Source organism: Equus asinus, chromosome 25, assembly GCF_041296235.1.
Source record: "Equus asinus isolate D_3611 breed Donkey chromosome 25, EquAss-T2T_v2, whole genome shotgun sequence".
In the NCBI taxonomy this organism is placed as follows: domain Eukaryota; kingdom Metazoa; phylum Chordata; class Mammalia; order Perissodactyla; family Equidae; genus Equus; species Equus asinus.
The window spans coordinates 34,495,504-34,627,287 of NC_091814.1; the positions used below are offsets into that span (position 1 = coordinate 34,495,504).

At 41.4% G+C, this 131,784-nt stretch overlaps 4 protein-coding genes and 1 pseudogene across 20 annotated transcripts; 2 read left to right on the top strand and 3 right to left on the bottom strand.

Moving 5' to 3' along the window:
- Nucleotides 1–9,411: 9,411 nt before the first annotated feature.
- On the bottom strand, nucleotides 9,412–21,148 carry BATF3 (basic leucine zipper ATF-like transcription factor 3). Its single transcript, XM_044758542.2, has 3 exons — nucleotides 20,938–21,148; nucleotides 18,139–18,243; nucleotides 9,412–9,907 (listed from the first exon to the last, which is right to left on the bottom strand). The coding sequence occupies exons 1-3, from the start codon at nucleotides 21,013–21,015 to the stop codon at nucleotides 9,722–9,724; spliced, it is 369 nt and encodes a 122-aa protein (XP_044614477.1). The 5' UTR covers nucleotides 21,016–21,148; the 3' UTR covers nucleotides 9,412–9,721.
- A 3,815-nt stretch (nucleotides 21,149–24,963) lies between these two features.
- Nucleotides 24,964–84,329, bottom strand: NSL1 (NSL1 component of MIS12 kinetochore complex). Of its 3 annotated transcripts, none has more exons than XM_070497057.1 (6): nucleotides 84,096–84,329; nucleotides 81,090–81,168; nucleotides 76,982–77,112; nucleotides 75,410–75,464; nucleotides 26,127–26,182; nucleotides 24,964–25,188 (listed from the first exon to the last, which is right to left on the bottom strand). In XM_070497057.1, exons 1-6 carry the CDS (start codon nucleotides 84,327–84,329, stop codon nucleotides 25,123–25,125), a joined length of 621 nt encoding a protein of 206 aa, XP_070353158.1. In that variant the 3' UTR covers nucleotides 24,964–25,122. The 3 variants fall into 3 exon arrangements, with proteins under 3 accessions (XP_070353158.1, XP_014690387.1, XP_014690388.1); XM_014834901.3 differs by lacking the exons at nucleotides 24,964–25,188; nucleotides 26,127–26,182 and adding exons at nucleotides 51,951–53,478; nucleotides 55,014–55,081; XM_014834902.3 differs by lacking the exons at nucleotides 24,964–25,188; nucleotides 26,127–26,182 and adding an exon at nucleotides 51,951–53,478.
- Nucleotides 46,588–48,001, top strand: LOC106827122 (serine/threonine-protein phosphatase PP1-gamma catalytic subunit pseudogene; annotated as a pseudogene).
- A 97-nt stretch (nucleotides 84,330–84,426) lies between the features above and the next one.
- TATDN3 (TatD DNase domain containing 3) lies at nucleotides 84,427–108,471 on the top strand. Of its 15 annotated transcripts, none has more exons than XM_070497064.1 (11): nucleotides 84,427–84,550; nucleotides 86,014–86,183; nucleotides 86,906–86,995; nucleotides 88,204–88,277; nucleotides 88,704–88,788; nucleotides 98,048–98,110; nucleotides 99,053–99,162; nucleotides 99,327–99,382; nucleotides 100,666–100,778; nucleotides 105,034–105,114; nucleotides 107,675–108,471. In XM_070497064.1, the coding sequence occupies exons 4-11, from the start codon at nucleotides 88,213–88,215 to the stop codon at nucleotides 107,816–107,818; spliced, it is 717 nt and encodes a 238-aa protein (XP_070353165.1). In that variant the 5' UTR covers nucleotides 84,427–84,550; nucleotides 86,014–86,183; nucleotides 86,906–86,995; nucleotides 88,204–88,212; the 3' UTR covers nucleotides 107,819–108,471. The 15 variants fall into 15 exon arrangements, with proteins under 15 accessions (XP_070353165.1, XP_070353164.1, XP_070353169.1 ...); XM_070497063.1 differs by having other exon boundaries at nucleotides 86,963–86,995; XM_070497068.1 differs by having other exon boundaries at nucleotides 86,963–86,995; nucleotides 105,037–105,114.
- Nucleotides 108,472–114,590: 6,119 nt separating this feature from the next.
- On the bottom strand, nucleotides 114,591–118,625 carry SPATA45 (spermatogenesis associated 45). Its single transcript, XM_014834778.3, has 2 exons — nucleotides 118,349–118,625; nucleotides 114,591–114,610 (listed from the first exon to the last, which is right to left on the bottom strand). The coding sequence occupies exons 1-2, from the start codon at nucleotides 118,623–118,625 to the stop codon at nucleotides 114,591–114,593; spliced, it is 297 nt and encodes a 98-aa protein (XP_014690264.1).
- Nucleotides 118,626–131,784: the final 13,159 nt, after the last annotated feature.

Below are 131,784 nucleotides of genomic sequence, written 5' to 3' on the forward strand. Positions count from 1 at the left end.
CTCCAACTGTTCCACTGAAGAGATTTCAGTGAAGAGGCAATTTACAGGGATGTGGGCAGGATTAAGGGAACCAGCAAAGGTTGTTTGGTACTCAAGGGACAGACAATAACAGTGGGGAGATGTTACCACATCTAAGCCTGAAAGGGCAGAGGGAGAGGACGGTACCACTGGGAGCCAGGGGAAATGAGATGTGGAGGAGGGGCTGCCACTGCAGGAGAAGCTACAGTCACGGAGGAATGCAGCCACTGCCAGAACCGAGGCTCCAAAACAGAGAGGGACAGTCAAGACATACCCCAGCCGACCTCTCCCTCCTTTCACTCTCCAGTCTCCTACGGGTGCCTCCCACTGGCTAATGCCAATTAGAAACTAGCCATCAGGGGAGCAGGGGATGGAATATGTGGGGGTCAGCCTCATGGACACAGAGAGAGGCAGAGAAGGGTGGAGAATGGATCAGGCAGTTGGGGGGCAAGCAAGATACACCAGCACAACCTGTGTAAGGCAGTGGCATAGGCAACTGGGGAAGGGCAGGAAAACCACAGTGCAAGGAGTCAAGATATTTGGATTCCTGACAGGCCCGACCCTGCCACACACCAATCGTCCTGAGGGACACGTGACTGACATCTTGGGCCTTGACTGCTTCAAAAGTAAAATGAGGAGGTTGGATCACGTGACCTTCAAAGCCTTTCACTGTAGGGTCCCTTGACTCTGCTGTCAGTCACCTTGCTCTCTCGCTGAGCTTAGACCGGGCTTGGCGCTGTGCTCCCTGCTGCCTGGGCTCCACCTCCAGCCAGTTGCGCTGTGCCTCACGAAGGGCAGCACTGGGGAATCCTGGGACTGGCCAGCACGTGGGACTAGACCTGTGTTCCTCTCTTCCAGCGAACCCCTGGGACATGCAGAGTCAACGAGGGACTTTCTAAAACGTACTTTTCACTGCAATGAGGTACATTCAAAAAGAAAGAACGGTGTATTCATCTCCAGAGAGCAGCAACTTCACAGACCTGCGCTCCTGCCGCTTCGAGTCCTGGTGCCCCCAGCTCAGTTCCTGATAACTGAAGACGAAACTTGAACAGCAAAAGGGAAGTCTCCCGTCTCCCCAGGGTATCAAATCCTGTTTCTAGACAGTTTCAGTTCTTAAAGACACAGGATTCCATATTTTCTCACCCAATAAGCTGGAAGACAAAGAACCTCCAGTGACCACCAACCACGTTTGCATGGCCCTGGAGTGAAATGGAAGTGCACCACAGAGCCTTTCTGAAATCCGGGTTTGAAAGGGGGTCAGGATATTTCTGAAATGTGTCATCATCTTTCTCTTTATTAACACCAAGAATTAGTCAGGGTAGGTGCGCAGATATACTCCGTCTGATCTGGGCCTCTCAGGCTTTTTACTTTCCTGGCTTTCTACGGGGTCAGATGACTCAGGGAAGCGCGTGGGAATATCTGTGCACGCTGGCTTCAGTCACTCCAGGGGTGGCCTCTGGGAGATACCCACTCTTTTGTTGTGCCTATGAAGTGTCCAGAGCTGCTGGAGAACAGCCCGAGGTGAAATTTGTCAGGATCTTACTGCCTTCAAAGCATTTATTTGCAAATACAGGTTCAGTTATCTGTTATTAGTTTTGTGGGCTCTGTAGCTTCTTAAAGAGGATAGAGGAGGGAAAAAAAGACAAAGAGGAAAACATGAAAAAAAAATGGTGAAACAGGTGTTAGTACGGGTGTCCAAGCATGTGAAAATACACAAAAAAGGGAAAAAAAAAGGTGATGTGTCCACTGAAAAAGAGGAAAAGGAAATGTTTTCACAAAGATTCTGTTTCAGCCCAAGAAGTTTTCGCACCAAAGTCAGACACCAGAACGGGTAGATACTAGGTACTGTGGAATTTTTCACGTCAGGATCCATTCGTTTGCATATTCGTTTATATAAATGAGTAACAACAATAGAATGGATGTGTGCTATGAGTCATGGACAGAGTCAAGCGAAGCACATAGTCAGAGCATCTAATCAAATTTGTCGGGGATCACAGAAGGCTGCTGGAGAAAGTGACGTTTAGCCTGTGACGTAAAGGTTGCTTAGGAGTTGGAGAAAAATTAAGGAGAAGCAACAGCAAATCTGAGGACCTGATTCGGGACAACACAGCCCAGGACAGCAGAACAGGAGAAGCGTCCTGAAGACCTCTCCTTGGGGATGACAGTCAAAGTCAATATACTGCCTGTTTTCTCAGTGTCTCTGTCCACAGGAGGTGAACATCTTCCAACAATACTAGGATCGTTTGACCCTGTGTAAGATAAACCTCAAAAAAAAAGACAAAATCATGGCTCTTACTCAGATATGCAATGAGCAGATTAATCAATGGTGGAGCTGAGCAATTATAAGCAGTTCAAAAGAGAATCCAAAAAACAGGCAGATTTACAGATTTGAAATATCGAAATGAATGAGCAAACGAAAGCAAACTGGTTTTTCGAGGGAGGGAGGAAAGCAAATTGTCTAAGTATAGGACATAATTTGCATATCTATAGATAAGAATTATTTTGCATTGTTATCAATTAGCTACAATTTCCTGAGTTGTCAAATCACTTAAACATTGAAAGATAATTGGATAAACTGAGGACTGTCCCCTAGACAATGCATAGTTTTCCCTGGAACTTTTTCCCTAGAAGACCAATCTGCTAAATTTCTTCCTTTTTTCCCTCCAGGCCAGGGGCTCAGGTATTTGTGTAGCCAACTCCTCTCTGCCCACCTGGTAAGTTAAGCAACCCTAAGCAAATATTAAAGAAATAGTAATGATTGTTGAAAAACAATAGAATAACTATATTTACATCTGAATAAAACTAAAGATAACAGCTAAAGAGATTTGTTCCCTGTGTGTATTTCTGCCCCACTCCTCCACTTTCATCATCATCAACCTATTGTCACTTTCAACATTATTGTTACAAGGCCTTTATGAAGCAACTTTACTGCTGATTTATGGGAATTCCTAATTTACAGCAGGCAGACCAACCCAGATGAAGAATTATAGGAAGAAAGGAGGTAGTTTAGGGCCATGCTCTTAGAAGAGGGAAACAACAATGAGAAACTTACATCACAAATAAAATAACATTAAGTGATTTGGGGGGTGTAGAGGAGGAAGACATTCCTCTACCTTCTAGGTCCTTCTGGCTGGCCTAAGAATTAAATTGATGTGAGACAGAATAACAGGAGAAAATCGAATAAGGCTTTATAACGTGTATACACGGGAGAAACCCAGGAAAACTGAGCAACTCGCCAGAATGGCCAAAGCTGCCACCTTAAATATCACCTTCAGCCAAAGACAAAGGAGGATGTTGGGGGTAGTGGTTTGGGATTTCAAAGGGGAGGAAGGCAATTCTCATGAAAATGGAAAAGCAAATGTTTGGTAAAAAGAACTTTGATAAGAGTGGGCTTAGTAAGAACCCTCATAGTTTACCAATGCCCAGAGTTATCTATGGTGATGGCCTGTCCTGGGGACAGAACTTTCATCTTAAATTCTTTTAGACCATTGGGGGAAGGTCAAAGTTTCATTCAGAGTCTTTTGTTCTTAAAAATAATCCAGGCAAAGAGACACATTTTGGGGTGGCCAATTCTGATCCCCCACTGGGAGTTGGAATGAGGTTGAGGGCTTAATTGATGTGAAGACTAGGCAAGGAGGAGCCGTTCATTCAATCAATTGTTCAAACGGATATTTTTAGTGCTTACCATGTGCTAGGCCCCTTGTTAAGCAACCAGGAATATATGGATAGATAAAACATGATTCCTGTGCTGTAGTTACGTACAATCTAAGCAGAGGTATTCTGTTTGAACCAGATGGAGAAAATCATTAGATTTTCCTCTGCTCAAACTGAGGTCTGACGGTGAGATTTCAGAAGTTGTATGATAAGGCAGCCCTTTAGGATGTGTGCAGGGAGCATCTTTCCCTTGCTGGTCCTGCCCACACCCCCACACACACAATGGGTACTTAACTACTAATTCTTTTGACAATAGCTAATTCATAAGTTAGTAATAATAATTATTAATAATTATCTTATTACTTTTAAATAAATATTTCATTAATTATTTTTACAAATAAATGTATTGGTGTATGCAATAATTAATTAATTAAAATAAGTAACTACAAATAAACTTTAGTAATAATTAACTAATAATTCGCAATTTCACTGTAACAGTTCAAGAACTGCAGTGCGGTGCATTCATTGGTTCTTTACCTTCCTTTTTTTTTTTTTTTTTTTGAGGAAGATTAGCCCTGAGCTAACTGCTGCCAATCCTCCTCTTTTTCTGAGGAAGACTGGCCCTGAGCTCACATCCGTGTCCATCTTCCTCTACTTCATACATGGGATGCCTACCACAGCATGGCTTGCCATGCAGTGCCATGTCCGCACCCGGGATCCAAACCGGAGAACCCCGGGCCCCCAAAGCAGAACGTGCAGACTTAACTGCTGTGCCACCGGGCCGGCCCTGGTTCTTTCCCTTCTTTTGCATCAGGAGCTGGCCACCACTGCTGTTTCTCCAACTCTTTTACTTTCTCAATTTCAAAAAGTACTGCCTGGTGAATTGAGCCCTGTGGGTTTGTGACATTTTGGAAGGTACTTTTTTGCCTTGCCACTGGGTTAGAGGAAAGGCTGTTGAAGAAGCTCGGTGAGCACAGGGATGCTGGGAAAACAGGCCCTCTCTCCGTGCCCCCGGGCGAGGGCACCTGCTCGGCTCATGGACGAGTCGCCCTGGATTCAGATAGCGCTGAGGGTGGTTTCAGAGCGGGGCAGAAGCTGATGCCCAGCACAAGGTGACTGAGAACTTAACCCAGTTCAAGAAGAGTCTGGATAAGTGGATGGATAGATAAATAGTGTGTTATTAAGGAAAATCAGGGAAGTTCCAAGAACAACTCTGGCCTTTTGGGATGGTGTCTTAGAATGCAAACACCGGACTCTCCCTCATGCTTCCCCCGTGTTGTGTCGGACTTCTGGGCTTGTGGCCTTTGGTCTGATCTGTGATGACGTTTCTGATCTTCTTAAGAATATCGTACCAGAAAAGGTCACGCTAGAACACTCAAATGAGCAGGTGAGCTGTCTCCAGGGGCAAAGTCTGCCATGAACACAGCCCCAGACTTAGGACACCAGTTCTTCAAGCATGTCATGCCAAACACACTGGCACATGCTGAATACAGACTTTCACTGTGGGTCATGCTAACAGTGACGATGTCCATGGCAACAGTGGTGACTACATTGATCTCTTGTGTTCCCGAATAGATGGAGGGGACAATTTCATCAAGGTGGTCAATTTCCAAGTGGGCAATTGAGGAACGGTCCCTTGACTCCAACCATAGAGCAGTTTTCAGAGACTCTGCCCTTGGCCAGCTCCACTCTGACACCTCAAGTTATGTGTCATTATTAGGGGGCTTCCAACAGCATACCCTCCTGGGGATTCAGTGTAACTTCCCCAGAAGCAGGGACGGTTTAGTTCAGAGCTCAAGGATCCCCATCACCCTCTTCCCTTCCTCCTTCCCTCTCCCTTTTTCCTTCTCTTTCTCCTTCCCTTCCTTCCTCTCTCCTTCCTCCTCTCCATTCTTCCTTCTTTCTGCTCCCTGGCATTCTGTGACAAGCCTTCTTGCCGTAGCATGGATGACTCTGTCAGGACTTCCTGGATATCATGAGAGGGAAGATGTGTCAGTGACATTTGGGGCTGCCCCTTTTCTTCTAGCTCCTGCTAGGGCAGGGCCCGCAGCCTGGGTAAGTACACCAGGACTGTGGAAACCCTAGTATTGATGGGAAAGAGGAGAGGGGCTTTTGGGTGTCTCGCTTTCCTGTCCGTGAGAGTCATCATTCTCAACCAAAATTTGGGGCCAAAATTGGGGCCTGGTGCAGTGATGGAAACCCCAGGTTTCAAGGCTGGGCTGGTGCAATACCGGGCGGGATTGCGGACAGGAAGTGGTGTGGCTGCGTGGGTGGGAAGGAAGGGCTTCCTCGTCTTTGACACTTTCTATGCCGAAGGGGCCTTCCTTTCTCAGCCTGCCTTCCTCCCCTCAGCCCAACAAACAGTCACCCTCAGGCTTAATGCAGACAAGTTGCTAGGGATCTGCATTGCCTGGTTGTACGCAAACTGTTGCCATTGTATTCACACGGTTGTCCCTCCAGGAATAATATCATAGTTTCTCAGATTTACACAGAATTTCTACTTTTTCAGAGTAGGAGTTGGGGAGCTGAGACAGCCCCTCATGTTACTAGAATCTTGATAAGAATGTTCTTAGCAGCCAGGCACAGGGTACATTTGATTTTCAGAACTCTGGTCACGTCTCCAGTTCTCTTGGCCCCAGCACCATGACTCACCACCCTGGGCTACCCTAGTTTTGGTTCCCTGACTCCAAATGTACTGTTTTGACATCAAAAGTGGAGGCCTAACTCTCCCTAAACGTGAGCTCAACCTCAATGAATACACAGTTTACGGAGGAAACCCCTTGTGATGAGCAGCTAATCTGAATGAAGTGCTTGATAGCAGATAGGGCAATTAGCACATTGGAGCCAAGTGGCTAGATCTGCGAGATTTTTGAGAAGAAGAACTGAAGGGCTTGGAGGAGTCAAATATGATGCTGACCAGGTGGATGATGGAGCCCCTTATTAAACAGGTAAAAACAGATTGGAAGCATGTTTCAAGGGCATACAATGAGATTTGAGCACAGCTTTGAACATGGTAAGTGGGATACGCTTGTGAGATGTCCTCTCAGAGACACGTGATGGGCAACTGTAGACAAGTCTGCCCTCAGGAGAGAGAGCTGGATTCCAGGTACAGATGTGGGAGCTATCAGCCCAGGGATAGGTGAGGACTGAGGCCCCAAGAAGAGGAGCCCCTTTATACTGAGAAGCAGTAGAGAGAGGAAGACAAGCAGAAGCCAGTGTCATAGGCTGTTGGGAAGCAGAGGAAGATAAAACCTGAGACTCGCCCATTTGGTTTAGCATCTGGGGCTTACTGGGGACATCCCCTCTAAGGGACCATTTCAGTGAGACAGTGGGAGCAAAAGCCAGGTCTTCTTATGGCAGACACTGACAGATATTCACCAAACCCAGTTCCTCCACCTCCTGGGCACATGGCTAATTTCATTTCCCAGCCTCCCTATAGCTGGGTGACGCTCTGTGTTTGAGGTCTGGTCTGCAGACTGTGGCAGAAAATGATACACTATCATCTCCAAGACACAGCCCTCCCCATCACCCTCCATGGACCCCTCCTCCGGAGACTCCCAGTCAGAGTAGAGGATCCAGGGAGACTCCAAGAACATGGGGGCACAGAGCACCTAAATGGGAGGTTGTTCCCTGAATTATTGTGTGGAGCCAGGGGGCTCAGGCCAGGGAGGCCAGCAGGCATGGACACCCTGTGATTAGCAGTGGAGTGGGGGAGTAGCCAGATGAACAGCAGTGACATTAAGTGTCAGACAGATGAGCAGTCAGGACAGTTAGAGGGGTCTGAAGCCAGGAGAACACGGAAGTACTGCAGGATCAGGTGGAGACTCAGCCAGAGTGCAAAGCGCTCCCTTTGGGGACAGAAGTGCTGGGGTTGAAAGACGACAGCAGCACGATGCCTGCAGGTACGAGGCGCACACGTTGTGTGTTCATACTCACAGCCACCCAAGCCTCTGGAACGTGGCTCTGAGTCTAGCCTTCATGGACGGTCTGCTTGTCTGGACTGTGCAGTCCTGGCCAGCCTTGTGAGGTGCTGACAGGGGGTCATGCCACATTTAGACGTCAGCTGAGCAGGACCCTGTCGTAACTCCCCTTGTGGCACGGCTTCAGCCTGGCTATCAATTCTACAGCGGATCAGGAGTCAGACCACCTGCGGTGGCAACCTGGTTCTGCTATGGGCCCCTGGATGACCTTGAGCAACTCTCTTGCCCCTGATGCACCTCTCATCTGCAAAGTGAAGGAGTCAGGCTGGATGATTTTAAAGTTTCTCGTGCAGGGGGCCGGCCCGGTGGCGCAGCAGTTAAGTTTGCACGTTCCGCTTCTCGGCGGCCCGGGGTTCGCTGGCCCGGATCCCGGGTGTGGACCACTTGGCAAAAGCTATGCTGTGGCAGGCGTCCCACGTATAAAGTAGAGGAAGATGGGCACAGATGTTAGCTCAGGGCCAGTCTTCCTCAGCAAAAAGGGTTAGCTCAGGGCTCATCTTTCTCAAAAAAATAAAGTCTCTTGTGCTATATAATTCCACCATCCCCCCAGCACCCCCAGGCGGCTGCATTCCGGAAGCTTTGGCTTCATACTGCCTGCAGGCATCAGCCCTGCTCTCCAGCAGCGGCCTTCCGATGCCTCAATGCCTCACAGGAGGGAAATCTTGCCGCTGTCAGCCTGCAGAGTTAGGGACCAGGCAGAGCTCTGGCAGGCAGAGGGAGCCTTCCCCAGGAAACAGGAGGCTTGTGGGAGTAGCCAAAAGCAATTCCATCACCCCTGGGAGGGGCTGCATTCTATTTCTTTATTTTTTCCTTTCTTCTTTTTTAACATGTACATTTACAACAAAGCACTTTTCCTTTCTGTTCCCGTTTCTTGTTTCCTTTAGGATGCGATGGCTCCACCCTCCAGAACTCCTTTGTTCCAAGGAAAAAGAGAATTGGAGAGGAATGGGGAGTGCTCTCCCATTCTGCTTTTCTCGCTGGGGCCACCATCAACTTGGCTTGGTTCTGCTTTTCCTTAAAGAATACAGTTGGATGGGACTTTTGAAAGGAAATTGCTCTCCTCTCATCTACGCAAATGTTTGTTTAAACAAGGAGACAGATTCCCCCATTCAATTGTGCTTCAGACTAATATAAAGAAAATTTGTCCCCTGATCCTATGCCTACTTATGGAATGGGGAGGTGACCCGGGAGTGTACAGAGCAGTTGGGAAAACCAGCCTGGAATCGAAAATCTTCTATGATGGTCCAGTATGGGTGGGAGAATTGACCAAGATGGAGGGCTACGCAAAGCATAAGACAAGCACAGGCGCTGGCTGGGTGGCCCAGTGGTTAAGTTTGTGCTCCGATTTGGTAGCCCAGGGTTTCGCAGGTTCGGATCCTGGGCACGGACCTAGCACCGCTCATCAAGCCATGCTGAGGCGGCATCCCACATGGTAGAACTGGAAGGACCAGAATATACAACTATGTACTGAGGGGGCTTCGAGGAGAAAAAGAAGAAAAAAAAGAAAAGATTGGCAACAGATGTTAGCTCAGGGCCAATCTTAAAAAAACAAAGGCAAGGACAAGTCACTCCCAGTATGCCCCTTCGAGACCCAGCTGGGGTGGCAGGGAAGTCCCATGGGCCTTTGCTCTGCAGTCCCCCAAAGATGAATGAGGGGAGACGACGAGGAGGGGTAAGCAAGACCTATGAGAAGCAAAAACACAGAAGATGACCTCTTCAGGAAGAGGGAATGTATTGTGCCTCTAAATTCCAAGAACTTGGCAAAAGGAGAGATGATAACAACCATCTTTATTATCCAAATTCTAGAGGAAATGATTCTGCATAACAGCGGAACCTACTAGCTGCCAAAGTGGATGAGAAGCGACTCCTGAGGGTGGTCACCCTCCCTGGATCCGCTCAAGGCTCTGAGAGTCAGGCGCCTGCGGGAGCGTCCGGCTGAGCCCAGTCAGCTGAGGACACGGCCGGAGCTCCGAGGAGGTGGCCCTGCCACAGGTCCCCCTATACATAGATGTAAGGGTGTGGAAAAGACCAAGGTTCCTCGCTGGGCGGAGGAGGACGGTCCTTGGGCTTCATCGGGGCAGGCAGCCGGCCACGGGGTCCGGCCGAGGCACGGGCACAAAGTTCATAGGGCACAGCAGCAGCGGGCACATCTTCTCGTGCTCCTTCAGCGCCTCACTCAGGTGCTTCAGCTCCTCCGTCAGCTTCCCGATCTCTCTCCGCAGCACTGTGTTTTCTTGCTCCAGGCACTCATACTCCTGGGGAAGACAGAATGGGCAAAACTGTTTCTGAAACCACATTCCCTTCCTCTGTCCTCCCGGCACATCTCACCAGGGCAGAGATGCTCGCCTCCTTCCCAGGAAAGCCTTCCGGTCCACCGTGCCCGCCTCCGCCACTCACATGTGCCTTTGCTTAATGCCTCTCTCCTCCCGCCAGGATGAAAAGGTTCATGAAGACTTTGATTTTCGAATCAACTTTATTGAGGTATAATTTAGATAAAACAGATCTACTTTAAGTGTATAATTCAATGAGTTTTGACGAACGTAAACAACTCTATTGATCAAGACATAGAACGTTTCCATCACTGAAAAGTTCCCGCGTCCCCTCTGCAGTCAGCTCCCCCTCCTCCCACTGCTGTTCTGCTTTCTAAAGGTCTCTGCCACAACCCCAGCTCTTGGAACAGTGCCTAGAACATATAACAAACATTTGTGGAGTGCTGAGTAAATGAATGAAAATACCCCTTGCCTTGATTTTGCTCCAACATTCATCTGTTAAGCTTCCACTATATCAGAGTTTACAGAGCCTTAGAACTGGAAGGGATCATGGACACCCCTTAGTCCAAGCTGCACAATGCAGAAACCTTCCCTATGTAATTTTAGCTCCAACATCCAACTCATGCTGGGCACACTCTCCTTGAAAGGACAGTCCTTGCCATTTCTGAGCTGCTCTCCTAGAAAGCTCCTCTTTGTACTAATCCAAAATCTCTCTCCTTCAAACCCACCTGTTGGGCTTGCTTCCAGTTATGGACCACATAGAGTAAATGAATACTTTTCAACATCACAGTTCTTGAAACATTAGGAGACAGGCCCATACCACCTCCCTTTAGGTGTCCTCTGAGCTCAGCTGTCTCAGGTCCTCTGAGTTCCTTGGGTTTTAGGACCTCTGGTCCCTTTGCCCTCACGGAAGCCATCCCCAACACATGCTCCAATTTGCCCGGAGCTCTGAGAAAATATCATTCCCAAAACGTAGTGCATGATCCCGGGGATGGCCTGACTGTGCAGACGACAGATGTGTGGGCTCTGCACCCAAGCCCACAGCCACCTCGCTCTGGGGATTTTCCCTGAGCTTGCAGAGAAGTGCAAGCTTCATCTGCGCCTGCTGCTTCCCTGTCTGTATTTGGACTATGATGGATGTTTCGAAGCTTAAGGGCAGGCTTTACACTCTACTGAATTCCACCCTGTTTGCTTAGGCATCTTCCAGCCCAGCAAAATCTTTTCGAGTCTTGATTGTGTCAGCTCATGGATTAGTGATACCACACAGCTATAAGCTGTGCACTAACTTGATAAGCAGGTCTTCTTTCTCTTCATCCAAGTCATTAATAAGTTCTACAATACTTGGCCAAGAGCAGAGCCCTCTGGTACACCAATAGAGACCCTCTTAAACTGACAATCTCATTTAAACCTTGCTGAAATGTTGTTTTCAATCATTTTTAGATTGATTCACATGGTTAGGCTTTGTTGTACCATGCACACCACGCATTTCTGGAATTAGGGACCCACACTTATTATCCATTACATCTTTTCTCTTACTGGTATTGTTTAAGAAATATCACCAAAAAAGTCTGATCTTCTTACAGGCCCTGAAGGCACAAGCAAATTCTCAACTCTGCCCTTTTGCTAATGCTGTTCTCCTCAACTGAACTGCCTTCCTTCTTTTCTGTGTGGGCCCAGCTCAAGCCCACCACCTCCAGGAAGGCTTCCCTGATCATAGCACCTGATGGAACCCCATCTCTCATTCTGTGTTCTAAACTGTCTTGTATCATATTCTATCTTACTTATATTAAATAAGGTCTCTCCCCAAAGATCAGAAATACATAGGACCTAGGGGCCTCTGCTACCCTCTCCTGTACCTCCGCCTGACAGGCCCCAGTGCCAGCCTCTATGTGCATCTATCCTCCAGGCACCTTCCTCTGTCTCAGAACAAGGGGCTCTTCAGAGGCCATCGGAGCCTTGCCTCTGCCTCTGCCTCCCCACCCCCCAATGCCTCAGTAGGCTCTCAGGGTGGTGTGGAATACCCTCCAAGGCAGCAGGGCTCCCAGCTTCTCCACGCAGACCATCCTGGGTCAATCTGGCATCAGGAGTACGCTGGCCCCATTCTGCCTGCAGCCTTCCTCCAGGCCGAGCACCCCAACTCCCAATGCTTTCCTCCAGCCTCTGACAAGCTCTAGTCCCAGAGTCACAATTCCACCTACAAACCAGCAACAAGCCCTCCAGGGGCAAGGGGAGGGTCTGGATGGAAGGATGGGGCTGGAGGCCTAGGCAGCACAGGAAGCCCGCCTGCGGCAGAGGAGTGAGAGAGGCTGAAGCTCTGTGTAGCGCGTACACACACACACACTCCCCACCCTGCAACTGGAAATGCTCTTCACCTCCAAGGAAAAGGGAGAATAGATTTGAATGGTTCCAATGAGCTAACATGTCAATTGGATTCCAAAGAATAGGAAATTCTCTTCCTGTGGCAGAATGTTCCAGACTGCCTTTCTGTATTTACTGAATTGTGTGGCAAGACACTGTGAGCTTCTGAGCTTTATCTCTGGACTCCATGAGGGCCACGTACCCTAAAGCCTTCCCAAGGGACCATGCTTTCCCCAAACCCCAGTTCAGAGAGGCCCCGGGCTGCTGGCACAGGTCACCCAGTAGGCCCCTCGTCGGCCTTCTCTGTAGGGACTTTCTCTCCTGGAATTTAAGTTTTACTCATCAATCTGCTGAGGGACTTTTATCGAGCTGAGGAATAAAAAGGAGAGAAGTCGAAATCTCCTTCAGGTGAGACCAGTTCAATGAAAATACAAGGAGGAGCTGGGAAGAGAGGAAGGGGAGGTGAGAGAACACTGAGAGGGAGCAGAGGGGAAAGAGGAAGACCCACTCCACACCGAGAAGAAATGATCTGGACTTAACACCTGGCAAAAATAAGCAGCGCCCACTAGACCTTTTGTGATTTCCGAAGAGATGATCAGGTTAGCCCAAATCTTGCTGGGTTTCGAATCCTCTGCCCCAGGACGTTTGAGGTTACCCTGCTGCCTGCTCTGGGTATTTTCCAGGACAGAGTCACAAAATAGAGACCCAAAAATTAGAGGTGATGGAATCACTGCAAATCTCAGTTCTGCCTCAGACATTAACCTGTCTAGGACAGTGAGTCTCAACCCAGGCAATTGGGCAGTCTGCAGGGGACATCTGGAGCGTCTGGAGACAGTTAGGATTATGACAACAGTGAAAGGCAATGCTACTGCATCTGGTGGGCTGAGGCCAGGGATGCTGCTCCGCATCCTACAGAGCACAGGACAGCCCCCCACAACAAGGAATTGTCCGGCCCCACATGTCAACAATGCCAGTGTTGAGAAGCCCTGATCGGGGCATTTAAGAGAGGTTGATCCAGGGATGAGGGGCTGTCTGGGAGGATTCAGGGTCCAGGATGCCTCTGAGGCAGAGGAAAAGATCAAAGACTGGTAAAGAAGCTAATGTGGGTACCAGGAACCAGACATGAGAACTAAGTGGGGAAAGAAATGAGAGGGAGGCAAAGGCCATCAGGAGGTCACAGCCACACGCAGACCCCTTTTCACCAGCGAGAAAACTGAAATTCTGAGAGGTACAGTGACTTTTCCAAGGTCATGCAGACTTGGGACATGATTGCTGATTTCAAGGTCAACTGCAACTCTCATGCCGTGACAGCAATTCTGCTCTTGCTTGGCAGTATCTGGGCCCAAATTTCCCCATGGTGGTTACCAGAAGTCAAGGGCTGTAAGAGCTCAGGATTTTACAATAAGCCTATTCCCAAGCCTTCAGCTAATACACTTCCCAGCAGAAAAATTGTGTCACCAGCAAGAGCTGTACAAATTAGTGTCATCATCAGTTTCTAAACCAAGTGGGGCCTGACATGAAGCATTCTCTGAGAATATGCAATGTCTGAAAACACCGTGGCAACACCCACAACCATATTGCCCAAGAAGTTTGTCAGTTTGTGACATTTGGGGCTCCTGAGGATGGCATCGCTTCTTTCCTTTTCTGACTCAAAATTCTTTCTCAGTCTTACACCTTGGGGTGCCTGGCTCAAACCAGTCTGACCCACTTCTGAGCCACTGCTGAGCTTGTCTAAAGACCTGGACTGTTCCCTTGGGCTCCCATTTGTGAACGTGGACTCAGGCGTGTGCCTAATGTTCAGAGATGAATAGGGGTCAAAATCCCCATGAGAGGTGTAAGCGCTTTGAAGGGATGATTTGAAAAGTCACCGTGAACACTGAGGTACACAGATACTCATTAGCAACGGCTTCTCATCACTGCAGTCCAACGTCCAAGAACCACTGCCCTGAGGGGAAACTCAGACTGGAGAGTGAGCTCAGCCTCTCTGGCTTGGCCCACTCGGCCCTCCCCCAGCGCTGCCCTCCCGGGAGGCCCCGTCTTGATGGACAGCTCCTCTGGCTCTGGAGTTGGAGAACTGGGAGGAAAGGGAGGCAGCTGGGAGACTTCCAAGAGCTGACACTGGAGGAGGTTTTTCAGGGTGTTGGAGGTGAGAGAGGCTCAGGAATAGCTGGGGTGAGTGAGCAAGGTGAGTAGGAGAGAAAGGTGGGAATTTTAAACAAGCCCCTTGCTCTAAATATTCCCCTTCATGGTATTCAAGAAAGGCAAACAAAAATCTTGAGTTACTTTGAGATATTTAGCAACACTACCCTACAGTATGGGACAGATGAATCTGTGGGATAGAGGCCTCACTCAAAGCTCTTTTGATGGCTTCATCTCCCCAGGGAGAAGCAGGCAGCCATGGCTATCAGGTGGCCATTTTCTGAGCCCTTGGGTGTCTCCCAATTAGCTGGCCTCACTCTGGGCTTGAGGAAGTTTCCACGTACTATGTCCAGCTTTCCGCTTTCCCCATCCTAGATGTGGCCTGGGAGCAACCAGGGGGCCCAAGGGGCTTTCTGCTGTGACCCACAACAGTGTGCCAGGTGCTCTGTCCTCAACTCACCAGAGCACAGTAAAATTATTCCTCACCACATTTTTTAACCAGATACCCACTCTCAATATGGAGATTTTTTTCAAAGTTTGAAAAATAGCCACTTTTTTTTTTCCTATGTTTACTATTTTTTTTTTTTACTATGTTGGCCATACAGAACATAGATCCCCATAACTATGATGCCCTTCTGGAAGGAGGCAAGGAATTAACAAGGGAGGGATTATTCGTGTGGTGCCCTTCAGTCCAGAGATGATGTTCTTCTTCTGCTACATGTATTTCCGTTTTCCTGAGCCAGCCACCTGCTCCCTCACACAATCTTGTGACCAATGACACTTGTGTGTAGCTAGTGACAGTAAAGGTGTGGGCCACAGCTTTGAGGTCTGTATATGGATGGAGCCACTGTCCTGGCCTCCTTGACACTGTGTTTCTCAACAAAACTGGCCTCGCTGAGGTGATCTGCCAGTGGTGCACGATCCTGATCCATTGTTCTAGCTCCACAGAGAAAGAGAAGAAGGGAGTGTTTTTTCGCAGAGGGACTGGGCTTCAGCTCAATCAGCCCCATTTCTGGAAGAGGCACTTGGCATAATTAGTCATGTCTCTAGACAGCAGAACAGGCTAGGAACCCTACAGAAGGGCCCTTCATCTTAGGCCCTTCACACATCTCAGAGGGATTCGGCAGGAGTAAATGGGGCACCCCACCCCCAAGTTTCCCGGGCACCTGGTTCATTTGGTTATCAAACCCAACAATGACAGAAATTAAGAGAGACTGGTCTTTTCTGACCCTGTAGTACTCATATTACCTTCTGTAGTAGGTGGAATAACAGCCCTCAAAGACGTCTACACGCAATCTCTGGATCCTGTGAATATGTTACCTTACACGGCAAAAGGGACTTTGCAGATGTGATGAAGTTAAGAACCTTATGTGAGGAGATTATCCTGGATGGTGCAGGTGAACCCAATGTAATCACAAGGGTCCTTATAAGTGAAAGAAGGAGTCAGGAGTCAGAGAAGGATGTGTGACAATGGAAATAGTGTTAGGGTAATGCAGCAAGAGAAAGACTCAACTGACCAAGGCTGGCTTTGAAGATGGGAGAAGATTACAAGCCAAAGAACACATAAGCCTCTGGAAGCTGGAAAAACCAAGAAAAGATCCTTCTCCAGAGCCTCCATAAGGAACGTAGCCCTGTCAACACCTTGATTTGAGCCCAGGGAGACCCATCAGACACCTGACCTCCAAAACTGTAAGATAATGAGTTTGTGTTGTTGTTAAACCACCAAATTGGTCATAATTTGTTACAGCAGCCATAGGAAATGAATCTGTCTTCCTCAGGAACTCCTATGCTTCCCAAGGACAGGAATGAGAGTTTACTCCTCTTTGTGACCTATGATAATGCTGTGCCCACGGCAGTGCTTAATAAATATTTGTGGAATGAATCTACTAGATCTTGCTCCGTGAAAGACCTTGTCCAAGTCATTCAGTCACCTCTACACACAGTCACTCGGCACTTACAACGAAGTATCCTCTAGTGTTTCTTGATGTTAATGCACCTGGCTTGACTAGAAGCTTCATGAGAGGAAAGCCCCTGGCTGTCCAGCTGGCACGTGAGGTTTGAACCAGGGCCACACACTAAGTGTGAGCAGCAAGAAACTTGCTCTCTGAGGGTTATTCGGGACCGTGAAGCTAGAACTAGGATTGCCTCAGGAGCAAGGGGGAAGGAAGAAAGGAGGCAGGGGGCATCATAACTTTCCTGTGGACATTTTACAGAACTAATAAAGGCTGGGGAGGATCTTCCCTGACCCTAGTCTGAAGACCCCAGTCCCTTTCTAGGGCCCAGGCTTCCTACTTCCAGGAAAGAGTCTGACATTTATAACCTAGCCCATGCTATGAGTTTCTATCAGTGGGTCACCTCTCCTCAGAGTTTGTGCATCCTAAATCTGTTCTCTGTTCATTGTTAAAGGGTTTTCAGTGATTGTCATGCCCCTGCATAACATCGCAGAATCTCCTATGCCGTCAGTGCTCCCAGACTGGCCTTGCTGAGACAATCCATGACAAGAAAGCGTGGCAGGAGAGACCTAGATGAAAATCCTTAACTGTTCACACCAACCTTGTGCAAAGACAAGAGCATGGGACTGTCACCAATTCCTTGGACAGACCCTTGGATGCCAGGTCCTGATATGGAGCAGTTCCCATGTGCTGGCTGTGAGATTATGTGGGATTATGCATAGGGGTCAAGGGAAATGGAAGAGTTTAGGATAAATCCCAGGTTCCTGATTTGGATGATAAGAAAGATGGGTAGCTCCATTAACTACAATTTGAAGGCAGTGAGAAGAGAAAGTCTCAGGGTAAGCAGACACTCCACGATGACTCTGTTGCATGCAAGGAGCCCGCAGCAGACCCACTGGGAGACATCTAAGCAGACACTGGAGATACGGGGTCTAGGGCCCAGGACAGAGGCATTGCCTGGAGTAAGCAATGCCTACCTGAGAGTAATCAATGTTGGGAGCTGATATTGGGAGAACAGATCAAATCTTCCTGGGTGAGAAGAGAAAAGGGCCAAGTCTGAAACCCTGGTCAACACCAACATTGAAGAAAACAGACAGTTAGAAAAGCTAACAAAGAAACTGAGAAAAAAAAGTGGTTAAGAGGGTCAGGGGAAGTAGGAAATGTGGTCTTTTAGAAGCTAAAGACCTTGAAAGGAGGTTTCAAGAAGGGGAGGGACAATGGTGTCAAATGTTTCAGAAAGGTCAAGGATGCTGAGACTAAAAAGAAGCCCCTGGATCAAGCAGTGCCAGGCACTAGTGGCCTCAGTGAGAGCAGCTGCTATAGGAAGCGAGTATGTGTGTGCATGTGTGTGTGCACACTGGGTAGGGAGAGGGGAGCGGAAACAAAATCACAAAGGATTGGGGAATAAAGGAGAACTGAGGACATGGAGACAGCAGGTCTCTTTTTAAGGGGCAGGAAAGTGAGGGATGAAAAGAAATGAGGCACCAGCTTGAAAGGGAATCAGGATCAGAGGCGGTCTCGTTTTGTTTTGATTTATGATGAAAGAAACTCGAGCGTGAGACACAACCAGCGTGGGAGGGAGAAAGGAAGGTGCCAGTGAATGAAGAATCAGAACGCTGGGCTGGAAGCACACAGCAGAATTAGACGCGCATGTGGCCCAATGGCTGATGACCAGGATGTGACCTCAGGGCCACCACCACAGTGCGAGGGTGGAAGACGGCTCCTCTCTGTGGCCCTAACGTGGCTCTGCCCCAACCACAGTCTCACCTCGTGGAGTTTGTCGGCCTTCTGGGTCTGCTTCTTCCGACTTCTCTGAGCAGCAACTCGGTTTTTTTCTCTCCTTCGGACCTTCCTGTCATCATCCTCAGGGCTCTGGGGGAAAGTGTTCGGTCAGGTGTGACGCTGAGGCCCCTCGCCTCACCCTTCTCTGCCCTCTCTTCGCTCAGCCTTGCTCATCCAGCTTCCCCATCTTATTTGTAGTCACAGGGTGCTTGTTGCTACATCAGTGGGAGAACAGTAGCCCATTGTTAAGGAGCACTCACCACGTGCCATGGCTGTGCTGAGCTCTTAATCCCCGCAACCACCTTGAGAAGTGTGTGGGGTGACCACCATTTAAAAGATGAGGAATAAGAAACTCGGCGACGTTAAGGAACTTGCTCCAGGTATCACAGCTAATGGGAAGTGGAACTCAGGTCTGTTGGACTCCAAACCAACGTTCATAAAACTCCACCCCACAGGGTGTGTGCCTGGAAGAGCTGTGGTGTCAGTGTTCATCTGAGAAGGGGAAAGGCAGAAGGCACGGGTTCTCTGGAACTATGTGCCAGGCCTCACACCACCACACACAAACAGGTACTTTTGATACTGTGCACAAACCACGATTACACGTGACTAACTGCAACCACATAACGCTACCAACACACCAAATGACCTTAAACACCACAGACAATACGCTCATTTCAACAATGCTTGACTGGCATTTTCTTTCACAGGTCAGAGCGAATCAGAGAGCAAGTTTATGATGTGTCTTGAAAGCTCTTAGCCATCTATGAGATTTAACCAAACCTAGCCAAATCCCTCATGAGTTATCCTGAAACACACAGGCAGAAAAATACAACTACCACACTAAAAACACTTCATTCGGTTATAGCAAATGGAGCAGTACAGCAGTATTTGCTTCCAGAACCCTGTGAGAAGATACTAAGGGGTCGGGGGTGCAAATTCTACCTTTAAAGAGTTTAAAAGCCCAGAGGTTAGTGGGATACAAATACAGGAAAGCTACTTAATTATTCATATTAATGGAAAGCAAATACTGATAACATAAAATAATGGGTATTTTCAGTTATCATTTTATCTGGTCTTGTATTCCAAATAAGGACACATATCATCTCCCCAAGTTACAGCAGGTAAAGAATTTTCAGCATATGCAAGAATATAAAGCTGGAAAAGGAGAAGAATAAATAACATATACAGCAATAACATAAATAGAAGAGGCCTGGAGACAGCGTGTAAGGGAACAGACACAAGGTGTTAAAATGTAGCCCTTCAGAGGCAAAGACATCTTCAGAAACATAACCAGAATACCACAGCGGGGAAATGTGGTGTGGAGGGCAGAACTTTAGCCGTAGAAATGCACAGCTCCTGGTTTTGTCTCTACTGTCACATGGCCTTGGGGATGCAGCTTCAATTCTCTGAATTTTCAATTTTCTCATTTATTGTATGATTCATTCATTCTTTCAATAAGTACTGAGTCCCCGCCATGTGCCAGGCACTGTCCCGGGCGCTGCAGATCCACGCCCCCTGAACAAACAGTCAGTAGTCTCTGTGGGGAGCATTCTAACAGCCTAATGCTTGGGCCTGGCAGAAGAGAAAATGAGATTTTATTCTCAAGCTCCTAGCACCTTGTATGCCTTCAATAACCTCTGTTGAGGTTGTGACTAGTTTTTATGGAGTCCCCCATAGTGCCTGTCACCAAATGACGCCTCTCTGTTCATAATCAGAAAGTCACAGGGCACAAGGAAGCAGCCGGCATCCTGCCCTCTGGGAGCTGATGCTAAACTGGACTGATCACAGCATACGGTCACACCTGACAGCACAGCAGAAACATTTAATGAAGACAGGAAGCGGGGATTAAGATATTATTAACCGTATTTCAATCAGTCCTCACAAAAATCATGAGAGGTTGATGTTATATTCATTTTACAGGTGGGGAAACTGAGGCTCAGAGAGGTTAAGCTAATTGCCCAAGGCTACTCATCCTGCGTGTGGCAAATTCGAGGCCCAAACTCAGATCTGTGTGACTCTCTAGCGTCACCCGATGACACTATGGACCAGGCACCGAGATGGGAAGAAGGGCATTAACGACGAAAAGACTCCATCTCAAAGCAGCTGAGTGGGATGTTCTCGGACGGCTGTTCCTGCGGGCAACCTTGTCTCAGAGGACGCAGTTGGAAATGCTGCCAGGGACAGCGCAGGCCTGGATGCGGGCGAGGGGTTTCCACCAGCGCAGGGGGTTCGGAGGGGTGGAGTCCGCCCACTGCAGCCCTCACCCCGCACCCCAGGCTGATCGGTCCCGAGTTCCCCATTCGGGCGGCAGCCGGAGGAAGGTAGATTTGGGAGTTCCTGGCCACCAGTTGCCCCTTCGGGCTGAATTTCCCTTCTCCGCGTCCTGGCCCCCCCTCGAAGCGGCCGGAAGGGCCACGCGCGCCGGCAGTGAGATGGCAGCAGGCGGCGGCGAAAGGATGGCGCGACACCCGGGGCAGCGCAGACAACACGTGCAGGGGAGCGTGGACTGCGCCCGGCCCACCCAGGCGTCGGCTCCCTCCACTCTCTCCTCGTCCCGGGGCGCAGGAGCTGGGTCACCATCCCGGACACCGCGGGCACCGTGCGTGCGCCCGGGCCCCTAGATCGTCCTCGCGCCCCCGTTCCAGCTGGTCTCTGGCTCCCGCAGCGCCCTCCAACCCCGCCCTCAGCGCTCACCACCCGGGAACCCAGCACCCAGCCCCTCGTGCCCCCGGGCGCCCTCCCCCCCGCGTCCCTGCGGTCCTCCCCGAGCCTCTAGTTCACTACCTGCGGGTGCGGCTGGTTCCCGGGTGCCGCGACGCTCCTCTGCAGGACGCTGCCGGCGGCCGGGAGCCCTTGCGACATGCCGGGCGCTCCTCCGGCCAGGCCCGCCCCGCCGCGCAGCCTCGCGGAGGAGCGGCCGCGCGGCCCGCCGCGCCCTGCACGCGGGGCGCTGCCTACCGGCGCTCTCCCGCCGCCGGCATCCTCGCGCCCCCGCACCTGCCGGCCACCCGCCCTCTGCCCCGCCCCGCCCCCCGGGCTTCCCGCTCTCCCGGCGCGTGCGGCCCCTGCGCGTCGCCCGGGTTTCCCCACCCCCCGGTCCGGGCCCGCGGTCCTTCCCGTCCCCAAGTCTGCCCCGCCCCCTCCTTCTCCCACCCCCGCTTCATTTCCTCCTCTCCCCGCCCTTTCGCCACACTTCGGGGTCCCAAATCCCACCCCTGTCGCGGCTTTCCGCTGGGGCCCCACTCTTCGTGGAAGTCACGTGGTGGCTCCGAAACCCTGGAGAGAACGCGAAGCCCACCCACAAGAGGCGACGCTGGGGCGGGCGCGGGTTAGGGAGGCGCGGCGCAGCTTTTGGGGTCTTTCAGCCGCTCTCGGAGAACTCAGGTTGAGAAACACAAGTGGGTGGTTTGGGGTTGGTGGTTTTTTCCCCCGGGTCCCATCACAGCATGTTCCTGAGCATCAGCCCCGCCTCCTCCTAGCGCAGGGGTCACAGTTTCGGGGGACTTTCTCCGCGGAGATCAGTCATGCCGGCGCCACTCTCACTCCGGCGGCCCTCGGCTCTCCTGCCCGGGAGGCGCAGGCCAGGGCAGGGGGCAGCCGGCTTTACCGAGTCCCACTGCGCACCCTGAGAGCCAAGGGCGCCCCAGGGCCTTTCTGCGGGGAGCACCTGCTCTTCCTTCACTGGTCCCGCCCGGTGGTGGGAGGGAGCAAGGTGGGGCGGCCCCGAGGGTGAATTCCCTCCGTGGAGGGTGGGGAGGAGGAGGTTGTCCGGGAGAGAAACAGTGACCGGACTTCCCTGAGAGCGAATCTGCCACCGTGGAAGTCACTACTGAGGGGTTTGGGGATCTGGACTGGCCGTGCTAAAGTTAAATGGACCAGATCTTTCCTCCTTTTCAAGACTGAAGTGGTAGATGAGTGACTTCATGCCAAACTGGGGACGGGGGAGAGGTACCGCGCGTTCCTCTCCACCTGCCTGCCAGTTAAAGGATGCGAAGTCAAGCAGTTGTGTACATGGTCCCAGCAAAGAAACAACGACCGGTTACGGGTTTGTGGTCTGCATACCGTGAACCCGGCGAAAGAAAGATAACCGCGAAGCTAGGTGGGAGGGTGGGAACCAAGACCACGAGATGAGACTTGCCTTCCGAGGGCGGCCGCTTAAGCCTTCAGGCTCGTGGGCAGCAGCAGGGATGCGGGACGGGCACTTCAGACTCCCGGTCTAGTGCATGGAGCTAGGATTTAAGACCCTTGCGAAAGCTTTGAGACGCAGCTTGCTGAACTTGGCTGCCGGGCAGAGGGCAGGAAAGCAAGGGGGAGATTCTTGTCTGTGTGAGCAGGGTCTTCAACTAGCCACGCGAGAGGAGGGGGGAGGTGCAAGGCAGCGGGAGGACGAAGGGTGGGCGCAGCCCATTAAGTGGCCCTGCCTTACCCCACACCATCAAGGCAGCACAGCGGAGCCACCTCCATGCTCGGTTATCTGCCTTTCTCTTCTCTTCTCTCTTTTATCCTTTTCGTCTTTCAACATAACTCATGGTTGCCCCTGGGCCACTACTTTGGATCCCACACAGGATCCCACAAGGTGCCTAGCCCATCGCTCCATGCACAAGCGCTCAGGAAATTTATTGCCTCAGAGCCCTCATTCTTGGCAACTTAACAGGACTCTACCAAGATAGGGAGACCTCTGGGTAAAGTAGTCTTGAGTTTTCGGAAGTGCTTTCATTCCGCAATGTTGTTTACGAGTGCAAAGGGCAAGGTAAAAACACAGCGGACATTTAGGTGCACTCCCACACCGCATTCTGGTCATCGCCACTTTCCTGTTCTCACTGAGCAACACCGCCTTCCAAGTCCTTTGGGGCTGCACCTTCCACCCAAGGAGCTTGAACCCTCCCCCCAGCACACAAGAACTCTTCATATAGCCATATAGCCATAAGCCTGCTGTCTTTGTTACTCAAGAGTTTCTTCAAATATATTTAAAAGAAGAGTCTGGGTTAACTAGTTAGCGTTTAAGAAACAGATCGATTTGACCTACATATCATACACAATTATTTAATACAAAATGAGTAGATTGAATAATTAAATATAGAAAATAAAATCAGGGGGTAAAGTAGAGTTAAATCTTTTATTAAAGCCCTGACGATAGGACAAAATGGAGAAAACTTTCTAAGATGATGTGATAGGAGAAATCACATTGGAAGATCTGAATTTAAAAAGAATGTTAAATTGCTTTAGATGGCAGTATTGACCAGAAATTAAAAACACACAGGTTGGGAAAAATATTCACAGTAAATATGATAAAGAGTTAACATCTCTCTGATATATAAGCCCCTGAAAAGGAATAAGAAAAATATTGGGACAATCTCCTAAAGGTGGACTGAACAAGTGACACTAACTGGCATTTCTCAACAGAGGAAATAATCAGGGAAAATAGATAGAGGAAAAATACGTATTAAAATAAGAAACCTAAAATATTAAATTAGCAAGATGAAAAGTTGTATCAAATGCAGGTGAGACTGGTGAAATTGATACTCTCATATTTCACTGGCATTATTGTAACTTGGTACAAAGCTATCGGAAAGCAACTTTATTGTAACTTGCAAAAAGTATGCAAAACTAATTACTTTTGACTGAGTTTTCCCTAGAAAGTCATCCTAGGAAGATCATTGAAATTACTGAATAGAAAAAATACAATATACATTAGAAGTTCATAATAATATTTTTGAGTGGAAAATTGTCAGCAATATAAATTTCCAATTATAGGTGAATAGCTAAATAAAATGTTATAGTCATAGGTAGAATATTTTGAATCTTCAAAACTATATGGCAGAAAAATTTGCCACATGGAAGATTTATTTAATATGAGGCAAAGTGAGAAAAAAATCAAGACAAAAAGCAAAACATGTATATAAAAATGTGTGCATAACGCTACTGTGCTGCACACTTAAAAATGGTTAAGATGGTAAATTTTATGCTGTGTGTTTTTTACCACAATGAGAAAGTGTGCACATATAAGAAAAAATTGGAAAGGAATACACCAAAATGCTAAATTCTCTGTCTTGGTGGTAGGATTATAAATAATTACTTTTACTTGTCTTTTTAAACTTTTTGAAAAATTGTTTTTTTGTGTTCACGTCTTCAAACACTTTATATTTACAAGTGACATTGTCTTCCCTGGCCCTGAGCTCGTTTGTCACACCAGAATGCCAGCACCTCTCTGACCAAGTGGAACGCTCTAATTACAGCCTGTTTTCTTACTTTTCTGTAATTTTTCCTGGTTCGTTTTATTCTCCTTAAGTCAAAGGAGGAAGAAAAATGAAAATGAAGAAAAGATAAGCAAGAACAAACATTCCAAATGTCTCCTTTTCTTCTTCTGCCTACTTTTTATTTGTATTTTTTCCCTTTGAACTGGGGAAGATAAATTATATTACATGATTTGGCAGTTTCCTATTACCACCACGATGACCCTGGATTCCATCTTCGGAGGCAGGAAGAGGAGGTGTAAGAGGTTTATTGCTCAGTGATCAAATCCTCTGGTGATTCACTTTACGAGAAGACAGTTCTTTTTTTTTTTTTTTTCCTCCTGCTTTATCTCCCCAAACCCCCCCTGTACACAGTTGTATATCTTAGTTGCCGATCCTTCTAGTTGTGGGACATGGGACGCCGCCTCAACGTGGCCTGACGAGCGGTGCCATGTTCGCACCCAGGATCCGAACCCTGGGCCGCAGCAGCGGAGCACGCAAACTTAACCACTCAGCCATGGAGCCGGCGCCAAGAAGACAGTTCTTTATAAAAACAAGTTGCTCAAATGCTAGAAAACACTGCCACCAGTTAACCTTTATTTTTCTCTTTTAGGGAAACTGGCCTTCCAGGAATGGAACTATCGCTGCTCTTTCTCAGGAGGTGGTCCTGCGGGCTTCTGGTGGGGCTAGAGAAAGAAAAGTTTAAGGCAGAGACCCCTGCGTTTGCCAGAGTCCGTCACTGTGTCAGGCACTGTTCTAGGCACTGGGATACAGCAGATCCACACCTCACAGAGCTCACGTTCTGGGGGAGGGAGACAGACAATAAACAAAAGTATTTAGATGGTGACAGATTCTACTGAGAAATATAAAACAAGAACGAGAAATAAGGAGTCGTGGAGGGGGCGAGGAGAGTGCATTTTGAAATAGGGAGGTCAAGCCAGGTTTCCCTGAAGGAGGTGGGAGAGGGAGTCATGTGAACATCTGGGAGCAGTGGTCCAGGTTGCAACAGCAGCAAAGGCAAGAGCCCCATGGGAGTGTGCCTGGCCATTCCAGAAACTGCAGGAGACTCACATGGCTGGAGTGGAGTGAGGAAGGGCTGGTTACCAAGAGGTGAAGTCAGACAGGCAAAGGACCAGGTCATGCAGGGCCATCTGAACTACCGGCTTTTACTCAAATTGAGACAGGAAAACGTTGGAGACTTTTGAGCACAGGTGTGACATGATCTGACTTAAGTTCTCACAGGATCGCTTTGGGCACTGTGTAAAGAACAGACTGAAAGGGTGAGGAGGAAACGAGGTGGTGGCAATAATCCAGGGGAGCAGGAGTGAGCGTTTGGAAGATGTTGACAGCAATGGAGGCGGAGGGAAATTTGCCAGGAAGTCACTGAGTGTAATCCTCAAGGCCCCTCCCTTGCACAGGCCCCCTCCAAGGCCCAGAGGGGTCCTAGCAAAGTGTTCACGTGGTGATAGGTTGTAATAAAATTTGCAAAAGTGGAATAATTTAACCATAGATGGTTAAGACCACTGTCTGTTTTCTCTGCAACGTCTCCTCAATCCCTTTGTGTCTGGTGGTGTTAAAGTGGTTGTGGGCATTTGGGGGACCTTGGGAAGGAAAGTTTATTCAGAGCTATATTATATATTGGGATATATGTATGTGGTTTGCAGTCACTTCCGCCTAGTCATGTTATTGCTAGCTGTATGGCTTTCAGGAACATGCCCACTGCCCACTGTGCTAACTCACCTGACAAGGTACGTTGTTCTGAGACGTGAACATTCCTACACTGCCAGCCACCAAACCTACATGGATGGCAGAAGAGAGGCAAGGTTTGAAAGATATGGCCCCAGAAGTTAATCTCTGAAAATTCTTCAGATCGTCACATGTAAAGTTATAAATAGAACGTTCAGTTCTTGCTATGTCCTGTCAAAACAGCATTCGCTGCTGCCAGGAATGAAATCAACAATACAACTTATACACTTACAAATGTGCTGTAAGGAGGTTTGTTCTCTTTGTTAATGGGAGTGGCATATTTGATAAAGCTTGATTATGACATTTTAACTGCTGTTTGGAAATATTTGTGGAACGTTTTCGATCAAAGTTAGAAAGTACAGACTCCTGATTTGATCGTGGATGAAGGGCACCATCCTTTGTCAGCTTTAAATTTATTTATGTATTAAAAAAACTGAGAAGGGGCTGTCCTGGTGGCATAGTGGTTAAGTTTGCACTCTCCACTTTGGCAGCCTGGGGTTTATGGGTTCGCATCTCAGGTGTGGACCTACACACCATGCATCAAGCCATGCTGTGGCAGTGTCCCACATATAAAGTAGAGGAAGTTTGGCATGGATGTTAACTCAGGGATGATCTTCCTCAAGCAAAAAGGGAAGATTGGCAACAGATGGTAACTCAGGGCTAACCTTCCTCAGCAAAAACACACACACACACCAGAAAAAATATATAAAATTAATGAAATGTAAAAAGGAGATAAAAAATAAGCCATTAAAATCAATCGAAAATTTTCTGACATCAATAAGCAAATTTTAAAAATAAATTTCAGATTATATTACAATCAATAATTCATTCAGAAGAAAAACAAATGGAAGCAATGAACAGGTTCTTTTACTGTCTGATGATCCAATAATGAGGTAGAGTGGATCATATAACCATAATGGGAAAACATTTACAATTCTTGCTGCTCTCATCTGAGATATTAACATTGATGAGAACAGTATACTACTACAATGAGGACATTGGTAACAAATTGGTTAACAGATTGGTTAATGAGTGTCATCAATTCTAGGAATATTTAAGATGAATCACTGGAAAAGAGAACATGAACTGCTCTGACATATTACAACTCACACATTAAAAAACTTGGAGGTTTTCCAAATCTGACAACAATTCTAAAAAATGACATGACATGACATTACCAATAATGCACTGTGAGGCTGAAAGAAATTATCTGAATATTTTTTAAATCAAATTTTCATCCACTACATGGAAAGACTGAATTATCTTTCTAGTCTAACTGTAGAAAAATTATATTACAGAATCATTGTCTTATGAACAGGAGAACAAAGAGTATGCAGAAAAAAGTATATTAGAGGTATGTCAGGAAGGTCATTAATAAAAATATGGTGTTTTTCTTAATTTTCTGATGTTTTGGTGTTTGTCAATTTTTTAAATTTGTTGGACCTCTTTTTGGAATGAGAAAATTACTTTCCTAATTCCAGCCCTGTTGTTCAACCATCATGACATCGTGGTAGAGCTAAGCAGATAGCTGGCATCTAATAGTTAGCTACCTATTTTTATGATCCTTGGTCATACATGATAGTAAAATCTAGAATCAATTGAAAAACATACAGAAGAAAAAGACTCCCCATTATCCCCACCCACTCAGAGATAACTCTGTTAATATTTTGGCATATTGTGACACTTAATTTTATGTGTTCATTTTGCTGGGCGAAGGAACACCCAGATAGCGGAAAAAACATTATTTCTGGATGTGTCTGTGAGGGGGTCTCTGGAAGAGATTAGTGTTGAATCAGTAGACTGAGGAAAGAAGATCCGCCCTCAGCAATGTGGACGGGCATCACCCAGTCCACTGAGGGCCCAGAGGGAACAAGAAGGCAGAGGAAGAGTGAATTCTCTGTCTCTTCTTTTTTTTTTTTAGAGGAAGATTAGCCCTGAGCTAACTACTGCCAATCCTCCTCTTTTGCCGAGGAAGACTGGCCCTGAGCTAACATGCATCCCCATCTTCCTCTACTTTTTATGTGGGATGCCTACCACAGCATGGCTTGCCAAGCAGTGCCATGTCTGCACCCAGGATCTGAACCAGTGAACCCCGGGCTGCCAAACTTAACCGCTGTGCCACCGGGCGGGCCCCCCTTTCTCTTCTTGAGCTGGAACGTCCATCTTCCCTTGCCCTTGGACATCAGAGCTCCTGGTTTTAAGGCCTTCGGACTCTGGGACTCACATGAGCAGCCCCTCTGGTTCCCCAGGTCTTTGGATTCAGACTGAATTACACCACTGGTTTTCCCGGTTCTCCAGCTGGCAGGTGGCAGATCCTGTGACTTCTCGGCCTCCATAACCACGTGAGACAATTCCTATAACAAAATCCCCTCTTATGTATATATCTCTATATCCTTTTGGATAGATAATTTCTGTTGTTTAAGCCACATAGTCTGTGGCATTTTGTTATGGCAACCCGAGCAGACTAATACAATGATAGTTATAACAATGTTGTTTACACATATGGAAAAACTGTAACCAACAGAGTAATAGATACTTACTTAGATCAGCCATGGTATATCTCTACAATGGAATATTATGCATATTTAATATGATGATGTAGATGCATATTTATTGTCATGGAAAGAGGTTTATGATGTTCTTAAGTGAAAAAGCAAGTTAGAGTATGGTTTCATTCACATAAATGCGTATTTGTGTATATACTTGCATTAAAAAAATGTGGAAAAGAGATATATGTGTATTAGTCAGTGTTCTCCAGAGAAACAGAACCAATAGGAACCTGACGGTGATGGTGCTAAAACTAAAATTTACTTATAAGAAAATAAACCTTAAAATGCCACAAAAATTCAGAAAATGGCATATTTTTTCATTAATGGCTAACATACTCCATGTGCTTTTATTCCATATATTTTTTTGACTACCTACTCTTTGATTACTTCTTCATATAACATTGCTTTTGAAAGTTATTTCTATAGAGAGAACAGAAAGATCATTCAATCTTTTCTTTGGTTGAAATTATTTTATTACTGATAGTTGAGAGACATAAATCTTGTGGTTCTACACAGAGATACACCTGCTTCTCACTCCCTGAAAATACAGAAATTCTGGTCAATTCTGTTTTGTCTGATTCCCATCAATAAGCCTATGTATGTGTAATTGTGTCAGCTGCATTGTCAGATACATTTCAGACAATGAGAACTTCCTTTTTGACCCTGCTTCCATGAGAACTGAATCCTCCACTTTTACATAGCCAATGATTGGAAGAATCTGCATTGACTAGCCTTGACGCTACATTTCAAACTTCCACTGCTCGCTTACTTCTGGTGCTGGCACTGTAGGACACATTCATATCACAATAACCTCTTCTCTGCACCTTCGCATCGCCATGCCGGGTGAGTTGGCATGGTAGGTATTAGGGGAATCTTGGAAGCCATTCCTACAGCAGGATCGGCAATAAAAACTCAATACTCCCAAACTAAATATATACCAACTCTACCCCCTTCGTTCTCTCTCAAAAATGCTATGGCCACTGACAGGAGAGGAAACACGTCAAAGGGGAAGTCAGAGTGGAAAGAGACAACAATCTTAACTAATTGCAGTTAAAATATTTTTCTTTGCAAATTTTACAAAAACATATGACCCCATGAACACAGTGCTATGACCCCTCCTAGGGCCTTCGAAGGGTCTAAGTGATGGGCCTGAAGTTTACATTTCACTAGCTTCAGAGCAAATCCTTTTCTGCCTCTGTCTCCAAACATCTCTGGAATCCCTCTGTCCTTTCATTTCCCCCCCCACCACATCCTCTTCCATCTGGACCGTAGAATAGCCCTGTGAGAGGCCTTATTCATCACTCTTTCCCCATTCCCAAACCAGTGCCTAGTTATAGGAATAACCAGCATTAGAAATAAGGGCATTGAAGCTCAGAGAGCTAAAGAACTTGCCCAGGTAACCCAGAAAAGTGGCAGAATTAGCATTCAAACTCAGGCAGAGCGTGCACTTACTAAAGGTTTAATTGATTGAGATCTACGTTGGGACAAGTAGCATGTGAATCACAAGGGTTGCCCCCATAGAAGGCCCAACACATGCCATCAAAGTAGGTGTGAGTGTGCTTAATGACTTATGTAAGCATGATGTTAGCATACTTCACACAAAAATTAAGTAATTAACTTTTCTTTTTCCCCCCAACTTTGTTTCCTATGGAAAGACCCCTAGTAAAATAGGGGTTTAACTATTTGTGAAGGGCTAGTATCTAGCACAGCCCTAAATTATGGCATACTATGGGAATTATAATAACCTAGTATCTGAAGAGATTGCTCATTATTCTCTTTAAAGCAATGAGTAAGACATTTGTGACTCACTTTAAGAAATAATTTCTCTCATTTCTGACAGTATCTACCACTATCTACGACTGATTTGTAGTTTCCTTGGCAGCATCTCCAACTTCTTGTTGAGTCTAGCACAGAGCTGGGCTCACAACACTGGTCACACATGTGCTGAATAAATAAACTATGAAGGACTTCCACTGGCAATGCGTTAGATTTCATTAGAAGGAGAATAATAGCTTTGGTATTTCCCCAAACACTCAAGATAGGTGCCTGAGGCTGTTTTGAGAAATCTCTTTTCTTTCTTAACAATTGTCCATGCTCTTGTCTTGTTTAGGGCAGAAGAGAGCCTTAGGTTTGTGTAAGACAATGGCCCAAAGTCAGCCTCTCCAAACGAGTGACCTAGTTTGTTAGTTCCATCCAATAGACCTCAGGTACTTAAAATGGAATTAACCTTTATTCTTGGTTCCTTATGATCTGTCATCACTGGTTCATGAATGGACTTTGTTAATTATTTATTATTTATTTATTCATTAATAATATAACAAACATCTCGACACCCATCGCCTAACCCAAGAACAACAACAAACCCTTTCATTTACTTCTACGCTCCCCTTTGTTCCATCCCCCACCTCCTGCCCACAATCCTAAATTTTGTGTTTATCATTTTCTTGTTTTTTTTTTACTAAACTTTTTTATTTTGAGATATTTGTAGATTCGCTTGCGATGAGATCCCATGTGCCCTTTACCCAGTTTCCCTCATGGTAAAATCTTGCAAAACTATAATACAGTGTCACATCAGATATTGACATGGATACAGTCAAGATACAGAACATGTCCATCACCATAAGGATCACCCGTGTTGCCAATACCTTTTGTAGTCCAAACCACAGCTCTCTCATGCTTAGCCCAGCCCCTCTCAAATTAACCTACCAGTCTGTTCTCCATTTCTACAATTTTGTCATTTCAAGAATGTTGTATAAATGCAGTCATACAGTATATAATCTCTTAAGATTGACTTTTTTTCAGTCAGCATCATTCTCTGGAGAACCATCCACGTTGTTGCCTATGTCTGTAGTTCATTTTTGTTGCTGTTATTGCTGCTGTGTAGTATTCCATGCTATGCCTGGATCACAGTTTGTTTAACCATCACCCATTGAAGAACACCTGGGTTGTTTCTAGTTCTTGGCTATTATGCACAGAACTCCTATAAACGTTTGTGTACAAAATTTTGTGTGAATATAAGTCTTCATTTCTCTGGGAAAATACCCAGGGGTGCAATTGCTGGGTCATATAGTAATTGAATGGTACATTTTTTAAGAAACTGCCAGTGTTTTCCAGAGTGACTGAACCATTTTAAATTCTCACCAACAATGTACGAGTGATACTGTTTCTCTGCATGCTCTCCAGCATTTGGCATTGTCATTATTTTTTATTTTAGTGATTCTGATGGGTGGGTAGTGATATCTCATTGTGGATTTAATTTGCATTTCTCTAATGGTTAGTGATGTTGAACATCTTTTCATGTATTTATTGGCCGTCTGCATATGCTCTTCAGTGAAGTCTCTCTTTATGTCTTTTGTCTTTTTATAATTGGATTGTTTGTTGTTATACTGTTGAGTTTTGACAGCTCTTTATATATTCTAGATACTAATTTTTTGTCAGACATGTGATCTGCAAATGTTTTCCCTCTGTAGCCTGTCTTTTTTATCCTTTAACAGTCTTTTGCAGAACAAAATTTTTGATTTTGATGAAGTCACATTTACCGGTTTTTTCTTTTATGGATCATGTTTTTCGTATCAAGTCTAAGAACTCTTTGACTAGCCCTACATCCTGAAATTCTCTTCTATTTTTTTCTAAATGTTTCATAGTTTTACATTTTATATTTAAGCATGTGATCTTTGTTAATTTTTTCTGTAAGGTGTGAGTCTTAGGTTGATGTTCAAATTTATTTTATCCTTGTATGACCAACTGCTCCAGCACTATTTCTTGACAAGACTATCTTTCCTACATTGAATTGCTTTTGCATCACTGTCAAAAATCAGCTGGGCATATTTGTGTGGGTCTATTTCTTGGTTCTCTGTTCTATTCTATTTATATATGTGTTGGTCTCTCTGCCAATACCACATAGTCTTGATTACTACGAATATATAATAAGTCTTGAAGATTGATGGACTAATTCTTCCCACTTTCATCTCTTTCAAGATTGTTTTAGTTATTCTAGTTCCTTTGTCTTTCCATATAAATTTTAGATAATCTTGTGTATATCTACAAAAAAATTTTGCTAGGATTTTGATAGGAATTGCCTTAAATCTATATACAAATTGGGGGAGAATTGACATCTTTACTAGGCTGAATCTTCCAATCCGTGAGCACAGTATGCCTCTCCATTTATTTAGGTTTTTTATTTCTTTCATCAGCGTTTTGCAGCTTTTAGCACACACGTCCTGTACGTGTTTTGTTAGGTGAACACCTCTTTCTCCTTTCTGTTTTGAGTGATTGTAAATGGTGTTATATTTTAAATTTCAGTGTCCATTGTGTTCATTTGATTTTTGGAGCTTTATCTTGTGCCCTGTGAACTTGCTGAACTCACCTATTAGTTTTAGGGATTTTTTGTAGATTCCTTGGGATTTTCTATGTAGACAATCATGTCATCTGCAAAGAGGAGCAGTTTCATTTCTTCCTTTCTGATCTGTATACTTTTTATTTTTATTTTTTTTTGGCCTTACTGCACTGACTAGAATTTCCAGTGCTATGTTGGATAAGAGCTGTGAGAGCAAATCTTCCTGCCTTGTTCCAGATCCTAGAGGAGAAAGGATTTGGTCTTTCACCATGAAGTATAATGTTAGCTGTAGTTTTTTTGTAGGTGCTCTTTATCAAATTGAGGAAATTCCCCTTTATTCCTGTATATCTAGGGGTTTTGATCATGAATCGCTGTTGAATTTTGTCAAACTCTTTTTCTGCATCAATTGATATGATTGTGTGACTTTTCTTTTTTAATCTATTAATATGGTAAAAAATATTGATTGACTGTCAAATATTGAACCTGTCTCGTATCCCTAAAATAAACTCTATTTGGTCATGCTGTACAATACTTTTTTTATAGTGCTGAATTCTATTTGCTAATATTTTAAATTTTTCCCTGTATTGATGAAGGATATTGGTCTGTATTTTTCTTTATGTTGTGCTGCCTTTGTCTCGTTTGGTATCGTTTCATAAAATGAAATGGGAAATGCCTCATCTTCTATTTTCTGGAAGAGACTGTACAGAATTGGTGTTAATTCTGCTTTAAACATTTAGTAGAATTCTCCAGTGAAGCCATCTGGATCTGGAGATTTCTTTTTTGGGAGTTTTAAAATTATTAAGTCAACTCCTTTAGTAGTTCATAAGCCTTTTAAAACAATCTATTTCACATTGGGTAAGTTGTGGTGGTTCATGTTTTTCAAGGAATCGGTCCATTTCATCTAAGTTGTCAGATCTGTGTGTGTATAATTGCTCACAGTGTTCCTTTATCACTTTTTTTGATGTCTAAAGTTTCTCTAGTGATATTCTCTGTTTCATTCCTGATTTTGGTAATCTTTATCTTCTTTTTTCCTTGGTCAGTCTTGCTAGAGGTTTATCAATTTTGTTGATCTTTTCAAAGAATTAGCTTTTTGTTTCAATGGTTTTCTCTATTGTTTTCCTGTTTTTAATTTCTTTGATATTTCTTATTTCCTTATTTCTGCTTGCTTTGGACTCATTTTGCTCTATTTCTAGGTTCTTGAGGTGAGAACTTGAGGCATTTAGTGCTATAAATTTTCCTCTTGCCACTGCTTTGGCTATGTCGTGCAAATTTTGATACACTGTATTTTCATTTCCATTCAGTCAAGGTGTTTTTGTTTTTGTTTTTGTTTTGCTTGAGGAAGATTAGCCCTGAGCTAACATATGTTGCCAATCTACCTCATTTTTTGCTTGAGGAAGATTAGTCCTGAGCCAACATTTGTACCAATCTTCCTCCACTTTATATGTGGGTCGTCGCCACAGCATGGCTGATGAAGGGTGTAGGTCCACACCTGGTATCCAAACCCACGAACCTGGGCCACCAAAGCAGAGCATGGGGAACTCAATAACTATGCCATGGGGCTGGCCCCCAGTTCAAGGTATTTTTAAAATTTCCCTTAAAATTTCTATTTGACTCATGGATTATTTAGAAGAGTGTTTAGTCCAAGTGTTTGAAGATTTTCTTGTTATCTTTCTGTTATTGATTTCTAGTTTGATTCCAATGTGATTGGAGAATACTCTCTGTATAATTCTAATTCTTTTTAATTTGTTGACATTTGTTTTATGGCCCAGGATATTGTCTATCTTGGTATATGTTTCATGGCCACTTGAAATGCATGCTTATTCTGCTGTTGTTGTATGGAGGGTCCTATAAATGTCGATTTGATTGTGTTGGTTGATGGTGTTGTTGAGTTCCATATCCTTGCTGGTTTTTGTCTAGTTGTTCTATCAATCATTGTCAGATATCTTAACGTTTGCCTGTCTACTAGGTAGAAAATGTTATCTTATTGTGGTTTTGATTTGCAAGATTGAGGATCAAATTAAATATTTTCCTTCCTCCCTGATTGCACTTTTTAAAACATGTAGTTGTGACTTTACCAATTATTCAAACGTATTGCTTTTTTCTATTGTTTCTGTTTTTTGTTTTTGTTTTTACATACATAGTGACCCCTGCTGATGCATCTGAATAGAGAAGCCAGGAATACGTCTCTGGGTAATTCTCCTTGTGTATTTCCACTTGGCACAGTGCCACAAGCAATTAGACACATATTTGGGTCAAAAACCTCCAATGACTCCCCATTTTCTGACAGATATGGTTCTAAACCTTAGCCTAACATTTAAACCTATGTGATGTACTTCTGGCTTAACTAACCCAGCTGTGTCAGTGCCTCGCTCTTCCCCTGTTGAGTTGGTCCCTGCCTGCACATTTTTGCCCATGCCTTTCCCTCTGCCTTGAGAGGTCCTGGTCAACCAAAATCCTACTTATGTTTAAAATGTGGCTCAAATGCTCCCTCTGTGGAGACTTTCTTGGTCATTCCAACTGGAGGTGATTGCCCTTTCCTATTATCCTATAACATCCGTCATAGGACAGGTGCATGACTTGGTGTCACAATGCACACATCCAGGGAACTACTGGGTGGCCTCGTGTCAGTGGTTCAGGCCAGGACTGTCCTGTGTTTCTTCCCATCCGTTTCTTGGCTTGTAGGCAAAGTGCCTCTCTTTATTAATATTCTAGCTCACGGTCATTATTGTTAACATTCTGTCTCAAATTCACCAAAAGTGGTATATTAAACAGACTGCCAATTTGTTGAACAGAAACATGTATCACCTACACAACAGATTCAGAATACTGATAAATTCATACTGCGAAGTGAATTCTATACACATGTCAGTTGGATATGGGAGACGAACTATTCTGTCAATAGCAAAACAACTGAAAAAAAGGTATTTAAGAAATCTGACTTGTTTTACTGTAGGTGGAAGTGGGCAACATTCCACTGAGTTTTGAACTTAAATTTCTTCAAGCTAGGTGATAGTTTCAGTACACTGTATAATATAAAAAGACTTAAAAAAACAAGTCTAGATAATTCCCTGTGTTATTTATTTATTTTTCTAAGACTTTATTTTTCCTTTTTCTCCCCAAAGCCCCCCAGTACATAGTTGTATATTTTTAGTTGTGGGTCCCTCTAGTTGTGGCATGTGAGACGCCGCCTCAGCACGGCCTGATGAGCGGTGCCACGTCCGTGCCCAAGATCCGAACTGGCAAAACCCTGGGCTGCTGAAGCAAAGCGCAAGCACCTAACCACTCAGCCATGGGACCAGCCCCTACCAATGTTATTTTTAAAGTAAGAATTTCCAGGCAAGTTTCATAAAACTTACCTACAGAAAAGTAGCCCTGAATTTTTATATCTCATATGGGTGCCATTTCCTGTACCAGGAAATTCCAGTCTTTATTAAAAATCAAACTATAAATTTTTAAGTCACAGAAGACTAGGAGACATTTTTTAAAATAAAGATTATCATCTAATTATAAAAATGAAACATTTATTATAGAAAAATTAGAAAAAATAATTATTATTGATAATTTATAACAAACTATACATTAAATTAATAAATCCTTAAAATACTTATGGTTACCGTCCATAATCCCTTGACCCAGCAATAACATAAGAGGACCTTGGTGAGATTGTTCTAGATCTTTGTTGTTCTTATCCAGGCAAGGCTATACCTGCTCTTTTTTTTTTTACTGAAAAGTCTGGACCCACCCTCACTGTTCCAGGACTTCGTAATACTGATGATCAGCAGTTCTTCATGTTTATTTTCAGTTCCACAAGCTGTTCTTCAAACCCATTTCCTCTGGTTTTCTCCCCAGCAGAGGCAGAGAAGTGTTGGTCTCTCTTGTCTGCCTAAGAATCTTCCACAGAACTGGCCCACTCCACCTTCAGCCTGCTCTTCTCTGGAGTGAATCAATCAAGTGTCTTCCTCCTTGGCATTTGAGTCTCATTTTCCAATTATCTGATCACTTTGAGGTCTCCTTGCAACCTTCTCAGAGGCTGACAGCGAGGCCTATTTCTCCTAACAACTCGTTGACTTGGTTATTTGACACTCTCCTTCCTGATCGCAGGGGGCTGGATCAGATGACTTTTGGGGGCTTCCTTTCCCTTCTGACTTTATGTATCTCTTCGTGGGGCTTGGCTTAGGATTCTGCACATGGAAAATATTTAGCAAGCTTTACTGGCTGTCTGACTCAAGAGTGTAGTTCCTAATAAGAGCCACCAACAGTAAAGGCAGTTCCAGGAAATCGTGGGTTACTCAGTGGTGGTGGATCAAGCAGGGAAACAACCCAGGCCTCCTGCCCATTTCCTACTCACCGCTCCCCACATTCATCACGAAAAGAATGATCCCAAAGAACAGTCCTTGCCCCTTGCAATGTGTTCCTTGGTGAGGGACCCACCCTGAGGATTATGTTCTTCAAGGAGCTCAGGCTTCGTAGGAGATGCTTTTCAATGTGGACTGGAGCTCTAGGCAGTTGGGATTCACCCGGGTTTCCTCCTCCTGGCTTCCATGTTTCTTTCCAAGGAAGTCACTTTTAGACATGGTGGCATTGAGGCTGTGCATCACTGCACCCTGGTACCCTTGAACCTGGGAGATACAGCCTTGTTCGTCCTGTGCCTCAATCTGAACCCCTCTAGAAGTAACTGGGAAGCCAGAGGGGGTGAGTAACTGGGAGCCTGAGTGGTGAAAGGACAGTGAGTCTCAGACTCAGTAAATGCTCAACCTTTTGAGAATTCTGGGCACTGCCAAGCTTTTGCAGACAGTGGCTGGACTCTTCTGTCCAACACCTTCCCAAATTGGCCCTCCATTGTTTGTGAATGGTTATTCACTACCCCTTTCATCCATCTGGCTCTTGTGTCTTGGATTTTTTTTAAGGTCATATCACTTGCCCAGAATATACCCAGTCAACCTCTATCTTCTCCCATCATTCACAGGCTTCCAGAAACCACCTCTTTCAGGAAGTGTTCCCTGAATAACTAGAACAATGAAACCTCCTGGCCTCCCTCCACACTAACCACTCTCCTCAAAGAACTTCCCCTTTGTTTCCACAGAACCTGAATAGTGTAACTTATCTATTAGTTTAATGTGTGTTTTGAGTACATTCTCAGGAAAGATATAAGAATAGGTGATGCCTTTCGAGAAGTAGGATGGTGTCTAACTGATGTGCAAATGACCCCAACACATCAGAGCAGCCAATAAGTGCTAGGGCTACAGGTGTGACTTGGCAGGTAATTTCTCAGACTCTGCCTTCTGAACCTGAACGTCTGCATTTCCAGTGATGCTGCTTATATGTGCAGCATTAGCCAGATGCTTCGGTAGTAGTCATTCAACAGATGTTGACTGAGAACCTACTGTGAGCCAAGCACTGTGTTAGACAAAGGGGATGTAGTGCCCATTGAAAGTTTTTAAGACCATTGTGGTGGCCCACAATGGCCCATGCCTCTCAGCATTCATGCCCTTGTGTAGCCCCCACCCCTACTCTTTCTTACGTCTGAGCTGGCCTGTCACCTGCTTTAAGTAATAGAATATAGTAGGGGCCAGCTCCATGGCTGAGTGGTTAAGTTCACGCGCTCTGCTTCAGTGGCCCAGGGTTTCACCAGTTTGGATCCCGGGTCTGGACCTAGCACCGCTCATCAAGCCACGCTGAGGCAGAGTCCCACATAGCAGAACTAGAAGGACCTACAACTAGAATATACAACTACGTACTGGGAGGGGTTGGGGAGAAAAGAAGTAAAGAAAAGATTGACAACAGATGTTAGCTCAGGCCCAATCTTTAAAAAAAAACTAATAATAAGTAATAAAAATGATGTTGTGTTGCTTCCAGGCTTAAGCCCATGAAGACCCAGCAGTTTCTACATTGGTGGTTTGGGGAGCTCTGAGCTACCATGTAAGAAATCCAGCTACTATGTTGCAGAAGTCATGTGGAGAGGCCACTGGAAAAGGAGAGGCCCTGAGACCAGAGGGAAAGAGAGAGACGCTTAGCCATCCCAAGTCCACCTGAACCCAGCCTCCAGCCAACTCACCAACTGAATGCAGCCACGTGAGCGACCAGCAGCAAGACCAGCAGAAGAACCATCCAACTGAGCCCAGCTCAGATTGCAGAACTCTGAGCAAATAACCATTTGATTGTTTTTTTTAAGCCACTATTTGGGGGGATGACTTGTTATGCAGCAATTGATTACCAAAAAAACCTCCTATAATTCCTGAAAACAGGAGAAGAGTATATGATCTTCCAAAGTGGCTTCAAGATATTTTGATCAACCAAATGCTTAGAAATTTCATAATCAAGCAGAGTTATGGTAGCAATAGGCCTTTAAAAGAACTAGCCCAGGGGCTGGCCCAGTGGCCCAGTGGTTAAGTGCGCACATTCCACTTCCGTGGCCCGGGGTTTGTCGGTTCGGATCCCGGGTGCGGATATGGCACCGCTTGGCAAGCCATGCTGTGGTAGGCGTCCCACATATAAAGTGGAGGAAGATGGGCACGGATGTTAGCTCAGGGCCAGTCTTCCTCAGCAAAAAGAGAAGGATTGGCAGATGTTAGCTCAGGGCTAATCTTCCTCAGAAAAAAATTTATATATGGCGCTCAGGACTGGCCTGGAGACTCCCAGCTGTGCCACAGCCCTCTGTTTCCAAGCAGGGCCGTGCTCCTCTCCTCAGAGCTCAGCCTTAGACATAGAAGGCCAGGAGGGGACAAGGTTTAACTGGGGAAACAAAAATAAGTCCGTTTAAATGTTTTCAAAACATTAACCTTGTAACAGACAGTGCATAAATTTGGAAAACATACAATTTCTAGAAAACTAAAATTATTTCTTTTATAATTTAGATTAACATCATACACATGCCACCAAAGAGAAGGACGATGAATAAAATGAGTCGCACATATTTCTCCAAAAAACTTGATGACTTGACTGTCTGGAGGTTGCTTTGAAACCTTACTATTTCAGAGCTTGCCCATTCAGAATTTCTTCTAACCGTAATCCTGAACAGGCAGGACTGTTAGCTCCCCACAATGAAGGAATGGTTGGCTATGAGGATGTACAGTGCCCAAGCAATTAACAGCAAAAGGACATATTGAATCTCCTTAAGATAATCAATTGCTTGAAAGCACTTTGGGCAGTTTCTTAGATGCTGCTGTTACCTGGGAATATTAGCTGTTCATTCACTCCTGGGAAATTTAGAAATGTTTGTTGTTACCATACGTCACTAAAAAAAGATTGAGAGGGAGAGAGAGAGAGAGGTGGCTGCGGTGTAACAGCGAGGACATCTGAGACCCAGGGCAAGGGCCTTTACTGTGTACTACCGGGAGAGGCTGGAGGTGGGGTTGGAGTCAGGCCATGTCGCTCTGCTGGGTGTAGTCCGCAGACTTGGGCATAGGTAGCGGTGCATACCCTCTCTCACCTCCATCTCTGCATCCTGAGCATGGAAATGGTAACAGCCCCACCTCATGGGTTGTTTTGAGCATTAAATGAGATGACGTTTGTGAAGCTCTTAGCGTGTTCCTGGCACATGGGAATCACTCAACAGAGGGCAACTACTAGTATTTTATCACTCTTACCTTCAGCAAATAAGGTGATAAGACTCCATTTAAACACGTATAAGAAAGTATTTTTGTACGATTCTGGGCATATAGTGGATTCGTTGTGTGCTTGTTTTAAAAATATGCTGCTTTAAACAGCTTTATAATTCACGCTATTTATTAATGGCTTTTCACCCAAATTTGCTACTCTGTTACAGCCGTGACTTTGCTTCATCTTTTCCTTTTCTTTGGGTGCTCTTTTATCTTGAACTACCAAGAGTAGAATAAATGGTGAGCTCATGCAGCTAGCACAAATCTGACATTATGGGTTTGTTTAAACAATTTTTTCAAATCAGATTTATAGGGAGATATGAAAGAGAAAAAGAGTATTGTTAGAAAAATGGTTTCTGAGAATTCTGAGGCTCTGATCTGATGCATTAAATAGTGAAGGGAACCACAGGCTTATCTGCACATCTTCTAGGCCATTCGATGAGATCTCCGGAGAGTGCGATGCTTCCCAGACAACATGGGGCAAACTTGATCATCGTCCCTTTCTTGGCCACATCTCAGTCCGTCCCTCTTCTGTTTCCTCTCTCTCTGACTTGGATAAGAGCTGGGAGGGAAAGGGTTCCAGGGCAAAGCCCCCAGCAAACTGATTGCAGTGTTTCCGGGAGAGCAAGCCTGGGAGTGCTAGGGGTGGAGGGTGGGGCTCACAGAGTCCATCACGCACAGACAGCTGTGCAGTGTTTATTTATGTTTTTGAACCTTTGTTCCTTTTGAGTGTGAAGACAAAAGAAATGAGGATTTGTTTTAGTATGGAATATTTCTAGAGAAGCAATTGTTCATCAAATCTGATAATTTCCTTTAAAAGAAAACTTCTTGGGTTGGGCTTATAACTAAGAGAAATTGAAGTGAGTATTAAGATTTGCCAGTAAATTACAGGAATTTCTTAGTGCTCCATTGTAGTTTCCGAAACCAGACAAAACAATTTCTCGTAAGCAGCTAATTCCACAGACACCTCAAAACCCACGACTTTCACCCTCATCTTCCCTCTGGGAGCCTGGAACCCCACAACGGTACAGAATTGCCCCCCTCTCTTCTGGGCCTTTCCTTCCACCCTATTGGATTTCCAGCTGCCACTGACGTCTCTCATGAGTGGCAGATTGCTTGTGGGCAGGGTCTGTGCCTTAGTTTACACCTGTATATCCCCACAGCTTAGCACACTGTTTGGATTCACTGAGTATCTATAGAATAAAAGAAGGCGTGATTACAAAAAATGATCTTAAAATATTGTTTGGAATGTGATTGGGAACGTGATCATGAGGCTCTGGAGCTGGGATGTGTGGAACCTGGAGGAGAGGTGTCCTACCAGTTGGCCAAATGTTTTTCTACCCCTGCCATCCCCTAATTTCTACACCCTCACAGGATCAGAGGTGGGCAGACGCGGTGGATACAGAATATGACAAAGCCTAGAGAATTCATACCCCCACTTATTTTAACCTTTTTCCCACTAAGTTTTTTTAACAGGAGAGGAAATGAACCAAGACACGCAGGTCAAATCTTCCCCTCTTCTCCTTTTCCAACCTACTCTTCTGGTGGAGATGCTCAACTGTAAAATGGCTCAAAAGAAGAGGAGCTTCCAATGCAGGAACAAAGGAACAAGCGGGCTTGAGCCTGGGAAAAAGCCACTGACCCAGCTGGTACTGCAGGGGGCAGGGACGGGAGGACTGAGCGCTGCTGGGGTGAAGTGGGCAGCAAGGACCCTGAAGGGGGAGGGTAACCACAGGCTGCTTCGTGGAGGAACTAAACCTCAGAAGAGTTTGAAGGAACGAAAAGAATGAAATGCTCAAGTCTCAGATACTTACTGACCGGTGAAGAGGGGCACGGAGGGGATTCCCATCGAGGAGACACCAGGGGCAGAAATGGACAGAGAGCTCCAGGGCCATCATGGCAGATGTGGGCCACAGAGCCACACATGGGGGCAGCTGGGAAGGCCTTAAATTCCGTGACTAGGTATGAGCCCAAAGGCATGGGAGCCATTCTCTCAATGAGGCCAGTTTAGGTGATGACAGAATGAGACAGAATGACAAGGCCAGACAGTCTTGTCTAATTTTCCACAGACATGGGAACCAGCTGGAGCAGGGGACCCTGAGGAGAGAGGTTTCCTTCTGTGGCTACCCCACGTCACCCAGAAATCAGAGGAAAAGAGGGTCAGAGAGCAAATGCATCTGCTAGCACCGTGGAGTCAATCTGAGGGATGTGAATGTCATCCTCTGCTCTGATGTCCTCAGGGATATGGGGACAAGACTTAAGCATTAGGAGCCAGGAGACTCTCGAATTCTGATTCAGCTGAGTTTCCCAATGATTTGCCCTCAATCCTTTAAATCCCAATCCCTGACCACCCCTCTCCCCACCACCCCGAAATAGTAAGTCCATCTTCTAAGTTCAATTAAAAACGAATATGAAAGCCACAAGTCATTAATGCCTGAGATTGTGATCTAAGGGAACTGACAAGTTAGAAATTTGCAAAATGAAATCATTTACTCATTTGACTAATATTAGCGAAGGGCCCACAGGGTACAAGCAACGTAGAGATAACAGCAATGAATTATGGGAGGACTCTTCATCCCCGAGGCTTCAAATGAATATAATATTAATCTCCCCAAATCTTTTCATATAAAATCCCCGCAAGCCCTTCAGTGGTTCTCTAGAAAGATATTTTTTTCTTTATTTTTGTATACAGAGGCTTGATAATAGAATCTATTTGCAAAACAAATGGTCAGGGGGAGGAAAAAAAAAAAACTCCAAAGAAACCAAAACTAAAACTCTTAGCTAAAAACAGAAACTACAAGTTTTATCTGAAATATACTGAGATAATGGAACTGAAACCCTGTGACAGCCTCTGGGGTATAATTTGTTTCTTAATTCTCAATGATAAGAAAAGTGGAAGACAGTGTCAATGGTAATTCATGTTCACTTGCATATGTGTTACAGTTTTAAAATCATTTGAAAGTCAAATTTATTTTTACACAAGTAGTATATGAACATTATTTAAAGAATCATGGCTTATAACAAAAAATGTCGGTCTCTTGGCCCACTTCCCCAGCCTAGGTTCATCCAGAAAGTTAACCACTGCCCACTCTCTTAACTGTTTTTTTCTGATATATACTGAATAATACCCATAGTGTGCTATCTTTTGATTCAGCTATTTTAGAGATTATGCACTGACTTTCAACTATGGCAAAGATTTCACTCTCCAACATTCCCATTTTGTGGCTGATATTCAGATGATCATACAACTCATACAGTTACAACCATATGAGTTGTTTCGCTATTGCAAAATGAACTTCTGTACTGGTGGATACGGAAGCTTCCTCCGTGCACCATCCCTGCCACCCTGGCTGCTCCAGTTCCTGCACTGGGATACCCTAGACTTCCGCAGGACCCAGCAGCTAAGGGGGCCCTCCAGAACCCTGTTCCAGTGCTTTGACCACTGTCCATTCTGACTGTCCCGTGTCTGTGCTGTATGGGATGAATTCCCAGTCCTCTTCCCCTCCTCATACAACTGTCTCAATTATTTATTGAATTCAGATTTGGCGTCTTCATTATTATGTGTATATAAAAATTGTACACCGTGGAGGCAATTTGTAACTATGATTACATTTCTTTTCTTGTGCAATTTTCTGCTGTTGCTATAGTGAATAATGGCCTGATTCGTTATTTGTTTCTTTGAACATCTGAAAATGATAAAATATCTCCTTTATACAATTTTCCAGGTAGTTAAAACTATCTCTTGTGTTGTCAATTATATTTTCTCCTCCTGACCATCTCTCTTTTGGTGTCCGACATGTTCATATTCCAGCCTGGTCTGACTAGACTGTTCTGCAGATCTGCTGAATAGTTAGTGTCCTGTGGACTTGAGTCTGCTCCTCTCTATCTTGGAGCCTTTCTTTCCTACATCCCATGACTTCTTCTTTTTTCATTTACCCTTTAAAGTGGAGCACATTCTCTAGCAGTGCCCCCAAACTAGATGCTTTGGAGATAAATTTTTTTTTTTAAGAGATTTTGCATGTCTAAGAATGGCTTTTGGCTAACCTCACACCTGATTGATAGTTTGGCTGGGTATAGAATCCTAGGTGCAAATCATTTATACTGAAAATTTCCAGATTGTATTGCTTCAGAGACTTCTAGATTCTAGAATTGTTGTTTAGTAGTTTGATGCCATTCCAATTCCCCCCTCTGCCTTTTTTTTTTAAAGACTGGCACATGGGCTAACATCTGTTGCCAATCTTCTTTCTTTCTTCTCCTTCTCCTCCTCCTCCCCCTCCCCCTTTCTTCCCAAAGCCCCTCTCTACAGAGTTGTATACTCTAGCTGCAGGTCCTTCTGGTTGTGCTATGTTGGATGCCACCTCAGCATGGCCCGACCAGTGGTGCCAGGTCCGCGCACAGGATCTGAACCAGGAAAACTCTGGGCTGTGGAAGCAGAGTGTGCAAACTTAACCATTTGGCCTCAGGGCCAGCCCCCAATTCCCCTTTCCTTATGACTTTTTTCCCTTAGTGGAAACTTTTAGGAACTTCTCTTTATCAAACTGCTCTCAGTGAACATATCTCAGTAACACGCCTTGGGGCAGGGCATGATTTTGGTTTTTTGTTTCTTGTCTTTTTTCATTTCTTATGCTGAACGCTCAGTGGCTTTTTCCATCTGGACTCTCAGCATCCTTCAGTTCTGAAAATGTTTCTTGTATTATTTCTATTTCTTTACTCTCTTTGAGATACACCTCACATACTATACAATTCACCCATTTAAAATGTACAGTTCAATGGGCTTTGGTACATTCACAAAACAACCATCACTATCAATTTTCAATCATTTTCATCACCCCCAAGAGAAACCCATACCCATTAGTAGTCATTCCCTATTCCTCCCACCCTCTGCCTCCCTCCAGCCCTAGGCAATCACTAATCTATTTTCTGTTTCTATAGATTTGCCTATTCTGGACATTTCATATAAATGGAGTCACAGAAAAGAGTCTTTTGTAAGCGACTCCTGTCACTTAGCGTGTTTTCGAGTTTCATCCACATTATAGCATGTACCATACTTCTTATTGCCAAATAATATTCCATCAGTCGGATATACCACATTTTATTATCCATGCATCAGTTGATAGATATTTGGGTTGCTGCTAAAAACATCCATGTACAAGTTATTGTGTAGACATGTCTTCAATTCTCTTAGGTTTAGACCTTGGAGTGGCATTGCTGGGTCATACGGTAAGTGCATTGTTTCTTTGATAATTTTGACTCCTCTTTTTTTTCTGCACTCTCCTTCTGGAAAGGATATCAATTAGACATTGCACCTTCTGCATTTATTCTCTTTATTCTTCTCTTTTCTAATTTGCCATTTCTTAATCTTTTTCTTTTACTTTTGGGGAAATTTCATATTATCTTCTAGCCCTCCTACTGAATTTATTTCAACTTTTACACTTTTGGTTTTCAAGAACTCTTTCTTGTCTACCAAACATTCTTTAATAGCATTTTTTTTTAAATAGATGCAGTATCTTCTCTTATCTCTGGGAGGACAGTAATTATTCTGGCACTTTGTTTTGTTTTTATCTCTGTTTTCTTTGAGATCCTATTTTCTCTTTGGTTTTTGTGTGCTAGTGTTTGTTTTCATTCATTCACTTAACCAATATGCATTGAGAAACTATCATATGCCAGACACTATTCTAGGTGCCTAGGATACATCAGAGGACAGAACATTCCTGCCTTTGTGGGACTCACAGATTTTTGGTCTGTTGTTGGAGACTTCCCTCAAATATCTGGTGAAACTCAATTTGTATGTGTGTGTGCGTGTGTTTTAGATAAAACTTAGATAAAATGCAGAAATTTTAAATGCATAGCTCAGTGAAATTTTACATATGTACACAGTCATGTGAGCACCACTCAGATCAAGATGAAGAACATTTCCTTTACCCAAAAGTGTTCTGTGACCATCCCCAGTTAATATCCGCCCCCCCGTAAGTAACCACTATAGATTAATTTTGCCTATTCTGTGATTTCATGCACAGCATGTACTCTTTTGTGCCTGGCTTCTTTCATTCAACATAACGTCTGAGATTTATCCATGTTGTTGTGTGTATCAATAATTTTGGGTTTTGCTCGTGGTTCCAGTGAGGAGAGGAGGGAGCAAGGAGTCGGGTGATTGCAGGGGACTCGCCATGGTTGCTGCCACAGCCACCACCACTGCCTCTGTGCTTGTGTCGTGGGAAAGAAGGTGTGAGTCCCAGGTGCGAGCCAGCGGTCACACCGCGCCAGGAGGGACTGGGGTGGGAAGGTGATGGCGGAAACAGATAAACTCAACTTTGACAGCGTCATCCAACGGCTGCTGGCAGTGAGAGGTCCAAGCCTGGCAAGAATGTCCAGCTACAGGAGAATGAAATCAGAGGACTCTGCTTAAAGTCTCGAGAGATCTTTCTCAGCCAGCCTATCCTACTAGAACTTGAAGCACCACTCAAAATATGTGGTGATATCCAGGGGCAATACTATGATTTGCTTCAACTTCTCGAGTATGGTGGCTTCCCACCAGAAAGCAACTACTTGTTTCTTGGGGACTATGTGGACAGGGGGAAGCAGTCGTCAGAGACTAGTGCCTCTTAATGGCTTCCAAAATCAAACATCCTGAGAATTTTTTTCTTCTCAGAGAAAACCACGAATGTGCCAGCATCAATAGAATTTATGGATCTTATGATGAATGTAAAAGAAGACATAACATTAAACTATGGAAAACTTTCACAGGCTGCTTTAACTATTTACCAATAGCAGTCATCATGGATGAGAAAATACTCTGCTGTCATGGAGGTTTATCACCAGATCTTCCATCTGTGGAGGAGATTCGGTGAATTATGTGACCAACTGATGTACTGGATCAAGGTCTTCTTTGCAATCTTTTGTGGTCTGACCCCAATAAAGATGTCTTAGGCTGGGGTGAAAATGACAGAGCAGTGTCCTTCACATTTGATGCAGAAGTAGTTGCAAAATTTCTCCTTAAGCATGATTTGGATCTTATATGTAGAGCCCATCAGGTGGCTGAAGATGGATATGAATTTTTTGCAAAGAGGCAGTTGGTCACTCTGTTTTCTGCACCCAGTTATTATGGCAAGTTTGATAATGCAGGTGCCATGATGAATGTGGACAAAACGCTAATGTGCTCTTTTCAGGTATTAAAGCCTGCAGAGAAAAAGAAGCTGAATGCCACGAGACCCGTAACACCTCCAAGGTACGATCACAAAGCAAGCAAAGAAATAGATGTCATCTTGACACTGCCTGGTTTGGACTTGTAACATACAGTGTATAATCTCCATTTTAAAACTGTCATGTGTATTGGTCAGCTTGCTCAGATAGTGTGTTTGTGGGGCCCCCCTTCCATTTTTGACTTGATGAATGGCACCTGCTGGTTATAACAGCAAATGACAAGACTCTCCACTCACATGAAAAAATGTTTAGTTTTTTGATTCTCTATTCCTTTTGCAAACAACTTTAATGATGGTGTTAAAGCTGTGCACCCTAGGGCAGTTTATCCTAAGGGCTAAGTGTACAACTGATCTTTTTTTAATTCAGTTCAACCCATGAATAATGTAAATGCTAATTTTCTTTAGGATATGAAGAGAGCCCTAGGGTGCTCAATCTCTACATGTTATTGTCACAAAATGCATACTGTTGATACAAACCACTATGAACATATTTTTTTTATTTTTAAATTTTGTTTCAAAGGGATTGCTTTTTTTCTCTCATTGTCTTGTCATGTACAAACTAGCTTTTATAGCTCTCAACATTAGGAGTAACTTCCAACCTTGCCAGCATCTCTAGTATGATGTATATTAAAGCACACTTTCCCCTACTGTATACTAAAGATGATGATTAAAGCCATTATTTAAAAATAATTTTTTTCTAAATTCCTGTGTAGTATTTATGCGTATATGCCACAATTTATCTTTTCATTCTACTATTGATGGATTTTTAGGGTGCTTCCACCTTTTCAGTATGCCCATTCATTTTTGAGAGTGAAATACATAAATGCTCCCGGAAGCTCTAAGGGACTGGGGCTTAGCGACTAGATGGCTGCACCGTGGAGTGACTGGATCAGCCAGCTGGGCATGTGGTTGGGGACCTCCAAATATCACTCCCTGTAAATCTTTTCTCTGGGGTTGTTCAGTCTCTCGAAAGAAGGATCATCCCAGTGTGTGAGCGGGGCGGCCAGTATTCTGGAACCTCAAGTCTTTCCACTCCAATGCAGAATTTCATTTTGACCATTTTTCGCTCTGCGTTTCACCCTTACTCTCTAGGGCCTCTTTCAGTTGTTCTGGAACACACGCTCCTTTGGCAGAGGCAGTTACTGACAGTGAGTGGAAGGGATGAGGACACTAGCTCATTTTCAGGCTCCTCCACCTCACGTCAGCCTTTTGTGGTGTCCTCCATTTTTCAGTTGTCCAGATTCTAGGGGCAAATTGGATTTCTCTTATCAATGTCTCTCAGCAGACATTTAAGTTTGATTTCTCCCTGATCTGATAATTTATTATTCTTTCCTCCATACATTTTCCTTCTTTATATGCTATCGTTTGGGGCGACATACCTCCTGGTTTCATCAAAACATGAGTGTTCCTTTTTTTTTTTTAAAGATTGGCACCTGAGCTAACAACTGTTGCCAATCTTTTTTTTTTTTTCTGCTTTCTCTCCCCACATCCCCCCAGTACATAGTTGTATATCTTAGTTGCAGGTCCTTCTAGTTGTAGCATGTGGGACGCTGCCTCAACGTGGCCTGACAAGTGGTGCCATGTCCGCGCCAGGATCCGAACCAGCGAAACCCTGGGCCACCACAGCGGAGCACACAAACTTAAGCACTCAGCCACGGGGCCGGCCCCTCCTCTTTCTTGTTATTGCTATTTTCGGGTAAATGCTACACAGAGGAAAATGGATTCAATAGATTTCCACTTCCTTTCCCCTCCTTTGTTCAAGTTAATGGCTCCTTATCACCAATCCTAAGAAGTACAAAGTTCTTAAGAGCTGAACCTCTCTCTTCAGGTTCACCTGTAGCCAGTCTCTTTAGATGAGCGAAACCCATATACGGAGACGTATCTGATGGTTCTCCAACACACCACGCACTCTCACAACCACCTGCCTTGGCAAATTCTCTTCACACTCCTGGGAATCTTCCCCCCTGATTATTTGCCTAAAATATTCAGACTGTTCAAATGTCACTTCCTCAATGAGATTTCCATGTCTTCTCCCCAAAGTTCCCCATGCAGACATCCATATAGCATTTGCTGCGTCACCTAATCATTGTTCACATGCTCATTTTCCTCACTAGAATATGAGCTTCTTGAAGACAATGTTTACCCCATGAGTTTTCATTTCCTTTATCAAACCAAGTAATAATAGTGCTTATAGAATGCTATGTACACTATGTGCCAAGAACTAGTCTAAGGACTTTATATCATGAATTCATCTACTTCTCATAGTAACTCTATGCAGTAGGTAGTATCATCACCCCCGTGATACATATGAGAAAACTGTACCACAGAGAGGTTACGTACTTGCCCAATAGCATTTAATAAAGGTAGAGCAGAAATCTGAACCCAGAAGATCTGTGGCTCAGAGACTATGCTCTGAACCTCTCTGACTTTTGAACTGAGTAGGTGCCTAACATGTATTTGTTGAATGGATGAATAAATGAATGAAGGCAGATAGGGAAAACCCAAGGCTTCAACAGAAGGCAAAAAAACTCAGTCTTAGGGGCCGGCCCTGTGGCCGAGTGGTTAAGTTTGCGCGCTCTGCTTCGGTGGCCCAGGGTTTTGCCGGTTCGAGTCCTGGGCGAGGACATGGCACCGCTCATCAAGCCATGCTGAGGCGGCATCCCACATGCCACAACTAAAGGGACCCACAACTAAAAATACACAACTATGTACTGGGGGCCTTTGTGGAGAAAAAGGAAAAATAAAATCTTTTAAAAAACCTCAGTCTTAGAGATAGGTACATTTTGAAGCAAATAAAAAGTCTGATTTTATTGACTTTGTTCTCTATGCAGCCCAAGCCATAAAGACCCAGAGAAAGAGGTCTAGGGTAAGATTTCTGTTGTCTAGTGTTATGGACTGAATGTTTGTGTTCTCTCAAAAACCCTTTGTTGAAGCTCCAACTCCCAGTGTGGCTGTATTTGGAGATGGGACCTCTAAGGAAGTAATTAAAGTTAAATGAGGCCATATGGGCGGGGCCTTGATCCAACAGAATTAATATCCTTATAAGAAGACACTAGCACTCCCCCATCCCCCATCCCCCACGAAGGAAGAGAGACTTTGCCAGAAACCGAATTTGCTGGCACCTCGATTTTGAACTTCAAGCCTCCAGAACTGTGAGAAATTACATTTCTGTTGTTTAAGCTACACAGTCTGGGGTATTTTGTTACAGCAACTCAAGCAGACTAACACAGATTTTCCTTCACTGATTTCAGGAACCAGCTGCTTTTATGGTGTTCCTTCCCCCTTGGAACTGGATTTGACCTTCTTGTGCTATATTTTTTGTGTTTGTTTTTGTCAAAAAGAAATTTTAAGACTCTATCCAAGCCAGCCTTCTTTTTATCATAGGGAGGTCAACATTTGATTTTCTGTTTCTTCCTTCAACATTCCCTACGACTACAGACTTTCTTACTTTTCATCATCTTAGCTAGCTAGTTCTTTGTCTAAGCAGAAATTCAATTTCTCTCCTTAAAAGTGTATACTTATCCAATGTTACTATTGACATTAGCCATGTCTACCCTAGTTAATAACACTAATATACTGTCTTTCCCAATGGTATTTCATTTGGAACTCTGCTCTAACTGTGCAGTGAAACTTTGGGCTCTCAGGGATTTCAAGTTTCAACTGTCTGGGGCTTTAAAATAAAATAAACTTTTTTTTCAATTATAAAAATTTCCAAACATAAGACTAGAAAGAATATATCACACAGATCCATCATTATCAAGATTTTTGCCTCATCTGCTTAATCTATTTCTTTTCCTCTTCTTTTTTCTTTGCTCACATATTTCAGAGCAAATCTAAGACATTAAGTCATTAAACTCTAAAAAAGGGAGACATTTTCTTATATAATCACAATGCAATTATCTAAGCTAGGAGAATTAATAATTCTTTCATTTACAGGCTTTTGAAGTGAACCAATTCATATAGAATTTTATACTATGAAAAATAGGCACTGAATTAGAATAGTAACACTCTGTAGCTTCAAAACAGTTTTAAAGTGAAATTTAGTATGTGCTGAAATGCAGGGTCCTGACCTGCCATCCAACTAAAGCTGACTGAGAATGCCTGAGACAGCTCCTAAAAACACACAGTATCAAGACTTCAGTCTTCGTACATTATTTTAATTAAAAACACACTGCAGTGTACAAATATAAAGATCTCAAATTGTAACATTAAAATACAGAGAGCATAAAGTGGCTTTGTAAGTCTTCTTCACCGAGACAGACTTTCTGTCACATTTAGACATTTATGATTATTAAGATATAACAAACAAGAGAAGTACAGATTTCCCAACTTCATGATTAGCAAATTCCTCTGCAAATGAATGAAGGTACACAGTCATCAAAAGGGGAAAGAGCTGGCAAGTTAGACGGCCCTGCCTACACTATACTAATGTGAGCAGCAGACACAATAAGAGCTCTAAGAAACTAGTTAAATGTTAGAAGTAGAGGCAACACAGCCTTCTCAGACTTCTACCAATGATTATATCCTTGACATAGAAACATCCTTAAATGTAAAAGAGTTCAGTGCGACTGCATCTACAGTTACTCCACAATGACAATTTGTTAATGCATTAACCTGATATATATTTTTGAACTGGAATCATCTAAAAGAATTAATGAGAAATCCTGAAAAGAAAATATTAGTCGCAAAGTCAAATTATGTATAAAAGTTAAAAGGTCTACGGAAAACAAAAAGGTGGGCCAGAACCAGTGGCTACATGCCAATTTTTATTTCTAAGAGAAAGTCTTGCACAAATGACAGTCTTCTTTGTCTTACAAAGCAAAAATTAAAAATCCTAAAATTAATCCTACAAATCCAAATTAGCTGAATTTGGAGTAACAACGTCAAAACCAATCTTGTCATCTCCATGTTAACTTGATAAATCAAACAGCATCAAAAACAAAATCAAAAAAACCACTGCACTGGCTCCTGTGCAGGACTAACGATTACTCCCAGCACTTAAAGACAGACAACTGCTGCACAGTTCTTTTTAAGAAAGACGTATATCCAAAAAACCCAACAGAATATGTTACTCATGAAATTCCATAAAAGCTGAAGGGCAGCCAAGAATGGATGGCATCTAAGGACAGCAAAAGTTTGCACTCTTAATGCCCACTCATGGGCTTTGTGCCAATATTCAAAAACCATTCTTTTCATTGGCTATAGAGGAAATAGCGAGGAAAGAAACACAATATGACATCATATGCCAGAACAGAGCTACTATACTTCTATAAAGAATCACCAAAGAGTTATTTGTTGTTGTAAATGGAGTTCTGTCTAAGCATTAGGCTATAATCTAAATGCTGATAGTGCCTAATTTCAACTCCTCAGATAAACAAAAAGAGCTTATGTATCAAGATTAATTCTCTTTGGCCGCAGTGGATACCATTTTCTCTGGGGACAGTCTTTACTTCGCTTTCTTTTCAGGACTATGTCAGTGCTTTTCCTGGTAGAAGTCTCTGTTGGCGTGGTCTCTATTTGTGTTATAAAGCTCTCAGGTTTAACATCTGCTTTCCTATAACAACCAGAAAAGACTTCTTGGTGGACTCTCTGGAGCTGGATAACAGGCTGCATCTTTAAAACTTGGGAGAATCCATCTCCTTGTTCAATTAATGCAGGCAAGGACTTAAAAGAAAAAGAAAAACCAAAAAAAGTCATATGCAACATTAATCTCAAACAAACACACAGAGACAGACGCAACACTCTAAAATTTTAATTCTTTGGGTCAAGGCTTTTTCTAAGACCTAATTTTCCGCATCATAGATATTCGACTATACCTTAAAATATCAGTTTTGGCTGAGGAATTTTAGCCAAAAGCTAAGACCAAAAAGATTAGTTCTATTCCTATAATGCCTGGTAGTAAATAACACTTTGGCAGAACAGGAGACAGAATTTCAGAGCTAAGGATTTAATGTCTGAGATTACATATTTCAGGATAGTAGTATTTTAGAAATCTTAATCATTGAGAGCAGGGATCAGCACATTTTTCCTGTAAAGGGCCACACAGTAAATATTTTAGGCTCTGGGGGCCTTACATCTTTGTCACAATTATCCAACTTAGTCATTGTAACGTAAAGAAGCCATAGATAATAAGTAAATAAATGGACATGGCTGTGTCCCAATAAAATTTTATTTACAAAACAGGTGGCAGGCTGGATTTTAGCCTGGCCCATTCCTGATCAAGAACATGCTAAGAGAGGGCCGGCCCAGTGGCACAGTGGTTAAGTTCACATGTTCCACTTCGGCGGCCTGGGGTTAGCTGGTTTGGATCCCAGGTGCGGACCTATGCTCCACTTATCAAGCCATGCTGTGGCAGGTGTCCCACATATAAAATAGAGGAAGATGGGCACAGATGTTAGCTCAGGGCCAGTCTTCCTCATCAAAAAGAGGATTGGTGATGGATATTAGCTCAGGGCTAACGTTCCTCAAAAAAAAGAGAACATGCTAAGAGAGAAGCATGAGCACCAGAAAATCCTGGAATCAATACAAACCACAAAAGAATGTTATAGAAAATTATCACAACAGGCGAAATTTGGAAGGAGTTTAAAAATAATTTTCATATACTAGAAATCTAAATGTTTTCCTGTTTGGGTCACATAAATGTCAAGAATATAAACAATTTTATTGTAATAATATTAAGACTCCAAGTTGGATATGCAGTATAATATAGTGGTTGAGAGAATAGGCTCTGGAGCCAAATGTCCAGGCCTTAAATAAATCTTGGCTCAGTTATTTATTTGGGCAATCTACTTAGCCTCTGTAAAACAGGGAAATAGCAGTACCCATCTCATAGGGTTACTGCAAGGATTAAGTGAGCTAATATAATATATGTAAAGCAGTTAGATGCTGCCTGACCCATACTAAATGCTCACTAAATGTTAGCTGGTATTATTATCCAAAATTGTTTGATGGACTGCTAACTCTCAGAACTCAAATATACAACCAACCTTTAAAGCAGCCAGGTATAATGCTGGCACAAAATAGGTGCCTAATAAATGGTAGTTATCCTGAATGTTACTATCACTTAATAAATTCATTAAAGATCTATTTAAAAGACTGAGAATTCCTGTTACAACAGACTAAACACACCTGGATGTTGAAAGCAAATACCTAGTTATACATATTGGTCATTTTAAGATTTTTTAGCGTGTAGCTTTTACCTTCATGACTTCACTGATCTCCTTAGCTACTGTTTCTCCTCTGCATTTCAAATTTTCCATACAAGAGGCTGCAAAGAAATGGTCAAACAGTATTTTAGGTTTTTTACCTAGTACCAACTCATAACAGATGCGCAGATGCTATCTGGAGAAAAACCTATTAGGACTATTCACTTTAGCTCAATCTTTCTTAGAATACTCTGTAATCTATCAAAACAAGTGTCCTATTAAATTTATCCAGCTAAATAAAAAGACTGGGAAAATACTAGAACAGTAGAGTAAAACTAATACTTATAAGCATAAAATAACAGATAACAAGAGTTGACTGCAAGTAGTCTTAACACCGTGTGCTCCTAAAAGAGAGACTGTTTGTTCTATATATTATCTACCGCTATGTTGAACATTCCCAAGCACTATCATCACATTTTAAAATAAATATAGGCTAATATTTGATATTTGTATTACTCTGAATTTTATACAAGTAAAACATATTTGAACTTAGAATATACAATCACACTGCACTGAGGACACCTAGATGGAATTTTTGGAAAACAAACACCTAGACTGGATTGTCAGTAATATTAATTTTTCTTTCCTTACTTCCTTGATCTTTTCTGATTCCTAATACATTTCACTTTCTTCCAATCTTTGTTACAAATGTTCATGGCTACTTCATAACAGAACTGCATATTTAATAACACAGAGGGATAACAATCCTACCAAAACTCCAAGCAAAACTGGAGATAAGAAAAATCATTTCATTACAAAATCATCTACCAATTAGTTTTGAGAAGAGTAGTTCTCACCAGAAATTTCTTAAAGTCTAAGCAAGTACATAACTGTGTTAGGAGGGCCATAGCTTTGTTGGCCTCAAGAGATTGGCCAATAAGCCAAGCAAAGGATTTCTTTCATAGCTGCTGTTTTTCTTTTCTGACTTTCCTTAGCTCAAAAAAGTGAGAACATAATTAGAAAAAAAGGAAATGAATAGCAAAAGCAACTGAGAGAAAAAGGGCACTCAAAGAAGGGGAAAGCCAAAGGCATCATGATGGCCTCAGAAAAATGGTTCTTAACTTTTTTTTTTTTTTTGAGGAAGATTAGCCCTGAGCTAACTGCTGCCAATCCTCCTCTTCTTGCTGATGAAGGTTGGCCCTGAGCTAACATCCATGCTCATCTTCCTCTACTTTGTATGTGGGACGCCTACCACAGCATGGCTTGTCAAGCGGTGCCATGTCCGCATCCGGGATCCGAACCGTCGAACCCCAGGCCACCGAAGCAGAACGTGTGCACATAACCTCTGCGCCACTGGGCTGGCCCCACTTAACCTTTTTTGTTACCAGAGATTTCTTTGGCAATTTGGTGAAGCCTATGGACCCCTTCTGAGAATATTTTTTAATGTATTTGTTTTTTAAATTGAAGTATAATTTACATGCAGTGAAATGCAGCCTTACGTTTAACATTCAATCACCTTTGACAAATGCATACCAAGACACGGGACACCAAGACCAAGGCACTTTCCATCACCCTGCAAAGTTCTCTTGTGCCCCTTTCCCAGTCAATCTTCTCTACAAGAAGTAACCACTCATCTGATTTCTATCATTATACATTAGTTTTGCTTACTCTAGAATTCCAGGATAATGTTTTAAAATAAAATTTAAAAGTATAATTATTAAAAAATTGTGATAGGTAATATATGTGCTTCTTTGAAATACCAAGATCGGTGGCAGGTCTAATAATTACCATAATATGAAAATAATGAGTATAAACAATATTGTGATATATCTGCAACAACTGAAATTGAAAATATTTGTGGCTTCTAGTAGCAAAAAAGTTACAAGTACTATTAATACTACCACTATTACCTGCATTCAAAATGGAAGGAAATGCTAAATTTCAGTTTGAGATTAGTAAAAATAACAATGTTATCTTTTTCCTATCCAAGTTCATAGTCCCCCCATATTCTAAGGACCCTTGCCTTAGAATAATATGCTAATTTAATTTAAATTCTTTTAAGATTTGGGGAGATCCCTCCAAAGTATGCAGGCAATTATTTTCTCCTGGGTATGGCAAATAAATGATCCATCCTTTGGTGCTCTGTGGCAGTCTGGCTTCTAGCCAGGCCCACACTTATCCTCTCCCCATCAAACTTGCACACCTATGTGAGAGTTACCCATTCTTCCAATGTTTATTATGCATTTTCCATGGACTAGGCCCAGCACTAGGGACTCAGAGTAAGGAAAAAGGGTCTTTGTCCCTCAAAGAACTGTCAGTTTAGAAGAGAGAGACACATAGAAACATGCCGAAACAAGTCGGTACTTTTTCAAAGTCAGCTTGAATTTTCCTGGGCAGTCTCGCATTTCCACAAGCCCTGCCACATTCCACCCCTTGCCTGCACTGACCATTGCCCTGCTACAACAGGCTCCTGCTGTGTCCCGCTGTGTCCCGCTGTGTTCCAGCACAACACCGGGAAGATTTCACTGCATTAATTTGCTTAGAATAGTGTTTCTCAACCCTATCAGACCCAATCTCCCCCTTCAAAACACATTTTGTAAAACTCCTTTGCTATTCTAAAATAAAATTCATAGATAATATTTCTATACACATAAATAGAAATATAAAGGAGAAACAGATGTTTCATAATAGAATATTATTTAATGTTTAATATGCCTAGATCCACCCATATCAGAAGACATAATGAGGTACTCAGATACTTGTACCTATTTATACCAAGGAAATCTGGATTTAAGAAAATTTATATCACATGCCATTCTATATAGAAAAGAAAAGATCAGAGGTGTGGGTAGAACTAGAAAAACTAGTGTTATATAAGAAATAATAGATTAGATTTATTTGACTATGATAAGAAGAAATAACCTTAATAGAGTACAGATAACATACCAAGAAAAAGTACAGGCTGTTAAAATAATGAAAACTAGGAGGTACAGCATTTCTCCAAATATGATGGCCTTATTAAACGTGTTGTGTTGGGGCCAGCCCCGTGGCTGAGTGGTTAAGTTCATGTGTTCTGCTTCGGTGGCCCAGGGTGTCACTGGTTTGGATCCTGGGCACAGACGTGGCACCACTCATCAAGTCATGCTGAGGCAGTGTTTCACATGCTACAACTAGAAGGACCCACAACCAAGAATATACAACTATGTACTGGGGGGCCTTGGGAAGAAGAAGAAGAAAAAAAGATTGGCAACAGATGTTAGCTCAGGTGCCAATCCTAAAAAAGAAAAAAAAGTGTCAGTCAAAGTAATTTCCTACATTATAACATAGGAAGGTGTAAGATTAAACCCTACAGAAAACTTATGTTCTACTTTGGAATTCCACCTTTATTCAGAGTACTCTCAGTATATGCATTCACTTAAAAAGACTTTAGAGATCAATGTGTCAAAAGGCAATGGAGAATGAAGGATGGATTAGGCAAGAACATGAATATGAGAAACTACAGAGAAGATATACGGTTGACCTCTGCGGACAGAGTCAAAGCAAGATTAAAGACAAGCAACCCAAAATACAACTAAGTTTCTAATAGACTTTTAATATTAAAATTTTAATATTCACATGTCTTATTGTACAAAAATATAATTTATAATATTAAGTGTGGCAATAATAGGAAATATTTGTTTGTTTTTGAGGAAGATTAGCCCTGAGCTAACATCCGCTGCCAATCCTCCTCTTTTTGCTGAGGAAGACTAGCCCTGAGCTAACATCCATGCCCATCTTCCTCTACTTTATATGTGGGACACCTGCCACAGCACGGCTTGCCAACTGGTGCCATGTCCGCATCCAGGATCTGAACCGGCGAACCCCAGGCCACCAAAGCGGAACGTGCGCACTTAAGCGCTGTGCCACCGGGCTGGCCCCAGTAGGAAATATTTTATTTTATTTTATTTTTTTTAAAGATTTTTTATTCTTTCCTTTTTCTCCCCAAAACCCCCAGGTACATAGTTGTATATTCTTAGTTGCGGGTCCTTCTAGTTGTGGCAGGTGGGATGCCACCTCAGCATGGCCTGATGAGTGTTGCCATGTCCATGTCCAGGATTCGAACCTACGAAACACAGGGTCGCCGCAGTGGAGCGCGAGAACTTAACCACTCGGCCACGGGGTCAACCCCCATAGGAAATATTTTAAATCATTTCTATTAATAAAAAAATGAGATTCCTAGATTTTGTGTTTCTATTCATTAACGTTGGTTCTAACACTATTAAAAGGACTTACAAACCTTTATTTCCGATCAGCTTTGTTGCTTTTGTAATAACTATATACTGTACCAAAACCCTTTCCAATTAAAATGTTGGATATGCTCTAAGTAATTCATTGCCTTTTGAAAAAAGGGAGTATGAACGTTGTAACTGAATCTAAAACATTTTCATAGTTAGATGATAAAAAGTAGCTCTGTTTGCAAAGGTTTGCTTGTTTACTTTGTTCCTTTTTAGTTTATCTTTCCTGCGCGTTAACTAACAGAGATAGAAAGAATATCTGAAGAAATATGAAGATGTAAGTCAAAATAGTGGTTACCACTGATGGCAGCAGAATACAGAACAGAAAGGAGTCCAAGGAAACTTTATTAGGTACTGGAAATTTTATACAGTGTCCGTAAAGTTGGGAAGCAGGATAAATGTGTTAGTTACATAACCAAATAATATACTCACTATCCGTTTCTTCAACCTCAAATTGTCTTTTCAGGTAAAATACTTCTAAATTTAAAGCAATGGGTCCATTTGTTAATATGTAAAAAATACAATAAATACACTATTTTCCTCATGTTTTCAGATTTTTGGGGACACTTCGGATTGTATTTATTGTATACATGCAAACATAATGGCCGCATTATTTGAAAATATAACTAATATACTGTTTAAAAATAAGTTTATCCTGTTTCCCAACTACGTAGACACTCAGTATATCTAGATCACGGCGGCAGTTACATGTATTAATGTGTATTACAATGTGTATTACAAATGTGTCAAGCTGCGTACTGTATGTTATACCTCAATATATACACACATACACACAATAATGAACAAAATCTTTTTTAACATTTATTCTAGGAAGTTATCTTACTTTTATATATAGGGTAAGGCAATTATATTCTTCATGCAATTGTTATTGCATGATTTACAAAATAATCTATCATCCAAGGGATTCTTAATTTCTTTTTAGAAATACATGTTACTTACAAAAAGTTTGTCTATAAACCCACACTGATGGACAACAATAGCTGTCTTCTCTGTTGCACAATGACAATGTAAAAAGTGCCAAGAGTAGTTTGGTTTTGTGTATAAAATGGAGTTAGGTCCCAGGCTTGGATCATTATAGAAAGATTTTCACAGATGAATGTCTGGTGGAATATCCTAAAGTTGTGCTGGAGACAGAAAACATTTAGTATTCCTGGCCCCTAACTACAAAATGCCAGCTCTTCCTTCCTGTTACTCTGGTAACCAAAATCTTCCCCACACTTTTTCAAAATGGCCACTAGGGGGCAGTACTGCCTCCAGTGAGAACCATGGTGTTATTTCTCCTTCAGAACATCCTTGGGAACAAGACCCTCCTTCTCCAACTCTTGGACTCCCTAGTGTTGAACATAACGCCTGACATGTAGAGTAGGTGCTCGACACGTAAGATGGACCAAGGCTATGAGTGTGCTGTGGAGGCACAAAAGAGGGTGGGGCTAATCTAACAGGGAAATTGAAAGGAGACTAAAAACTTCACAATGTTATAAAACAGCTGCCTTAAAAGAGGATTTGGTGCTGAATGGCCGGGGGTGAGTGGGAATAGGCGGTTGGTGGTAGAGGATGTGCTACACCAAAACAAGGGAATAAATCAAGAAAGAAGAAAACACAGGAACCAGGAAACATGATTCAAAACAGAAGCGAAGCAAAGGAAATTCCCAGGATGATGAGGAATGGAACAGACAGGACGAAAGCTTTCCAGTAGGCCTAGAGAGCAACCAGTCCAGACTAGAATAGGAAGACAAAAGGCTCCCAGAGGAATATCTCCAAGAAAAAGGAAAAGGTTTCAGAAATGAATTTGATGGATAACCTGAAGTGTTTACCGTATTGAAAGGAATTTTACAGTTCTATTGAAGTGTTTGGGAAAGATTTAGTGATAGATACAATAACAAACAAAGCAAACAGAAAAAATAAAGCAATTATTCCAAAGCGGATGGAAAGCTGTTCAAGAAAGAAAATACACTAATGATTACCTGACTCATACTGAAGAACATTTACATAGTCATAACAATATAATACTAAATGCTACTGATGTTTTGACAAAAATGAAAGTGAAGCTGATGAGTGTAGATTATTATATTGTGAAACTTGGCTACAAAAAGAAAAAGAGAGTTCAGGAGAGAGAAGCACAATGAGGTGAAAGCTTTCCCTACCTGATCCTCTGACAGCTCATTCCCCTAGCAGCAGAGGCTGGCATACGCGGCCAATCAACCTGACGGAGCACCTTCAGCAACCCCGTGAGGCAAGCAGGTGTCATCAGCCTCCTTTTATAGTCCCCTTATCTACATTTCCTTATTTATAACTGAGAGCTGAGAAACATATCTGGAATTGAACAGAATTAGAACCCACATCTCCTAGAATCCAAAGCACACTCTATAGGTAACTTACATCACTTCGCCAGGAATTACACTATTAGAATATAAGTTAACAAATGGTCAAAAATTAGCTCCGACATAATGAAAATCTCTTGAAATAAAAATAAATTATCCTGGTAAAGAATTAAAAATAGAACAATTCTAGAGTTAAATCTTTTTCAACCATTAACATTTCAGTATCTTTTTTTTTTTTTCAGTTAAGTGAATTAAACTCCTTTCATTGCAAACTAAGGAGTAACAATAATTTTAGGAATAAAACCACATATAAAGATAAGAAGAAAACCCCAACAAGTGGGGAAAAACAAACACACAATTAACAACGATCACTAAATACGTGAATATGTTGTCTATAAATGCATCAAAAAAGCATTTTGCAACATTGACATCTGCTGAAGAAATTTCAAAATACATAAACTTTTCACTCTCACTCAAGGTTAAATTAATTTTTCACTTTTTGTAACTCGTAAGAGCACATAGGTACTCTTGATATACAAACATCTGACTTACGACTGTCTCACATGCAGATGGCGGGTCCCCACCATGCAGGAGATGGGGACGGGCTTCCTTTTGAAGCATTCCCAATGACTTTCTCCCTATTGCCTTGATGAGAACATCTTCATGGCACCACTATTTACCCCTCTCACCACAAACAAAGGTGTTTAGGGACCTAAACTATTCCCCATAAAATCCTATTTAAATATGTAGCATAATGTGCATCTGAAATGTGATTTTCCTATATTTTTCATTACAAATGTGTAGTATTTCAGCTACATCATAGGTTAAATAAGTCTTCAAAGGGTAACAGAGAAACTTACCCATTTATATTACCACTGTAAATTGTTTTCAGGGGGGAAAGGCATTTCCAATTCCAAAGCTCATATTAAACATGAATTTTTGAAACATCACCATTTGTAAGTGGGTGACTACCTGTAAATCTTCTGGCAGCGGCTTAAGCAAGTTGGCATTAATAGGAAAGAAGAGGAACTGCCTCTAAGTCCTTTGCTTGTAGCGTCAGCAAAAGAACTGGAAGCGTCATTAAGTCTACTGTAGAGAGACTTAAAATAGCTCCTTGTCATCACCACACGTTTAGTGGACAGGAAAAATAAAAGGAGTCTCTTCAATTGACTTCAAAGAACTTTTTAAAAAAGAAGACAACATGGAAGCAATTATTAGTTTTACTAATAGGATCACAAAAAAATGATAACTGACAAATGCAAACTCACTTAATTGATAGACAGCTAATTAGAAGATTGCTGCAAGGATACTAAAAAAAACCCCAAAACAGTTTGCTCTTAAAAATGTGGAAGTTAGGCACCCTTGAGTACACTGCCTTCTCTAGTCACTTGCTCTCTAAAACATAGGGAAATGAAAAAGTGGAAATGAAAGATTGAGTAATCAACCTGGTTTTGCTTTCGGGTCACTGCACTGACTAAACTAGGAAACATGAACTTCCAAAGGACTGCAAGAATTCAGAAATTCAGCAAAAAAGCATTAACTGAGTCCTTCCTTTCTATTTCCAATGTATTTTACAAATACGAACAAGCAAGGATGCGTAACATAGATGTCTGGCTTGTACTGGTTTCCAAAGGGGTAACCAAAGGCAAGAATAAGAACCATGAATCAGAAAGCAGCATCCCTGGCGAAAATGAAACCAAAAACTGAGCAGTGATTTGTGACTTTCTAGAAGATAACTCTTTAGTACAACTTTAAGAGATCTGTTGAGCAAATCTGCTAGGTGGCAAGTGTATAATCCTCCACACTCACTCCCACCTGCACCTCACCACCTCCTTCAGGACTGAAGAGCTGCGTCTCTCCTAAGGGACCACAGACTTTCAAACTCCTAGCTTGTGTTATCTGGCCTCAGCCACGTCTCTGACCTGTCCTGTAATGCTCTTTCCCTTTATTCCCTCTACTACGGCCACAGTGGTCTTTTGTTCCACAGTCAAGCTCATTCTTGACTTAGGAACTTTGTTCTAGCTCTTCTCTCTAATTGAAAAGCTCTTCCTCATGAATATCACAAGATACATTCCTTCTTGTTACTTCCTCAGAAAAGTATTTCCCATCACCTAAACACATCATCCTAGCACCGAGTTACTTATTTATTTTTATATTTGTTTATACTTTTCTTTTCCCACTGGAATGTAAGCTCCATCGAGCAAGGACCTTGTCTGTGTTGCTCACCATTATGTCTTCCATACTGAAAACAGTTCTGGCATATAACAGACATTCAACAAACATGCTGAATGCATGGATGAATAACAGTCTCTCAGTCAGTATTTACTGCACATGGTGTTATATGCTGGCCACATATAACACAAATGCAAAGTAAAAAAGCTCATGGAGCTTTCAGTTTTGAGAGAGACCACAAATAAGAAAATACACAAACACTTATATACTGTAAGAAATGCTATTAAGGAAATAAACAAGTGTTATGATAAGAGACCTGGAGAGAAGCTATTTGAACTAGAGTAGTTAGCAAAGATCTCTCTGAGGAGGTAATATTTAAATGAGAAAGAAAAAGTGAGAAGATGCCAACCTTAGAAGGACTTGGGGGAAAGCATGTGTGAAAGTGAGGCACTTTCAAAGAACTGAAAGATGGGCCTAGAGCATCTGGGGCTAGAGCAAAAAGGAAAGTGTCTGACATGAATTTGGAGAGGCAGGTGGGGGCCAGATCATGTAAGGGAAGGCTAAGAAGTTTGAAGTTTATAGCATATACTTCTTTTTTTTTTGAGGAAGATTAGCCCTGAGCTAACTGCTGCCAATCCTCCTCTTTTTGCTGAGGAAGACTGGCCCTGAGCTAACATCTGTGCCCATCTTCCTGTACGTTATATGTGGGACGCCTACCACAGGATGGCTTGCCAAGCGGTGCCAGTCTGCACCTGGGATCCGAACCGGCGAATCCCGGGCCGCCAAAGCAGAACGTACGCACTTAACCGCTGCGCCACCAGGCCGGCCATATAGTATATTTTTTAAAATTGGAAGATATCAGGATTTTAAGCAGAAGAATGAAAGCTGATTTGAGTTTTTAAGAGTACCCTAGACTTCTAGTCAAGCTGGTCTGGGAAGTTCACAAAACTCTCCACTTTTGTCCAAAACATCATTGAATAAATATAGAAAATTAAAGAGACATATCCAGAAGCATATACAAAACAAACATTTCTATGAACCAGAAAAAAAGCAAAAGAGAAAAAGCTATGAAGTCAGGCTACAGCTGCAGACCCACTGGTGGGCAGATGACAGGCAGGCAGTAGGTAGCCAGGAATTTGCTTCCCACAATAGAAAAGGGGCTCAAAGTCCCTCAGAGGAGCAGGAAATAGGGAGAGTCAGCTTCACTGTATGAAACTAAGGGCTGAGATGGAGTTTTCCTACTCTGAGAAGGAGGCTGAAAAAAACCCTGCCATTAACCACTGCCAGGAGCTGAAGCATATCTAAAGCTACACCAGAAGTGATGGGAAGCAGATAAGGCCTCCCAGCCTGGGCCTGGACCAAGCTGTCTCCTGACTTAATGACTAGATCTACTATCTCCAATATTACAATGGAACAGGGGCCCTGCTCACACTGCTAATTTAAGATATGGTTCTCGCCTGGACCAGATGGAAGGCAACCACAAAACTACTAGACAGGAAGGGGGTGCTAAAGCAGCGAGAGGAAAATAAGCACATGAAAAACCTTTAGTTAAGAAGTATGTACAAATCAAAATTCTAAAATACATAAAGAAATGATAAGCATGAAAGACAGCTAATATAACCAATGTTAAGGAGAGGAACTTACTGTAGACGGAATAAAAACAGAGAAATCTGAAAATAATTTTTAAATGTTTAGGATCCTCTGCTAGCTAAAGGAAATAGTAACAGACATTAAAAAAGAAAAATAAATTGTGAAATAAAAACAAGAATAATATAAAAATAGAAGCAATGATAGAGAAGCAAAATTGAAGGAGTAGGATAAAGATTTTCTAGAAGATAGGAGCCCTCAGATTGAAAGTATACATGGAGATGTGAGGAGAAGACGGGAGCAAAGACGAAGCAAGCAAAACAAACCAAAAATCCCCTCCCCAACACAAAAAAATATGTGTATAATCTATTTAAATAAAACTGTGTGGGGTGTGTGTGTGTGTGGGTGTGTGTTTGTATAAAAGCATGAAGACATTACCAATAAAAAGCATGCAGTTGAACTATATGTTACACTGTTGAATGGAACAAAAAGTCCCAGAATCAAACATTTTTGTATAACACTTACATAACAAAATGAACAACTCAAAAGCCCCTGTGCGCCTGGGTATAAACGCACTGACAAAGACCTCCAATGAGGCAAGGCAAGCTATCACAGCAGCCGCCTGCTGGAAGGTGTGTGGGATCAGGTAGACTTGAGAGGCCAGATTATGGTGGATTTTCATTTTCTACTAGACATATATACACCACTAATTACTTAAAATTTTATATTAGGCTTACCTTTATTAAAAGCACAAAAACTAATTATCAAAATATAACAAAATCTAAAATATAATCACAATTTAAAATAATAATAAGGTTAGATCTATGGCAGTTTAGTTGGAAAATTTCCACCATATACTTAGATTAGAAGAGTAAGTGGCAGATAATTTGAACACATGAATCAATTTTCTGTAAAACAAATACAGCTCCAGAATGTCCAGTGCATATGTATTCTTATATTATTATATGAGCAGAAAAAAAATAAATAAATGTATTCATACAAAGTTAATGCTGGATATCCGAAGGGGTAGAAGATGGAAAAGGAGAGAGATAGCCAAAAACAAAAAGTAAAAAATAGAATGCTATCTTTACTAAAAAAAAAAAAAAAGAGCATGTATAAGATGATCCCATTTATGTAAAATTATGTATTTATTTCACAAATACTTCTGGCATATACTATGTCAGATAATGATCTGTCAGCTAAAGGATACAGAAGAGGACAAAACAAAGTCCTTGTTCACAGGGAGTTTACAATTCAGTGGTGGAGTGGGGAGACGGAAACAATAAAATAAACAGAAATTATACAGTAATGTTAACTGGTAGGAAAAAAAAAAGCAGGTTAAGGGTACAGAGTATGACCAAGGGGGTCAGAAGGGGGATCCGACACAGGTTGTTAGGGAAGACCTCTCTGATGAGGCAACACTTTGAACAGAGAGCTGAATGAAGTGAGATTCAGACAGGTAGTTTCAAATAGGAACCAGGGAGCAGCAAGTATGAAAGGCACAGGGCCAGTGTGTGTTTGGCACATTCTTGGGGAAACAGCAAGAATGCTAATGTAGCTGGAGCACAGAAAGCAAAGGCAAGAGTCGTAAGAGGCCAGAGTCAGAGATGAAATCAAAGTAGGAGCCAGGGACCAGGTCAGAGAGGACCCTGTAGACCATGGGGAGAACAATGGGGAGTCACTGGAGGGCTTTAAAAAGGGAGTGACATAATCTGATTATGCTTTAACAGGAATCCTTTGGATGCTGTGTGGAAAACGGGAATGTGAAGGAAGGAGACCAGTGAGGAGACTCTCGTAGTAGTCCTGCTAAGAGAATATGGTGACATGAGTAAGAGCAGTAGAGATGGATTTGCTGGGAAGTGACTGGATTTGGAATATGCTTCCATGGTAAAGGCAACAGGATCTGCAGGTGGACTGAAGGTGTAGGCATCAAGAAATACTTCATAACACTGGTCACTGGTCATAAGCATGTTTAATAGTGGTTGTCTCTTGGGTATGTGATTTCATGTGATTTAAGTTTGTTTCTTATGCTTTTAATATTTTCGGAATGTGCAGGTATTTTTATATAATCAAGAAAAAGCAATAAAGTTATTTTCAATGTAAAAAGTATAAGAAAAAAGTACACACCAAACACCATGCTAGAGAAATAAAAGTAAACATCTAGACATATTGTGGATATTGTGGTAACACTGCAGAGCATTAAGAATACAAAAATCTAAAAAATCAAGAAAGAAAAACTAGATTATCTATAAAAGAATGGCAATTAGATTCTCAGGAGACTTCTCATTAACAATGAATGTCAGACAATCAGATTGGAAAGGAAGAAGTAAAACTATCTCTATTTGCAGATGAAACAATATAATCTTTTACACAGATATCTAAAGACTCCACTAAAAAACTATTAGAACTAATAAATGAGTTGAGCAAGGTTTCAGGATACAACATCAATATACAAAACTCAATTCTATTACTAGACAGTAGCAATGAAGAAACAAAAATAAAAATTTTTAAACTCTATTTACATTAGCATTAAAAGAATAAAATACTTAGGGGGCCAGCCTGGTGGTGTAGTGGTTAAGTTTGTGCCCTCCACTTCAGCAGCCTGGAGTCTATGGGTTCAGACCCCAGGCGTGGACCTACACACTACTCATCAAGCCATGCTGTGGCAGTGTCCCATATACAAAAGACAGGAAGACTGGCATGGATATTAGCTTAGGGACAATCTTCCTCAGGCAAAAAGAGGGAGACTGGCAAGAGATGTTAGCTCAGGGACAATCTTCCTCACCAAAAAAAAAAAGGGGGGGGGGCGGGGGGGAGAATTTTTTAAAAAAGACTTAAATACCTAGGAAGAAGTGTAACAAAAGAAGTGCTAAAAACTAGAAAACTTTGTTGAATGGGAGAAAATATGTGCAAATCATATATCTGATTAGGGACTAGTTTGCAGAATATATAAAGAATCATTACAACTCAACAATAAAAAAATACACAACCCAATTAAAAGACGGTCAAAGACTTGAATAGACATTTCTCCAAAGAAGATATACAAATGTGCAATAAGCACACGAAAAGATACTCAACATTATTAGTCATTAGAGAAATGCAAATCAAAATCACAATGAGATGATACTTCACATCTAGTAGGATGGCTATAGTCAAAAAGACGGACAATAATTTTAAGAGTTGGTAAGGATGTGGAGAAATTGGAACCCTCATACATTGCTGGTGGGAATGTAAAATGGTGCAGCTGCTTAGGAAAACAGTTCAATATTCCTCTAAAACCTAAACATGGAGTTACCAGATGACCCAGCAATCCCATTCCTAGCTATATATATTCAAAAGAATTGAAAACATGTCCACACAATAACTTGTACACATAGCAGCATATTTATAATAGCCAAAAAGTTGAAACAACTAAAAAATGTCCGTATACTAATGAGTGGATAAATTAAACGTGGTATATCCATACAATGGAATATTATCTGGCAATAAAAAGAAATGAAGTACTGATACATGCTACAACATGAATGGACCTTGAAAACATCATGCTAATTCAAAGAAGCCAGTCACAAAGGAAGACATATTTCATGATTCCACCTATACAAAATGTTCAGAGTAGTGAAATCTATAGACAGAAAGTGGATTAACGGTTGCCTAGGACTGGGCAAGAGGGATGAGAGGCTGGGGGAGAACGGCTACAGGGTGTGGAGTTTCTTTTTGGAGTGAAGAAAATATTTAAAAATTTATTATGGTGTTAGTAGCATAACTCTGTGAACAGACTAAAAGCCACCAAGTTGTACACTTTGGATGGGTAAATTGTATGCTATATGAATTATATCTCAATAAAGCTATCAAAGAAAATGAGTGTCAAAAATAATGGCATAATATATTCGATATGGTGAATGAACACAAATAAAACAAAATTCAAGAGCTAGGATGAAATAAAAATTAAGAGTTTACCACCCACAGATTTTTATTCAAAGTACCTGAAGCAGCATTTCAGCAAGAAGAAAAGTGAACCTAGAAGGAAGGCATGAGATTCAAGAAACAATGGTAATTACAGAAGGTGGAATATTTTGTTGATAAACTTCATTAATCATTCAGTGCAAAAGAGTGTAACCACTAAATGTATTTTGCAACAAGAGAAATAAAATTCTAGACACAAATAAGAAGTTGAATTGGGGAGGGACAGTGCTCGTTCAGGGGAGCAGCATACTAAGGTCTTTGTCTTGCTCAGGAGGGGACACGAAATACTGAATAATTCCAGATTTGGTTCGATAATTTTAGAATTACAGCATGCTAAAATTTTATAGGTAACACCAAAGGAATACGAACATAGCATATAGCTTCCAAACCAGAAAGAAGAAAAATAAGAGAATAAAGAAAATTCTATAACATGATAGCAGGCAAAAAAAAAAAAAAGGGGGGGTGGATAGTAAAAGAAAACTCTTTTATTTGGAAACCAAAAAGCATTTAGAGCTGAACTATGAAAGTTCTACATGTCAAGACTTGGGGATGGGACTAAAGCAGGACTTAGAGAAAAATTTGTAGCCTTAAATGCATTTGTTAAAAAATAAGACTGAAATAAACTAAATGTTTAACTCAAGAAGCCAAAAATAACACAGAAATTTCAAGAAAGCAGCAAGACCATACTAAAGATAAGATCAGAACTCAAGGAACCAGAAAACTAAAAAAACAATAAACTCTGCAAAACTAAAGTCTGACTCTCCGAAAAGATCAATAAAAACAAAGAAACCTAGAAAAGGTATCAAGAAAAAAAGAAAACACAAATAAATACTATTAAGAAAATATTCTTTTTCTTCATATATGGACTAGAGATTTTTAAAATTAAAGTAACTACTACAAACAGTTTTATGGCAATATATTGGACACATGGATCAAAAGATTTTCAAAGCAAGTATTACCAAAATTGACTCAAGAAAAAATTAAAAACCTGAAGAAATCAATAACCATTAAGTATATTAAATCAGTTAAATCAACATCACCCCCCCAGACACTAGGCTAAGACTGCTTTTTAGATGAATCAACTCTTCAAAGAATAAACAAACTTTACAAACTGTTTTATGAGACCAGCATAATCTTGATGAAAAATTGGAAAGGGACAGTATGTTCAAAAATACCACATATTCATTTTTTTATGACTGAAGATACAAATATAGTTTGGCAAACATACTAAATAAAGTGTAGGAAAATTTAATTCAACAATATATAAAGTAAAAAATATATTGATGAGTAACAGGTTTTCTTTATGAATGTAAAGATAATCATCAGAAAAATCTGTCAGTGTTAATTTACCATATTAACAGAGTTAGAGAAAAAGCTTATGATTTACGGGCACAAGCAAACCTGATGAGGGATGGAAAATGTTCCACCATATCTTAATTGTGGTGATAGCTCATAGTTGTATATATTTGTCAAAACTCAAACTGTAGGCATAAAATGGATGTATTTTATCATATGTAAATGATTCCTCAATAAAGTTGGTTACACAAATATCTTATTTCAGTTGATGCAAAAGAAGTGCTCAATAAAATTAAACATTTATTCACAATTTTAAAACATTATGACCACTATCACCACTACTATTCAACATTATACTGGAGGTTCTAGTCAACATAAGACAAAGAAGATGTGTAAACTCAGGAAAAAGACAAAACCCATCATTACGTGCAAATGATATGATTAGCTACATTAAAAAAATCTAATTCAAACTAGATAAACCATTAGAACTAATAAGAGTTCAGCAAATAAAAATCAATGGTATTCTGGGGCTGGCCTAGTGGCATAGCGGGTAAGTTTGCATGCTCTGGTTCCGCAGCCCAGGGTCTGTGGGTTTGGATCCCAGGTGCAGACCTACACACCGCTCAACAGGCCATGCTGAGGTGGCGTCCCACAAGCCACAACTAGAAGGAGCCACAACCAAAAGTACACAACTATGTACTGGGGGGCTTTGGGCAGAAAAAGGAAAAATAAAATCTTTAAAAAAAAAAAACAAGAAAAGTTCAAAAAACTCAGTAGGAAAATGGGCCAAGAATATAAATAGGCAACTCACAGAAGAAACTGTAGGGTCACAAAACATAAGAAAGGATGCTCAACCTCACTTTAAATACTACTGCATGCCCATCAAATTGGCAAAAAAAACCCAGAAAGCCTGACAGTAACAATCATTGGCAAAATGTGGGGAAGCAGGAACTTTCATACGCTGCTGGTGGGAATGCAAACTGATACAACTACCTTGGGGGGGTAACAAAGCTCAAATATACTAAAACTGAACATAAACAAAGTCTATGACCTAGAAATTCTGCTTCCAGAAATCTACTCCAGAGAACCTGTGGCATATTTACACTATACAAGGAGACAGGTGTAAGAATGTTCATTGCAATACTGTTGATAACAGCAAAAAAAGAAACAATTTAAGTGTTCCTCAGTAGAGGAATCGATAAACACTGGTGTATTTATACAGTGGAATACTATATATTAGCTAAATTAATAGAGAGCTATGTGTGTATACAATGTATACCTTATAATATAGCATAGCTTATAACACATATAATAAAGTCATATGAAAATGACTTTCAAATGAAAAAATCAGTTACACAATGATATGATTAGTATGTTACAATTTACATAAAAATATACAAACAAATGCCATACATTATTTATGGATATACACCTATAAAGTAAAAGCATAAAAACATGAATAGGAAGGATCCACACAGCTTGAGGATAGCGGTTACTTCTAAACAAAATTGGATGGTAGAGGGGTACAAAGAAACTTTCAACTGTATCTATACGTTTTAGTTCCTAAAAAGGTCTGAAGCAAGTTTGGCAAAATGTGAATAGCCCTTAAATATGGGTGGTAGGTACAGAGATGTTCATTACGTTATACTTTTTATTTTCTATATGTGTGAAATATTTCAAAGAATTTTTTGAAAAATCAACTCTATCTGATATATACAGAATGGACTGGAAAAGAGCAAGAGTGAAACAGGAAGACCTTCTAGGAAGCATTTGTAGAAATGCTGGCTAGAGAGATGGTGACCTGGAATAGAGGTGACAACAGCAAGAGAAGTGGATGAATGTGAGATTATACTTCAAAGGAATAATTTGTAGGACTTACTGATGGACTGGATATGAAGAGTTCAAGAGAGGAAAGAATCAAGGTTGACTTCTGGCTAAAGCAATACGTAGGAGAAGATGCCATTTATTCAGATAGGAAAAACCAGGAAAGGAATCAGTTGGAGGCATGAAAGAATCCTATTTTAGGGGTCAGCTCCATGGCCGAGTGGTCAGGTTCTCGAGCTCTGCTTCTGCAGCCCGGGGTTTCACCGGTTCGGATCCTGGGTGCGGACATGACACCACTCATCAGGCCATGCTGAGACAGCATCCCACATAGCACAACCAGAGGCACTCACAACTAGAATATACAACCACGTACGGGACGCCTTGGGGAGAAAAAGTGGGGAAAAAAAAAAGAAGATTGGCAACAGATGTTAGTTCAGGTGCCAATCTTAAACAAAAAAAAAGGGGCCTGCCCGGTGGTTAAGTGGGCACCTTCTGCTTCGGCGCCTGGGGTTCGCAGGTTCAGATCCCGGGCACGGACATGGCACCGCTTGGCAAACCATGCTGTGGTAGGCATCCCACATATAAAGTAGAGGAAGATGGGCATGGATGTTAGCTCAGGGCCGGTCTTCCTCACCAAAAAAGAGGAGGATTGGCGGCAGATGTTAGCTCAGGGCTAATGGTCCTCAAAAAAAAAAAAAAAGAATCCTACTTTATGTGCATCTCTTATTTTTTCTATTCAGACATAAGCTCTCTATGGGGAGAAACTGTCTGTTTCATCCCTGTATCTCCCAAAGTTCCTAATGTAACTATGCCAAATCAATGTTATACACATTGCCTACATATTGTGTTTTGAAACCCAGACAACCTTCTTCAAGTGTCAGCTTTCAAACAAATTTTATATCACTTAATATTCCAATAACAAAAAGAAAACAACTTTCAAGAAGTTCCCATAAAAGTTTTCCCATGCAGCTTATTCAGATTGTTAGGTCCTTTACAAATTTAAGTTTTCCACTTTCCTCCCAAGCCATTTAATTAGTTTCATGATTTTACCAGTTAGATGTATTCTAAGCTATGCAATATTATAAGGTATACTACTGTAAATGGGTTAAGATTTATAATAGGGTTATTATTACATAGCACCTCCTGATAAACTACTACTTAATGTATTTTAGTTATAGTGTGTGTATAAAGCCTCTTATGTCATCTGATTCAAACCACAACCTCGATAAGTGGGCAGGACATTCTGTAATATTTAATGACAGAGCTGGAATTCACATCTAAAGCATCAGCCTCCAAATCTAGGATTCTCTTCTTGCTTTTTTTTTTTGAGAAAGATTAGCCCTGAGCTAACATCTACCAGCAATCCTCCTCTTTTTGCTGAGGAAGACTGGCCCTGAGCTAACATCTGTACCCATCTTCCTCTACTTTATATGTGGGATGCCTGCCACAGCATGGCTTGCCAAGCAGTGCCATGTCCACACCCAGGACCCGAACTTGCGAACCCCGGGCCGCCAGAGGGGAACGTGCGAACTTAACCATTGGGCCACTGGAGTGGCCCCTAGGATTCTCCACAAAGAAACTGAGTTAAGTTTCTTTGACTTCAAAGTAGAAGAGACTTGCCCAAGGATATATGACTAATAACTATAAGTTAACTTTGCTGTAGTTAAAGAGCTGATCCCATTTTAAGCTTATAAACATTATGAAAACGTATAATGACAAAAATCTCAAAATTTATCCAAAAGATAGATTCTAATTATTCCTTTGCTTTTGAAATCAGAATCATATGATACAGAAGATTCTTCCACTAATACTATATGACTGGAATGGTGGGAGTAAAATCACGTAGATTTTCAAAGGATCATTTAAGTAAATTTGTCTTCCCTCCTAAGATAAAAAGGTTACCAACTTTCGTTAGAGGTGAATTAACTAGCTAAAAAGTAATTCTTGAGTATATTACGATACCACAAGTTTCAATTTTTATTTTTATGTTGTTCAAAACAAAAACAAGTATATGTCAACCACTGCCTTTTGGTAACTATTGTTTTTGGTGAGCCAATTAAGTGTTGGGCCCTAGGTAAATTTTTATTGTCAAACTCAGTGAATGCTGTGATCTTAACCCACTTCACAGTATCTTTATGCCTGTACTTCCCCCTGTCAGTTTATCCCTTTGGTTTAGGAGATCTGGAGAGGGCAGGGGGGTGTGTCAGAAAGTAGTTCAGAATTCGACAAATGTAAGGTACTCAAAGCCCTAACTATAAATATCCCAAACAAATAAATCAAGGTCTTAACTGTTTCTTTCTAATAGTTCAGAAACAGTAATTTTAAGTGCCAAAGGCATATTCCAAAAGGTCTCTTAGGAAAATTGTTACAAATTTTAAAATGCAAGAGTAGAGCCATTTAAAAATATGTCTAATCCATATTTTTAGCAATGCCAGCTCTGTTGCTAGATTTATATAAGTTTGTATCAAGTTTATTTGTTTTAGAGGATGCATGTAAATGGACACAGAATGAAGTTCAAAGGCATAACAAGCCTGTATCTCTCTTCTTAAGTTCAACATTATATTTTTATTGGATTTTATTTTGTAAACAATGAGAAACTAATGAAGGTTATTGCACTGGGGAGTGATACCATGAGAGAATGCTTTAATAGTATAATTTGGCTAAAATGCAAAGAATGGATACTATAATAGCAGTTAGAGATGGAAAGGTATTACAATAAAAGTTAGAGACTGGGAAGGTGTTATAATAATCTAAGTCAGGAGAGAGCTTATAAAGTCCAGATTCCTGGGTCCTAGCCCTGGAGATTCTGAGTCAGTAGGTTCACAGCAAGTTCTCATAATTCCAAGTGAAGAGCCAAACACGGATGACTGATAGTGAGTTAGAGTATTACAGAGAAGATACTTTTGTTGCTGACACCCTTGGAAGAATATCAGGAACTCGTAAAAATTACCAGCTGTTTCTTCATTTCTACCACAAACGAACACTGACTCACCTGGATCAGGGTCATTTTTTAGGTCCAATGGCTGTACAACAGGGTGGTACTGCTTCTAAATGTAACATAAATTAAAACAGATTGAATTTAACCACTTAATGCCTCATATAAACATTTCCTTCAGTTAATGTAAGTAAACATACTACATAGCAGTATCCTCATTTGTAAAAAAAAAAAAAAAGAATTAGGTCTTGAAATCTGTAGGGAAGGGAGGGGAAAAGAAGATCAGATCAATCTTACTATGTGTGAATTATACCTTTTATAATATTGCCACCTACTGCATACATTAAGAAATAGCACAATAAAAAAGTGTAAGAAAAAGCAATCAAACAAATTAAAGGCACGGGATTGAATTTTGTGTTTAAGTACAGAGTAGCCTCCATATTATAAATGGACTGTGTTTCAAAAGTTCACTTTAAGACAAGTGTTTGGAACTCAGAACTCATATTCTCACAGAAACTCTGTTTTGAAAAGTGGCCAGGCCACCACCATGTCAGCACACTAAAGCCTGTATATCCTGTGATACACTGGCACTATGGGAGCACAACCATAGGAACAGGATCCACAATTCAGGCAAAAAAAAAGAGGAAAATGTTCCTTCTCACTCTTGTCCAGAGCTGGCAGGAGCCAAAAGGTTTCCTACCAAAGCTGTCTGTAGTGTCCTCACTCCATCCCTTCTGCATCCCTTTCTAACTCTCCAGAGCAGCACCTCGCCTAGGCCTGTGAACTTCCTTGCTTTTACACAACACTGACTACTAGGTTTCGTTCAGGGAGAGAGGGGTAGTAATAAGGAGGGAGACACCAGAAAATAAATACATTCTGAATGTTTCTCCTGAAGAAACTTTAAAGGGAAGAGGGGATAGAATGGGCTATTTCTTTGAAGACTAACTGCTATGGAAGAAAAAAATGAAAAATTCTGCTTACAAATACTTTTTTTCTCTTAGAATGATTAAAATGTTTTAGATAAAGTACCTGCCTTTACTGTCCTAAAACAATTCCTTGAAGGAAAGCAACTGGAAGATTTATGTGTGAAACTATGCTAATTGCAAAAACTAAAGACAAACAGTATAGCATAATCTAAAAGCAAAATGTACTTCTCACTCTAGAGGCAATGCCATTCCCAGCAAACCTATTTCCACCCTGTCATGATTTTTGGAGCAAAACAAATTACACACAGTTCACAAAGCAAATTTCAGTACTATAAACAGGTACTTAATCTTCACCATCAATTTAACTAAAGGGTTCTCCAAAACATATAAACATATACAAATAATGTGCCAAACACAAAGGACAAATAGAAATAAAAGGCTTAGAAGATAAATTTCTTTTTCCTTTCTGGTCTCAGAATTATGAAGTCATTGTCAGTCTTCCCTCTTCAAATGCGATTTTAACCTACTGTGACTTAGAACAGGAAAAAGTCTTACAAGAGACGAAAGGGAGTAATCAAGGTAGGAAAGATAAAGAAAACAAAATGTCATTTATCTCCACATGTATCTTATGCTTTATTATTTTTTTACTGTAGGAAAATAGACATAACATAAAATTTACTATCTTAAAGGTAAATGGTCTTACCAGAATTTCTTGTTTTGCTTTTATGGTTTTGATGACACATTCAAGGATCTTTCTGGGATACTGCTTACGTTTCGTGGCTATATCTACTATGATTTCATCAAACTGATCTTCAAGTACTTTGATATCGGAATCTATTTCAAGAAAAAAATATCAAAAAAATTCCTTAAAACACATTGTTTATATGGAAATGTAATATAAGTAAACTAAATTTATATAACACAAAATAATTAAGGAAAACAAATATGGTAAGTTAACAGACGCCCCCACTCTGGTGATTGGTTCATTCACTGAGTGAACAATCACTTATTGAGCACCTATGGGAAGCCAGGCCTAAATCAGAGAAATACAGAGATGAACACAACATGATCCCTGCTCTCTAAGAGCTCCCAGTTCACTGGAAGAAACAGACAGATAATTGCAAAGCAATTTCATAAATGCAATAGAGGTATGAACAAATACCATCAGGACACAAAAAGTGGAACACTAACTCTGTCTGGGGAATTTAAAACTTTAAAGAGAAAGTAACATTTGAGCTGGGCCTTGAAATCTAAGTGTAAATCCCCTGGATAAAAAAAGGCAGGGAAAAAAATGCTAGATGCATTTTAAGCAGAAGAAACAGTATCTGCAAGATCACAGAGCCTTTGGGAAAGAGAGAAAGTTCTAAATGGCCACAGGATAAAGTATAAGGAAAGAAGGATGATAAAATATAAAAGAACTAGACGGTAATGGGCATTTAATATCAGGGATGCTAACAAGTTTTGACCTTAGTATGTGCTGAAGCAAAGCTGTGACAGTAGCAGTGAGTGGAGTAGCTGGATCTGAAATAGGACTCAACTGGACAGATGACAGGAAAAAGTGAAAGATACAGTGACTTTAGAGTTTCTTTGACTTAACTAAAACTATTTTATCACATACTTTCCTGTTTTAAAATAGTGATTCTCAAACTTAAGCAGAATGAATCATTGCCTGGGGAGCTTGTCAGAAGTACAGAAACTAAGAGTCAGGAGGTCTCTGTGATGGAGACCAGAAATTAAGCACCCCAGATAAAATGAATGCAGGTGACATACCAACCTTATTTTGAAAATCATTTGAAAGAGTAACAAATATGAACTAGCTAAAAATACTAAAGAGCTAGGTCCTCAGCTTAACTGGTCTATATCATAAGTGTTCTGCTATGCCAAATCTATGCTAGACATGGATCAAATTTATTTTATTGGGTAGAAGTCTTATTAGGGATAAGTCTGAAACCTGATACATATTTTTGGAAACATTTTGAGAACTGCTGATATATATCAGCATATATGTATGTATCAGGTAAAGATTAATAAGGTACATCAGGTATGGTCTTTCATTCGTGTAACAAATATTCATTAAGTCAACTAAATTATTTCTTTTGAGAGTATTGTGAGACACCGTCATCTCTTATTTCAAATGTTCATTTAAATGAGGAGCCGCTCCTAAATTTTAATTTATCCATTAAAAAAGTTAAATCACTAATCTGAAAGGAACAACGTAGTATTTCACAATCAATTAAAAAAAAAAGAAGTCTCCTAGCTAAATCATCTGTGTAGGGAGGAAAACAGCTTCTTAGCGCCACCTAATGATAAAGTTACAAAACTGAAACGTATAAGCAATTTGAGCTGGGAAGAACGTCATTAATTTAACAAACATTTAGTGAGTGCCTTCTATGTACCAAGCTAAGTGTTGAAAACAGTGATGAGAAAAACAAATATAGTCCCTGTTCTCAAGGAGCTTACATTTTCATTCTTAAATGTGCCTGGTCAAGCCTCCTGAAATCAAGTCCTTTCAGAGTAGTTACAGGGCAGAGAGGAAGAAATTGACTCATTTGTTCATTCACTTATAAATTATGTGAGTGAACAAAATAGACAAAACCCTCTGCTCTAGTGAGGCTTACTTACTGCTCCTACGTATTAGATCAGATGCAAATCCTATTAATTCCGTCTGCTTGACTCTGTCTTTTTCTACCACCTCAGTACAGGTCTTGACCATCTTTTTGCTGTACTATTGCAATTACCTCCCTAAGGTCTGCCTGCCTTAAATTTCTCCTTTCTCCAATCCATCCCCCACACAGCCAGCACTTAGCAATCTAGAACACAAACCTTTTCATGCCATCTACTTTAAAAACCGTCACTGGTTCCCCACTGCCTACAGGATAAAATGCCAATTCTTTAGCATATACTACAAAACTCTTTGTGATCTGGCCCCAACTTATCTTTCTGGCCACATCTGCCATTAGTTTTCCCAATTCACTTCTGATATTTTTCTGAACATGTCACTCCTTTGTGCCTTTGCACATGCTGGGTTTTTGCTTCAAAAACTACCTTCTTTCTGCCTAGCACACTCTCATTATTAAATGCATTTAACAACAAGCTACTCTGTTATATCTTCTCCCACTTCCCAAAGTATATTGTGATTCTTTGTCCATTCCTCCCATGAACAATGAGTTCCTAAATGGGAAGGACCATGTCTTTTCATCTATTTCCCACAGTTTGGCATAGTGCCTGGCATTTATCAGGTGCCCATGAAAGAAGGTAAAAGTGTAGTATTCTCAACTACTTCTCCTCATAGTTATAAGGGAAACAAGGGACAAAAAATAGCTGTACTCCACCCAGGCTGCCAACTTGTCAGAAAATACATATCTTAATCTCTAAATAGATGAATCATATTGCTAAAGGCAGTGACCAAACAATAAGGCAATTACAGTGTGACTTCACAGAAGTCAGATGAAAACACAGTAAAAGGCTGTGTAGTTTGAAAATACTCCTAGGTGATTCTAACACAATCCCTCTCCCCTACTAATTGGTAATTGCTCTGATAATATTTGGGAAACCTGATGTTATTCTTTTTATTTATCTATTTTTTGTTTTTTGAGGAAGATTAGCCCTGAGCTAACATCTGTCGTCAATCCTCCTCTTTTTGCTGAGGAAGACTGGCCCTGAGCTAACATCCGTGCCCATCTTCCTCTACTTTATATGTGGGACGCCTGCCACAGCATGGCTTGCCAAGCAGTGCCACGTCCACACCTAGGATCTGAACTGGCGAACCCCTGGCTGCTGAAGCAGAACTGCAAACTTAACTGCTGCACCACTGGGCTGGCCCTGTTTTTACTGTTTTAACATATAAACCAGAAAGTGAATTTTGTGACTGTGAAGAGAGAACTATAATAATCCCAAGGATCAGACAGTGAAGTCTTCTGGGCAAAGTATTATCTTAATTTTGAGAAGAAAAACTATACCCACAGAGGGTTACTTGATAAGACCTGCAATCAGTTCAAGTGTATAACCGGATAAACTCAACAGCTCTCAGTGACATCAAGCTATGCTGGTCAGATCTCTGTAATATCACCGTGGGGACGGACAAAACACTCTGGCCATTTTATCAGGGTAGCCCTTCCCCTGGACATTGCTGGGAATTCTCCCTCTTCCCCCACTGATCATTCCTTTTCAACTAAATTTTTTCCTTCCTACATTGACCATTTTCTTTCTATTAAAGCTTTGACTTCTTTAGATATGTCAACACCACTAGTTAGGGTACAATCAATCAGAGTATAGTCAAGTCTGCCTCGGAACAGGAAAATACTGTCTTTTTAAGGAGCTTTCTCCAATTATGGACCTCATCCTTTACATGGCACTCTTATAGTTTAACTTTGCATTCCAAGGGTACCTCACTATCTACTCTAAGGATCACTTGTGAAAAGACAACTTGATTTATAAGGTATTAATCATAGGAATTCTCTGGGCCTGTTTATTCATCTGGGGACAGTCTACAGTACTATCTAATAAACTACTGACAACGGTACTTTTGAAGATTACGGTACTTTTGAAGATTAATCAGATAAAAGTCCTGTTGAGAATGCCAGACAGCATGTGTGAAGGATCAGGTACCTACTGTGTTGCTTGCCTCAGATTAAACTTCAACGGTCTTCTAGATTAGTTTCCTCTTCTCTCCCCGCCCCACCCCCACCGCCGCGGGAAAGGATTTTTTTAAGAAAAGTGACACTGAAAATGGGGATTAAAAACAGCACTCAGAATAAATTTAGCTACAAAAACAACTCATAAATTTATGACAGAAGGAAAAAGTCACATACCCATAAGACAATTATCTGAAGCTTCCTGCCACGCTTGCCCATTAATGCTGACATTCTCTTGCACGGCTGACTCAAAAGTCTGCAATAAATTCACAATACTCAAGTCACTAAAAATAACTTTAAAGACTGAATTCAAACATTTCGGCAAAGTAACAATTTCAGATTTGTGACAGAGAATATACAGAAAAGCAGCAGACTAGTCTATTAGTATGTTTATTCTTTTCAACGAAGATTCCATTTCCATCACTGATTCTACATACATTTATTCTGATAACCATTATGCTTCCTATGAGAAAATCTGACCCAAAATTTTAGAATATTCTTGCAAACAAAAAATGCTACTTCCTAAAGGAAAGAAAAAATAACAGCTAACAAATCTGGGTTCAGTTGAATCTCAAGGGTGTAAGAACCATATATGCTGCTGAATGAGTGTCAACGTTAACAAGAGAGAAAATATACAAGCTGAAAGTTAAATTTATTTCTACTTTATAAAGGACTAGTCTCTCTTTTTTTTGAAGTATGTAAGGATGAAAGGACATGAGATCTGGGATTTGCTTTAAAATAGGAAGTGTAACAAGATTCTGATAACTGTTGAATTGGGTGATGGATACATGGGTGTAAACTGTATTAGTCTATTTTTTGTAAGGTTGCAAATGTTCAGAATACATTGAAAAATAAAGGACTAAAAAAATTTGGGAGTACCACTAAAATTTTATTACCTAACAATTTCACTTCTAGTAATGTATCCTAAAGGACTATTCTCCTAAAAACATAAAGAGGATGTACTAGGAATGTTTATTTCAGCACTGTTTGAAATTATAAAACAGTGAGGGAAAAATGCAAAATCTAAATTCAAAATTATGAGAATGGCTAAATATACAATATATCCATACCACACAACACTTAAAAAGAATGAAGTAGGGGCCGGCTCCGTGGCTGAGCAGTTAAGTTCGCGTGCCTCGCTGCGGCGGCCCAGGGTTCGGATCCTGGGCGCGGACATGGCACCCCTCGTCAGGCCACGTTGAGGTGGCGTCCCACATCCCACAACTAGAAGGATGTGCAACTAAGATATACAACTGTGTACAGGCGGGGTTTGGGGAGATAAAGCAGGGGAAAAAAAAAAAGATTGGCAACAATTGTTAGCCCAGGTGCCAATCCTTAAAAAAAAAAAAGACTGGTAACAGTTGTTAGCCCAGGTGCCAAACTTTAAAAAAAAATAAAAAAATAAACAATGAAGCATATCTCTATATAACATAGACAAATATTAGTCAGACACTGGTTTAAAAAAAAAAAGCAGGGTGCTGACAATACATCAGCATGACACTATTAATGTAAAAAATAACAAAAACTGCAAGAGAGAGAGAGAGAGAGGTAAAGCCGTAAAAAAAGGGTGTAGACGGATTACTCCCTCCAAGAGCCCTCCAAAATAAGTTACTATTTTGGAAGGAAGGAATGGAAGGAAGAGGGATGGTGGAGGAGAATTCACAGACTTTTCCTTTACACTATTTTGAATTTTTTACAGTGAGAATTATTTTGTACATTTTGTATAATTAAATCAAATAATGATTGATATAACTATGAGTTAAAGTACATATTCTACACTTCAAAGATTTTATAAAGTAAAATCCTTATTTACGTACAGACTTCCAAGGATTATCTGAGAATACAAATTGTCTTCCTAATATTCATTGCACAGACGTACCAATACTAATTTTTTTAGCATATCTTCTACTATAGTATGTGGTTTTAGATAGATATGTCAACAAAATTGCAGCCTCTGCCTTTTACCTGCTCCCTTATTTAAAATAAAACACAAATCAATTCCTTTGGTAAGTCTTCAAACCTTTATCTTCTAATTCACTTTATCGACCATTAAATAAGGTATAATAGATTAAGCTGAGTTCCTTTTTCCCTAAGGCAATTAAATGTTCTCACTTCCTTAGTACTTCCTAAAATGGGGCAAATACTAAGATCATTACACAACAAAACAGTCTTCTCCCAAAAAACTACTAAAAATGTCCTGAAGTATGTCTCCACTCTTGCCTTGTTTGCCAGGAGGGAACGCTATAATTATGAGCCACTGTATACAAAACTGGAATACAGAATCACAACCCACGAAGTGTTTCTTCACCCTTCTTCCACTAACCTTTATTTTCATTCACATTGTGGTCATTCACACAAGTGTGCTGCATTATAAGCTTTAAACGTTTTTTTCCTACATATAGATTGTGTGCTTATTTATGACAGGCACCAATCCCTCAACTTATTGTGTCCTTCCCCCAAAAACTATCTTCTTCCGGACTTTGCAAAATATTTGAGAAAGGAAGGGGAAATGTGTTATGAGGGCCAGTGTTTGATCTTAGTGAAGTTTATAATGATGACAGCTTCCTTATCTATTTTAGACTCGCAAGGAAGATGTATTCACTCTCTTTACAAGATGTTTTTAAAAAGGCAAGAGGAAAGACGAAAAGCTAGCCCGGTGACTGACTGACTTCCAGGATTACCCTTTCCTGGAGAATTCCTCATAGAATCTGTCTGTATTGTCCAAGAGGGGAACCACTAGCCACTTTATGGCTACTGAGGACTTACCCCGTGGCTAGTCGTAAAGGAGGTAAAGGAGATGTATTGGAAATTTAAGACACGAGATTTTAAAAGCTTAGTACGAACAAAAGAATATAAACTATCTCATTCACTTTTATATTAACAAACGTTAAAATATCTTGGATTAAATAAAATTTATTATTAAAATTAATTTCACTTGTTTCTTCTTACTTTTAATTTCAAGTAACATACGTAGCTCTCCGATTGCCACTGGATAGCGCTGGTCTAAGTAATTAACACCACCCAGCTGACACTAGCATCTGTTTAATTCCCCAGGCTGCTGCTATGGCAGTGTCGGGGCACCGTTAACTCTGCCGAGGCCTGGCCTAGGCTCTTTCTGAGCCCCAAGACCCGGGGTGTGGGGTGAGGGGGTGATAAGACAAGAGATGGCTACTGGGCCCGTACCCACTGCGCATCTCGCAGAGCGGGCTCTCGGATCTTCTCTGGCAGCGCTTCCCCGAGCTTTTGCACGATGCGGCCGCACAATTCTAGCAACTCCGTCACGGCCCGCTTCGAGGTGCAGCGCACACGGAAGTCCTCTCGGGCAGTGGCAGGGACCGAGGCCCGGTCGTCTGTCCCGGCCATTCTCTCCACATCCCGCAGAGGAGCTACGACCACCAACTCGGGAGCCCCCGCCATTTTTCCAGTTTGAACTGTGGGCGGGGACTCTGGGAACGGAAGAGCGGGTTCCCACTGGAGGAAGGAGCTCGCGTCCGGCCGGAAACTCGGTCCGCCGCCGCAGCCTCGTTCCGGGTGAGGCCACGCGGCGAGTGGCGGACTGCGGCGGCGCGGCGATGGGGGCGGTGGGCGCAGGGCTGGTGGACTGTCACTGCCACCTCTCCGCCCCGGACTTTGACCGCGTACGTGTGGGCGCGGCGGGGCCCGTGGGGGCGGGGAGGCCCTCGTCCTTTCCCCTCAGGTTATCTTTGTTCTCCTCCCTTAGGACGAAACCCCAGACTCCCCGCCCCACACACACACGCTCCTGCCGATGAACCTGTGGAACCTGCTCCCGGCTCCCTACTTAACCTCAGTCTTTCTGATTTTCCTTTCTGATCCCGGGTAGCGGTAAGCCGTCCATCCACACTGCTTTTATGGTCCGGGTTCCTGGAGGCCTTCCCCCACCTCTCCGTGGCCCGGCTGTTGACGGCTGAAATGCCCCTTTCCCCAGGAGCCCCTGAACCGGGCTTGCTCCCACACGCCGCGTGCCCCGGTTCTAATGGGAGAGAGAAGCGAACAGAAGAACGCAACGCACGCGAAATCGGGGTTACGAAACGTTTTACCCGCTACAGTGGAAACTAGAGGCTGATAGTAGAGAACGCAGAGAGGGGTCTGTTGCTAGGGGGGAAAATCTCTGAAGAGGTCACCTTTAAATTAGGACTAGAAACACAAAGAGCCAGCCAAGCCAGGAGGGGGTCTCTGGTGGTGAGGAAAGCAGGCAGGTTGCAGGTCCCCCGCACAGGATAGAATTTGGCGCATTCAAGATGCCAAAAGGCTGGTTGGAGCCTGATGAGCCAGAAAGAGAGAGGCGTGGGACAAGACTGAAGAGGTCCGCAGGGACTAGGTGAGGCAGGTCAGTGATGTGGGGACCTGGAATTGGCCACCCCAAGATATGTCTCTTTGGCATCAGGATTATTTGAGGCTGATTGCTTTTGATAAACTGGGACAGGGAAGGAGGCTAAAAGGTCCCTCCCTCTCTGTACCAGGAACAAGAAAGGAGATGACCTTCTCTTTAGAAACTCTTAATCAATGCCAAAGGCAAGGACTTAAATCTGCGTTTTATTGTGCTTGTCTGGTAACCTTCTGTAACTGACTCCCCCCCCCCCCCCCCATGTTGGCATTTCTTTAAGGATTAAGCATCTTTCCTTAGGCTAGGAACTGATTGCTGCGCTCACCTGTGATCGCCCAGCTCCAGACGGTAGACTTGCCTCCGGCTACGCCCTCTGAGATAGCAGACCACTACCTGCTGTGTCCATCAAGCACTGTGCCGACAGGGCAATCTTGTCACTATTGTGGGAGGGACATTTCAATCACATGTGAAACACCCTGTTTGGGGGTATATAACCACTCTGTGCACCCCACTTCTTCGGTGCCCTTTCTTCCTTCGGGAAGAAAGACCCCGGGCCATGGTTCCTCATAAAGCTTTGTTTAATTTTCGCTTGCTATTCTGTCTCATGTGAATTTAATTCGTTCTCCGGCCAGACGAACCCACATTTGGGAAGAGGAAATGTCTTCCTCCCCTACAGTGAGAAGTTTGGATTTCATTAGAAACACAAGGCAGATCCAGTAAAGGGTTTTTGGGGTTTTGGGTTTTTTTTTCAAAAAGGAGAGTGACAAGATGTGATATCCATTTAAAAACTCTTTTGCTGCTGTGTGGCAAAGGGATAGAGGAGAGCAAGAGTGGAAGCCAGAAGACCAGTTTAGGCGCTTTTGCAGTATGTGGACAAGAGATGATGGTGGTTGCAGGGGAGTTTGAGAGAAGCAGATGGATTCAAGGTATGTTTTAGAGACAGAATCTATAGTACATGCTGAGGAATTGGATGTGGAGAGGGAGGGAAAGAGAGGACTTGAGGATGCTGTCGGGAGGATGGTGGTGCTGTTTACTGAGACAGGGAAGGCTGAGTTTGGGGAGAATGGGCAGAAGGAATGGATTTATTGGGGAGAAAACAAAGCATTATGTTTGGCACATGTTGTAGCCTAATATCTATCCAAGTGGAAATGTCATATAGTTGCTTCAAAATGTGAATTCTGAGTTCAGGAGAGAATTCTAGGCTGGCGATAACTCTCACTAATATAATGATGATATTTAAACCTGTGGATGAGATCACTTAAGGTGAGTACAGAGAGAGGAGCATAGGGTCCAGAAATCAGGTAGAGGACAGAGAGCCAGTTAGGGAGACTGAACATTAGCAGCCAGTGAGAGAGTGGTATTGCAGAAGCCAAGAGTGGGAAATATTTCAGGAAAGAGGAAGGAGTGACAAGTGAGGAGCTGCTAATGCTGCTGAGGGGTAGAGTAAGAGGAGGTCAGAGAAGTGCCCTTTATTCTTTGACAATAACAGTTTCTATTTTAGTGGAGTAAGAACAGGAGCCAGATTTTTCTGAGGGAAAGAAAGAGTAGACAGAAGGTGGGTCAGCGTAGGCTCTTCCCTTTCCACCAGCCTGTTCCTCACTATCTTTGTCGTTCTTTGTGGTGCCTCAACCGCATTGATGTTACTCAGCCAACGAGCAGTTACTTATTCATCTCAGATAATTGTGATTACTTACCCTTGTTTTAGGATCTGGACAATGTGTTGGAAAAAGCCAAGAAAGTAAGTTAATAACTATAATAGCCCTTTTTGTTTGTTTTCCTACTAATTTCAAGCTAAAACAGCTTGAAATTCAGATATACTGTATTGATGTCGCTTCAGTAATAATAAGTTGATAATAAGTAGCATTTATTAAGTATTTACTGTGTGCCAGGCACTGAGCTAAGCCCTTTCTGTACTTTATCTCGTTTAACGTTTAACAACAAGCCTCTGGAGGAACTTCTATTTTATAGCTAACTATCCCGATTTTATAGAGGTTTATAAACTTTATAAATTAAGGCCTAGAGATTAATAATTAGTCCAAAGACACACTGCTAGTACAGTGATATAAACGAGATATTCTGAATGCAAAACATGTTCCCACAGCCACCATGCTTACCAGCAACAGGGAACATTGATCCATCTATCAGTTCTTAAATTACCATTATTCTGGAGAACTTGGATAAATGATAGAAGCTTTCTGAAAGATTTTGATTTGTTTGAGAAAAAGTTACTAATTTTTGAAAGTGTTTATGAAATTCATCATAACGAGTATTTTGCTGTCTTCCCAAAAGTGATAGTCAGAAGCGGTTGCCTTGGGGCCGGCCCCGTGGCCGAGTGGTTAAGTTCGCGCTCTCAGCTACGACGGCCCAGAGTTTTTCTGGTTCGGATCCTGGGCAAGGACATGGCACCACTCATCAGGCCACGTTGAGGTGGTGTCCCATGTACTACAACTAGAAGGACCCACAACTAAAATATACAACTGTATACTGGGGGGATTTGGGGAGAAAAAGCAGAAAAAAAAAAAAAGATTGGCAACAGTTGTTAGCTGCCAATCTTTAAAAAAAAAAAAAGGTTGCCAATACATTTTTATATACAGCCATCTTTCACTATGGCAGCTTAATTAGGAGCATGGGCTTTGGAATTACACACGCCTAATGATCTTGGGCAAGTTATTTACTCCATCCAAAACTCTGTCTCCTGATCTGTACAACGGATTACAGCAATGCCTACCTCATAGGGTTGTGTAGATTAAATGAGGTAACATTTATATTCACTGAACGTGGTGCCTGAAACATGATAAGTACTCATTGGTATCCATTATGATTATATTGATGGAGTGTGGCTGAGCAAGGATAACTAAACGCACAGAAAACTTTACAATTTTATTTAACTATATTAGATATACATATAGTTTGAGACTCTAACTATTCTATTCTTCTTTGTTTCAGGCCAATGTTATGGCCCTTGTGGTGGTTGCTGAACATTCAGGAGAATTTGAAAAGATTATGCAACTTTCAGAAAGGTATTACTGGGCCGGCCCCGGTGGCCTAGTCGTTAAGTTCAGCGTGCTCTGCTTTGGCAGACTGGGTTTGGTTCCCTCGTGTGGACCTACACCACTCTCTTAGCAGCCATGCCATGCTGGTGGCCCACAGACTAAAAAATAGATGAAGATTGACACATATATTAGCTCAGGGCAAATCTTCCTCAGCAAAAAAAAAAAAAAAAAAAAAGAGTACTACTTATTAAGCATTTAAAGAGTTGTTAATAAGGACACACTTATGATGTCATATTTATAATATGAAAGACCATACATTTTTAAAGAGAATGAAAAGGAAAAATCATATTAACACAGCCCTAAAAAGAAATTCTTTTCTACTTGTTCTTTAGAGTAACATTGTAGTCTACTTGTCTAGTACTCGTGCTTTCTTAATTCATTCTACATTTTTAGGTATAATGGGTTTGTCCTGCCATGCTTGGGTGTTCACCCTGTTCAAGGACTTTCACCAGAAGACCAAAGAAGTGTCACATTAAAGGTAACAGGCATATAAAACAAGAACCATAAAAAAATGATAGTACCTGTTGACTCAGTAATCCTCTTCTTTTTGATTTATATTCTAACGAAATAATCCAAAAGAAGGAAACTCTGCGTTCTTTCACAAAGATATTTGTTGCAGAATTATTTGTAATAGAGAAAAAGTGGAAACAGCCTAGAGGTTCAGAAATAAAGGAATAATAAGTTAACTTGTAGAGTGTTAAAAATAATACATTTCTAGAAAATGAGGATTATAAGGTTTATGTAGCAACATGGAAAACATTTGCAATTTAGTGTAGGGAGAAAAGTAGGATACCAAATGATTTGTTCGCTATGAATGACATCCATGTAAAAATGTATTCTATAAGGAAAAGACTGGAGAGGAAAAAACACAGAAACGATAGTAGCTGTGATGATCTGATAGGATTAAAGGTGACTTGTTTTCGCATATTTTTATCATGTCATATTACTTTTTTTTTTGGATGTACATCATATTTCGAATTCTGTATACATTACATCATGTTCCCCACCTGAAAACTAATTATAGTCCACCCCCTCACATGTGAGCCTAATCACCCCTTTTGCCCTCCCCCCTCCCCCCTTCCCATATGGTAACCACCAATCCAATCTCCAATGCTATGTGTTTTTTTGTTGTTGTTTTTATCTTCTACTTATGATTGAGATCATATGGTATCTGACTTTCTCCCTCTGACTTATTTCACTCAGCATAATACCCTCAAGGTCCATCCATGTTGTCACAAATGGCCAGATTTCGTCATTTCTTATGGCTGAGTAGTAGTCCATTGTGTATAAATACCACACCTTCGTTATCCATTTGTCCCTTGATGGGCACCTAGGTTGCTTCCATGTCTTGACTATTGAACATAGGGGTGCAAGTATCTTTATACCTTTGTGTTTTCAAGTTCTTTGGATAAATACCCAGCAGTGGAATAGCTGGATCGTATGGTAGATCTATCCTTAATTTTCTGAGGATACTCCATACTGCTTTCCATAGTGGCTGCACCAGTTTGCACTGCCACCAGAAGTGAACAAGTGTTCCCTTCTCTCCACATCCTCTCCAACATTTGTTGTTTCCTGTCTTGTTAATTATAGCCATTCTGACCGGAGTGAGGTGATACCTCATTATAGTTTTGATTTGCATTTCCCTGATAGCTAATGATGTTGAGCATCTTTTCATATGCCTGTTGGCCATCCGTATATCCTATTTGGAGAAATCTCTGTTCAGATCTTTTGCCCATTTTCTAATTGGATTGTTGGTTTTTTTGTTGTTGAGCTGTATGAGTTCTTTGTATATTTTGGGTATTAACCCCTTATCTGATATGTGGTTTGCAAATGTCTTCTCCCAGTTGTTAGGTTGTCTTTTCGTTTTGTTGATGGTTTCCTTTGCTGTGCAGAAGCTTTTTAGTTTGATGTAGTCCCATTTGTTCATTTTTTCTTTTATTTCCCTTGCCTGGTCAGACATGGGACTAGAAAATATGCTGCCCAGACCGATGTCAAAGAGCATACTGCCTATGTTTTCTTCTAGAAGTCTCATGGTTTCGGGTCTTAATTCAAGTCTTTAATCCATTTTGAGTTTATTTTTGTGCATGATTTAAGGTAATAGTCTACTTTCATTCTTTTGCATGTGGCTGTCCAGTTTTCCTAACACCATTGAGGAGACTCTCCTTTCTCCATCGTATGCTCTTGGCTCCCTTGTCGAATATTAGCTGTCCATAAACTTGTGGGTTTACTTCTGGGCTCTCAATTCTGTTCCATTGATCTGTGTGTCTGTTTTTGTGCCAGTACCATGCTGTTTTGGTTACTATGGCTTTGTAGTATAATTTGAAATCAGGGAGTGTGATACCTCCAGCTTTGTTCTTTTTTCTCAGGAATCCTTTGGCTATTTGGGGTCTTCTGTTGTTCCATAGAAATTTTAGGATTCTTTGTTGTATTTCTGTAAAGAATGTTGTTGGAACTTTGATAGGGATTGCGTTGAATCTGTAGATTGCTTTAGGAAGTATGGACATTTTAATGATATTAATTCTTCCAATCCAAGAGCATGGAATATCTTTCCATTTCTTTGTGACTTCTTCAATTTCTTTCAACAATATTTTATAGTTTTCGGTGTACAGATCTTTCACCTCTTTGGTTAAGTTTATTCCTAGGTATTTTATTCTTTTTGTTGCAATTGTAAATGGGATTGTATTCTTAATTTCTCTTTCTGCTACTTCGTTGTTAGTGTATAGAAACACAACCAATTTTTGTATGTTGATTTTATATCCTGCGACTTGACTGTATTCCTTTACTATTTCTAAAAATTTTTTAGTGGAATCTTTAGGGTTTTCTAGATATAAAATCATGTCGTCTGCAAAGAGTGACAGTTTCACTTCTTCTTTTCCAATGTGGATCCCTTTTATTTCTTTTTCTTGCCTGATTGCTCTGGCTAGGACTTCCAATACTATGTTAAATAAGAGTGGTGACAGTGGGTATCCTTGTCTGGTTCCTGTTCTTAGAGGGATAGCTTCCAGTTTTTCTCCATTGAGAATATTTGCTGTGGGTTTGTCATATATGGCCTTTATTATGTTGAGGTATTTTCCTTCTATACCTGTTTTATTTAGAGTTTTTATCATAAATGGATGCTGTATCTTATCAAATGCTTTCTCTGCATCTATTGAGATGATCATGTGATTTTTATTCTTCATTTTGTTAATATGGTGTATCATGTTGATAGATTTGCGGGTGTTGAACCATCCCTGCATCCCTGGAATGAAACCCACTTGATCATGATGTGTGATCTTTTTAATGTATTGTTGTATTCGATTTGCTAGTATTTTGTTGAGGATTTTTGCATCAATGTTCATCAGTGATATTGGCCTGTAATTTTCTTTTTTCGTGTTGTCTTTGTCTGGTTTTGGTATCAGGATAATGTTGTCTTTGTAGAAGGAGTTAGGAAGCCTCCCCTCCTCTTCAGTTTTTTGGAAGAGTTTGAGAAGGATAGGTATTAAGTCTTCTTTGAATGTTTGGTAGAATTCACCAGGGAATCCATCTGGTCCTGGACTTTTATTTTTTGGGAGGTTTTTGATTGCTGTTTCGATCTCCTTACTGGTGATCAGTCTATTCAAATTTTCTACATCTTCTTGGTCCAGTTTTGGAAGGTTGTATGTTTCTAAGAATTTATCCATTTCTTCTAGATTATCCAATTTGTTGGTGTATAGCTTTTCATAGTATTCTCTTATTATCTTTTGTATTTCTGAGGTGTCCGTTGTAATCTCTCCTCTTTCATTTCTGATTTTATTTATTTGAGCCTTCTCTCTTTTTTTCTTGGTGAGTCTAGCTAAGGGTTTGTCAATTTTGTTTATCTTTTCGAAGACCCAGCTCTTGGTTTCATTAATTTTTTCTTTTTTTTTTTTATTCTCTTTCGTTTTTTTCTGCTCTGATTTTTTTTTTTTTTTTTAAAGATTTTATTTTTTCCTTTTTCTCCCCAAAGCCCCCCGGTACATAGTTGTGTATTCTTCGTTGTGGGTTCCTCTAGTTATGGCATGTGGGACGCTGCCTCAGCGTGGTCTGACGAGCAGGGCCATGTCCGCGCCCAGGACTTGAACCGACGAAACACTGGGCCGCCTGCAGCGGAGTGTGCGAACTTAACCACTCGGCCATGGGGCCAGCCCCATTCTGCTCTGACTTTTATTATTTCCTTCCTTCTGCTGATTTTGGGCTATGTTTGTGGTTCTTTTTCCAGTACCTTTAGGTGCACTTTAAAATTGTCTATTTTGGATTTTTCTTCTTTGTTGAGGTAGGCCTGAATTGCTATAAACTTCCCTCGTAGAACCGCTTTTGCTGTATCCCACAGATTTTGGCATGTCGTGTTTTCGTTTTCATTTGTCTTCAGGAATTTTTTGATTTCTTCTTTGATTTCTTCATTGACCCAATCATTGTTCAGTAGCGTTTTGTTCTATCTCCATATTTTTGTGACTTTTCTGGCTTTCTTTCTGTAGTTGATTTCCAGTTTCACACCTTTGTGGTCAGAAAAGATGCCTGGTATTATTTCGATCTTCTTAAACTTATTGAGACTTGTTTTGTGGCCTAATATGTGGTCGATCCTGGAGAATGTTCCATGGACATTTGAAAAGAATGTGTATTCTGTGGTTTTTGGATGGAATGTTCTGTATATATCTATTAAGTCCATCTGGTCTAATATGTCCTTTAAGGCCAGTGTTTCCTTATTGATCTTCTGTTTGGATGATCTATCTATTGGTGTAAGTGGAGTGTTAAAGTCCCCTACTATTATTGTGTTACTATCTATTTCTCCTCTTATGTCTGTTAATAATTTCTTTATGTATTTAGGTGCTCCTATGTTGGGTGCATAGATATTTACAAGTGTAATATTTTCTTGTTGGATTGTTCCCTTTATCATTATGTAGTGCCCGTCTTTGTCTCTTATTACAGTTTTTGATTTAAAGTCTATTTTGTCTGATATAAGTATTGCTACCCCTGCTTTCTTTTCTTTGCCATTTGCATGGAATATCTTTTTCCATCCTTTCACTTTCAGTTTGTGAGTGTCTGTAGGTCTGAAGTGTGTCTCTTGTATGCAGCATATACATGGGTCTTGTCTTTTTATCCAATTGGCCACCCTATGGCATTTGATTGGAGCATTTAGTCCATTGACATTTAAAGTAGCTATTGATAAATATGTATTTATTGCCATTTTGTCACTTTTTTTTTTTCTGGGTGTTTTAGCAGTTCTTCTCTGTTCCTTTCTTTTTCTCTTGCTCTCTTCTCTTGTGGTTTGAGGGCTATCTTTAGTAATATGTTTGATTTCTTTTGTCTTACTTTTTTTCCTGCTTGTTATAAGTTTCTGATTTGTGGTTACCATGAGGATCCTATTTAATATACTATGTATATAACAGTCTATCTTGAGTAGATAGATTCTTTAGGTTGACATCTTTCTAAAAGCTCTAGTTTTTCACTCTCCTCCCCCCGCATTATATGTTTTTCACATCATATATAGTCTCTTGTTTAGTGTGTGTCTATTCATTACCCTCTTATCATTGAAATAGGTGATTTTAGTACATTTGTCTTTTAACCTTCATATTATCTTCACAGGTAGTTGATCTGCTGCCTTTACTATATTTTTACCTTACAAGTGATTTTATTGCCTGGTATTTTGTTGTTGTTTTGTTTTTTTTTAATAATTTTTTTATCTCTATTTGTGATCATTGCTTTCCCACTTAAACAAGTCCCTTCAGCATTTCTTGCATAACTGGTTTCTTGGTGATAAGCTCCTTTAATTTTTGCTTGTCTGGGAAGCTCTTTATCTCTCCTTTCATTCTAATGACAACCTTGATGGATAGATTATTCTTGGCTGTAGGTTTTTTCCTTTTAGCACTTTATTTATTTATTTTTTTTTTGAGGAAGATTAGCCCTGAGCTAACTACTGCCAGTCCTCCTCTTTTTGCCGAGGAAGACTGGCCCTGAGCTAACATCGTGCCCATCTTCCTCTACTTTATATGTGGGACGCCTACCACAGCATGGTGTGCCAAGCGGTGCCGTGTCCACACCCGGGATCTGAACCAGTGAACCCGGGCCGCTGAGAAGTGGAACGTGCGAATTTAACCGCTGTGCCACTGGGCCGGCCCCTCCTTTTAGCACTTTAAATATGTCGTGCCATTCTCTTCTCGCCTGTAGGGTCTCGACTGAGAAGTCCACTGATAGCCTGATCGGCTTCCCTTTATATGTCACTTGTGGCCTTTCTCTTGCTGCTTTTAGGATTCTCTCTTTGTCTTTAATTTTGGACATTTTGATTATAATATGTCTTGGTGTGGGCCTCTATGGAGGGTTTTGGTGGGCTTTGTTTGGAGCTCTCTGTGCTTCCTGAACTTGGATGTCTGTTTCCTTCCTCAGGTTAGGAAAATTTTCCTCTGTTATTTCGACAAATAAATTTTCTGCTCCTTTGTCTCTCTCTTCTCCTTCTGGGACCCCTATAATCCGAATGTTAGCACACTTGATATTATCCCAGAGTTCCCTTACACTGTTCTCATTCTGTCTAATTCTTTTTTCTCTTTTCTGTTCTGTTTGGGTGATGTCCTCTAATCTTTCATCTAGCTCACTGATCCGTTCTTCTGCTTCCTCTACTCTGCTATTGAGTCCCTCTAGTGAATTTCTCATTTCCAGTATTGTATTCTTCATTTCTGATTGGTTCTTTTTTATATCTTCCAGTTCTTTGCTGATGTGCTCACTGTGTTCATCCATTCTTCTCTGCATATCTGTGAGCATCCTCGTGATATTTTGTTTGAACTCTTTGTCGAGGAGGTCGCTAGTTTCTGTTTCACTTAATCCTTTTTCTGGGGTTTTCTACTGTTCTCTTGCTTGGAAAGTATTCCTTTGCCTCCTCAGTATGGCTCTTTGTGCTATTTTCTTTGTAGTAGGTGAGTTGACTATGTCTCCTGATCTTGAAGAAGTGGCCTTATGTATGAGATGCCTTATGAGGCCCAGCAGTGTGCTTCCCTCTCGTCACCAGACCATAAGAACCAGGAGTGACCCCTTTGTGGGCTACTTGTGTCCTTCTGCTGTGGCAGGGTTGCTCCCACTGCAGGTTCCCAGGGAGTCTGATCTTTCCTTCCCTGGCCAGCTGTTTGTAAATCCGGGTTGGGGGGCCTCAGGACTGTTGGCTACAAAGTCTATCAGCACTCTCTTATTGCAGTGTTCCTCTTAATTGGGTTGGTACCCAGTGTAGCTGGTTGCTAGGCTCAGGGGCTTACAGCTGTGATAGGCCTGAGGCCAACAAGGCTGTTGTCAGTTCTCTTAGGAGTGCAGCTGAGTGGGGCTGGCCCTTGGTATGGGGGCACTCAATTGTTTCAGGCTTTGGAAGGTGGGGCTGATCCTTTTTATGGCTATTTGTGAAGCACAAGTCTTCTGCTACTGATAAGCCTCACCCCCCACTGGACCACATACACTGTCAACACGGTCCTGGTCCATGCACCCTTCTCAACCCCCTGGAGTGTACCCTGATGCCACACTGCAGAGGCCTCTACCTCTCTACCAGGGCCCCCCACGGTTCACCTGGTCCTCACACAGGCCCTGCCCCACAGAGGCAGACACCCTTGCCTGCCTGTAGAGGATCAAGGCACCCAGTCAATGCAGGCTGAAAAGTAGCCTGAGGGCTTGCTCTTAGGAGGGGCCAGTCCCTAGGGCGGATTGCCTGCCCTGGCTGAACTGGATTAAATCTGTGCTCTAGTGGGCATGGCAGACCCCTGGGCTAACAGGCCAAGGGATGAACCTCAATGGCCCCCACTGGGTGTCATATCAGCACTCCTGGACCAGCTCAGAACAATGGCCCCCACCAATGTCTCAGTTTCCAAAGAGGTCCCGTCTCTCACCAAGATGCCCCCAGAGCCCACCAGGTGAGTCTCGTTTCACCAAAGGACTGCCAGCCTTCTCTCTGGTGATTTTAGTTTGCTGCAATGAGTGAGTTTGTGTGTGGGCCCTTTAAAACCCGGGTCTTTTTTATTTCGGCCGATAGCTTTTCTGGGGGTGTCCCTGCTGCAGTCAATAGCCAGCAAAGCAAGACAGTAAGACCCTAGTCTCAGTTGGGCTGAGTCCAAAGGATGCTTATAGCAGTATCGGCCCCTGCTCTGGACCTCACTCCTCCAGGGAGGGCTGTGTACCTTAGGGTGGCTCCCGCCTGGCCAGCTGAGAAGCTCCACTGCTCCCAAAGGTGGCTTTTTTCCTCTCCATCAGGAGTTACTGCCTCTTCTGCCTTCGTCAGGACTGTCTCTTATCTTGGGGGTTCTTATCCAGCTTTCAGTTTTCAATCCAGGGTAATTCTTCCAAAAATTGTTGTATCCTGGTTGTGTTTGTGGGAGGAGATGAGCTCAACGTCTGCTCACACTGCCATCTTGACAAGATCTCTCATATTACTTTGATAAGGAGCTATAAAATATCCAGAAAAAAGAAAGATACAAATTCATAGATGCAGTACTATAAGGGAACAGATGAGTTCAAGTGCACAGTATCTTCTTTGAACATAGAACCATCACTATAGGAGTGCTCTCGATCCATTAAACTGCATTGCTTTTATACTCTCTCTAAAAAAATCCTACCCACAAGGTCTCACTGACTCACAGCAGTCAATATGTCTTACATTTCATGCTTGCCTCCTGACTCAGCATCGGGGAGGTGCTTTATCACGTCATGGGATTGATAGCCCTATTTTGAAGATGTGAAGACTTTTCGTTACCTATAAAAAAATTAAGATATGAGGGCTATCATTTTTTATAATAATCTGTATTCCTACATTAGGATACCCAAGGGATACCCTTGCTAATTTTGAAACAAAATTACTTTTAATTCACTTCAGGTTAGAATAAATGACTATCCTGTAGCTCTCCTGAGGTGTCAGGTTAGAAAAAATTAGCTGAATTGCTAGAGAGTTACAGTTCCCAAAATGTCGGGGATCATAGCAGAACAGCGTTTCTTTCATTTATGTAGAGATTTATAATACATATTTCTTTAGTCAGTCAACACGTGTTTACTGAGTACCTACAGCATTCCAAGTACTGCTCTAAGCTCCGTAGAGTGGGATTCCCGTCATGGAAGCTAGATTCTAGATGGGGGCAGACAGGCATCAGCAGTTAGATACATGAACAGGGAAACTTTCGGGAGCAGTAAGAGCTTTGAAGGCAATAAACCAAGATTATATAATAGGGGGTTGTGGATGCTGGTTCTTAGATTGTGTAGTCAAGGAAGGCCTCTCTGAAGCCATGACTTGTGAACTGCAACCTGAATGCTACAAAGGAATTGGCCATGCAGGGGCTGGCCTGGTAGCACAGTGGTTAAGTTCGCATGTTCTGCTTCGGCAGCCTGGGGTTCGCCGGTTCGGATCCTGGGTGCAGACCTAGCACCGCTTGTCAAGTCATGCTGTGGTAGGCATCCCACATATAAAGTAGAGGAAGATGGGCACGGATGTTAGCTCAGGGCCAGTCTTCCTCAGCAAAAAAGAGGAGGATTGGCAGCAGATGTTAGCTCAGGGCTAATCTTCCTCAAAAAAAAAGTCGTATTCTTGTAAGTTGAATGGATGTGGAATTTTTCTACTTGTTTCCATTAAAGAAGGATTATTATTCCTAGTTCCTCAACTGATTAAAGGTATTGAATGTATGTAAAGGACCCAGTATATAGCATAGTGCCTGACATATAATAAGGGTTTATAAAGTGTCAGTTTCCTTCTCCTTTCATTTTAACAAGTTTATTTTTGTCTCTCCTAGGATTTGGATGTAGCTTTGCCCATTATTGAGAATTATAAGGATCAATTGTTGGCAATTGGAGAGGTAAATACCCTATAGCTGATGAGTGACTTCTAGTGCAGGCTTTCATATGATGTATGAAAATAGTCCTTAATTCGGTGTTGGTGATAACTAACTTGGGTAATTACGTTCCTCCTGTTGAGCTAAATGATAATTTGTTGATACTTCCTCAGTAAGCAAAAGAACGTAGGGATGAAACAATAGAAAGCCTCATTCTAGGCTCATGTTAATCGGAGAAAACTACTTTAATAACATTTCTATATACTTTGCTTTTTTTTTTTGCTTTTGCTTAAATATAAGTCATCTCTCTGGTTAGTTAAAATAGCATATACAAACATACTTTAAAGAGGCCAAAGTTTGTAATTAAATAACATTTTTAACTTAAATTATATTGGTAAAACATTTTTATCACTTGGTAATAAATTCCACTTCTAATTGAAGATAAAAGATAAGACTAACACTTAAATTCAGAATACAGACTATAGCGATGTGTGCTGAAATAGTACCAGGGGAAGCAGTCATCTGTAACCGTCACTGTCCAATGTGGTGACCACATGCAGCTGTTGAGCACTTGAAATGTGACTAGTATAAACTGAGCTGTGCTATAAATGTAAAACACACAGAGGATTTCAAACTCTTTTCAAACCCCCAAAAAAAGAATGTGAAAGAAGTCAGTGTTTTATATTGATTATGTGTTGAAAGAATAATATTAGTATATAATAATAATTATAATGTTTTGAATATATTTGATTAAAATTATGGATTGGATTAAAAGTATGTTGTTGAAATTAATTTCACCTGTTTCTTGTTAGTGTTTTTAATGTGGCTACTAGAAAATGTGAAGTTATATTTGTGGCTTGCATGTATGGCTCCCATTATATTTTTATTGGACGGTGTAGCTCCATAGTCCATCTTTTGGGGACTGTGTACATAAACATGTACTTCTGTTTTATTTTTCTGTTATAGGTTGGACTAGATTTCTCTCCCCGATTTGCTGGCACTGATGAACAGAAGGAAGAGCAAAGACAAGTCCTAATCAGACAGGTCCAATTAGCCAAAAGACTAAATTTGCCTTTGTAGGTTAATTAATCATCTTTCTGTATTAATAGCTATAGAGCACATTAAATAACAGTTCTCCTGAAGTAGAACTCCACATTTATTTTTCTCTCAATTACTTTATTACAACAAAAATAATATTTTCAGATTAAGTACTTAAAAGGAATTTTTTTTTGTTAAACAGAAATGTTCACTCACGCTCAGCTGGAAGACCCACCATCAGCCTCTTACGTGAGCAAGGTATTTAGGTTCCTGAGAGAAATGTGCCTAATGTTTAAGTTTGACAATTCCAGTCTACGTTCTTGTAGAGCAAGCTAGACTTTTAAAGGGAAGGGAATGAAGTAAGAGTGGAGGTGGAAATCAACTAAGGTGATTTTGCAAGTCAGCCTACTGTTTATAAGGTTTTCAGTGTGATGATGCTATTTATCAGGCCAGGATAGAGCAAATGAAAAATTGGATCAAGTTATTTATATTCCTTAATTTAAAAGTTATTAGAAGCAGTTTCTTAATCAGCTTAACTAGCTGATTAATGAGAGAGTGGAAAAAATAAAGCCAATACAATCACATTGGGTTACTGTTTTGCATTTTTTCTGGCTGCATCTTCTGGCTTCAGAAGATGAGGTAATACGGATTGTGGCCATCATACATAAAATGCACTGTCATCTTCACCAGTTGTTCCTAATGGAAAAATATAGCATTACATTCCAGACTTTTTGAAGTGCTGTCCACAGTGAGAAATATACTTTATTTTGAGACTCAGTATGTAAACATACAGAAAACAGAAAAGTTTAACAAGCAGGATATCTATGTGTATGTATGTATAAGCATATATAACTGTGGGTGTGTATGCACACACACACGTATAAACACATCCTGGTTGGTTGTGATCTACTAAATTGATTTCCTAACTCATAGTTGTAATCCACTAATGGTCACACCTACCATTTGAAAAAGCAGTATGAAACAGTGAAGTAAATATAATTGCCTGCAACTAGAAAGCATTGCATTTCTCAGTGATGAGTACTGAACCCTTCTGGAATCACTGAGAGCATGATTTTTATGCAGGCTTAGCTGCCATCCTTTAAGAACTGGAGGTGATTTTATGAAGCCAGCTCTACCTATTGAGTTTGTGAGTCATTTAGCTCCTCATTTTTTCTTCCACTAGCGTTCTTGTTAAGGACTATTTGACTGCTTAAAAACCTCCTATTAGGAACAATAATTTAATAGTTCACAAACTTCTGGAAAAGATTTGATGGTACAGGAAGTTGAAATAATTGTTTAAAAGTTTATATTTCAATTTTATTTAATTTTATTCTGAAGATTAAGAATTTGCTATGTTTTTATTCTACAGTGTTTGAACACTACATTTATCCACCTGTTAGAAGTCATAGAACCTCATCTTTATATCATAATGACCAACGTTTAGTTAGAATTTCTGATTTCTGTTGCTCAATTTGACTAATGGGAATACCTCTTGTTAAGGAAATAAAATGGAACTCTGACTTATCTTTAATTCTTGAGAGGTGCTGACAAAGTCCTGCTACATGCATTTGACGGTCGGCCATCTGTAGCCATGGAAGGAATAAGAGCTGGGTACTTCTTCTCAATTCCTCCTTCTATCGTAAGAAGCGGACAGGTAAATTCTTTCATTAAACCTCATCTTACACTTTGTGAAATACGCTTTAAAAGATAAGCTTTTATTACGTACTTGTGATACTATTCTAGTTACATTAGAAAAATTAATCCTAGGTCCCTACATCACACTTATGTAAAAATTAACTCAAAATGGATCAAAGACCTAAAAAAACAGCTACAATTATAAAACTCTTAGAAGAAAACAGATCTAAACCTTTGTGACCTTGGATTAGGCAGTGATTTCTTAGATATGACAGCAAAAGCACAAGGAACCAAAGAAAAAATAAATAAATTAGACATCATCAAAATTTAAAACTTCCACAATAAAAGAGGTTTTTAACCTTTATGCTTCAAAGAACACTATCAAGAACAGGAAAAGATAACCCATAAAAAAAATTTGGAAATCATATACTATCTGATAAGAGCCTAGTAGCCAGAATATATGAAATACCATTATAACTCAGCAATAAAAAGACTACCCAATTAAACAATGAGCAAAGGAATTAAATAGATATTTCTCCAAAGAAGACCTGCAAATGGCTAATAAGCATGTGAAACGATGCTCAACATCATTAGCCAATATGGAACTGCAAATCAAAGCCAAAATGAAGTATCACTTCATACCCACTCAGTTTGACAGTTCCTGAAAAGAGTAAACATAGAGTTACCATATGACCCAGCAACTCCACTCCTAGACAGATCCTCAAGAGAGGTGAAAACATATCCACACACGAACTTGTACGTGAATGTTTATAGTAGCATTATCCATAATAGCCAACAAGTGGAAATAACCCATATGTCCATCAAATGAAATGTCACTCAGTCCTAAAAAGGAATGAAGTTCTGATTCATGCTAAAACATGGATGAACCTTGAAAGCATTAGGCTAAGCAGCCAGACACAAAAGACCACATGTTGTATCAGTCCATTTATATGAAATGTCCAGACTAGGCAAATCCATAAAGACAGAAATTAGATTAGTGGTTGCCAAAGGTGAGGAAAACAGAAGTGACTCTTAACTGGTGGGGGGTTTCTTTTTGGGGTGATGAAAACGTTCTGGAATTAGATAGTGGTGACGATTATACAACCTTGTGAATATAGTGAAAACCATGAATTGTATACTTTCAAAAGGTGACTATTATGGTATGTGAATTATATCAATAAAAAATGAAGCAGAAACTAATCTTAGATAATTTACCATATTTCATCAATTTTAAGACGCCTGGGGGCCAGCCCAGTGGCATAGCAGTTGAGTGCACATGTTCTGCTTCCGTGGCCCAGGGTTCGCCAGTTCAGATCCCTGGTGTGGACATGGCACGGCTTGTCAAGCCATGCTGTGACAGGTGTCACACATATAAAGTAGAGGAAGATGGGTTTGGATGTTAGCTCAGGGCCAGTCTTCCTCGGCAAAAAGAGGAGGATTGGCAGCAAGTGTTAGCTCAGGGCTAATCTTACTCAAAAAAAAAAAAAGGACGCTTCTTTTTTCTTATTATGTATGAAATTGAGATACTTGTTGCATCAATAGCACCTTAAATTCTATGAAATACAGTAAGTTGTCTACCAGTATTCAAAAACTAACATAAGTAAAGAAAGTATAGAATTGAGGTGTAGCCAAAAAAATTTTTTAATGTCTCCAATAGCAATCCTTTATCTGTTTTATTGTTTTTTGAATTGTTTTTAAAGTCAGGTTTATTGAGGAATATATCTATAGTGATTCACCCTTTTTAGGTATCCATTTCTGTACGTTCTGACAAATGTACACTGTCTTGTAACTACCACCACATTCAAGATACAGAATATTTCTACCATCCCAAAAAGTTGCTTTTGTGCCTTTCTAGTAAATTGCTCCCTCCACCCCTAGTCCCTGGCAACCACTGATCTGATTTCTGTCCCTACAGATTTGCTTCTTCTAAAATGTCGTATAAGTGACATCATTTATATAGGCTTTTGAGTCTGGCTCCTTTTATTTAATCCTTTTGGATTCATCCCTATTGTTGGGTGTATAAGTAGCCCATTCATTTTGATTACTGAATGACATGCATATGGATGTTCCACAGTTTATCCGTTTACCAGTTGAACCTTTGGAGTGCTTCCAGTTTGGGGCTATTGTGAGTAAAGCTGCTATAAACAGTCACATACAGATCTTTGTTTGCACATGTATTTTCATTTCTCTTGCGTTAGTACCTAGAAGTGGCATTGCTGGTCGTAAGGTAAGTGTGTATTTACCTTAATAAGAAACTCAAACTGATTTCCGAAGTGGCTGTACCATTTTGAGTTCCCACTGGCAATATGGCAGAGTTTTGGTTCTGCATCCTTGCCAGCACTTGGTGGTGTGATTTTTTTAACTATTCTAATACACGTGTAGTCACATTCATTGTGGTTTTTATTTGCATTTCCTCAATGGCTGATGATGTTTAAAAACATATCTTTTCATGTGCTTATTTACTATCCATACATCCTTATCTCTTTAATGAAATTCTGTTCAAGTATTTTGCCCCTTTTATTTGGATTGTTTTCTTATTATTGAATTGGCAGAGTTCTTTTTCCTGGATGCACGTCCTTTCTCTGCTGTGTGTTATGCAAATACCTTCTCTCAGTCTTTTATTTTTGTAACAGTGTCTTTCAAAGAGCAGAAGTTCTTAATTTTGATGAGCTACAGTTAATATTTTCTTTTAGGATTTGTACTTTAATGTCATATCTAAGAAATCTATCGTCTACAGCCATACCACCCTGAACGCACCTGATCTCGTCTAAGAAATCTATCTAACTCAAAGTCACAAAGATTTTCTCTTATGTTTTCTTCTAGAAGATTTATAGATTAATTTTATATTCAGGTCTGTGATCTATTTTGTATATGAGATATGAGTCAAGATTATTTTTGCCTATAAATGTCCAGTTCCAGTACAATTTGTTGAAAACACCATCATTTCTCTCTTAAATTACTTTAGCACTTTAAAAAATAAATAAATTGGCCATGTATCTGAGTCTGTTTCTCATTTTTCAGTTCTGTTCCATTGACATATGTCTGTCCTTAGGCCCGTATCAAACTATCATGATTACATTAGATTTATATTAAGTTTTGAAGTCAGATAGTTGGAGTCCTCCAGTTAGTTCTTTATTTTCAAAATAGTTTTGGCCATCCTAAGTCCTTTGCTTTTCCATATATATCAGAATCAGCTTCATGATTTCTACAAAAAATGCTGGCTGGGATTTTTATTGGGATTGTATTGACTCTGTAGATCAATTTGGGGATAATTGACATGAACACAGTGTATCTCTTTATTTAGATCTTTGGTTTTTCTCATCAATGTTTTATAATTTTTGACATAAATCTTCTTACATAAATCTTCTTACACATGTATAGTTAATTTAGATTTAGTTAAATTTGAAAAGTATTTCATAGGTTTCATTGTGTTTTAAATGGTACTGGTTTTAAAATTTTCTTACCAATTATTCATTGCTAGTATATAAAAATAGAATTGGTATAAAACTCATTGAGGGGCCGGCCCTGTGGCTGAGTGGTTAGGTTTGTGCGCTCTGCTTCAGCGGCCCAGGATTTCACAGATTCGGATCCTGGGTGTGGACATGGCACTGCTCATCAAGCCATGCTGAGGCGGTATCCCACATGCCACAGCTAGAAGGACCCACAACTAAAAATACACAGCTATGTACCGGGGGGCTTTGGGGAGAAAAAGGAAAAATAAAATCTTTTAAAAAATTTAAAAAATAAAAAACTCATTGAGTTAATTGCTTTCCTTACAATCCAATCAGAAAATCATAAAGAAGAAAATAAAACCATCTACCTACCACCCAACCTGACATTTAAAATGTGCATATGAGCTTTGGATTTATAAACCTGAAGCCTTGAGTGACGTAAAGTGGGTGGTTGAAGGAAACGCTGAGTGTGGTGGTGGAGAACCAATGGAAGCCTCTTCCTTGGGTCTCTCAGTGGACATGCGAATGTCAGATGTTTGGCTTTCTTGCTGGGTGCTCCTCGTTTTTTGCTGTTAGTTACCACTCCTTGGATCCCTGGAGGCTTTGGATAATTTGGGGCAGTGAATGTTTCTATTTAATCTGTTAGAAGTGGAATGATGGAAACAGAGTGAACGTTTATTAATTGAATATTAAAGCATGAATTTTGGGTTCTTGCAGAGTAGGATTCCTTGGCATGTTCCTTGTCATGGTTTAATTCTCCGTTTTTTTCTTTTGTCTTTGTTTCTCATGTTTTAAACTTACTAGCTTTCTCTTTTCTTTAAGAAGCAGAAACTTGTAAAACAGTTGCCTTTAACTTCAATCTGCTTGGAAACAGATTCACCTGCCCTAGGACCAGAAAAACAGGTAAATTTTCCAATTTCTACATTATTTAGATTGTGTCTTTCCTTTGAGCTATTTTTAGTTTAGCTCTGTTTCTCTTTACAGTGTAAATACATTGGAATCCTGTTTTAATTCTAGGTTGAGAGGTTATGTTAACTTAATTTCAGGTCTTTTCTAAATATAGCTGTTGTGCTACAGAATATTATTTGATATGGGCCATGTCCTAATTTATGTAATGAGAGCCAGACCAGTATAGTAAAAAGCTCAGTGTCTCAAGTCAGAAAGACCTGAATTCAAATCCTGTCTCTGCTACCCACTAGCTGTGTGACTTTGGGCAAGTTACTTAATCTCTCTGAAACTGTTTCTTATAAAATGTGAACAAGATAGTAAGAAAATATTTTAAAGTATGACAATGAGGATTAAGTGAAATAATGTATATGAAAGTACCTAGCAGTATCTGATATGTATTAGATGCTGAATAAATGTTTATTTTTCTTCTTTTAATTAGCATGTTATAATGAGGCTCTATTTCTTTCAGTACAAGTATTGATATAGTCATAGATTTATGTGATCTTTGCTGTACATTTTGTTATTGTAGGCCACAGAGTCATATTTTAAATATTGCTACTACTTTAAATGATAATTTTCTGAAAGAAAGCCACAGTATCTGCTTTATTTGCTTTAGACAGTACGTATTACAGTCACCTCCCAATGTGTAGCTTATTAAGGCCCTAACTTCCCATCAGATCTGTGGCTCTGTGCCTCCCAGATTCAGAGGACTGGCGCTCAAGATTCAGAGGTTTGGGAGCAGTGGTGATATGATTGCTAATAAACTATGATTATTTGTGATTGCAGTGTGAGTTTTGTTAATTAATGTCCAATTAGTTACATATTTTTATACATTGGCTGTTGTAAGGATGTAGAAGACAGGAATGAGAAAATAGATGTCACAACTCCAGTTATTTTTTTGTTTGGATGTAGAACAGAATGGTACAAAATTACCTTCTTGCTCAGTGTAAAATAGAAGGAAAAGGACGTAGCATTTTTTTCCCTAAACAGAAATGAATTTCAAATGCTGTTGTAACTCAGTTTTATATTTCTATTTAGTTGATTTGACAAAAATTGTGAGTTTCTGGTATGGTGACTTGCACACAGTAGATACTCAAAAATATTTATTGAATAAATGAGTTCTTTAGCTAAATATGCTCTTTGTTAAATAAACTATGTTTGTTCTAGAAAATTAGAAAACACAGAAAATCATAAACAAGAAAATAGAACCATCTACCACTAAAAGGTTACCACTGTGATACAGTGTTTAAGAGCATAAACGCTGATGTCAGATTGCTGGGGTTTAACCTCGGTCAGGCTACTTACTAGCTGCTTAGGATCCCTTCTTATCTACAAGAAAGGGATGCTAATAATAATTGCACTTATCTCATAGAGTTATTTTGAGGATTACATGAAAATTTCCATGAAAACCTTAGAACAAAACCTCACCCACAATAAGCACTAACTAAATGTAAGTTCTTATGTCCTTCCAGACATTTTTATATCCATATATATATACATATATATTTTTTATAAAAATAGAATTAGCCTGAATACATTGTTTCATAACTTGCTTGTATGTAGTGAACATCTGTATATGTCAATAAATATGCTTTTCCTCATCATGTTTAATAACTGCATAATATTTCAGTGTGTGAATGTGGCCATAATATATTTTACTTAATGTTGTCAATTAGGTTATTTCCAACACAGTCTTACAAACAATGTGATAAATGGCCTTGAACATAAATCTTGGTGCACATTTTTTGTTGTTGTCTTAAGCTACATTATCAAGGTTATTTTTTTAACCTTAACAGTTATCTTAATCCTCTGAACGTTATTATCCTGAGTATCTAACTTATAATAATAATGATGATAACATATTTCATCAAACCTACATGCTACTGATTGTAGATGCGTCAGTGTTTTGTGACCATTAAGAAAGAAAAAAACACTGCCAATTATACTATGACATGCCACTAAATTTAAGTAAAATATTTATCATTTCCAGAGATGTTAAAATAGGGGGGAAATGCATCTTAGAATCAGTGAAATGCCAGTACATAATCTATTTAGTCTTCCAGACACACGATGGCATTTCTTGAGTCAAACTGTAGTTTAGCCTTTGAGGTGAAGGGGCCAAGCAGCCGAGCAGCGACCTTTACAAGCGCTCACTTAAGCAACAAACCAAATGACAGTTAGTTAATCCAGCAGTCAGGCTGGTCACCAAGTGTTCGCTACTTGCAGACTGCTCTGTCTGCTGGGTGCTGGGACCTCAATTGTTAGTACCCCAGGGCTCTTTTCAAGAACAACATAGACTTAGAATCCATGTTGTAGCCATAGCTTTTAAGCTGGAGTTCAGGGCCTTCTCCCCAGCCTTGCTTCCCTTCCCCCCCGCCCCCACTCCCTCAACAAAAAAAAGAAAGCTCATCAGTTGTTTTTACCAACTCATTTTTTTCTGTTTTATCTGTGGTCTCCAAGAATTGCTCCCCTTGGGTGTCATATTTGATTTAGTGTCTGCTTTGTTCTGTTGCAGGTACGGAATGAGCCCCAAAACATCTCCATTTCAGCAGAATATATTGCCCAGGTGAAAGGGATCTCGGTGGAAGAAGTTATAGAAGTGACCACACAGAATGCATTGCGACTGTTCCCCAGGCTTCGGTGCCTGCTCCAGAAATAGCTTCAAACCAAATCGACTGCAGGGCCAGCGTTTGAGAAGAAGAAGTGTTCTGATTAAGAGTCTGAACTGCAGAAGCCGTTATTTAGGGATGCAGAGGATCGTAATTTTAGAGAAATATTTCTCTTAGCAAAACGCTGGGCTTGGATTCTGAAACCCTGGGCTCTAATTCCACCTTGCGCCGCTTTTCAGTTAACAGAGTCCTGACAGGGGTTTGGGAAATGCCGCTGCTTCTTACCTTGCCCCATTGAATAGAACCAGTGTGTGATCGGAAACCATTCTTGCTGGCAAAGGTGCTCCAACAGGTAAGGAATAAGTGCTGCTGTGATGACGTGGAAGAGGCTCAAGGTTGGCCCTTCCCCACTTGTTTTACTTCCCATAGGATTTGTCCAGTGAAAGGAGGGCGTCTGGTTTCTTATCAGAAATCTTCTCTTTTCTGAGTTTGTAAAACTGAACTTGTAATACTTTTAACTGGGAAAATGTATACAGTTTTCATTTCGAGCTTAGATTTTGATTTACTGAGGCTGGTGGTTTGTATACTCACCATTAGATACCAAGTCCAAGAATTTAGTTAATAAACTGGTTTTAAGTTCCAGTCTGAATTTTGTCACATGTTTAAGATATAAATAGCTTTATTAAAAATGTATTTAACTTTTTTTGCATGCAGTAATATTTTATATTTTTAAGTTTTGAAAATCTTTGGTGTATGGGACCAGCCCCCTGGCCGAGTGGCCCAGGGTTTTGCCGGTTCAGATCCTGGGCACGGACTTAGCACTGCTCATCAAGCCATGCTGAGGTGGCATCCCACAGAGCACAACCAGAAGGACCTACAAGTAGAATATACAACTATGTGTTGGGGGTCTTTGGGGAGAAGAAGAAGAAGAAAAAAAAAGATTGGCAACAGATGGTAGCTCAGGTGCCAATCTTTAAAAAAAAAAGTCTTAGGAGTAAAAAGAGTTCTGTGGATGGATGGTGGTGATGGTAGCACAACAATGTGAATGTACTTGATGCCACTAAACTATGTACTTAAAAATTATTAAGATGGTAAATTTTATGTTATGTGTATTTTACCACATTTTTAAAAAATCTTATGTGTAGTTTACCAGGTGTTATGATCCATACCAAAACCTGAGTATTTCATTTTGTTAAGTTATATAAGCAGCAAATACTGGAAAAAGTATCTGTCATAGAAAAAAATTAACTTCCTAAAAAGCAAAGTGATTTTAAATAATCTTCAGTATTTTGAAATCAATTCACTTACAGAAGAACCAGAACTAGTTCTGGGGCAGATTGTCCAAACTAAACTAGACTAGCTAAGAAGCACAATAGTGCACTTTGTGAGCTGCTTACCCACCCATCAGTCATGACAGGTGAAATTCCTGTTAAAACCAGACTCGAGCTCTCTTTCAACTCGCTATTCTTTTGCCTATTTCCTACCTCCTCTGCCCACATTCCCTTTGTCAAAGTCTCGCCTTAAATCCTTAAGTATCCAAATTAAATGACCTCGCCTTGCCTGATCACCCCAGCCAGGCACCATCCCTTCGTCTAAGCTGTGCCGTCATTTTCTTCATTTGTCCATCATTTTATTTGTTTCATTTATCATACAAACAGTTACTGAGCCCCTCCTATGGGTTGCCCGCTGGTCTAGGTCTCTAGGCTCCAGAGAGGAAGAAGATAGGATCCTTCCTTCAGTTCACAGTTTAATAAAGATCGACAAGTAGACAGATAATTTCAAAGCAATGTGAGAAGTACTATAGTAAAGGAAGGATGAAGTGCTAGAAAGCCTGTCTGATGACTCTCACCACAGATGCGTGTTTACTAGAGGTACCTTGGGTGTGTTTTTGCCTCAAATGTTGCACACCTTTTGAGAACACCCCAACTTTTTTGTTTTTGCATCTTCTACATGGCCTGAAACAAGGCTTGCAGTATCATATGCTCTCACATATCTTTATTTAAATAAGTGAGTGGAGGCAGTAAGTTCAACTGACTGTAGTTGAGAGTCAGTTATTTTGTCTTTCAGCCTACCCTCTGAAATGGATATTAGATCTTATGTACCTTTTCACTGGGGTTTTTTTGAATTGCATATTTTTCTCCTCTAGCCTGTAAATGTATTAAATAATATCCAAAGATTTCCTAATGGTAAACATTCTGAAAAAATGACTAAACTCTTGGTCTGGGGTCCAGCCCTGTGGTGTAGTGGTTAAGTTGGCATGCTCCGCTTCAGTGGCCAGGGGCTTGCTTACAGGTTCGGATCCTAGGCACCAACCTACACCACTCATCAAGCCATGGTGTGGTGGCGTGCCACATATGAAATAAGGGAAAATGGGCACAGATGTTAGCTCAGGGCCAATCTTCCTCACCAAAAAAGAGGGAAAAACTCTTGGTCTGGAAAAACAAATCTTATTGCATTCAATAGGAATGCCCTCCCTACCAGCTGAAAGGCAAAAAGGGCCTTTTTTCCCTGCTTGTGAGTATATGGTGACCTTCCTTTCTAAAAGAAACATTTCTTATTCCAGCTCTTGTCCTTTTTCATCCTAGTAAGAATCAGATGGAATTGTAGCATTCTTTAAATAAAAAAATAAAAATTAATATCAGCTCTTTTCTTCATTATGATGCAACCAAGAGTTGATGTGATCACTTTGCTGGTTTCTCCCTCTCTCTGGTTCATCACTTGTCTACCATGATCGTCCTCCTTACTCTTGCTGTTGGTGTTTCCTTCCTCTCTCGGCTCCCTCTTCTAAACTAAACATATGTATTATACTGTTTAACCTGGAGTATTTAAAAACAAATTACACACAATGTTAGCACCAGCACAATTTCTGAATATAGCAGGTACTGAGTATTTGTTGAAAGAAGATATTCTAGATTGAAATTAAAGTGAATAACCAATCTGTACCCCTACGAAAATTCAAATTAGCATATTTACGATGTATGTGGAGAAAAGGGAACCCTCATACACTGCTGGTGGGAATGCAAACTGGTACAGCCACTATGGAAAACAGTATGGCAATTTCTCAGAAAACTAAAAATTGGAATACCATACGGTCCATCTATCCCACTACGGTGCCTGAAGCCTAAGATTCCTTCTAGTCTGGAATTCAGCCTCTAGAGAGGATCCTGTCACCCGGTTTTGACTGGAAGGCTCATTCAATCGCAGCTAGAACAGTGGTTCTCATTCCTGGCTGCACCTCAGAATTTCCAGGGGAGGTTTTAAAAAATTCCAGTGCCTAGAGCCCAACCCACATTATTCAAATGAGAATCTCTGGAATCATGGCCTGAGGAAAGGGATTTTTTAAAAGCTCACCAGATGTTCCCAGGGTGCAGCCAGAGTTGAGAAGCATGTGCTAGAAAATGGAGTGACTCATTCAAGAAAGGGATTTGTGAGGGTGCCTTAAAACACAGTGCTTCTCAAACTTCAGTATGTATATAAGTCATCTGAGGATCTTGTTAAAAGACAGATTCTATTTCGGGAGATCTGGGGTGAAACCTGGGACTCTGCATTTCAAAAAAACACTCCCAGGTGATGCTGATGCTGCTGGTCCATGGGCCACACTTTGAGTAGCAAGGCAAAAGCAAGGACTTCAGTGAGCTTATGGAACGTATTCCATGACTTGTTTTTGCCTGCATACTACTTGCATGGCAGAGTTCAGTTTGCTTTAGATGAGGTAGTCAGTAAAGGCCTCTGAAGAGGTGATGTGCTAGTGGAGGTGCTGCAGGGTGAGGAGGAGCCAGATCTGAGAATGGGGAAAGAGCATCCCAGGCAGAGGGAGGAGCAGAAATGTCAGGGCCCTAAGACAGGAGAGACTCACTTTTGAGGAGCTCAACTGCCTGTGTTATGTTTGGTTTGTTTCAATAATGGGAAAGATAACTTTAAAAAAGGAGATGTCTTGGGCTGGCCTGGTGGCATGGTGTAGTGGTTAAGTTCACAAGCTCAGCAGCCCAGGGGTTGCAGGTTCAGATCCTGGGCATGGACCTAGCACTGCTAGTCAAGCCATGCTGTGGTGGCATCCCACGTAAAATAGAGGAAGATTGGCACAGATGTTATCTCAGCACAATCTTCCTCACCAAAAAAAAGGCGATGCCACAAGTCATCCTTGCCTGATACATCACCTTGAAACCAGTTCTTGAAATAGAAAATCAGGAAAGTCTGTCACCCTGTGTTCAAGGCAAAAGAGAGTTGAGTCCCAAGACTCAAACTTTGGGTGAGTCTAATTCCAGGATGATACCTGTGGTTCAGATTATTCTGTAGAACAGCCTCACAGACTCATGAGTGAGGAAGAGGGGCCTCCCATAAAAGAGAGGAATAGTTTAAAAGAGCTTTTGCACTAAAACCTCCAAGAGAAACTTCCTCAGATCCTCTAGTCTCTGCTCCTCCTCTGGCGCTTTAAGAGCTAGTTCACCCATCCGTCACGCTGTAGAAAAGACAGAGAAGTGCAGGTTTGGGCAACACTTTCACAGCTGAGTGTCCTCAAACCCGCCCACCCGCACCCCTTCCATCCCTGGATTCACCATCCAGCCCCAGTATTGCCTCAGCCCTTCTTGTTCGGGAGGTCTCACTTGGTGGCAGTGTCCTGCTTCCGATGGCTGCTTGGCTCCTGACTCTGCCTGGCCCCTCCCTTTGGACACATCTGCCGTGCCAGCACAGAGATGGAGTTCCCCCACTGTGGCCCGCAAGACCCTCTCCAGGGAAGAGGCATTGGATGTTGGTAGCCTCAGCACCAGTGGTGGGCCACACTGAAGTCTTTTCTGGGCCCCCAGGGCTGCCACAGGAAGCCTTCCTGCCTTGACTTGGGAGCTCAGCTGCAGACAGCTCTACAGGAAGCCAGAGCAGAAAAGGAGGAAAATGCTGGTCCCCACGTGTTTACTGAGGGAACACGTGCATCCCAGATATGAAACACTGCTGGGAGGGTTGAGGGAGATGGCTGGACTTGTGATTTCAGGTAGGGTCAGAGTCCAAAATATAGACTGTGACTTTGGAGTTTCTGGTTTTAGCCCGAGGCTGCTGTTGTGTACATAGAGGAGGACAAAGTAAAACCACCTAAGAGGGAAACGGGGTGGGGGAAGGCAGGCTTCCAGGAGGAGGTGGTATTTAAACTAAAGTTAGCCAGGTGAACAGAATGGGGGGTCGGGGGGGTGACAGAATAAGGCAGAAAACCACAAGTAATTCCATAAAGCCAGAGGTGTGTGGGGAGGAGATAGGACGGGATTATAGAGAAATGAGGTTAGAAAGATTGTTAATTGTATTATACATAACATGCCACTCATTTACTATGTGTTCATCTCCAATTCATCTTAGACTGAGCCAAAGAAAGGTTGATGCTGTATTTGATAGTCTTTATTTGGGCTGCTAAGTGTTGGGAGATAATTCTGCACAGGTCTCTAACATTTATTCAGTCTTGTGCCAGAAGCTCTGACAGCTTTTGTTCCAGATGGTGTCTTCAAGGATATTTGTATAGCCAAGGGCCTCAAAAGATGAAGGTAATGTCTGCCACTGGAGCAGAGGGCAGGTTTATTTACTGTCCTGTATAATAAAGAGAATGTCTTCCTCCAGGCAAAGGTTGGGTTTCTTAAACTCAGGGGTCTTCAGCTGTGAGGCAAAACCTCTGTGTGTGTGTGTGGCATCTATCTGGACGGTTCCACATTATCCCGGAGTCTGGATGGGGGCAGCGTCGGGGGTGGGGGGCAAAGGGAACCAATCAGAACATGAGGATTATGCTGCCTGCTGTGCTCTGAGTAATAAAAGTCCTTTGCCTCTGAACTAGCAGTCTTGTGTCTTCTGTTAATGACCATGAAACTGTGGTAGGCTAACCTTCACAGCTCTTGACACGAGGTGTTTGCCATTTTGAGAAGCAAACAATTAGCTTTGAGTCTAGCTTTTTTAACACGCCCTCAGAGTTGATGAATCACGTCCACACCGTGCCCTGGTACAGTCCTGCCTGAGGCAGGATTTTAGGCGAGTTGACTGATCCATAGGCCTTCCATTATTAAAATGCCTTGGCTTATGAATCTGAGCTTTCCCTGGAGGCAAACAGCAGCCAAATAAAAGGTGAATATTTCACTAATGTAAAGACAAATGCCAGGAAGCAGCTGGGTTCCAGGCCAGGCAGTGCTCAGCTTGCCATATGGCATAGGCTGTTAACTCAAACTACAGGAAGGAACACAAGCCGAGTTAAAATTTGAAAAAAGTCTGCTAACCAAGAAGCAATGACACAGAGGTGATACTAACCAAATAGGATTTGGCTAGGAGATGGTTCTAGCAATGCCCACTTTGAGGATGGGCAATGAAATATAACAAAAGGCTCTATAGGCACCTTGTATTACCTTCTCAAGGATGTCCTTATTCAAATTACCAAAACGGTAGCTCTAACAGAGTAAGTTAATGTAACTAAGCAAGAGGAGTAAGTGTTAACTCTGAGAAACTTGAGACTTCAACGTGATTAGTGGGGTTGGTCAACATAGCCCCCTGATTTACAGAAACAAATATAAACTAAACATTTTAGAGTAGTAAAGAGAAGATCCCAATAAAGTGAACTTTTTGGTCATTCATCTTTGAAAGTATCTGTAATAACTCAAATCCTCTCTTCAAAACATCTAAGTCTGAATGATGGAATGGAATGAAGATGAAATATGTTTTATGTGACTTCATAAAATATTTTCTTGGTGATCAAGTGAATACTTTTGTTTGACTTCTTTCATAATTTATATTTGTAAATGATTCAGACAGACATTGAAGAAAATCAAAGATTGTATTTCTGGATGTCTCTGGAGATGCACTTTATCCAAATATGGCATTATCTGAAAAATAAATAAGAAGTATTTGTTATATAACTTATAATACATTTCACAGTTTCAAAATAGGCCTGAGGGCAGAGAGGATAAATACTGTTTCACAGATATGGAAAGTAAGGTTTAGAAACACGAAATGACTGAAAGCGTGAGAGTAGTCAATGGCAGAAGCAGAACTTGAACCCAAGTGCAGCGTTCTGAATGTTTGTGTCCCCCCAAAATTCCTATGTTGAAACCCTAATCCCAATGTGATGCTATTTGGAGGTGGGGCCTTTGGGAGGTAATTCAATCATGAGAGTTGAATCCTCATGAATGGGATTAGCGACCATATCAGAAGAGGCCAGATAGCTAGCTATCTATTTCTGCCGTGTGAGCAAGAAAACAGCCCTCTGTAAACCAGGAAGAGCACCCTCACCAAGAACCCAACTGTGTTGGCACCCTGATCTTGGACTTCCAGCCTCCAGAACTGTGAGAAAGAAATGGTGGTGGTTTAAGCCACTCAATCTGTGATAATTTTATAGCAGCCTGAACTGACTAAGATACCCAAGTTTCATGTTTTTCAGGCTAATATGTTTCAGTAAGACTGCCCCTCCTCTTTCAGCATCCACATCTCCAAGTGGAAGATTGAAGACAGAGATTGGACATCGCCAGCTAAGATAACTCCTTCCCTGGTCATCACATCACTGTTGATAGAAGCAAAGAGGAGTCCCCAGAACTTCAAATGCTCTTAGCAAAATCCCCAACCTCCCTCACCTTTAACACTCATAGCCTCACCACCATTTGAGACATTAGGACTAATCTCATTCTGTCCCTTATCCCTATTTCCATTGGGTACTTCAAGAAGCCTAGGAGTCCTGGGTCATCCCACATGCCCCGGATACTAACCTTCATATGGCTCTATGGGCAGCCATGCATCCCTACCCAGCATGTCCTGTCTGCCCCCATTCTGCTGCTTTGTTTCCCCCTAGCTCTCATCCCCTTACCACTATCTGCCTCTACCTGCTGAAATGTAAACTTTATGAGGCAGGGGTTTTATTCATCACTGTATTGCCAAGCACTTAGAACAGTGCCTGTGGAAATATGGGAGTCGTCAGACTAGACACGAGATTTTAAGTCCTGTAACAGGTCAAAGACAAGCAATCTGTCTAGGTTGAGATCACCTAGAAACTAAGTGAAGATGATGAGAAGAGGGCCCAGTATTGAGCTTTGGTGTTCTTCAACATTCAGAGAACAGAACAGGGCCATCTTATATGAAGAGGATGTTATTTGATTCATTAGATATTTGTTGAGGGCCGGCTAAAATAATATGTTCATCAATTTTTAGAGGTCGTGTCCCGTCGCCTTATTAATCCTTATTTTACAATTGAGGGTTTTCTCTATGCATCTGCTGGCCGCCTGGGGAGAAGGGGAACAGAACTCACATCTGTTCTCAATCTACTGTGGCAGGCCGGACTTTTGGTGTAGAATGGGGTAAGTTCTCTTTTAGGGCGAGTTCACCTTTGACTGCTTTCGAGCCAACTCCTCCAATATAGATTTGTTTTCCAGGAACAAAGCTGACATTTTTACCTCCATCTATCTCTTGAATTCTGTAAGCTTGGATTAGGAATAGAAGGGTATTACTGTTGACCTTTTCAAACTTTAACAGTATTCAGAAGAAAGTAGGCACTCAAAAAAATGTCAGCATCCTTCTCTATACCCAGAAGTCCATATCTAAATCCTTGATTAGAATTAAAGTTGAAACCAAAGACCATAAGTTTCAAGTAGAAATTAATGAGAAAACCATGGGAAAAAATTGTAATAAGCTCTTGAGAATACACAGCACTGGGTCAACAATTACCTACCATTTATTTAGACAAGGGGTTCTCAAACTTTTGGGTTTCAGCATCCACTATACTCTTAGAAATTATTGAGGACCCTATCAAACTTTTGTTCATGTGTGTTATCTCTCTCAATATTTACTACATTAGAAATTTAAACTGAGAAAAATATTTAAAACTCAAGAATACAAGTCCGCATTCCATTAATGGTCGGTGTAGAAATGTCATTGCACTTCATACTGTTTCTGGAAAACTCCATCGTATTCCCATGAAAGCACAAGAATAAAAAAGGCAAATAATATCTCAGTAACATTATGAAAATAACTTTGTCCTCATGGGCCCCTGAAAAAGACTTGGATACCAGGGGTCCCCAGACCACTTTTGAGAACTACTAGTTTAGACTAATAAAGAAAGAGCATGTATTTACATACCAATTACCATACATTTAAATGAAGTCTATACTTATTCAGTATCTTGTCATCATAAAGCTGAGTTTCTGTTCACGTCTCTTTATCTAAAAGGAACACAGAGCTTTTTTGCAATATTTAAAGGTTTGTTTTAATGTTCCAGAATGGTTGGCTTACACCGTTGATATCCTTAATGTTGGTTATGGAAGTGATATTCGTTAGACTCTGTTTTGTAGAAAACTATGTGTATTCATGTAAAGTGGTAAACCGTTTGTCACAGGAGGTAGGTTTTACCCTCCACTATTAAACTGCTGAGAACTAACCTACTAGCTCTGACTCAGGTCATCTACTTCCAAGTAACTCAATCAGAATAAAAGATTACACAGATTTGCTTGGCATTAGGAACACTGACGGCATTCCTCCTTGTGAATTTTTCTGAGTAAAATAAATACAAGACTGTTACAGATTAACTTTAAAATGCAATGGAGCATCTCAGTTTTCCCTGCCACTCTGTGTCACCCTCTCTACGCCACTTACTAAGAGCCTGGGGCAAATATGTCACAGCACCCTTGTCAAAGAAATTCAGTCTCCAATATGGCGATTCTTTTGTTTCTGATCTAACTTAATCATTTGTTGGTTGTATTTAATATAATTACACTCTCCTCTTTTTTTTTAATAAATACAAAAAAATCCCCTCAGTTGCTTGCCTTGACTTAGAAACAAATATTCACTATCAAGGTATTTACCAGTTCCTCTTCGTCTTCCTGCAAAATAATACTACCACCACTGCACAACCCCCACCCCAACCTCCCTCCACATGTTATTATTATTTCTCAGGGCTTTTTTTTTTTTGAGGAAGATTAGCCCTGAGCTAACATCTGCCACCAATCCTCCTCTTTTTGCTGAGGAAGACTGGCCCTGAGCTAACATCTGTGCCCATCTTCCTCTGTTTTATATGTGGGATGCCTCTACAGCATGGCTTGACGAGTGGCGTGTAAGTCCACACCTGGGATCTGAACTGGTGAACCCCGGGCCACTGAAGCAGAATGTGCGAACTTAACCACTGCACCACTGGGCTGGCCCCTGTTTCTCAGGGCTTTTTTTTGATATTTGTCATCCAAATCATTTCCATTGTATCTCAGTTTTGCACATCAAGTTTATGCACAGGCCACAGAAATTGATGAGATAGCAGGCCTCTGGAGTTTTTAGTGGTCTATTATAATTATCTAGAACCTCAAAATGAGGTTCTCAGGCCATCAGCATCAGAATCACTTTAGCCCGCAGAGAACGCAGATTCCAGGACCCAAAGGAGAGCCCATTGAATGAGCCAGCCTGGAGGTGGAGCCTGGGATTCTGTCAGCACAAGAAAATGAGAATTCCTGCTGCTTTCACCTTCAGGCAGATTGCTTTTAAACTGTCCCAAAGCAATACTTAGGAACCTCTTTCAATCCCAGAAATTCTTCCTAAGTTGACTTATAAAACCCTCCTGTCGATTGAGTGGGAGTCCTACCATAACATCTTACTTTTTGGTGGAAAGTGCTTTTTCTCGGTGTGAACAAGGAGACTCAGTGTGACCCAGGAGCTCCTGCCACTGTCGGGGACAGGCTCTCTGATTTGGGTGTGAATAAAGGACTTATAGACACCAGTGAAATGCCTCTTTTGGACTCGCAGTAAGCTGACTTCATTGCTCCTTTCCACCAAGCAGTTGGATTCACGCTTTTCGTTGATCTCCTCCAGGAGACGTTGTTTATCTGCTTTACGTTTTTTAGTCATTTCACTAGGTCTGTTTATAGATGCCATTATGCTGACAAACCAGTTGTCAAGTGACTCTTGCTGTCCTGTAAACAAATGAAAAAATACTATTAGTTGCCTACTTAACCTAGAAGCCAGTATTCATGACCTGGTATTTACCAGTTCCTCTTTCTCCTCCTGCAAAATACCACCACCACCACTGCACCCTCCACCCTCCACTTCGATCTTTTTTTGTTTTTTGGTGAGGAAGATTGGCCTTGTGCTAACATCTGTTGGCAATCTTCCTCTTTTTTTCCTTTTTTTTTTTTTTTTTTGCTTGAAGAAGATTGGCACTGAGCTACCAACTGTGCCAATTTTCCTCTATTTTGTAATGTGGGACTCTGCCAAAACGTGGCTTGACGAGCAGTGTGTAGGTATCCACCCAGGATCTGAACCCACGAACCCTGGGCGACCAAAGCAGAGTGTGTGAACTTAACCACTATGCCACCAGCCTGGCCCCATTGCTCCATCTTTTGTTACCGTTTCCTAAAGTTTTTTTGTTTTTTGATGATTCTTCAGGAAGAAAAAATTTTTAAAAAAGAGGATATTGAAAGAGAATATATTTTGGTTTTGAAATTAATACTATGAGCGGATTCTTGCTTTTAGGAATTTTCGTTGTTTCTTCTGATTATAAAATAATATAAATGTTCATTGTAGAAAATTTATAAAAAGAAGAAAAGCATGAAGTAGAAAAGCTAAAATCATTCTTAATCCAGAGACAATCAAATTAACATTTTGGATGTTTCTTTCGCAATAAATATCCAAAGGGATTTCATTACAAAAAGTACAGAAAAAGAGGGGCTGGCCCTGTGGCCGAGTGGTTAAGTTCGCGTGCTCCGCTGCAGGCGGCCCAGTGTTTCGTTGGTTCGAATCCTGGGCGCGGACATGGCACCGCTCATCAAACCACACTGAGGCAGCGTCCCACATGCCACAAAGACCCACAACGAAGAATACACAACTATGTACCGGAGGGATTTGGGGAGAAAAAGGGAAAAAAAATCTTTAAAAAAAAAAATCAAATCACCCGAAAACTGAAATCAACTAAGATTAAACAAGCAATAGAGTCTAGCGGTAAGAGCATGGATTTTGGACACAAAAAGACTTGGTTCCTATCCAAGCTATGCTAACTGTACCACCCTGATTAAGTGACCTTCTCTGGGCCTCAGTTTCCTTACATGTTAAACGGCAACAGTACCCAACTCACAGTGTCATAAGGATAAAATGAGCTAATGCATATCAAAAGCTTAATATAGCCAACCCTCAATAAATGATAACTTTAATATTTTAATTAGGCACTCTGGAAAAAAAAACGATTGGTTCAATTGGATAAATAAATAGTAATTTCTGTTCCTCCAGTTACTAATCTGTTTACTTGCTGTGTGACCAGGACCAGCTATGTAATGTGTGAGGCCTAGTGCAAAACCAAAACGCTGAGCCCCTTGTTGAAAAATCGTTGAGAATTTCAAGATGGTGACAGCAGAGTGTTAAGCCAAGTGCAGGGCCCTCGTGAGTGTGAGGGCCTTGTGCAAGAGTACAGGTCCAATGGCTATAAAACTGGCTGTGTCTGTGACATAGGAACAGGTCAATTTTCATGGTTAATTCACCCAGTTTTACAATCTCTTAAATAGAGATAAGTAATTTGCAAAACTATAGCTTTTAAAAGGGCTTTGTAAATATTAAGCATGTATATATTAAATAAGGTGTCTTTAAACAGAAACACACATAAAACAAGGTTATGTATTGATTGGTTGACAAAAATGTTGTGACCAGAGGCTCACAGGAACCTAGCCCTGTATTTCCACTGGGAGCAATGGTTCCGTATTTGCTAATTCAGTGTTCAAAGCCACTTTATAGAACGTAACTACCACAATAACAAGAATCAACTGTATATATAGAGAAAATATGCTACTGTTTCTACAGGTATGTTGTTATAAATTACCTTTAACATACAGCAACCCAAAGCCTATTTGAAGTTCTCTGCCTTGGCTCAGCCCACTGGAATGTCACCCTGGCGATGGAATGGTGGATCTGTGCTGTTCCAACTTTGTTCTATTCATAGAACCCTGGTTAAGAGAAGTTTTGGAGTCAGAGTGACAATTTACCTATTAGCATTTGTCCTCGAATAAGTTACTCAAGCTCTCTTAATATCAGTTCCTTCATCTGTAAAATGGGATAAAGATAACTTTTTAATTAAGTTGCACACTTGTCTGTATGTGGTAGGAGGTGGAGAAGGAGTTGGAATTAAATGAGATATGCATCTAAAGCTCTTTGCATTGTGCCTGACATCAGTTTATTGCATGTCCCGATATTTCTCGAGGACCTAGTCTGTGCTTAGTGCTGTTCTGGGTACTGGGGGCAAATGGGAACCTGCTCCTCTCGAGCTGACAGTCGAAGGGTTTGTGGTAGGTACTTAGTAAATTGTAGTTCCTTTATTGATCTTCTTAAAACCTTGTATTTTATGTGGAGAATTATTGTATTCATTTTTTTTTCTCAGAAGAGGAAGCCTCTAGCTAACAAAAAGAAAACTTCAGGAATACAAAAGTCATAATTTTTTTTCTCTCTTTATAGGAATTAGTGAGAGAAGAAAGAAGATCGGTATTGAAGAAAGCAGTTCACAATGCCAGAGAAATTAATTCCCTAAAGAACTTCAGAAAGGGTCAGCTAAAGAAACTAGACCACTCAGCTCCGGAGAGACTGGGGTACAAAACCTATTGAGATCAACACAGGGCAGTTGCTAAGAATAAGAAGGTATTTTTTCATTATTTTTGTTTTTTGTTTTGTTTTGGGGTTTTTTTGGTGGGAAGATTGGCCCTGAGCTAACATCCGTGCCCATCTTTGTCTATTTTGTATGTGGGAGGCCGCCACAGCATGGCTTTGATGAGCAGTGTGTAGGTCTGCACCCAGGAACTGAACCCTCAAACCCTGGGCCACGAAAGCAGAACGTGCAAATTTAAACCACTACACCACAGGGCCGGCAGCCTTTTTTTCATTTTTTAACAAGCTCCCAGATAATGCAAGAGACCTAATCAGTTTGGCACAACCTTGGCACCTGAGGGCCAGGGGCTACAGCCAAATCTTCCCTTCTTCTAGTACAACCTGGAGGAAGGTTTCTGGGTTTTCTTTTTGAGGAAGATTAGCTCTGAGCTAACTGCTGCCAATCCTCCTCTTTTTGCTGAGGAAGACTGGCCCTGAGCTAACATCTGTGCCCATCTTCCTCTACTTTCTATGTGGGACGCCTACCACAGCATGGCTTTTGCCAAGTGGTGCCATATCCGCACCAGGGATCCAAACTGGCGAAGCCCGGGCCACCAAAGCGGAACGTGAGAACTTAACTGCTGCGCCACTGTGGCTGGCCCCTGGAGGAAGGTTTCCACATCTATGAGCTTCAGCTTCCTTAACTGTAAAATGGGGCTGATATCAGTACAGAGCTATTGTGAGGATTAAACAAGATAATAGATAAAAGGACATTACAAACTATAAAGTACAATACAAGCATTATGACTTTTTCTGAAATGTATATTAGACTATTAATTCAGAAAGTTATATGTGCCGTGCCTAAGAGTAACACTATCATTATTTTACAGTGCGATAATTTGTTATGTAAGAAATCCAATCTGAATAATCCTCTTCTTTTCAATTATTTTATTGAGGTCATATTGGTTTATAACATTATGTAACTTCAAGTGTACATTATTATATATCAGTTTCTGTATAGACTGCATCGTGCTCACCACCAGTAGTCTAATTTTTATCTGTCACCATACACATGTGCCCTTCTACCCCTTTCACTCACCACCCCCACCAGTAACCACTAATCTGTTCTCTTCATCCATGTGTTTGTTTATCTTACACATATGAGTGAAATCATATGGTATTTATCTTTGTCTGGCTTATTTCACTTAACATAATACACTCAAGGTGCATCTATGTTGTTGCAAATGGGACGATTTTGTCTTTTTTATGGCTGCATAGCATTCCATTATATATAGATCTATATCTAGATATATATCACATCTTCTTGATCCATTCATCAGTTGATGGGCACTTGGTTGCTTCCCCTTCTTGGCTATTGTGAATAATGCTGCAATGAATATAAGGTTGCATAAATCTCTTCGAATTGTTAATTTCATGTTCTTTGGATAAATATGCCATAGTGTAATAGCTGGCTTGTATGGTATTTCTATTTTTAATTTTTTTGAGAAATCTCCATACTCTTTTCCATAGTGGCGGCACCAGTTTGCATTCCCACCAGCAGTGTACGAGGGTTCCCCTTTCTCTACATCCTCTCCAACATTTGTTATTTTTTGTCTTGGTAGCTATGGCCATTCTGACACATGTAAGGTAATATCTCATTGTGGTTTTGCATTGCATTTCCCTAATAATTAGTGATGTTGAACATCTTTGCATGTGCCTATTGGCCATGTACGTCTTCTTTGGAAAAAAGTCTGTTCATATCCTCTGCCCATTTTTTGACCAATTTGAATAATTATTAAGACAACAATTTAGGGCCTGCCCAGTGGCACAGCAGTTAAATTCACACATTCTGCTTCGGTGGCCCGGGGTTTGCTGGTTCTGATCCTAGGTGTGGACTTACACACCACTTGTCAAACCATGCTGTGGCAGGCGTCCCACATATAAAGTAGAGGAAGATGGGCATGGATATTAGCTCAGGACCAGTCTTCCTGAGCAAAAAGAGGACGATTGGCAGCAGTTAGCTCAGGGCTAATCTTCCTCACAAAAAAAAAGAAAATTAAATTAAATTAAAACAAAAACAAAAAAACTAAAAAAAAAAAAAAGACAAGAATTTTTCCTTACTCAAAGATTACTCTCCTAGCAGAGATTTCAGGCTATATTCTAAGGTTATTCCTAGCTCCTTTTTCCTGGACTTGCTCTGGTTTCCTGCCCACTTCAAACCTTACCAAGATCTTAACTTTGTTCCCACACAAGTTATAGGATACCATGCTAGCCAAGTACGATTGAGGCCAACTGTAACATGAATTTAAACTGTGCTTAGTTACATTTCAGATGGAGACAGGGAATAATTTAACTTATGATATAAATTGAAATTTAAAATTTTGCAATAATAGGGATGGCCATTTTCCTAATATTAGTCACTGCTCCCTAAAAGTATTTACTGAATTAGATGCAAGTGATTCTGTATGGCATGAACTGCTAAGTAAAAGGCTTTTTTAGGTACTGAGAGTATTATAAAATAAGATATAAGGGGCCAGCCTGGTGGCACAGTGCTTAAGTTCGCACATTCTGCTTTGGTGGCCCGGGGTTCGCTGGTTCAGATCCCAGGTGTGGACTTACACACCGCTTGGCAAGCCATGCTGTGGTAGGTGTCCCACATAGAAAGTAGAGGAAGATGGGCATGGATGTTAGCTCAGGGCCAGTCTTCCTCAGCAAAAAGAGGAGGATTGGCAGCAGATGTTAATCTGCTAATCTTCCTCAAAAAAAAAAAAAAGAAAAAAAGAAAAATCTACTGTTCACAATAAAGGCAAGTTAAAAAAAAAAAAGATATAAGATCTAGTCCCTGGCTTCAAGAAGCTCAACTCTAGATAAGGGATAAACTATGCAAAGGAAAAGCTAAGTAACATTGACAGGAAGAGCTCAGAGAATGGCTGTAACAATGCCACCAGGTCAGAAGAGCAGTAACCATGAGCCCATTAGGACCAGTTCGAACTGACCCCATCTTATCAACAGATTGATGAAGAGTTGTTTCTCAGGGGCAGTGAGCAAAAGAATTTCAAGTCACGTAGCCAGAGGATGCACCGAGGAGAAAGTCTTGACCTGAAATAACACCTAGAACCAAAGACTCCCCCACCCACAGAGCCGAAGGACTGGGACCCAGCCAGGACTTGAAAGTCAGACTTCTCATCAGAAGCTGAGGGATCCGTTATCTGGGAAGAACCGGTGTTGAAACCCCTTCCACATCTTCCCATAAGTGTTCAAAGCCCTCCAGTGAAAACCTGCCCCATCAGTGCTTCCACATACCAGCCTGTTCCCCTAACCTCTTAAATTTTGCTCCAAGCCCTGGACTGGGGAGACAGATTTGGGAGCCTTGCCTCCTGTCTCCTTGCTGGTCAACCTCACGATAAAGCCTTTTCTCAAAAGCCAGTGATATAATTATTGGCTTTTTATGTGCATCAGTCAGAGAACCTCCTTTTTGTGTGATAACAGAGGGAGAGGTCTCTAGGGGCTCCAGTCATGGGAAGAGACTAAGGAAGGGAATTGAGCTGACATGGGCCATAAAGGATGGGTAGGATTTGGCTAACCTGAGAAAGACGCAGAGCATTTCTCAGCAGATCATGAGGAAGACTGCATGATAAACATGCACATGGCATACGGGAGGCACCGAGTAGACTAATGTGGTTGATTTCTTCCCCTCTCTGCTGTAGGGATTGTCTCCAACGTGCACATTCAGTCACATTCTGACCAAAGGGGCGGAGTATTAGCAACCTCACACTCCCAAGCCTGGAGATCAGGAATTAGTCTTGCTATGGTAGTTAATAAATACCTACTACTAGACTAGTATGATATTGTTATCTATAATACGAAATATGTATTTGGTCTTTATCCTCATTTCTGGCACAGAGCTTGTAAAACCCTTGGCGTTTTCCAGGATGAGAGCGATAAAGATGTCTTTCGTAATGTTAATAACATGATTTTTGGAAAGAACCTACAGATGAGGCTGGTTGCCAGGGGAGCCAACCATGTGATTAGAGGGTTGGAAATTTCAGGTACACACAAGCTCCCCTGCCCCCACCTCCAGGAGGGCAGGGTTAGAGGTTGAGTCAATTGCCAATGGCCAACGATTTAATCAATCGTGCCTATGTAATGTTGTTGTTAGTGTTGTCCAGTCAATTCTGACTTCTAGCAACCCTGTGTACGGCCGAGCAGAACCCTGCCTGGTCTTTTTGCTCCATCCTCTCCTCTTCCAGCGTTATATCAGCCGATGCTCTGCCCGATGCTCTGCTGCTATTCACAGGGTTCTCATGGCTAACTTTTTCAGTAGTTGCTGGTCGGGTCCTTCTTCTTGGTTTGTCTTAGTTTGGAAGCTCTGCTGAAACCTGTCCACCATGGGCAACCCTGCTGGTATTTGAAATACCGGTGACACAGCTTTCAGCATCACAGCAACACACAGGTGCCACAGTATGACAGCCGACAGATGGGTGGTGTGGTTCCCTGACTGGGAAATGAACCTGGGGTGTGGCAGAGAGAGCCCTGAATCTTAACCACTAGATCACTGGGGCTGGCTGCCTGTGTAATGATATGAAGGCTCCATGAAAACACCAAAGCGTTACCAAGCAAGGGCTCTCTCCACTCGATGTGCACAGAAGCCAATACTGTAGTACACCGGTCTTTGAGGGAAGAAGTGAATAGGGTACCTGAGGGTTACTGTAGATGTTCAATAAGAACATGATTGCCTTTTGACCTTGTTATGAATCTTGTCAATTTGCTGTTTTCTTGTTTAACTTGAGGGGTGACTGGGTCTCAAGGATTAGTGAATTCGTTTTGCAGAAGAAAGAGAATGCCTTTGGGGAGCTTATGATCACCAGATGGCCAGCCCCAGGAACCATTGCAGATTGCCCAGGGGCTTATCAAGAGTGACCCCTTTGTTTCTCTGAAGCGCCCCCTGTCAAGCCCCTTAGCTCTATAAAACACCCCTGCTTTTTGCTTTGGTTAAGGAAGATTTGAGCGAACCCAGGCTCCTACCTTCTCATTTTGGCCAATTCAAATAAATCTTTCTCCATATCCAAGCACCAACGTCTCAGTGTTTGCCTTGCTGTGCATCAGGCACTCAAACTTGAGATTAAGAGGCTTGGTATCAGAAGCAGTTTATTATGCTATTGATCGGTAAGGTGACAGGAGGCAGGCTCTCAACTCTGTCTCCCTGATCCAGGGTATGGGGTAAAGTTTCAGGGATCAGGGAAGGTAGGCTGGTATTTGGAAGCACTGGTAGGATGAGTTTCAATTAGCAGATCAAAATTTTCTCTTCTGCACATGCTCCTGGATGGCTCACTACCCCTGAAAAATAACCTTAACATCCTGTTGTTAAGATGAGGTCAGCACAGTAAGCAAGGATAAAGTTGTCATGTACATTTGAGTCATTGTCTTCTCTATGGATAAGAGTTTCTAAAAAAAAAAAAAAAAAAAGTTTCTAGAGATTTAGTTATCCTGTCCTTCCTGGCATAGAGATGAAGGCACCCTTACAAATGGAGATTTTTCTTATAAATGTAAATTCCCCTGACAAATGAGTAACTTTTCCTAGGCTTTCAGAGCTTTGCCTGTGTCTGCTGTTTCTTAAAAATAATAAGCCAAAATAATCCTTATACCAAAGAAGCATATTTTGGGGTGGGAAATTCTGTTCCTGGTCCTGTGGTTATAAAAGGACTGGGTTCGGAGAGCTCCCGGGTTAGTGAACACGAGATTCAGGGGAGTGGTACGCCTAGAGAGCGCACGGAAGCTCTGCACCCATTCCCGCATCCCTTGCCCTATGAGTCTCTTCCATCTGGCTTTTCCTAAATTATATCCTTTTATAATAAATTGACAATCTAGTAAAAAAAAAAAAATGTTTCCCTGAGTTCTGTGAACCGCTCTAGCAAATTAATTGAAACTCAAGAGGGGTTGGTGGGAAACTGGATCTACCATAGCCAGTCCGTCAGAAGCACTAGTGACAATCTGTGCTTGCGATGGGCATCTGTGTGTGTGTGATGTTAAAAAGAAACAACAAGCCCAAAATGGAGAACTGAGCCCCACCAAGACTTAATACCCCACATAGTTGCAGTTTCAGCTTCTCCTCGGAGTGGAATTTTAAACCAATCAGTCTGAAATGTACTGATCAGCACTAGTGAGGTAATTTGCATGATAAGACTGTCACCAACTCATTGCCCCAAGGGAGGTTTTGGAAGTATTTAACTGTTTCTCCAAATTGTTTTTTTTTTTTTTTTGTTATGTTAAGAGATGCAAGCACCAACCACTGTACTAGATGGAGCCTCACCACAAGAGCAGCCCCTTCGCAGATGAGCCAAGAGACAACTTACAGTTGCTTCACTTGAATACTAAAATCTCCACCCCAGGAGGAGCCTAAGCCTTATTACCGTAACACGCAATGTATGTGGAAGCAGGTTTTTCAAACTGAGGTTACACAAGTGAATACTCACTTCTACCTTTTTTTGTTTTTTGTGAGGAAGATTGGCCCTGAGCTAACATCTGTTGCCAATCTTCCTGTATTTTGTATGTTGGGTGCCACCACAGCGTGGCTTGATGAGTGATGCATGGGTCCACTCCTGGGATCTGAACCTGTGAACCCTGGGCCACCAAAGCAAAGCATGTGAACTTAACCACTAAGCCTCTGGGCTGGCCCCCACCTCTACCTTTTGAATATTCATTCCCCATCCAAAATAAAAGACTCCTGCTTTCCTGAGGTCCAGGAGCCATGGCTTTGGGAAATAATTCCCCGTGGGCTCTTTTGCAGCAAATAAACTTTATTTTGTGTGACAACTACTTCTGGTGAAAGCTCTGATTTTGACTCACCAAGAAGCAGACTCACTTTGGTTCGGTAAGAAGATCCTCAAAACAATCTTTTTTTCTTTTGCTAATAACTTCCTTGTCCCACCCTGCTTCTGCCTATAAAAAACTTCCATTCTGTACAACTTTTGAAGCACGCTTCTATTTGTTAGATGGGATGCTGCTCAATTAATGAATCATTGAATAAAGCCAATTAGATCTTCAAATTTCCTCAGTCAAATCTCGTTTTTTAACAGTGCAGGGGGCCAGTTTTGCAGGACTGAGACCTTAACCTTGCAGAGGAGGAAGACAAATCCTCTACTTCACAGGGAAATGGAAAAGCACATGTTTGGTGAACAGAACTTTGATAAGAGTGGGCTTAGCAAGGACCCTCCCAGTCTACTGGTACCCAGAGTTATTTATGGTGATGGCCTGTCCTGGGGACAGGGTTTTTATCTTAAATTCTTTTAGGCAGTTACGGTAAGATCAAACTTTCTTTCAGAGTCTTTTGTTCTTAAAAATAGTCAAGCTAGGGCCCAGCCCTATGGCTGAGTGGTTAAGTTCGCGTGCTCCACTTCAGCGCCCCAGGGTTTCCTGGTTCAAATCCTGGGCACGGACATGGCACCACTCACCAGGCCATGCTGAGGTGGCATCCCACATGCCACAGCTAGAAGGACCCACAACTAAAAATACACAATTATGTACTGGGGGGATTTGGGGAGAAAAAGGAAAAAAAATTAAAAAAAAATAATCAAGCTATAGAGACACATTTTGAGGTGGCCAATTCTGATTCCCCACAACCTGTAGAACCTGATGTAATGATATTCATTCATTCACTGAATATATATTGAGCATTAATTTCCAGATATAATGCTAGCAGTGGGAGATTCAAAGATGACTTAGTTGCTGCCCCAAGAAGCTTGTAGTTTTTTGAGGGGAGACATTCATGCTGATAATACTAAAAACAGTATTGTAAATGTAATGATGGATAGGGCAGGGAAGAGACAAACACAATTAACGTGCATATGTTTCCTTGTGAGCTGCCTCAAATCATTCTGGAAACATTCATAGACTACATAAAGATATTTACTCTCTTGTAATTGTTAACTAGAATTCTCAAATTCTTGTTGGAATAATGTGGGGCATTCAGTCAATCACAAATGAATATACATTATGTTATGTATTATATTACCTACTAATAGGTATCTTTGCCTTGTCTCTTTTCTACCTTGAATTCCTCTTGCACACTAAAAGCGTGTTTTGATCATTCTACTTCTCCAGTCAAGAAATTTCATTGGTTCCTTAATGTTTAGAGAATAAAGCTGAGGCTTCTTAACTTGAAGTTCAAGGATTCCAACAACCTGACCCTGACTGCCTTCTTCCCAATGCAGGCAGACCAGTTCCCCCAAATGGATTCCAGTTCCCACCCATATGCCTTTTCTCACCACCCAGAGCATCCTCCTCAGCAACGTGAATGTGAACCTACTCACAAAACCTATTTTGTTTTGTTTGCCATCACCCCTCCTAAACTTTCCTGGCTCGTCTAGCTTAGAGCTCAATAGTGAAGTAGGTGACATTCATTACTGACTCTACTTTCCTACAACTCAGTCCCCAGCCCCCACCACCACCACACACCTTCCCTCCCGAAGTGAGGACGTGAGACAGGAGCCAGCCTAACCAGACAGGGTTGTCTGCAAGGCCTCTAGCCTGACAAGATAAGGCCCCTAACCAATTGGCAAGCTATGAGAATCAGATAGAGGCCACCAAGATCCAGATTCCGTGGCCCCCTGACTCTCCTGGGCTTACACATGTGCCCTAGCACCCAGGAGTCCACTGAAAGTGACCCTAGCCCCATTAGCATAGTAAAAATCACACCCAGGGGTGGAGAGCTAACATACTAATAATACATGCATCACATGCAGTAGCATGCTACATGATAGCGCAGGCGCAAGCACAACCCGCCTCTACGTGCCATTGACAAGGCACTCCTTCCCAGCCTTTGCCTAATAAAAGCCCCACAATCCTGCTCCCTAACTAGCTGGTCACCTGCCCCTTTCCTTTCTGCACTCGCTCCCTTGTCCCTCTCCTGTGCACAAGCTAATAAACTTTTCCTTTTCTACTCCCATTTGTTGTCTCTCTTGATTTCTACCCTGGGGGACAATAAGAACCCCATGTGCTGGTAACAAAAGCTCCACAGACCTTATCACCCTTGGTCCATAATCTTCACCATGGGAAGGATGTGTGCAAGTGCGTGCGATGTGTATGTGTGTGTTCACACCCATGAGTTTACCAATGCTTGCTCATCAACTCTAGAATTGCTCCACTCCACTCTCTCCCCATCCATTTCAGACATGCTCTTTCACTTATTTGCTTTCTGGGCTTCATACATGTTTTTTACTCCTTTGCCTAAACATCTTTGGATTAGCAGCTTGCTTTCTCGTTGTGTCCTGGCTCCAGCCGGCACTTCCTCTAAATATAGTTTTTAGGAGCTATTTGTTCTCTTCATTCTAATCACATACAACCTTTAAGACTCTTTAAGATGCTCTGGATTCGCCAGGGCTAGAGAGGGAGATTGGAGGTCTATTTTCATTGGTCTAATACCTTCATTACAGCTGCAGTAAATGAACGCCAGAGCAGTGGATCAACAGGAAATATGTAAAGCAGTTGCACAATCTTATTAGTGCAAATTAGGCAATGAAGATATTAGTTGCAGTAGGTGCAAGGGGTGAACAGAGTTAGATTTACCACCAAGTTAGCATAGCTTACGCTTCAGGGTCTCCTTGAAGGTCTTGGACCTAATTTTGTAATTTAACTTTCACATTCATTTCTTATTTTCTTCTCCCACAGATTTTTTTTTTTTTTTGAAAGGAATGGATTTTAAGGAGAAAAAATGGGGCAGAGAGGCATGGAAAAGAAAATAAACACAAATGTAAGCTGTTTTGCTAATTGTTTAATAAACACAACAAATTAGTATAGAGAATGCCCTGTACAAAACAACACATAAAAGTTCAAAGATGAAAGTGTCGCCTTAGGCAAGGCTGAAGATTTTAACATCTGGTAGAGGAATTTAGGCTACAGGCCTTGTTTTTGGATGGATCACTGGGTGTGTGGCACAGTCCATGCTTTTAAACAGATTTGAAAAGAAGAATGGACCCTTGGCTCAAGTAGAAGTAGATGAAGTATTTGGTTTCATATGTCACACAACTACCAAATTTTCTCCCCACATTGTACTTATTGTCAAACTCTTTCTTTCTCTCTCTCTCTCTTTTTTTTTTTTTTTTTGAGGGAGATTAGCCCTGAGCTAACATCTGTGGAGCTACTGTGGCGCAGGGGCTGGCCGACTGCAATGGTCTCCTGGGGGAGGTGGTGGTGAGGCTCAGACTGTGTGGGAGTTGCCATTGCTACTGTAGGGGAGGAAGACATTTCCTCTACCCTCTCTGGGTTCGTCTGGCCGGAGAACAAATTAAATTCACATGAGACAGAACAGCAGAAGAAAATTAAACAAAGCTTTATAACATGTATACATGGGAGAGGTCAGGCAAGCTGAGCAACTTGCCAAAATGGCTGAAGCCCCCACCTTAAATATCATCTTCAGCTAACGACAAAGGAGGATGTTGGGGGTGGGGGGAGTCAGTTACAGGAGGTTACCAGAAAC

Coding starts and splice junctions, on each gene's coding strand:
- SPATA45 (XM_014834778.3), bottom strand. CDS start 118,625: ATGGCATCTATAAACAGACCTAGTGAAATGACTAAAAAACGTAAAGCA. Junction 114,611..118,348: donor AAAGCACTTTCCACCAAAAA/GTAAGATGTTAT, acceptor TTTATTTTTCAG/ATAATGCCATATTTGGATAA.
- NSL1 (XM_014834901.3), bottom strand. CDS start 84,329: ATGGCGGGGGCTCCCGAGTTGGTGGTCGTAGCTCCTCTGCGGGATGTG. Junction 81,169..84,095: donor CTCTGCGAGATGCGCAGTGG/GTACGGGCCCAG, acceptor AATTTATTGCAG/ACTTTTGAGTCAGCCGTGCA. Junction 75,465..76,981: donor AAGCAAAACAAGAAATTCTG/GTAAGACCATTT, acceptor TGTTACATTTAG/AAGCAGTACCACCCTGTTGT.
- BATF3 (XM_044758542.2), bottom strand. CDS start 21,015: ATGTCGCAAGGGCTCCCGGCCGCCGGCAGCGTCCTGCAGAGGAGCGTC. Junction 18,244..20,937: donor GGAACCAGCCGCACCCGCAG/GTAGTGAACTAG, acceptor ACTTTCCCCCAG/AGCCCTGAGGATGATGACAG. Junction 9,908..18,138: donor AGGCCGACAAACTCCACGAG/GTGAGACTGTGG, acceptor TGTCTTCCCCAG/GAGTATGAGTGCCTGGAGCA.
- TATDN3 (XM_014834903.3), top strand. CDS start 84,485: ATGGGGGCGGTGGGCGCAGGGCTGGTGGACTGTCACTGCCACCTCTCC. Junction 88,278..88,703: donor ATTATGCAACTTTCAGAAAG/GTATTACTGGGC, acceptor CTACATTTTTAG/GTATAATGGGTTTGTCCTGC. Junction 99,163..99,326: donor AAAAGACTAAATTTGCCTTT/GTAGGTTAATTA, acceptor TTTGTTAAACAG/AAATGTTCACTCACGCTCAG.